Here is a 144,179-nt window from a genome sequence, read left to right as displayed (position 1 = left end):
CACCGTGTTTTGCAGATGAATGTACTACAAATCAGTCCCCCATATCCTTTGCCAGAATGTTGATCCAAGTAAATGTGACTAAATCCTTGCCTACTGAAGTGGCAATCATGGATCTGTATGGTAGAGAATTTACACAAGCGGTTGAGTATGATTGGAAGCCCCAATTTTGTGCCAAATGTTTAAAGACTGGGCACATCTGCACTACCACGACAACGCCTGAAGCACCACATCTATTTGAACAACCAAGGAAAAGACGCAGACCTAGAAGGGTGGTTCTAGCATGGAAAGCCCGAGATGATAGTGATGTGGGCAATGCCAAGGCACCAGAATCTATGGGGGGAACCATTGTTTCTCCGGTAGTAGCAACGGTGACTAGTGAACCAATACCAACCCATCAAATTATGCTAGATCCTGGAGCTAGGGGATTACAACAGAATCTGAAGGTAAATGAGCAACAGGGGCCAATGAATGACAAAGGCAAGTTGGTAGCAACCACGAGTGTGTTCAGTGAGGATAAATTCCCTGAGCTGTAATCTGCTTGTCAAAATGTGCAGCGTAGCAGACCTAGCCTTTCCTTGAGTGACAGAGGAAGGAGAGGGGAAACGTCAACTTCTACATGTCATGGCTGATATGGAATGTACGTGGTTTCAAAAAAAGATATAAGCAAAAGGAGCTTTAGACACTATCTGCAAACTAAGCATATTAAACTTGCTAGTCTTTTGGAAACCAGAGTAAAAGAGGGTAAAGCTAAGGGAATTTTAACTAATGTATTTCCAGGGTGGATGAGTATTAATAACTATTATGTTGCTGCTAATGAGAGAGTATGGGTGATATGGGATCAAATGCATTATGATGTGAAACCAATACATATATGTGCACAGTTTATTCACTGTTCAGTGCAAAGTAGAAGTGATGGTGATGAATGGCATGCAACCTTTGTATACGAGTTTAATTCCATAGGACAAATAAGGGAATTATGGATCAGCCTCAAGACTCTTCCTCAAACGAGCCATGCTTGGCTGATCTGTGGGGTTTTTAACACTATCTTGTACTCACAGGATCGACTATTTGGCCAATCGGTAACAAATACTGAGCTAAAGGATTTTGCTAAATGTATACATGATCTGGGGCTAGCTGAATTGACATGGACTGGAAATTACTATACATGGACTACTAATAAACAACAAGGTAGTGATAAAATCTATAGCAGAATAGATAAGAGCACTGGGAAATGATGAATGGATGCTCAACTGGGGACATGTGAGAACTGAATATGACCTTCAAAACTTTTCTAATCATTGTCCAATGATCTTGAAAGTTAAAAGGCAGACTCTGAACATTCAAAGTCCTTTCAGGTTCTTTAATATTTGGGTTGATCATAAGGAATTTATTCCAATAGTTGAACGAGTGTGGACAAAGAAACTTGATAATTGGAGGATGAAGAATGTCTGGCGTAAACTAAAATCCCTCAAGCCATTGTTTAGAAAACTGAATAATACAGAGTATAGAGGCCTGACTCAGAAGATTGAAAAGGCTAGAATAGATTTGAGGAATATTCAGGGCCAATTAGCACGACACAACACTGATCAAATGATAGATTTGAAAAGGGAAACTTTACAGCAACTTGAGAAGTGGTCTTTGATGGAGGAAAGCATTTTAAAGCAGAAATCTAGAGATAAATGGATTAAGCTAGGTGACTCTAATACAAAATACTTTTCAGCAGTGGTTAAAGAGAAACGACAATAAAATTAAATCGTTGAACTTACTGCTTTATAAGCCTGGCAACGGAACCGGGAGGTGCCGGTTCTGGTTCCGGTCCGTTACTGGTTCCGTCTCGGTTTCGGTTAGTCCCGGAACGTAGTGGGTCCGGGAGGGGTAACGGGACGGAAACCGATATTTACTAGTTAGTCCCGGTTCCGATCCAGGTTTGTTAAATTTCTTTTTTTTTTTAAAAAATCTTAATTAAAATTATAGCCGTTGGGCAACGACTTTTGGGCCCCACCAACGGCTCTTTCACCCCCATAACTCCCCTTTTACACATCCCTACCCCCAAACTTTTTTTAATACCCCAACCTTCTAAAAACTACATTTTCATCTTTTTTTTAAAACTATAAATACCCTCAATCTTTCATTCTTTTCACTCACAAGTCACAAAAATATTATCTTCTACTCTCTTACTCTCTAATCTCTTATTTTTGTTTAAATTACGAATCTGGTCTTTGGAAATTGGAGCTTCAAAATTCAACTTTCAATTTTCGACTTTCGGTCATAAACGTCTAATTATTTAAGTAGACGTGTGGTACATTCGTTCCAACTCACTTTTCATTTAGTTATTTATTTGTTTGCATTTAATTATTTATTTTGTGAGTAATTAGTCTCTAGTCTCTACTTTTTTTTAAAAATAAAATAAAAGTTGGGCATTAAGCCCTTTATTAAAAGGACAAATTACTTAACTACACTCCTTTACTTACCTTAATATCTATTTATTCCTACTTATTTCAAAAAATTCAAAAATCCCTTATTTATCTGTGTATCCCGTGCACAACGCTATGTATCCTGCCGCTATGTGGAATGTATCAAACGCTATGTATCCCGTGCACAACGCTATATATCCCGCTATGTAGAATGTATCAAATCTAATGTATCTTGTGTACAATGCTATGTATACCACTATGTGGAATGTATCAAACCTAATATATCCTGTGCATAACGCTATGTATCCCGCAAACATCATTTTTAAGGGATTTTTGATAAATAGAAAACAAACTAGAAGGGATATGATGTTATTTAGTACTTATAATATGTGGTTCCTATAATATATACTTATTAAAATGGGTTATATACAAGACCAGGCCCAAAAGTGGCTTGGCCTAAAAAATAAAAAACAATACAACACTTAAACATTAGCATCAAATTAGGAAAGTGACTGGAAGTCATCTTCCTCGGTGCTTTGCTCAAACATTGTTGGTGGCTTGTCAATTTGCTCTCATGGTTGCACTACATTTCCTCATGTAGCATCTTGCTACTCCACCATTAATGAAGCTTATCAACTCAACTCGGCTGTTGATAGATCGATTCACAGGTAATCATCTAAACTTTTATTAGCTGCACAAATGAGTCAATGTACTTCTCTGTCTCCTTATGTATTGTTTTAGCGTCGTGGATTTGCTATCGTCACCATTATAGAGTTAGTCCTTTTTTTTTTAGATTTAAATCTCGATGGGTCAAACCCCAAGTGGAGTTAATACCACCATCGATATCTAGATCTATAAAAAAATTTCGAACTATTATTTTTGAAGGTGAATCCGCTCATTGGTACTGCTTACAAAGATTGATTTAGCTGCTGTGATTCTTATCATATGTGTTATGGTCTCAGGTACATTGTTTACTCATATTTCAACACTCTTCAATTGTACTTATTTTTGGCATAGACTGATTCTTGTAGTACTTGAATTGCTATAACCTGTAAATGATATTTAATCACTAAGCACCAAGATTAATGTGTCCTGGTTTTATATCATTTGAAACACCTCAATCTCTCACCAGGTGCATGATAAGTTTAACCAACAGAACTTAGTTCAGACAACATTATGTACTTAGTCAATTAGTATCATCTGGCAGACTTTAGAATTTCAAGAAAAACCTGATTCTGCACTGTTAAGACTATGATTAGATTGTTGTGCATTTCCTTATCCTCAATTGTGGCGTGCTCTGCTTATCCAAATTAATAATCTTCTTTGCTATGCTTGGCATTTCCTGGAAAGTTTTGAATTCAAAGTTACCTGCAAAATGAAAAACCATGTTAGCTAAATAGTCCGCAAGAGTATTTCCCTCCCTCAAGGAGTGTTGTACTCTTGTTGTAATGGACTCCATCATTTTCCTTATAGAATTGACCTCCAATGTCACATTCCAAGGAATTTTCCATATACCATTGATTATGTTCACTGCTGCAAGAGAGTCAGATTCTACAATTAACTTTGGAATATGATTTTCCAAACAAAATTGTAAGCCTGATCTTATAGCAATCATTTCAGCCACCAAATTAGTAGAATCATGTTTCCTTGTGCACCAATTATATCCCATGATGGTTTCTGACACAAAACGCAGCAGAACTTGGGCATGGGTTACCTCTAGATGCCCCATCAGAGTTGCATTTCCACCACCCACAAGGTGGTGGAGACCATCTAACCCATTTAGTCTCGAACTTGGGTCTGAAACCCTCCATGGCAGCAACTATTTGAGGCCAGGTGTTTGGAGTTTGTTCAAGACCAAATTTACTTCTAAGCAGCTTCTGGACCATATTATTAATGTCCCAAATCACCTTGTTGGTATTATATGACCCTCCATAGAGGACTGAGTTCCTCCTTTTTCATAGGAACCACAAAATTAGGGTAGGTACTGCCTGAAAAATTTACTTTTGCATAGGGTTCACCTTAGCTGTCCACCATTTGTCCATAGTTTGCTTGATTTGTATCCAGGGTCCTAATAAACCTGCAGCATTAGAATAGTGTTGCCATACCTCCATAGCTATTTCATCCTTTAGGAACATATGTTCTAATGTTTCCTTTTCTAGTGTAACACAACAACAACAAAGTTTTGACAAATTTGGATTCCAAAGAGCTAAAACAATTGCTACTGGTACCCTGTTTGTTCAAACCCTCCAACCAAAGAAAGATATTTTTAAAGGGATTTCCTTCATCCATATCTTCTCGAAATGTACATTTACATCATCTCTTCTTCTTAGTACATCCCATACACTATTTATAGTGAATTTGCCAGTGTTTGTTTTAATCCACCATGGTCTATCCCCCTCCTCATTCTGTCTCACACGATCCAAATGACTTTTAACATGCTCAATGATATTATTAGGAATGTGTTATTGCATGCTCTCATAGTCCCATCCTGTATTCTGCATAAAAACTTCAATGTCCACCAAAGAGTGACAAGTTTGTACTTCTGTTTGATGTTTATATAATGGCCCAAGTTGGGTCCAATTATCATACCAAACTAATGAAGTACCTCCCTTAGGTTCCCACCACAAATATTGTTCAACTGCATCCCTATTTTGCAACATATGTTTCCAAGCCTGAGATCCTCCCTTCCATTGAACAAGGGTTGGAATTTGTTTCTTACAATATTTATTCCACATGAAATTAGTCCAAGTAGAGTTTTGTGTCCTGAATCTCCACCATAGTTTGGCATGCATGGCCTTTGATACTTCAAATAGAGATTTGAATCCCAAGCCCCCTTCATGCTTTGGTAAGCACACTTTCTCCCAAGAAGCCCAGTGTTTGCTCTTACCCTCAACCCTATTGCTCCAAAAAAACTTAAGCAAAAATTTTGTGAAGCTCTTTCATCACACAATTAGGTGGTACAACAGCAGATACGACATGAATAGGGACACTTTGTAGAACACTAGAAATAAGCACCTCATTTCCACCATACGAGAGCATCTGACCTTTCCAAGCCTATAATTTAGATTTCACCTTCTGGATAAGCTCGGCATAGTGTACCTTCCTTTTCCTAGCATGAGTGATAGGGCATCCAAGATACTTCAATGGGAATTGGCCACTAGACATGCCAGTGCACTCTTCCACCAGTTGTTTTTCTTTAGCTGCTGCATTTTGGTGCATATAGAAAGCACGTTTCTCCTTGTTGATTTTCTGACCTGATTCTTCTTTATATGCCTGCAAAACTGCGTTTATCTTCTCCAATAAATATATGTTAGTTGAAGCAAATATAATAGTATCATATGCATAGGCTAGGTGATTTATATGAGTGCTCCACTTAGGCATGCCATAACCCACATACGAATCATCTTCAAATAAAGCATTTAAGGATCTAGAGAGAACTTCTACTGATAGTATAAATAGAGCAGGGGATAGGGGATCCCCTTGCTTAACTCCTGTGGTGGAGTGAAAGAATCCATGGGATTGCCCATTTACCAAAACTGAGTACTAATTATTAGATAATAATCTCCAGATCAGGTCCACAAACATTTCTGAAAAACCTATTTTCCTTAGGACTTTCATCAGGAAAAACCAAGATACCCTGTCATATGCCTTTGACATATCAAGTTTCAGCACCACATTTGTTGGCTTACCTCTTTTTCTAATATTAGTAACTATCTCTTGTGTGAGTAGGATGTTTTCAATGATACTTCTACCCTTCACAAATCCCGATTGATTATAAGATATCAGTTTAGGCAAGTATTTCTCAATTTTATCATGCACAATCCTTGATATTATCTTGTTGATGAAGTTGCTCAAACTAATCGGCCTCAAATCAGTGAAAGAATGGATATGTTCTTTTTTGGGCAGCAGAACTAGATTGGTGTGAGTAATAGATTTAGGAAAAGAGTTACCTTTGAAGAATTCTTGCACCATTTTAAGAACATCATTCCCAACCACCTCCCAGCAAGTTTGATAAAATCTACCAGTTAAACCATCAGGACCACTTGCACTGTCTGCACTTAAGTTAAAAACTACATTTTTGACTTCATCAATCATAGGTTGTCTGCACAGGGACTCATTTTCCTCCTCATTCATAATATTGGGGATATTTCTCAATAATTGAAAATTTGTACAGTCTCTTTCCTGTCTAAACTGATTATGGTAAAAGTTGATTGCTTCAGTAGCAATTTCACCCTCTTCATCTAGCAGTCACCCTGATTATTCTGAATTCTCTTCAATTGTAGTCTTTTCCTCCTTCCTTTTACAATGCTATGAAAAAATCTAGTGTTTCTGTCCCCACTCTCAAACCAATCATATCCTGCTTTCTGTTGCCAAAATATTTCTTCAAAGTGAAGGTATTTTTTGTATTCTGCTTGGGCTTTCTGCAAAACTGCCCTGTTTTCAACATTAGGAACCTCTTCAAATAGTTTTTCTTTAATCTTGACAATGTCTTCTCTGATAATTAGTTGTTTAAATATGTCACCATAAGTATCTTTACTCCATTCGGTCAAGACAGTTTTCACCATCTTTATATTGACCTTAAACTCAACAAAAGGATTCAGTGACCCTGTGGGAAACCAATTCTACCTTACAACATCAATAAAAGAAGGTTCTTCAGTCCAGAATTTGAGAAACCTAAATGGTTTTTTATGTCTGGTGATTTTGTTGACACAATTTAACAACATAGGGGCATGATCTGAACCAGTTCTAGCTAGATGCTCCACCTCCATTTGGTTAAACTTCTCTTGCATCTCTTGATTGATAAGAATCCTATCTAATCTTTCAAATATGCAATCAATCATTACCTGCCCTCCCATTCCACCATGTAAACGGGCTTCCTTTGAATGGACTTTCCACTAGGTCACAAGAGGAAATACAGTTGTCAAAATCCTCATGATCAGCTTCAAGGACCGATAATCCACCAATTTTTTCTTCAGGGTTTAATACTACATTAAAATCACCTCCTAACAACCATGGCCTAGACATCCCTGCTGCTACTTGATAGATATCTTCCCATAATCTCAACCTCTCATCAGCATTACACTTAGCATAAACTAAGGTGATAACAAATATGAAATTGAGATTAGAATCCTCTAATTGTACAGTAAGTTGTTGAACAGAATCATATAGAACATTGGCTGTGATATTATGGTTAGTGAATAACCATATTTTTCCATTACAGTTTTCCTTGGCATAGTCCATCTTCTCTTATACTTGTTGATGTGTCTTGCTTGCTAAAAAGGCTCCATCAAACCAATGAAGGAGAATTTATGAAAGTTATGAAGCATTTGAACTTTGTGAAATGCTTGTTGGACTTTTACTGACCTAATATTCCAAATGAAGGCTTTCATTGGAACTTAGGGTATGCTTTGTTTCTCTTAGGCTGAATTCTGGTGGGTTATGTATTCTCTCCATTCTCACGATTCTTCCCCTTTCTAGCACTCTTCAACAACTTTGGAGATATGTGAGCTTCTAGTGGGATATCCCACAATTCATCAAATTCTTCTGTTTCCACCACTCCCATAGCTATTTTGTTTGGATCAGTGATACCATAATCCACCTCTTCTATATTGTGAGAGACAATATCATGAAGAATCGTATTAGGGGAATACACTATTAAAGTCTACACAGGTTTTGGGATTTCCACTATTGCCATTTCATTCTCCTGGCCTGTCAACCTTTCGGTTATATTAGTGTTACCCACCTCATTCTCTAAGGTTAAACACTCCTGCTTATCCCCTTGAATGATGTTGCTTTCCTCAATAGCTAGGTAATCTGATGATTCTATTTGATCTCATTTATCACTGTGGCTATCTCTACTGGCATATCTTCTTGATTGATGTTGTTATCTGTAAGTTTTTTTGCAATTTCTATATCTTGATTATGTGACTGATTGGGTTCTGCTTGCACAGGATTTACCTTACTTTGGGAACCAAATGTTCTCAACACCCATTCCTTAGAAGTTTCACCTTGTAGTTGATTGACAGAATCACCACTTTGTACTTCATCCTTGTTGTTGTTGGGACTATTATCTGCTTAAGATGTCGCCTTTTCTGTTAGTGACTCAAAACTGTTCTTTAGCGGAAGTGTGGTGTGGGTGATTGGAGGCTTGTGTCTACCATCTTTTATTATCTTCCACTTGCCTGGGTCACCTACTACTATACCACTTGAGAGCACTCTAGCTTTTCCTTTCTGATTCATGTGGTTATATGGAATAGTAGGTTGTTGGGGTTGTTGATTTTTCTCTCTTTTCTGCTCTATCTCTTTAACACCCATGACTTCCTTGTTGATGTTTTTTTTGCATTCATCCTTGTTGTGACCTTGCATTTTGCATTCATTGCAATACTTGGGGATGTAATCATATTAATTATCACCACTTCTTTTCTGATTTTCCCTGTTGCTTCATTTACGATGTCCATTATAACTGATTTAGGGAATTCACCCTTCAAGTCCACCAATACTTTAACTCTTGCACAACTTGGTCTAGTCCTATTAATAGTAGCTAGATCAAGCTGCACATGTTTACCCACAACAAAAGCTAGTGAGAATAGGCATTCTTTAGCAAAGTATGTGGACAACAGATTGGGAAAAGATATCTAGGCCAATGCCTTTGTGGTCTCTTCAGTCGTCTTGAACCGAGAACTATATATGAGGGTTCTAATCAAGTATGAATAACCATCCTTACTTAATATATAGAAAGCACCCTTCGATATAAGATTAACGAAACCTGCTTGTTGAGTTAAACGAATCAGAATATGTTTATTTTGAAATAATCCGATTTGACAATCACCCTTAATAGCACACTGTTGGGGAATAATCCTCCGCAATTCCTCGAGGTCCGTCCATTCATACGTGAATTTACCTACCACTGCATATTGAAGATTCTCCATCTTATTCATTGTTTCTACCTCCTCCTCTGTCCATTTAATATGTGGTATACCTTCCACCATTATAACATCTTTATATGAGATCGATTTAGAGGCAGTAGAGGTGCTAGATACTGTCATCAGTGAGGCTGCAAATGATTTCTCCAGGGTAGTTTTGGGTTCACCTTTGGTATTAGTATCCAGCAAGGGAGGGAATATATATATAATTTACTCACTTTTTTATATTTGAATATGAATTCCGGTAAAAACAATGTTGACAAGGGTAAAACAACCATAGTTGATTCGATCACTAATTTATGGAGCTCAAAATTCAAGAAAAATAAAAAAATCGATAGTACTTCTCAATCTAAAACTAAGAAAACTTCTCAATTAAGAATGTACGGATGATTATACGCATGTTGATGAAACTGTTTTTAATATTGATAGTAATAGTGGATTATATCCTTATCGTGAACATTTACAAAAAAGGTTTGGTAATTTTGATGAGGAATTACCTGAAGATGATGAACATGATGATGTTAATGCTTATGTTGATAGTTTTGATAATAATGTTGATGAATATACTGATGATGAAACTGAGCCACCGTCGGCTACTAGTCCCACTCCCAATCCCTCTTCCCCGGCTCTCGCTCCCTTTCGTTGTCCTGCTCCCGTTCCCCCATGCATCCTAGGACTAAGGTAGAATGCGCTAAAAAATTAGTTGTGTGGCAATTTATGACTCAAAATGAAGATAAAACACAAGCTATTTGTAATAAATGTAAACATAGAATGAATCATAAAACTGTAGGAAAACAGGGTGGGACGGGACATTTGAGTAATCATTTAATGTCATGTTGTAAAAATGAATTTTCGCATGCTAAAGCTGTAACCGAAACTAAAAAAAATGGTACCACCCTTCCTGAAAATGTAGGAGTAGAGGGCTCTAATATGGTCCAAACACAATTAAATCCTTCTAATGTTTTCTGATTCTAGTATACAACGATCATCTAGTAGAGAAAGAGATCTTGAAGAATTAGCTAAAATGATTGTTGTTATGGGTTTGCCATTTAGTTTTGCTGAAAATCTCGGTTTTATTCATTATATTCAAATTGTGTAGAATCCACATTTTAAAGGTTTTACTAGAAATACAATTAAAAAGGCTATCTTTGATTATCAAGCTCAACATTTTCAATATCTTCGTTGTTTATTTTATTATAATAATTGTAAAATAGCTATTACTTCTGATATGGGCCATAGTGTAAATGGTAATGATTATTTCACAATTACTGCGCATTGGATTGATGAAAATTGGACTTTGCAAAAAAGAATTTTAGGTTATAAATGTTGTGAAATGCATAAAACCGGTAGTTATATAGCTCAAACAATTATAGATGTTTTATGGAATTTGTGATAAAATAAGTAGTGTCACCTTAGATAATACTTCTAATAATAGAACTGTTGTTGAAATAGTAAAACTGTCTCTTTGCCCTATTTATATTGATGATTTTCATATTAGGTGTGCTGCACACATATATAATTTGATTGTAAGAGATGATATAGCAATGTATAATGATGGTTGCATAAAAGTTGAATCTGCATGCCATTTTATTTTTAAATGTCAATTTAAGTCTAGACGTAGAGATTTTGAAAATCGTTGTCGTGAATTTAATCTTCCACCTAGAAAAATTCCAAAATCAGTGTGTACTAGATGAAATTCTTTATATGAAATGCTTGAAGTCGCTTATGAATATAGGAAACCTTTACAAATGGTTTGGAATGCTCATAATTCAAATATGACATATAAACTTGATGATAATGATTGGAATGACATAAAAGAACTTATATAATTCTTAAAAGTTTTTTATTTAACTACGAAAAAAATATTTGCACTTTATTATCCAATTATTTGCTCTGTTTTACCTAATATTTGTGTTATTTCTAGTAAATTTTATAAATTCAAAAATAAACCAAGATTTGAAGAATCTGTTAAGAAAATGATTGAAAAATTTTAAAAATATTTTATTCCTATTCCTCAAATTTATTTGACCGCTTGTTTGTTAAACCCACATTACAAAGATGAAGGTGCATCACGAATGGTTGATAAAATATATTTTAATTTGGATATTGATAGTGAAGATGATGAAACACCTAGTTGTCAAGATGTTAAAGATAGTATAAAAATTGAAGCTAGAAAATTGTATGACTTATATTATTCTAATATAATGAATGTAGTACGTAATGAAGAGCCTCAAAGTTCTAGGAGTAGATATAATAATGAAGATGATATTGATGATATGATAGATTCTTATATTTAACTTTCTCATAATGATAGAAATGATTTTGATGCATATATAAATCAAAATACAGAAGCTACTACTATTGATCTTCTAGAATGGTGGAGCAATCGCGACCAGAGATTTCCTAAACTTCAACCAGTTGCTCGAGATGTGTTAGCTATTCAAGCATCTTCAGTAGCTTCGGAAGGCGCTTTTAGTGCAACAAGATTTCAAATTGGAGAGCATAGATATTCATTAGCAGCAGATAGCTTGGAGATATCGGTCCTATTTAGAGATTGGATTAATGGCGAGAGAAGGAGTTATGGTCGTCCACCTTTACCGACCAAATTTGAAAATGACGTTGATGAAATAATCCAAGATTTTAGTGACGACGACATTGATGCAATGGAGGAACTAGCTAATCAACCAATTCCAGATCATGTTACTAGAGAAATGTTAAATGATTTAAAAAAGATTTCCTAGGTAGCATGAACTATTAAATTTAAATGTCTATTAGTATGAGTATAATAATTCGAGGTCTAATTCAAACAGAACCCTTCCTAGAAGGTGGCTGTGTAGATTAAATTTTTTAATATTCTACTAATATTTTGTAATTTAACTTGTACTATTTAATTAATATTAATAAAAGTATAGGCTATTCGCCTTAATTTTTTTTTTTTATTATTGTCTTGAATTTAAATTTTTAAACTTTTAAAGTGTGAAATTTAAACTTTTATAGTTTTAAAGTTTGAATTTAAATTTTCAAACTTTTAAATTTTAAAGTTTGAATTTAATTACTTAAATTTTCAAACTTTTAAAGGGTGAAATTTAAACTTTTATAGTTTTAAAGTTTGAATTTAAATTTTCAAACTTTTAAAGGGTGAAAAAAACTTTTATAGTTTTAAAGTTTGAATTTTAAATTTTCAAACTTTTAAAGGGTGAAATTTAAACTTTTATAGTTTTAAAGTTTGAATTTAACTTTTCAAATTTTTAAGTGTGAAATTTAAACTTTTATAGTTTTATAATTTTATAGTTTGAATTTAAATTTTCTAAGGTTTAAGTGTGAAATTTAAACTTTTATAGTTTTATAGTTTTAAAGTTTGAATTTAAATTTTCAAACTTTTAAAGTGTAAAATTTAAACTTTTATACTTTTAAAGTTTGTATTTAAAACTTTAAAAGTATAAATTTTTAACTTTAAAATTATAAAAATTTTAATATTTTTTGAGTAATGTTCCTAATTTTTTAATTTTAATATTTTTTTTAAAAAAATATAGCCGTTGGGACCCGGTTTTCGGTCCGGTCTGGTCCCGGTCCGTTACCGGTTCGGGACGGGTCTTGATATTTTTTCCCGGAATTACCGGTTCCGGTACGGTTCCGGCCGTGGTGGCCGGTTCCGTTCCGGTTCCGGTCCGTCCCGGTTCCAGTCCTGTTGCCACGCTTACTGCTTTACATGGACCTAAACTAACATATGCTAAGGATATCAAAGAAGAAATTATACAATTTTATCAAGATTGATGGGCACAGGTGCAACACTACTATCTGCAGTAAATAAAAACTTTATGAAAAATGGGACTGTTTTGACTCATGCACAACAACTTAGTCTGTGTGCACCTATCACTGAAGCTGAGATTTATCTTGGTTTAAAGGGAATTGGAGATGATAAAGCTCTGGGGTTGATGGGTACGGTGCTCATTTTTTTAAGAAGGCTTGGCCTATAATCAAAACGAACATAGTAGGTGTTGTTCAAGATTTTTTGAAATTGGAAGGTTATACAGAGCTGTCAACTGTACAACCATTACTTTGGTACCAAAGATCCCAAATCCCCGTAATGTGAAGGAGTTCAGACCTATTGCTTGTTGCACTATCTTATATAAAATTATCTCTAAGGTGTTGGCTGCTAGAATGCAAAGAGTAATGCCTGTTATTATTAATGAGGCGCAGGCAGGTTTTGTCCCTGGTAGGAAGATAGATGACAACATTATCATGGCACATGAGCTTGTCAAAACGTATTGAAGAAAATATATCTCCCCCAGATGCATGATCAAGATTGATTTAAAGAAGGCTTATGATTCGGTTGAATGGGTGTACTTGAGACAAATATTGGAGGAACTCAGGTTTCCCGAGAAGTTTGTTACTTGGATTATGGAATGTGTCCAAACAGTGAACTATTCTATTATCATCAATGGGGAGCCTACTCCTTTTGACGTTGCTAAAGGGTTAAGAAAGGGGGATCCTATTTCACCCTATTTGTTTGCAATTGCTATAGAATATCTCAGTAGGACTTTGAATGGTCTTTCTCAACTGAAGACATTCAAATTCCACCCTAGATGTTCTAAGGTCCATTTAACCCACCTTTGTTTTGCAGATGATTTGTTGTTATTTGCTAGAGGTGACTTGAAATCAGTAGAGGCTATTAGCCAATGTTTCCTCCTATTTTCAAAGGCTTCTGGATTGAAGGCAAACTTAGACAAAAGTGTAGTGTATTTTGGTGGAGTAGAGTCACTGGAAAGGGACATGATCCTTCAACAACTTAGCTACTCGAGTGGGGAATTTCATTTTAAGTACTTAGGTATACCATTATTGTCAAAAAAAAGTTATCTATCTTACAATGGCAACCTCTTATAAGGAAAATTGTTGCAAGGGTTACTGTTTGGACTGCAAAAAAACTCTCATACGCTGGAAGAGTAAAATTGGTACATGTTGTTATATTTGGAACTGAATCATATTGGGCTCAATTATTTCCTTTGCCTTCTAAAGTGCTGAAAACTATAGAAGCTTATTGTCGTAGTTATGTCTGGACTGGAGCCAATACTATATCCAAGAAAGCACTAATAGCATGGGATAAAATATGTGCTCCAAAAGCTGCAGGAGGTCTTAACTTGATCAATATGGATTTGTGGAACAAAGTTGCAATTGCCAAAAATTATTGGGACTTAGCATATAAGGAAGACAAGTTGTGGATATGATGGATACATACCTATTATATGAAAGGGATGAATATTGATATCACTCCCATACCCCAGTAGGCTAGCTGGATGGTAAGGAAGATCATTAGTGCTCAGAGTTCGCTTGGTCAAGGTGTTATTAGAAATGATCAGAGAAGGAGTATCGTTAGACAAATATATTTCAATTTGTTGGGTGTTCGGCCTAAAGTTCCTTGGAAAACTTTGATGTTTCGAAATGAAGCCAGACCTAAGGCAACTTTCATAATGTGGCTCACTCTCCATGGAAATCTTCTCACATCTGATAGATTGATTAAATGGGGCATAGATGTTATCCCCAACTGCTCACTTTGTGCGACCCACCCGGAGAATAGGGACCATCTGTTTGTAGAATGTGAGTAAACTAGAAAGGTATGGAGTGCCATATTGAAATGGATGCACAAGGATGAATGTCCTGCTACCACATGGCCACAAATGGTTGACTGGGGAATCACAAATAGGAAGGGGAAATCTCAGATAGCCCATGCGTTCAAAACAATGTTTGCTGAAATGTGTCACACTATTTGGCTTGAAAGAAATCAGAGGATATTTGAAGGGAAAAGGGCAGATGTCGCGGCCATTATTCGAGAAGTGGTTTACCTGTGTTGTACTAGAGCGCCTCCAAAGCTTCAGACATTAGTCCATACTTGGTTTTTGACAAACAATGTGTAAGGTCTAGGTGCAACTGAATAAGAAGATAACTTCATATGAGCTAATCTCCAATTTAGTAAAATTTGGGTTCTAATTAGGTCTATTTTCTAGAATAACTAGTTGATTTGACTTAGCTGCTTTGTTATTCCCTCCTGATGATTAATAAAGTTGTTAGTTACCAAAAAAGAGTAATTTTTTTTAGGAATTCTACAGTGTAAGGAGCAAATTACATCCTATCTATATTCTTTTCCAATCTACAAAAATCCCCTAAAATTGTTATCATCCGGATACATCCCATCAATTTACTGATGTACAGGTTTCCTAAGATGAAAAGATTGTCTTCTAATTGTCCTGAATTGATTAGTGAGTTGGAGAGATACATCCTTAGGTTACATTATAGAAGAGTATGTTGGGAATTCACAGTGGACAATGAATTAAATGTAACACAGATGGTGTATCAAGAGGTAATCTAGGTAAGAGTGTTGTTGTTGTGGTGTTTAGAGATGATGCTGGTGATTTTATGTGTGCTGCTACCCGTTCAAACTAATATGTATTCAAAGATAATGGTTATTGCTAACTGAAATATGTGTGCATAAAGACTTCACAAATGTGGTGATTGAGACTGATTCAACCATTGCTAGATTGATCATGATACAAGAGGTGTCTGCACCTGGGCTGTTGATACAATAGTCAGAAAAATTATTACATTGTTGAGGGATAAATTTTTTTTTGACTTTCTCATGTGTACAGGGAAGGAAATGTTGTGGCAGATAGCCTAGCTAATTATGCCATAATTGAGCAGATTTCTGGCACTTTTGAGGAGTTCCACCAGCTATCTGCATAAGCTAGAAAGTGGATATATCACATTTGATACATTATACAACTAGTTTGTTGAATTTAAAAAGAAAATTAAATATAAAATTAAATGTCAATTCCCTAAATCATGCAAATCAAATTGATGTCAATCTCTCCCAAATAACATTTCCAAACAATTCAAATTTAAAATTTTCTTCCCTCATATCTCTCCCAAATTGTAACAGATTAAAAAAATTGACAATTTTATATATTTCTGTATCATATATATAAAAAAAACCTATGAATATGATATACACTTATTTAATTATAAAATAGTGTTGCGGATACTTAACAACATGTGATACATCACAACATCTGATACATAACTATGTTATATACATATAACAAAGTTATATGCCATATATATAACTATGAATATGATACAAACTAATTTTGTTATAAAATATTAGTGTTTATGTGTCAACAGTAATATTTGATAGTATCTACAGATATATAGTCTTCTAGATGAATAAGTTGGGTGTATGTATCTGGTCGTAAAAAATAATGAAATTTGTAATAGTTGTGTATCCAATACATAACTATGAACATGATACATACTTACATACTAATTTGTGTTTCGATAAAGAGTAAATTTTAGGTTTAGCAAACATAAAAAACATATTTGTATGCTATAGCTATAGTTTGTATAATTGCGTTCCATAGCAAACTTTATGTTTGCTATGGAGCCTCAGATTTGTATAAATCGCTGGCAGCCTCTCATTTATATAAATTGTTGGCACTCTTGTTTGTATAAATCGTTGGCAGCCTCTCAATTCAATTTTATATGTTTGTATATCTACATAAAATTTGAATTTCTATACAATTGAATCGAAATAAAACATTTGTATTCGAAATCTCTCTCTTTCTCTCGCTTTATACAACACAAATTATACATTGTAATTTGTATAGTCTGTGTTTGTATAAAGCGAGAATGAGAGAAAGGCAAAAGAAAATTGGTAAGGGAAGATCTATATTTGTATAATTATAAGTGTATATGACAAAAATATATGTATTTGTATTTGTATTTGTAGATACAATTTTCTCTCGCTTTATACAAACACAAACACATTTTATACATTTATGTTTGTATAAAGTGAGAGAGGCGATGGAGAGACTGGCAGCGAGAAATGGAGAGTGGCGAGCGAGAAGTTCAAGGAGAGAGGCAAATGACAACTGTTTGCTACGGGTTACAATTAAATTAAATTGTGGTTATAACATTTAATTTGAATTAATTATTTTCTATTTTATACAATTTTTCCTTCAATAAATTAGAGTTATGTATCAAAAATAATATTTGAAAATGATATAATGTACATGATAAAATTGCAATGTATCATAAAGGTGAAACAAACGAATCATACATTAATTTAATAATCAAAATCGACTATATACATTAAAAGATCTGTTGAAAGCAACAAAAGCTTCAACAATTTGATCTGCTAAAAGAAAAAAAATGATGAAGAAATCCTTCCACACTTTCTCCTTTGCTTTGTATCAACTCTTGTAGCTTTTTTTTTTTCACTTTCAACAATGGTGTTACCCATGAATTTTGACCCAAAACCCTTACCGGAGCCACCTACAACTCTTGATAAAATTGTAATGTATCATAGTGTTGAAATTAAGGTATTACATTAATTTAAGAAACAAAAACAACTAGATACATTTAAAAACTGAATCCATATGTATCAGAAAAAGATGAACAACAAAAAGTTAGAAAAAAAAGTCAACAATTTGATCTGCTGAAAGCAAAAAAATGATAAATAAATCCTTCTACACTTTCTCTTTTGTTCTGTATCAACTTCCATAGCTTTTTTTCACTTTCAACAATGACATTACCCATGGATCTCGACTCAAAGCCCTTACCAAAGCCACCAACAACTCGACCTCCCCCCTTTTGGGTGTTTTTCAACAATCGATTTTGAAGTTGAAGATGCATCCTTCTTCGACCAGATTTGTAGATGTAAAAGCTCAAAAAGTATATATAAAAAAAAAAACTGATACCTGATGAAGTGGAAAGAAGAAAATGGATGAAGAAGAAGATGAAGAACTACCTCTTCAATAGCTTGCAGTCGACAAATCGGAAAGAGAAAAAATTTGAAATTCAAAAATAGAGTGATGGAGATAATTCATGATACCATAAAGTGATTTTAGGCGTGAAAAAAGGAAAAAAAATCACGGGGTGATAGTTTACAATGATATATCCAAAAAAGTGAGAGAAAATGTGGAGAAGAGAGATTTTTGTAATTTTTTTTAAATGGTAGAGAATAATAGAAAATAGGATAAAAAAAATGTATGTTAAATAATTTTTCCCTTTAAAAATAGCCACAATATACATACTAATATATACATATATTATACATCCATATTGTTTGTTTAAGCGATTGGGTAAATGACAATCCAGGTTAAATCTTCACCAAAATCTGGTGCCATTACCCTAATTATATCGTTGACAACTCTATTAACTGATTCATGATTCATTGTGCATTAGGAACTAACTTAAAAATGGGTTAAAGATTTAGTTGATAAGTTTTTGAATAGTTAAAAGACTAAATCCGTTAAGTGTAGTTAAGAAACCATTTTAGATCTACTCCTATAGTTAAGGGACTATTTATGTCATTTTCTCTTGCAAGATACAAAAGCACAATGAAAAAAGTGGTTAGTTCCTAATGCACAATGAATCATGAATCAGTTAATAGAGTTGTCAACGATATAATGAGGGTAATGACACTCTATCTTGCAACATTCAAAGGTGTAAAGCCAATTGCAAACATGGTACGCAATTTGATTCAATATATACGGTTAAACATCTCTACAATAATATTTCACTATAACAACTAAGTTTTATTTGAAATAATTATCATGCAAGGCTGTCTCAATAAGGTTGGGGGACTAAAAGTTAAACTTTGTCAAGAGGTCCTAATTTTTTTTGTAGGTGACATATGTAAATTGAATGAAAATTGCAACAATGATATACCCTGTGTAATCCTACAAGTGAGGTCAGTGGAGGATAGGATATATATAAACCTTATGAAGTAAGAAGATAAACAATGCAAATTTTCAATGGAAAAAATATAATATGAAATTAGAATAATAAAATATGGCTCAAGAATTTAATAAATTGATATAGCGATATCGAAATAGTATTGTGCATAGATTTGATAAGTTGATATCATATAATGATAGCGAAATATTGTTGTGTTGCTTCAATATTATAATGATAACTTGTTGCAATGCTTAAAATTTGAAGAAGACATCAGAAAGAGTTTTTTTTTTTTTGAAAACAGACAATAATAAATTTTGCATAATGCAGAAGGTTTAACCTTTGAGAGACTTAAAAATGTTCAATAATAAGAAAATTTATCGAGATGATAAGCACGGCTCACTTCCAATCATGTTTTCATGTGATGTTATGCTCTCTATAATAACCAAAAAGTATTTGTACAATGTCGATGATATTAACTTGCAGGCAAGTTCAATATGGTTGTACAAGATACCTCATGGTATTAGAAACTTAATGAACTACATAAGCATAAGTATGGGAACCCTCTAATCATAATTACTGAAAATGGTAAGTTTCTAAATCTGTAATGTAGTTACTAAACTATACGATCAACCAATATTTATTGAATTTGAAAAAAAAAAGTCCAAAATAAATAGTTCAAACCTCTTTATTTTGATTTTTAGAATTGGATCCGATGCATATAGATACAAATGATCCAATGAAAATCTTTCATCTGATTGTCCTTTCTATGCACATGTAACAGAAATAGATGTCAAATAACATATTAACATCTACTTAAATTGATACATGTTACTTACGAGCACCATATATACATAGTTGCCACACGTAAAAAGGCATTACACGATGTACATGGTCGTTTGGTTGGGAACTAGTTATCCCAGGATTAACTATCTTGGGGTTTGTTATCCTGGGATAACTTATCCCACCATGTATATGGGATAACTTATCCCATCACTATGCTATAAATGGTGGGATAAGTTATCCCAAACATGTCAACCAAACAAGATATCTAAATTTTACCCAGGACTATTTATGCTTATCCCTCACACCAAACGAACCCACAATGTCATTCAATAAATTCTTCGAATTTTCTCATACAAAAGTATTTTAGTATCACAAATTTTTTCATTGCTCGATCACTTTTTTTTCTGCTATTAAGTGATTAATTTGTACTCAAATACAACAGGAACATCTGTTTAAACGAACTCAAAATGGGCATCTAAGGCTAATCTTGAGTTTTTGGAGTCAGAGTTTGAGACTGAGCCTAGAAATGAGGATCAAATTTATCGGAATCCAAGTTGTGTGTTGTGCTAATTGAGTCCTCCCTATGCCTCTCGTATCATTTTCTTCCTTCACTTGTGACTAAGGACGGAAGGGGATTCATCATAATCTCCTTCGTAGGAAAATCACGTTATATATATTCACGAGAGCTCGATGCCTTTAAAAATGAGGCATCCACCTAAGACCCAAAATTTAAGAGATCCCATTATTATAAGGATTTCTTTTAAAAAAGGAATAAAATATACGGCGTCTTTTAGTTCGTTTCGAAACATTAAAAAATATTTCTTTCTTTTTTGTCAATTTTTAAATTTAACCTCCATGTGACAAATTTAAGATTACAAGATGAAAAGATTTTTGATATATATACATATATCTAATTTACTTTAAAATCATAAGATTCAAAAATCTTCTTAATTACTCTTTTAAATTTAGTGTCAATTCAAAATCGAACAAAAGATTTAAACTGATCCAGTACTACTTTTAGAAAAAAGTAAATTTCATCGTAAAGAAAGAAACAATTTTACATCTAAAAAAATATTCTAAATACACGGACAATTCTACTTCTTAAAAAACTAAAAAATAGACTTTGAATATAAAATTAAAAAAAATAAAAATGTTTAAGGCCACATATTAAGCTTCATGTGTTCAAAATAGTGAAACTTACTCAGATCTTTGATCCAACTTTATGGAAAAAAATAAAAATTCTTGGTCGATCCATCTTTATGAAAAAATACAAATTCCGTTGACGAGACTTGGACCCCGGTGTCTCACAATAAAATAAAAATTCTAGGATCTACCTTTATGAAACGGGACTTGAACTCGGGTGTCTCACAAAAAATAAAAATTCTAGGATCCACCTTTATGGAAAATAAAATTTCCGTTGCCGGGACTTGAACCCGGGTCTCTCGGGTGAGAGCCGAGTATCCTAACCAACTAGACTACAACGGATTGTTGTAAAAATTAAAGGGATTAATTATTAAGACGGTTTAATATTTGGAAATTAATCTATAGAAAACAACATACAAAAGAACATAGTCCAAGTTTCCTTATAACTTTACTCTCCAATATGATGTTATATCTTCTCTCTTCCATCAATCAGATAATATCTGATAATGCAAAAATTAGAAATTTAAGATAGACCTCTAGTTCTTCTTTTTTGTCATTGAAAGAATTTCGATCTTTGACTTGTAAAAAGTGATCTCAATGCTTATATCTATCTTTCAAGCTATGTGGTCATATGACGGAAAAAGACTAATTTAATGAGATATGTCTGTTACAATATGTATATGTATGCCTTCACTATATTTACACTTTTGTTTCTAAAATTTACTTCTATACAAGTAAAATAGCCTAGTATTGTGTGATCATAAAAATATAATATATTAATTTGCTTTATTATAAACGAAAATACTGCGATTTGTTTCAATCTAATATACATTAATTCTTGCAAATAAAAATGCTTAAGAAATTATTACCATATATTGAGAAGCTAAACTTCGCAGAATAAAAATACAAAACTATAAGCAATAAAAAGGCATGAGGAAGACCAGCTCCTCTACACGATTTAGTAGCAACAAATAATTCATTAAGATCATATCTTCATACCTTTGTAAAATGAATATTAGAAATTCTATATTGAACTCTTTGGGATAATTAGGCATAGAAAAATATATAAATTATGTTGAATTTGTCAATTACATACCTAAAATATGTTATTTCCTATTTAAAATTACATAGTAAGGCAAATATGTTATACATTTACTACTGAAAATAGAAAGTCTCTAAATCTACAATGTAGCTACTAAACTATCCCATCAGTCAATATTTATTGAATTTGAAAAAGAGTTCAAGAAAAAAATAGTTTGAGCCTCTTATTTTAATTTTTTGGATGATTCAAATAAGATATTAACATCGCAACAAGATACTCTCAAGGATACACAAAGGATCAATTATCACAATGACTATCTTACTAATCTGTTAGTTGCTATCAAGTAATTATGTGAATTGGTACAAGAATTTTTAGGATTTGGTTAAAAATACATGTAACTTAGCAGCACCATATATACTTAGCTTCCACGCGTAAAATGTTGGATATATAGTAAGAATTAATGGGAAATGAAGGGAAGATAAAAAGAAGAATGTGAAAGGTTCTCTTATGCTTTAGTAAAAAAAAAGCATTTCTCCATCATTAGTGGTGGAAAGAAAGATTAAAGTGTTTAAATAGATAAACATTTCTACTAGTTGTTAAAAGGGTTGGAAAGAGGGACCCCTCACGCCGTTGTTGTTGCTCGACTTTGGCTTTGGCTTTGAAAAATGAGAAATTACTTTTTGGACAAAATTTATTTTAATTATTTATTTAATTAATTTTAAATTAAAATGACCAAAACGTTTTTTATTATTTAAATAATTAGCCGAAATGACCCAACCCAACTTGGATCCGCGCATTTAAAATATCTTTTCGTTTTATTTGAATTTCCCACCGTTGGAAATGACTATACTGAAATGTTGTAACTTTCAGAAACAACGATGACCGTTCTGAAGGGTTGCAAACTTTCATGAATGGTCATGTGATTTTTGGAAGGTTGCAACCTTTCGGAACCAATGCTTCTTGACTATAAATACCTGTGATTCCTCATATTTTTTCACTTACGAAATTTCTAAGCTGCTTCTTCTTCTTCTGCACAATTCAATATTCGTGTACTTTACTATCGTTGAGTGGCTCGCTGACACCATTGTTTTGGATATCAATATACTGATGAATAAAATCGTTCTATCTTGGGAGGATCTATTTTCATTCAAACCTCAGATATTAGAGGGGAATAATTTCCTTGAGGGGACATTGTGCATTCAGTGGGCTCGATTTTCTTTCCTTTCTGTTTCATACGATTGTTACATATTCTGGTATATTTTACCGTCATTAATTTCTGTTAATTGATTTCTATTCTTCACTACGTAATTTAAACTTTGAAATTTACTGTTTCTGCAAAGTTCTGTTATCAGTAGTATTGGTTTAAAATAAAAATTGCATAACATAAAAGGCCTAACGCGATGTATTCAAACATTTATTCTTTCATAGTACCTTAATGTCATTCAATTAAAAAGTCAAAAACTAATTTTGTCATTGTTCGATCACTTCCTTTTAGCGGGAACATCAGTTTAAATAAGCTTGAAATGGGCATCTCCAATTAGTTTTGAGTTTTTGGAGTCATAGTTTGAAACAACCTAGAAATGAGGATTAATTTTATCAGAGTCAAAGTTGTGTGTTGTGCTAATTGACTCTTCCCTATGTCTCTCATATCATTTTCTTTCTTCACTTATGACTAGGGGCGGAAGGGGATTCATTCTAACCCCCTTCGTTGGAAAATCAGGCTATATATATGGTAAGGTCAAAAACTTTTTTGTAATATATAAATAGTATATGTTAAATCTGTTTGACGAAAATCTTGCATTCACCACTGCTTTTGACTAGATCTCTAGCACTCCTGACTGCTTTTGTGTGTCGTGGCTTCATTAGGGGTAGTGAGTTCTGTTTGTTAGCTTATTATTTAGTTAATTACAGGCTGCTTCATTAGCAATGCAATATTCTTGAGACAATAGCCAGAGAGGGAGACTTACCCATCTTTGGCATGCTTAGAACACAACTCAACACTCTACTACACATTATTAGAGGTTTTTTTTTTACAGCAAATCAATGAAAAATTTATATTACAAAACATGATTTTACCATCTATTTCCCTTTGAACTAGCTCATCGAGAAAACACATGGTGAGAACCAGATTCTCAGTGAAATACTAGGAAGCCTCCTAATTTTTTTTGTGTGAAAACACTACTATCTCTTTTCTCACTGGTTCAAAAAAAATAAATAGGGAAAAGGCTCAAATATGCAACTTTGGGAAAAGACTCATTTATGTCATCCGTTCAACGTTTGGCTCATCCATGCCATTATTTGTTCATTGAAATAGCCTAGATGAGCCAAACTTTTAACTGGTGACATATATGAGCTTTTTTCACAAAGTTCAATGGCATATTTGAGCGTTTTCTTTTTTAAAAAATAATTTAATCAATGACATGACCGAATTGTAATTGACCATGTGTAAAAAGTAATTTTGCAAAACTAAAACTTTTTTCAATTAATAAATAATGGCATGGATGAGCCTTTTCTCAAACGGAAATGACATAGATGAGCCAATAAACGTGAACGGCATAGATGAGCCTTTCCCCAAAATTTGATGACATAATTAAGCCTTTTATGAGAACAACCACTGAACATTTTTCAGTGGAAAATTTCAATGGAAAAATAGTGATATTTTAGTAGTGACTAGTGACATATTGCAAAGTCCTGCTTCAGGGAATATCATAGTGTCACGTATTGTTCCTTTGAGAAGGGTGTGATACCACCATCTATTCAGTCCGACAACAGGTCACAGAGTTGTATCCCTACTCACGTGATCTATGCATACCAGGTGTTAACTTACAAGTTAACATGAATTCAATAACTTTTGTTCATACTCTATGTACATATGTATAAATTCTTAATTTGTACTCAAATTTAGCGGGAACATTCGTTTAAACGAGCTCAAAATGGGCATCTCCAGCTAGTTTTGGGTTTTTGGAGTCAGAGTTTGAGACTCGACCTAAAAATGAGGATCAAATTTATTGGAGTCAAATTGTGTGTGTTGTGCTAATTGAGTCTTCCCTATGTCTCTCATATCATTTTCTTCCCTTCACATATCACTAGGGGAGGAAGGGGATTCATCCTAACCCCCTTTGTTGGAAATTACGTTATTTTTTTTAATATGAATTTTTGTGGCCTGTGCAGCCTTTTATTTAATAAAAATGAATCATAATCCTATACAAAGCCCATGGCCCCAAAGAAACAAAGCAAATAAAAAAATAAAACATAAAAATTGGTAAGGTCTAAAAGACCCGATCCAAACAAAAATTGGTAAAGTAGCTTTCACTTTTGGAAAGTAATTCAACCAAGAAAACCTTCTTCTTGATAGTTGTCGATCAGAATCATGAAATTCTCCCTCCGCTGTCTTCTATGTTGAACTTCCATATACCAAGGTATACCTCTCTTCCTTCTTACTTCCTTTCTTGATTTCTCTTCTCTCACTTTTTCGGTTCTTTTACAGAATGCCGGGTAGTTCCATTTCTAAGTGGCTGGTAGAGGAAAGAATAGCTTATGACTTTGTTGTGACTTAGCTGAGGTTTCTTCTTCTCGTTCTACATAATCCCTTGCCCCCCTTCGAATTTTAAAAGATGGACTCCTGAGGTTATAACTAGCTTTTTGTAACCAATTGTGTAATCGTGACAGTGCAGCAAATTTGTATGCTTTCTCATGCTTATTAACTCCTTTTTCTATGCTAGAATATTGGAGATCCTTGCTCTTATACTTGTCTTTATGTGTTTTGAGTCTTGACTGTTGTTTCATCTGTATGATTTTCGGACTAAAAACAAACTCAATATAGGGTGATTTTGCGTGTTCTAATCCTGAGATTAGGCATTTGTGATTTATCTGCATTTAATACCCTTTTTTCCTTCAGTGGTAGCTCCTGAAAATAGCAATATTGATGCTATGTTTGTGACTCTATAGCTATATTAGCCAAAGAATCTGCCAAAAAATTGCCCTCTCTGAATATGTGTGTAATTGTTGCACTTATCTTCTCCATTATCTCTCTTATCTTTTCCACTTTTTCTGCTATTTCCCATGGAGTTCTCCAAATCTTCTGAATGATTTTCTTGAGACTGAGAGAGTCAGTCTTAATAATTACATTCTGGATTCTTCTGCTAAAACACTTTCTAAGAGTTGTTAGGATAGCAACAATTTCTGCTTGCATATTTGTTGCAATGTCAATACCCTTGGATTTGGCATATATACGATCTCCTTTATTATCTCTAAAACAAAATCCAAAAGAGCTCCAACCTGGGTTACCTCTGTATGCTCCATCAGTGTTACACTTTACTTGGTAATCTTTAGGAGGTTTCCATGTGACAATTAAGTAGTGTATCTTGGGCTTGTACTGATTGAGTTTATGCATTATCTCTTGCCATGACCATTTCATTTTCTTTATCCATGGAAATTGAGTCTTCACCATCTGCCTGACCACTTCAATTGTCATTTCCACCATTCCTTCCCAACTGATTCCACTGCCATGTTTGAGGGCATTCCATCTCTTTCATAAACTCCACATGATGATAGTTGGTATTGCTCTATATATGCTCTGCAATTTTGGTGTTGCCTTCTGTTTCCACCAAGAGATTATGAGTTGTTGTAGATGCATTCCTTCTATGTTGATTCCTGCAAAAAAAAAGCAAAATATCTCCATAGCATGTTGACTATTGGGGCTATTAGGAATAAATGAGTCATTGTTTCCTTCTCTTTCTTGTCACAACACCAACATCTGGAAGCTATGTTGATTCTCATCTTCTTAAGATTGCCATTGGTGGCAATCTTCCTCTTCCAGACTCTCCACAGAAAGAAATTAATCTTAAAGGGCAGTCCCTTATTCCAGAGTACCTCAAAGTCTCTTCTAGGTTCATGTTTGCTTCTCACTATCTCCCAAGCTGACTTAATTGTGAACACTCTCTATGCATTTGCCATCTACCAAGCTACATCATTTCCAAAATGAGTGTTTGGAGGTGATATGTTTTCCATGATATAGTCAGTCATTTCAGTAGACAGATTCTGTGATAACTTCTCTCTGTCCCACCCTTCTTTTGTGCTGAAATCCTTAACTTCCACCTCCCCATTGCTTTTTCTTCTATATGATATAGGGCTCCTTGTTTAGTCCAGTTGTCAAACCAAAAACTAGAGTTGCCTGCCTTAATTTGCCACCATATTTCATGTTTAATTTCCTCTCTTATTGATGTCATTCTTCTCCAAACATGAGATGTACCATATCTCTTATCAATGATTGGATGATGTTTCTTACAGTATTTTTTTCCACATAAAAGAAGCCCATAGAGTATCTGTTGAAATTCTGAAATTCCACCAGAGTTTGGCAAAAAGTGCCTTTGAAACATCATGTAGTGACCTCCATCTCATTCCTCATTCCCTTCTTAGATAGCACATTTTGTCCTAAGCCACCTAATGTTTGTTCTTAGCCCCTGTAGTGTTAGCCCAATTTTTTTTGAGTAATTTCCCTAGATAGTCACCCATGTTTGGGAAATTACCTAGTAATATCACTTATGTTTGTTTTAGGACTACAATATCACCCAACTTTACCTATTTTCCTCAAAATATACTTGACACAAAAAAAACATTATCTCTCTCCTAATGGGATGCCATGTCACATTTTTTTAAATTTATTAATAGTATCTTTTTTAATTCTTTAAATGTCTGTAGGCTCCTAATACTAAGTAGTTTAGTTGTGGAATGCCTACATTAGGAATTGAAGTGTTTGTGCCCCTGCTTGTATGTAGTGTTTGTGCCCCTGTTGCGTGTCTATTTATTTCAAACATTTAACCACCATTATAATCGAGCTTTATTTTAATACAAAGGGAATAACAATTTAGATAGATAAAGAAAATAATAGATAGTTAAAATACGAAATTTGTGTTTCAATTGCATACTTAAATTTTCACCCTTCATTAAGTTAAGTACGAAATTCAATTTTATTTTTGAAATTAATTGTTGCATATATAATCGTAAAGATAAAACCATGTTGATTCTCGCAAGAAATCAAGAGCGGAGCTAACCTTCGGTTACACATAATTTAGTTATATTTATGATTTTAAAATTATTAAAAATATATATAAAATATTGATTTAGAACTCTCTACTTTAAAGAAATAAAATTTAAAACTTACATGTATGCTTAAAACTAGACACATGTGTCTATGCTAGCACGAGCCCAATATCTATTATTTTAATTTATGTGATATCGATAGAATTTAGAAAGTTAATTAAATTTTAATATGATTTTAGATATTTTAAGTTGTTACTTACTTTTTGTTTGCGCAAATTTAATGTGAAGAGGTTCATTAAGATGTCTATAATTAAAGTATTTTTCGTCATCGATCATTGATTTTATACTCAAAGTAGCTACAAGCTTAAGATATTACCGACATCCAAAATAATAAAGCTACAACTAAAGAATAAGAATTTAAAACTAAAAGATATAACTTAAAGAATTAAAAAAAAATATTATTAATAAATTAAAAAAATGTGACATGACATCCCATTAGGAGAGAGATAATGTTTTTTTGTGTCAAGTATATTTTGACAAAAATAGGTAAAGTTGAGTGATATTGTAGTCCTAAAACAAACATAAGTGATATTACTAGGTAATTTCCCAAACATGGGTGACTATCTAGGGAAATTACTCATTTTTTTTTTGCAGAAATTCTATGCAATTGGGTAATGACACAAGCTGGTTGATTCATGGCAGAGCGTACATAAATTGGAATACACTGTAGTACATGTGCTATTAGGACATATCTTCCTCCAAAAGAGAGTAGTTTATTCTGACAAGAACTGATTCTCTTCACCACCTTCTTGATCAAACTCTCAAAGTGTGTTCTATTCTTCCTTCCATAGAATATCGGGCATCCTAAATAGGTGAAAGGAAAAGAGCCATGCTCAATTCCTGTTATTCTTCTTACCTTTCTGCATACTCCAATTGGTACCTTTTCATGCAAATAAGTAAAGCTCTTGTTTAGATTGATTAGTTGTCCTGACACTTGTTCATAATCTCTCAGCACCTTTATCATTTTCCTCATTGAGTATGATTGTCCTGAACAGAACAATATAGTATCATCAGCATATCTCAGGTGATTAATCTCAGGGCTCCACTTTGATAGTCCAAAACCTTTATACTTTTGAACCTTGAATAACTGGTTGAGATTTCTTGCCAAAACCTCTACTGCTATGATAAACAATGTTGGAGAAAGAAGATCCCCTTGTTTCAATCCCCTTGATGATTGAAACAAACCAAAAGTCTGCCCATTTATAATCACTGAGTACCAGTTGTTTGATATCAACCTTACCACCATGTCAATAATCCTTTCTGAGAAACCAAAACCCCTTAGAACTTTTGTGAGAAAGACTCTATCATATGCCTTAGCCATGTCTAGTTTCACCACCACATTTTGTAGCTTATTTCTTCTATTAATATCCATTATGATCTCCTGAGCTAGAAGAACGTTCTATGTGATACTTCTCCCATTCACAAAACCTGCTTGATTCTGTGAGATAATGTTAGGTAGCACTTTTACTAATCTTTCATCCAATATCCTTGATATGATCTTGTTAATGAAAGTGTTAAGGCTTATAGGTCTCAGATCACCAAAATTTTCAACTACCTCCTTTTTAGGAATCAGAACTAGATTCGTGTGAGTTATAAACCTGGGAAGCTCATGTCCACAAAAAAAAGCTTTCACCATGTTTACAATGTCGTTTTTCACCGTATCCCAACAGCTTTGAAAATATAGTTCTGAGAAGTCATCTAGACCAATTGCACTATCCCCATTCAATGCAAACACCACTTCTTTAACCTCTTCTTCAGATGGTAATGCTCCCATCTCTTCCTTTTGTTCTTTTGTTATCATTTTAGGAATGTTGTCCAGCATTGAATAATTTGTAGGCTCATTAGTCTCCATAAACTGTTCTTTAAACACACTCACCGCCTCTTCCCCAATATTCTGTGTGGTGGTTACTATATCTCCTTGTCTGGTCTTTATCTCAGAAATTTGTAGCTTTCTCCTTCTCCTATTAACATATGAATGAAAAAACTTTATGTTCTTATCCCCATCTTGAAACCACCTCATCCCTGCTTTTTGCTTCCAATATTCTTTCTCAATGTGCAGGTATTTTTTAAGGTCTACCTCAGCTTTCTTCTAAGTTGTTCTATTTTCTACTGATGCATTGATCTCTACCTGAACTTCTTTGGTCCTGACTATATACTCTAAGGTGTCCACCTGTTGAAAAATGTTTCCAAAAGTAGTTTTGCTCCATTGTACCAAAGTTATCTTCACTTTTTTCATTTTAGTCTGTACCATAGTGAAAGGTGAACCTGTTTCTTTCAACTTCCAGATGTCTTCAACTGTTTTTTGAAAACTATGGTGTTTAATCCAGAAATTGAGAAATCTAAAAGGCTTGAAAATTTGCTCATGGGAATGTACTACATGTAACATGTAGTGGGGCATGATCTGAACCTTCCTTGATTAGGTGTTGTACTTCCGTATTCTACAATTGATTCATCAATTCATTATATCCAAAGACTTAGTCTTTTGAAAATACAGTCTTGCTCTATTCGGCCATTCCACCAAGTGTAACAGCTTCTTGAGAATTTTATCTCATTCAAGGCACAAGAGTTGATGCATTGGACAAAGTCCTCCACTTCTATTTGTGAAATAGGTAACCTTCCAAATTCTCTGACTCATCAATAATGGTGTTGAGATCTCCCCCTACCATCCAAGGACAAACTATATTGTAAGCAATCTCCTCAAGGTCTTTCCACAGTTCCAATCTCTCCAGGGCACTACATCTAGCATAGACTGATGTAACCTTGACATGAGCACTGGTGTCTCTATGTTTGAAAGAAACAGTAAGTTGTTGCACTGTGTCAAAACAATCCTGCTCCACCCACTTCTCATCCCAAAATAACCAAATTTTAGAGGAACAATTAACTTTGGCATGCTGCTTCCCAAGTTTTCTCATGTACCTGTCAAATTCTGAAGGGCTTTGAAAAGGTTCTAAGAGAGCAATATATGAGTAATGATGTTTTTTGTTTAGATCCAGTAGACTCTCAAAAGAATTTTGAGACTTTACTGACCTAATATTCCAAAACAAAATTTTACTAATCATTAATCAAGAAACAAGGGACTGTTAGTTCTACTCTTTGTATTGACATAGGACATGTCTGGATTGGTGTTCCTGTTTGTCCCATATTTTCCTTTTTAAGTGTCCTATTTGTCTTGGGGATAGATCTCCTTCCCTGCTAATGTGGTGTATATTAGTATACATGCCCTCTTCTTCTTTTTCTGTATCTAACTTTTCTTTAATCTCATATGGTTGTAGCTTATCTATCTTAGACCTTAGGAAAATAGTTGGTTCTTTATTTGTCAAAACATCTTCCTTCTCCAGTAAATGTGATACTTTCCTTCCCCTCTCCTTTTCATTATCAGAGTTTGTTTTTGCCTCTAGTGGTGTGCCATTGTTACCTGTTTCTTGTACAAACGAATTTTCTGAGTTACAGTTTTGCTCCAAACCTATCTTGGTCTTATTCAGATGAAAATTTGTGGATACTGTCTCACTTCTTCTGCTTAGTTTTGTTACTGTTTTTTTCTTTAATAGTTGACTCTCCTTGCCCTCCGCTTCATTTTGTAGGAGTATAATTCGCTTATCATATGTTATTTCCTCTTTCTTATAGTCTTTTCCAAAGTGTTCGTCTTCTAATGCTTGAAATTTGTTTTTTGTAGGCACATCTACTCTGTATTCTTCTTGTGTTCTTACATTCCAGACTTGTTTTGGTTTTTTTCTTTGATGATAATAACCCCTTTTGTTCCCATTCCTTATGGGCTCTGGCACTTTGTTTCTGTAATTTTCCCTTTGCACCTTTTCCAACAGCTTGATCATTTTTTACCCCATTTTCTTCTTTGTTCTTCTACGCCAACTCTTTCTCCTCTTTCTCATCTTTCTTTTCTTCTTGTGGGAAAAGTTCTGGGTGAATGACATAGCAGTCTTTCTCATTGTGTCCCTCGAGCTTGCATGTTTTGCAATATTTTGGAACACAATCGTACTTGATTGTCACCCATTTTTCTATGATTTCATCGGTCTTTCTCCTCATTCCAATGTTAATTCTTTTTGGGAATTCTCCCAAAAGATCCACCTCGACCTTTACCCTTGCACAACTAGGCCTTGTTTTATTTTGTGTTGCCAGATCTACTTGTAGAGGTCTTCCAACTGATGCTGCCATATAAAAAATTGTCTCCTTATTGAAAAAGTTTGGTGGCAATGATGGGAAAGATATCCAGGCTATCGCGATGGTCGTTTCCTCCTCTGGATCAAATAGTGGATCCCACTTCAGGGTTTTCATTGGATAAGACCGATTATTATGCATGATATAAAATTGAGGTTTTGATAACAGTTTCACATAATCTTCAAGTAGTGAGGCCTTTATCAATACATATATGTTACTCAAAAACCCTATGTTCACTTCCCCTTTTAAGTCACATTGTTTTGGTATTAATTTCCTTAACTCTTGAATATCCGGCCATCTATATGAGAATTTCCCAATCATTACGTATTGTAAGTCCTCATTTATGATCGTTTGTTGTACCTCTTCCTCCTCTCATACTATCTTTGGTTCCCCATGGAAATATGTTAAAGGCTTAATATGTAATGTTGTGTTCTTAGTGCTGCAAGAGTGTGTGCATATAATTTTTACTTCTTGTTTCATTAGCAATGCAATATTCTTGAGACAATAGCCAGAAAGGGAGACTTTCCCATAATCTTTTGGCAGACTTAGGACACAACTCAACAAACTGCTACAAATAGAGGTTTTTTCCACGACAAATCAATGAAAATTTTATGTTATAAAATATGTTTTTACCACTCATTTTTCATCGAATCAACTCAATAGGAAAACACATGGTGAGAAATAGATTTTCCCTAAAATGTTGGGAAACTTCCTAATTTTTCTATGTGAAAACATTACTATCTTTTATTTTCTCATCGATTTAATCAAAATATCTATAAAAATAGTCATATGAAGATTTTTCATTGGGAAATTTCGAAAGAAGAATAGTGATTTTTTAGTACTAGTGATGTATTACAATGTACTGCTTCGAAACTTGCTGAGTAACGCCACCATCTATCAAACCCGATGACTGGTCACTACTAAAAAACTGTCAAAAAATGACGACCAAAAGCAATGGACTGCGTCGCTTTTTTGGTCAAAATCGACGGAAAAGCGACGCAGTCACCTCCGTCGCTTTTTAGCTCTACGCTTTTCAAAAAGCGACGGACTACATCGCTTTTTGATTTTTTTGTTTTAGAATTTTTTTTTTAACAAAAGCGAGTCCGTCGCTTTATTTTTATTTTAATTTTTTTTATTTCTAAAAGGCGATGCAGTCCGTCACTTTTCTAGAAATTTTATTTTTGAAAATTCCTGAAAAGTGACGAACAAAACCACGCTGTCCGTCGCTTTTCCTGCACTATTTTTGACAGCAGAAACTGGCAGTTTTTGCTGCCCACATACAAATGCAATTCAATTCAATTCTATACTATTCAGCCCAATCAAACATACACAATTATAAACAATCTAAACAAAACATAAAACAACAAACTTAAAATAACATTCAAAAGTATCCAAATTACAAATTAAAGACTTATAATTTCAAAAAGTTCATAAATGTCCAGAGATCTAAACTAGGGAGTGGGATCTACATAATCATCCTCATCACTCTCGTCGATGGTGTTATCGGGAGCCGAAGTAGTAGGTCGACAAGCGAGGTTCATCACTTGTTCTTTGATTTGCTGAACGGTCTCACTCATGCTTTCTTGTTCAGCTACTCTTCTCCGCTCCGACTCTGCTAGTGTCACTGTAAGTTTAGCTATTTGATCCGACATAGCAGTAATCTGAACACCGTCAAGTACCTCGGCTCGACGTGATGATCTAATACATTCTAAGCCTGACTGGAGTCGTCTTACATTGTTTCAAGATCCTAGACCATAGACTCTACCCTTATGTGTCCCCCTACCACTTTTTCTTTTCAAATCTGGGTGGAAATTTCAGGTGTCAATTGGACCGAACTATCTAGATTCTCAGCGACGTACTGATGAAAGTCATTCTGCATATTAAATATAAAAATTGACATCAATATATATATATATATATATATAAATATCATAAATATATTAACTGTTAATATATATTATTCATATTAAATAACTTACAAAAGTTCGTCCGCCCCTTTCCTCCACCCACACATTCGGATCCGACTCATTTTCTTTCTTCCTGACATGAGTCTTCTTGTAAACCTCTGGTTCAATGGGAGTGCATCCCAATTCTTTTTACTATAAATAAAAACTGAAATTTATAATGATATATATGAATTAACTAATTTTTATTTAAAAGTTTCAATTAGAACTTACTATCTCTCGTGCAATTATTCCAACCGTCTTTGCACCTCCGGTGTGCAACGAGGCAAATTTAAGACTGCCTCTAACCTTTTTGGCTTGATCTGAAATTGCCTTGAACTTGTCTGTGTTTCAATACTTACCCAATTCATCAAAAACATGAGGCAACATCCAACCGAGACGTTCACCACTATCCCAAACTTTCTTTAGCCAGCTAGATAGTCTATTGGATGCCTTCCTCTCAAATGTGGTCCCAATGACCAAATTGTACCTCGACTCCCAAGTACACTTAGTCTAAAAAAATTGAATAACGTTAATTAGATCGATAGTAAAAAAAAATAAAGTATACTAAACTTAACTAAAAAATATATACCTTAAAGTTATTAAACATCGTCTGGCGTATACTATTTGAAATCTCGCTCCAAGAGTGATAAGTCTGTGTATAGAGTCTTCTAACACAGTATTTTAAAGCACGGGCAGCATCCTTTGCAGGATGCCACCTGCAAAACACACAATAAATATGTTAGTTCATGAATAATATATTCAATTATAAGAAATAAATAAAATAAACTAACAAATAGATAACAAAACAAACTTACGATGATCCATCCGACTCAATCATGACTCTACTAAGTATGTCATTCTGGCCAGGAGCTAGAGAAGGCATCATATCATCTGGTGTAGCACTAGGCGTAGCTGTAGACGAGGGTGATACATCAGGATGCACAAAACGCTGAGTCAATGGAGGCGTACTAGCCATAGCATCTGGCTGCTCGCTACTAGAATCTCCAATCCTCATTGCAGATAACTGAGGAGATGTACCTGTGGGAGATGGAGTACCTGCCGATAAGGATCGTGCTCGACGAATAGCTTGTAAAGGTAGGTCCTCGTAGTGTCGTGAAGGCAATGCCTGTGAAGTAGATGAAGCACCGACTGGTCGATGGTAGTTAGGATAATATTGTCAAGGATCCACTGTACCAAACGGAACAACAAATAAATGAATATCATGGTTAATGCGCTCTGGCGCAGAAAAAATAGATCCTGCAATATCCTCAGTATCTATGGGTCTCCTAGACTTCTTTTCCTTAGCCTGTTTAGTTTGGCTAACTCCAAAATGCTCGCGATGTGTATCACTGTCACTGCCTGATGACATCTGTATGCAAATTTACATGTATAATATATATAAAAATCATAAATTAAATAAAATTAACACAATACACTTACATATATATACTAGCTAGCTTTCATTCTACACTATTCCTCCTTGCTTGTTTCAATTCCATCATTCTCCCATTCTTCCTCCTCAGTTGTTTCATTTTTATTATTGTCCCATTCTTCATCATCAAATGATTCATTTTCCTCATTCTCGAATATTTCTTCCTCAACATTTATCAGATACTTCTTCTAATATATGTTGAGGATGTTGTACTGTGGTTTCCAATTCAACTTCAACTTGTTGTTGAAAATTGCAACATCATTTTGATACGCCACATCTAAGACATTGTCAATTTCAATTCTTCCCACAATCTTACTTTTTATAACAACCCACCAATTAGCTTTGTCTCTACGCAATGGATATGGAGCGTAATACACTTGTTTAGCATTTTGTGCAATAATAAAAGGATCATAACTTCTGTATTTCATGGTGTGCTTAACTTCAATTATATTATGTTGATGGTCCACCTTTGTTCCTCTATGTGATGGGTCAAACCACTCACACCGAAACAGTACAATCTTCTTCTTAGGCCAACTTGAATACCTCACTTCAATAATCTCTTGAATGACACCATAACATTCAATGGTTTGACCAGTACCATCAACATCACCTTATATGTAGACACCGTTATTATTTGTTTTATTGTTCCTAGAAACTTCTTCAGTTTGAAACTTAAAACCATTGACATAATACTTATTCATTGTCAGTACTTGAGATTCAAGTCCAAGTGCTACTTCTTTCACTAATTGCAAATGTTGGACACTTAAGTATTCATCGTAAACCTACGTAATTGTTATTTCAAGTAATATAATTTAGTATAACATGAATATATTATTAAATACTTAGTGATTGCACACTTACATAGTTCCTCAACCATTTGGAAAATTTTGTATTAATGGCTTCATTACCCCGTGTGTTTACGAACAAGTTGATCATTTTGCATTCAAGTATTTTGTTAGTTAATGATCACTTATTAGTATGTAATTGAATGACATATTTTTAACACTTACTTGACATACGGTTGAATCTTTGGACAATTAAGCAAAATATGTGTCACAGCTGATTGCATTTCCATATCAGTGATGCCTTGCTTTCCACGCTTTTTAGAGCCTCAACCATTTTGATTAAAAATTGTTATCGGTGGAAATAAAGGATCAATATCGCCTTCTTCATTGTGATTGGGCATGTTTCTCCTACATGAAACATCATCACCAAAGTAATAAGAATAAAAATCACTGATTTCTCTCCCAATATAACCTTGAACAAATGATACTTCGATCCTTCCCCTTTGCTTAATCGTTTGCTTCAAACTGCCAATTTTTTTGCATGTATCTATATGTATATGTATTTTAATATATAAAAGACTTGGCGAATATATATAACTTAGTGAATATTTCAAATGGATACATTCATCTTGTTTGAACTGGACATCCGAGGCGGGCCTCTTGTACAATGTGAATTGGAAAATGCTCCATCACATCAAAGAAACCACATGGAAATATCTTCTCCAACTTAGTAGTAGTAACAAGAATATTTTCCTCCATCCTGTCAAAGCTACTCTCCAACAACTTTCCAGAACACAAATATTTTAAAAAAGACTTATCTATGTGATTGGTTTCCATATCCTTTCGGGTAAATGGCTAAAAGCGATATGAATTAAAGTTTTCATGAACACATGACAATCATGAATTTTCATACCTATCAATTTTCCTTCATTCATATCTGTCCGCTTTCCTAAATTTGAAGCATATCCCTCCGGCATCCTCAAATTTTTAACCCACTCAATAATTTCACGTTTCTCATCCAATGTGAATGAAAAGTTGGCTTTAGGATTAACTATTTTACCATTCTGTAATTTATGCAGCCATAACTCTTTTCTCCTACAATATTCCTTTATGTCCATTGTAGCTTTTGCATTGTCTTTTGTCTTACCCTTAACATCCAATGTGTTAAAAACAAATTGTCAAAGTAATTTTTTTCAATGTGCATCACATCTAGATTATGTCGTAGCAGATTGTCCTTCCAATACGGCAACTCACAAAATATGCTTTGTTTGATCCAATTATGTTCAACACCATATCCAGTAAGTCTAAAAGGTGAAACTTCTGTAACTTTAGGTAATTGAGAAACTCTCTCCCAAATTTGATGCCCCGTGAGTAATAGAGGTGGGGCGGGGGNTTTTTCCTAAATGCATTTTTCATCTTTCTAAACTCATGGTCCATTGGCAAGAACTGTCAATGACAATCAAACCAAATATTTTTTCTGTCATGCTTTAAAGTGAATGTTTTACTATTTTCCATGCAATACGGACATGCTAGCTTTACAGCTGTCATCCAACCAGACAACATCTCATATGCAGGAAAATCATTGACAGTCCACATTAAAGAAGCACGCATAACGAAATTCTTCTTAGTTGATATATCATAAGTCAAAAGGTCTTCAAACCACAATTGTTTGAGCTCATCTATAAATGGTTGTAGATAGACATTAATCAAACTTTTTGGATTATGGGGACCTGGAATAGCACAATTTTGAAAGATGTAGGGACTGATCATGCACATTTCAGGAGGTAGATTATACAAAGTAAGAAATATCGGCTAGCATGAATAAGGCAAAGCATTATTAGAGAATGGTGTGAAGCCATCTGAACACAGCCCCAATCTAACATTTCTTGGTTCACTAGCAAAATCAGGATATACATTATCAAGATGGATGAGACAAGACACCCAGCGGCCTTCTATATTCACAATGACATCTCATATGTGGGGCAAATCTCATCGATGCATACAACCTCTTTAACCTAGGAATGAGAGGTAGATAATGCATCACTTGAACTGGGACCATCTTTCCAGCCGGAGTCCTGTTATAACGAGCATGTCCACAAAACTTACAATTTTATAATTCACTATCAGTCTTGTAAAACAACATGCAGTCATTAACACAACAATGAATTCTATCATACGTCAATCCTAACTTGGACACCAAACATTTTGCCTGATAGAAGTTATTTGGTATGTTAAACTCCGAATTAACTAGTTCACCCAATCTGATTTAATATTCATTAATCTAACCGCAACTGACAAGGCAGAATGCGGACTCCCTTCACATAGTGGACGACTAGACTCTTCTAATTGATCATAGAAGCGTCTTGCTTCTTCATTAGGAGCTTCATCAAAATATTGTTCCAGCTCCATCCCACCTTGAACCCCGAAAGCATCATTGATCATTTCATGAACCCTATCATGTTCAACCCTAATTTGGCCATGTGGTGCAACCATATTATATACATCCACAAGCATCGAATTATAAAACATACCATCCAGTCCATCACTTTCTCCATAATCAATTCATATAAAATATCTAGGCTTAAATCCATTACGGTACAAATGAACCATAATTGTATCTGGTTTAAAAAAATTTAAGCACTTACATGCACTACAAGGACACCTAACCAATCCATTATTCTTGAAAATGTCAAGTGTCATTGTATGTTCAATAAATTTCTAACACCGTCAATAAAGTCAGGTTTCAAACTAGCACCAATTTCATAATGCATATTATACATCCACAAATGATGATCCATCTACAAAATATAAATATTCAATTATATTATAAATAAAATTTAATAATAATTTTACTACATTAATTCATAGTTAATATATATTTATAATAATTACTTAAATCTCAAATTCAAACTAGTAGTAGTCCTAAAACTAGTTTAGTATTGACTTAACCACATTATTTTAACTTATTTAAACAACTTAACAACTTTAACTAGTTTAGTTTTGAGTTAATACAACAACTAAATCCACCAACTAAATCACATTATTTATTTTAACTTATTTAAACAACTTAACAACTTTTTAATTTTAACTAGTTTAGTTTTGACTTATTTCCAACAACTAAATCCATTAACAAAACCACATTATTTAATTTAACTTATTTAAACAACTTAACAACTTTATAACTTTAACTAGTTTAGTATTGACTTAATTCCAACAACTAAATCCACCTACTAAATCACATTATTTATTTTAACTAATTTAAACAACATAACAACTTTATCTAGTTTAGTTTTGACTTAATACAACAACTAAATCCACCAACTAAATCACATTATTTATTTTATCTTATTTAAATAACTTAACAACTTTTTAACTTTAACTAGTTTAGTTTTGACTTAATTCCAACAACTAAATCCATCAACAAAATCACATAATTTAATTTAACTTATTTAAACAACTTAACAACTTTATAACTTTAACTAGTTTAGTATTGACTTAATTCCAACAACTAAATCCACGTACTAAACCACACTATTTATTTTAACTTATTTAAACAACTTAACAACTTTTTAACTTTAACAACTTAACAACTCTTTAAAGCTAAGTGTTAACACTAGATGGACACAAATCGATCTTGCAAGAAAATTAATTTTGTCATCAATAGGATCAACTAGTGTTGGTACTTATACTTAACAAATATATTATTTCTAAATTTAAAGCTAAGTGTCAACACTAGATGGACACAAATCGATCTTGCAAGAAAATCAATTTTGTCATCAATAGGATCAACTAGTGTTGGTACTTATGATAAACAAACACATTATTCCTAAATTAAAGCTTAATATCAACACTAGATTGACACAAATCGATCTTGCAAGGAAATCAATTTTGTCATCAATAGGATCAACTAGTGTTGGTAATTATGCCAAACAAACACATTATTCCTAAATTAAAGCTTAATATCAACACTAGATGGACACAAATTGATCTTGCAAGAAAATCAATTTTGTCATCAATAAGGATCAACTAGTGTTGGTACTTATGCTTCACAAACACTCGATGGACGCAAAAAAATTATCACAAAATTAAAGTTAAGTATCAATACTAGATGGACACAAACACATTATTGAAAACAATTGTACTTGAACTTTAGAAATTTAGAAGCACCAACCTTATCTCCTACTTTGATGAAAGAAGCAATATAGTCTTGTGTCAACTTTTTTAGATGTTGAGATGCCTAGCACGAAAAGTTCTAAAATTAGTTAAATATAAACTTCAAATCCAAGAATATTAGTTATATATATATATATATATATATATATATTCAAGTTTTAATAAGTTCAAGTTTTCAATTCAAGTTCATATCTAATTTCTAAACTTAATTAGTTATATATTCAAGCTAATTAGTTCCAAGTTCAAGTTCTAATTTCAAGTTCAAGTCTAAGTTCTGTCACGCCCCGAGCCTACACCCTGGACATGGCCGGCACTAGGAGATCATTGCCTGGCTTACTTAACTCAGCGAAAGACTTAACTCAACAAAATAAACTCATGTAATAGTTTACATGAAAACATCTTAGCCAAATTGGCAACTTCTGTCTTAAAACAAAGTATCTGCAAATACATAAATAAGAGACTCAACTACTGTCTGACTGTCTATGAAGCCTCTATAATACTGAGATGGATGTTGGGACACACCCCATAACATCCTAATAAAGAAAACTAGGAATGCGAATAAAAGAGTCCTACGGAATGCAAGGAGGCTCACCGCTGACTCTGGAGTGCTCAACTAAATCAACAGTGTGCTGGATGCTGATCTTGGTTATCTGTGTCTGTATCATAATAAGATGCAGGCCAACTGGCATCAATACATTGAATGTACGAGTATGCGAGTTGAAAAGTTAAACAACAACTTAAGCTTGAAAAGAGTACAAAGGAACACTTACCTTGACTCTGTTTAACTCATGAATAACTGAACTCAAAATAAAGCAATAAGACACATGCAATATATATAAAGCTTGTAAAACAGTGTAAACAACTTAGTTCGTTAAAGATAAAGCAATAACAAACTCAACTTTACTTATCTATAAAAGTAATATAACTTTAGTGGGAGATTCTCTAATCGACAACCACCACTATGAGCCTAAGTGGTGATACATCGTCTTGCCCAAGCTGTCGGAACTGTCATATAATTTGCCGTCATATAGAACGTTTAACTTAGTGGATCCACTAGTCTATGCTAAAAGCATCTTAAGGATTCATCTAAAAAGTATGATCCTTTACTACCCATGATGGCTACATGATTTATGGAGACTTGAGTTAATATGAACTCGCATCCCCATATCGGTGCTCAATACTACTCCCAAAAGATACTTTAGCTCATATGTTTTAAAAACATAACTTCATTCTTTGGTTTGAGATAATTACTCAAAAACTTAGCTTAAAAGCTCTCTTGGAATCGATGTTCCCTTTTTCTTACTCAAATGTGAAAACATTTATAGACTCTTTGGGAATACTTAGTTCCCTAATAGTTTTCTGAGAAATGAACTCAACTCTTTACTCTTTGCTTAACTTGAAACTTGAGCCGTAAAACGAAGTTAAAATGTTTAATAAAGACTCTTGAAAACTTTAAGAACTTTGCTTTGACTTGCTTCTTAAACTTCTAGACTTGACTCGTAACTTCTTTGACTTTGATCTTAACTTTCCTTGAATTGGATTATGGATTCAAGGCTCATGATCTCATGTTTATGGATGATTTCATGATGTTTAGATGTACCTTAGAGTGTTGGAATCAACTAGAAAACGTAGGTACATCGCTTAGAAACTAGTACGAAAAGAAGGGGAAAGAATAGGGTGAACTGGCGTCTTTGGCGCTCTGAGAGGCGTGGGGCGCCAGGCCCCAGACCTCAGAGAAAATGCTGGGCCGCGCTGGCGCAGCGCAGCGCCCCAAGGACAAAATGTCAGACACAGCTTTGGGGCACGCTGGCTGGCGCAGCGCCCCACCCCTTTACCTAGAAAATTCTGATTTTTCTCCTTCGCTTTTCATCTCTAAACCCTCCAATCTTCCCTAGTTCCTTTCCCAAGCACTTAGGTTCATTAGTACTCTCAACTTACAACTGATCTAACTCGAAAATCCACCCGAAAACACGAATCAAATCAACAAGAAACTTCAACAACACAACCAATCAAGAACTTAACGATATCCTTCAAGAACTTCACTTTTTTTACATGTAAACAACTCAAAATCACTGAATTGAAACAGGTTGGTGTGTGGGTGAACTAACCCATCACTAAAAGATTTCACATACCTTAATAGGGATCACTCCCGACGAATTCCACTCCAAACGCTTGACATTTTTGGCGAAATCTTGGCTTTTCTCTCTTTCTTTCTTCTTTTTTCTCTTCTCCAAGCCCTAAGCGTATTTCTCAATTCTCCAAACTGACTAAGTCATGTTTTTACCTCAATAGATCCCTAAAAACGAATTAGGAAATTAATTAGAGAAAAGATTACTTTGCCCTTCCCTAAATCCGGATTCGGACTTTCCTTAATCCAACAACCCAACTTCCGAAAGGCATAACTTACTCATACGAACTCGGAATCGCGCAAACTCGGTGGCGTTGGAAAGATCTCTCCAAGGGATTTCCAACTATATCAACAAACACTCCTAACTCATCCTGAGCTAGGAGTTATGGCCATTTGAAAATGGCCAAAACTTACTTTCTTAACTTAGACAAAATTTTTCAGATTTCCTTCTTCTTTTTGAAAATCATTATTTTCATATTTTAAACTCTTTCTAGTCATATCTAGGTGCGAGATGTTACAAGTTCAACTTCAAATTCTAAGTTCACGTTCTAAGTTCAAGTTCAAGTTCTAATTTCAAGTTCAAGTTCTAAGTTCAAGTTCAAATTCTAATTTCAAGTTCAAGTTCAAATTTTAAGTTCAAGTTCTAATTTCAAGTTCAAGTCTAAGTTCAACTTCAAAATATGTTTTGTTTGGTCTAATTAAGTTCAATTAGTTCAAGATCTATTAAGTTAAATCTTAATTAATTAGTCAATACTAATTAATTAATTTCAAATTAAGTTCAAGTTCTAGTTAATTAGTTGATCAAAACTAAGTTTATATTAATTCCTAATTAAGTTTTTAAGTTATTATAAATTAATTAAGTTTAATATAGTTCTAATTAATTTATATTAAGTTCAAATTAATTAAGGTCAATAAGATTTTCAAGTACTACAAAATTCTAATTAAGTTCAAATAAAATCCAAGTTCTAATAAGAATAAAAATTAAGTTCTAATAAATTAAAGTCAACAACATTTCAAGTTCATATTCCTAATTAAGTTCAATTTATAGTAAATTCAAGTTATAATTAATTATAAGTTCTAATTAAGTTGTAATTCAAATCCCTAAAATTCCAAATTCAAACTAGCTAGCTAGTGTCCCAAATTCAAACTATTAATTAGTCCTAAAATATCAAATATAATTCAAACTATTAGTCCTAAATTCTAAAATCAAACTAGTTTTAAAATCACAAATTGAAAGTACTCCTAGAATTAAAAAAATCAAACTATAGTGCTAAAATCCCAAATTCAAACTATTAGTAGTCCTAAAATCTCAATAATAATTAAAACTAGTCCTAAATTTAAAATTCAAACTAGTCTTAAAATCACAAATTCAAACTAGTCCTAAAATCTCAAAATCTAACTAGTGCTAAAATCCTAAATTCAAACTAGCTAGCTTATCCTAATCCCAAATTCAAATTATTAGTCCTAAATCTCAATAATAATTCAAACTAACTCAAATAATACCCAAATTCAAACAACTCAAATACCCTAATTCAAACTAATCTTACAATTCCAAAATCAAACTAATTAACTCAAGAAATATCGAAATTCAAAAAAATCCTAAGATACCCTAATTCAAAGTAACCCTAACATTAAAATTTTCAATTCACAATCAACAAACACAAACTAACAATCAAAAACCCTAAATCATTCACTTACTAACAATCAATAAAAAATTAATTCAATACACTAATTAACAAATTCAATACTCAAATTGAAAGAAATTAAAAATAATATTATGAAACCCTAACCTTGAATTAAAGGAGAAGGGAAGTGGGTCAAGGTCGGCGGTGGGCAACAGCGGCGTAGGCAGCGGCGGCGTGGGCATCGACGACGTTGAGAGAGAGGAAGAGAGAAGGAAGAGAAGAGAGATGGGGAAATGGGAAAAAACCGTGTCTGCAAGTGCAGATATTTTAAAGAAAGCGATGGACAACGTCTCTATGTCCGTCGCTTTTTTTTTTTAATGTTTGATCAACATTTTTACCAAAAAGCGATGGACTAAGAGACATTGTCTATTGCTTTCTTAAAATTTTGACTAGATATTTTGACCAAGAAGCGACAGACATAAAGATGTTGTCCGTCGCTTATTTAAAAAATAATTAAACAATTAAAATTAATAAAAAGCGGTGGACAGCGTGACTTTTTTTAAATTAATAAATAATTATTTTTAATAAAAGCCGATGGACTGTGTCGCTATCTATATAAAATAATTAATTATTCATTATATATATATATATATATATATATTTGGCGCAAAAATCCGCGAAAAAAAGCGACGGACTAAGGGATGCCTTCCGTCGCCTTTTTTAAAAAAATTACTTTAATTAAAAAGCGACGGACAGTGTGGCTAATGGCGTCACTTTTTGGAGCGACGCCGTCCGTCGCTTTTACTTCCATCGTTTTTTAGCAATTTTTTAATAGTGTGGTTCACTAAGTTGTATCCCTACTGACCGATCAGGTCTATGCACATCTCTCTATCCAGAAGGTTGGCTGCATATCCTAGATATAAAACTCGTGATAGAAGGACAACTTTCCTTTCACAGAATGGAATCAATAGAGGTATAAACTCCCATGGTAATTTAGGGCCCCGTCTAGACATTATTTTATTTTATTTTTTCTTCTTCTTTTTTTTCAGTGTTAATTTTTTTCTTCAGAGTTAATTTTATATTCAATTTTCAGATTAATTGTGGAAACTAATGTCTTTTATTTTATTTATTGAATATATGCTTTTGTATTTAACTTTAGAAAGGAAAAAAGGGAAAAAAAAAAATCAATTTTCAGATTAATTGTGGAAACTAATGTCTTTTATTTATTGAATATATGCTTTTGTATTTAACTTTAGAAAGGGCAAAAGGAAAAAAAATTCCGTTGCCGGGACTTGAACCCGGGTCTCTCGGGTGAGAGCCGAGTATCCTAACCAACTAGACTACAACGGATTGTTATGCATTAGTAGTTCGCTCTCTTTATAATTGATGTCACGTGACAAAAAAGATTGATTCAAGGGATGTCCGCAGTTGTTGGGATAGGTATGTCTTCATAATATTTATTTTCTTATTTCTAAATTTTCTACTTTTATACTATATTAATAGGCCAAGCTTTGCGCAATCATAATAAATAAATAATATATTCATTCACTTTATTTTAAAAAAAAAAACACTTCAATTTATTTCCATCTTAAGCATTTAATTTTCACAAATAATGTTTAAGTAATTATTGTTGTTGATATCCAATTTTGGGCCTCCGCAAGATGGATTAACTATCGAGATTCTTCAATTTCAAATGATTTGATATAATTAGTATTCCAACTGATGGAATTTTCGACCAAGAGGGTCCGTTGTTGAGATTTAAATCAAAGAGAAAACGTCAAATATTTTCCTTTGACTTAAAATCAGCAACTAACCGTTGACCATGCGTTATATACTCCCTTATGTCTTGTCTATTCGGGAGTACTTTAGCATCTTCAATAGTCAACAACTCGTTGGGCCTCAACACATTTCTTGTCTTACCTTCCGACAAGAATGAGTGAGGTTGTCTTTCCAGTGAGCACTTTCAAACGACTGCCTGAATCAAATAGGAGGGCAGGACCATCTTTCACTCTACTTAGATGAAGCCCCTGGGATTATTGAACGTAAATCAGTGCACTGGACAACCATTGGGTTACTACGGATCTTGGTCATTATTTGGATTGTCACACTATTATATTGTATGGTTGGCAGCAAAAAGAGCATATCCGAGGAATAGGATTTCTTTTACTGACTACGCTTTACTAGGTGATGATACCCCAATCTATATTGTATATAATGTATTGTATTGTATTATATTGTATTGTGCATTGTACTGTATTATATTGTTTTAATAATACAACATTTGGATAGATTGTATCGTTCTCCGTCATTACATAATGTCGCATATTCATAATTTGAATGATAAACCTACAAGAAATTGTAGGATACGTGATAGAATTACTGTGAAAAGGTAGAGTAAATGAAAAAATAGAATTATTAAATAATAAGTAAAGATAAAATTAGAAGAACACAATATTACCTAACGATAAATTTAAACGATACGATACAATATAATTCAAGTAACAATCAAAACAAACATATATTTCAACTAACAATATAATACAATATAATACAATACAAACGGGTAACAACCATCCAAATTAAACAAGGTGTAAAGGGTATTTTGTTAATACCGTACTTCTCACAATGTCTTCTATATGTATGTATGTAATCTTCTTCGTCTTTTGTCTGCTTAGTGCTTTTGGTCTTCGTTTAATCTTGCCTCTTGGTTGAATTTGTTTCTTTTTTTGCAAAAGTTGTACAGATCAATCAAGGGAAAACTAAATAAATTGAATTTATTAGGTAAAATATTTATTCAAATTTGATTCAACTCAATTTTTTTTTTAATTGGACTCACAACCCAAACTATTTACCTGACTGTCCCCCTGTTTCAATTACTGAATCACTGGTGATACCATTGAAGTATATATATACTTTGATGGTATCTATATACTCCGATAGTATCAAGCAGTAGTTGAGCAATCTTTTCACTGAAACGCTATCTCTTCCTCCTTGATGTCATCAGAGTATATATATACTCTAATGGTTTCAATGAGTAACTGAGTAGTGTTTTCACTAAAGCACCGTCTCTCCTCTTTCAAGCAGTAAAAGTGAATTAACAGTTAAAAACAGAGGGGTATGAATGTAAGAGGGCAGTCGCTTGTAAATAGTTTTCCTTTGGGGGCTACAAGTGTTCTTTTCCTATCAATAAACCGAACCAATAAAAATGTTATCGGACTAATGGGTTTTTAATGGTTTTATAAAAAAAAATTAATGGGTTATTGGTTTGATATTAGTTTTTCAATATTGGGTTATTGGGTAAACCGATAACTCATTAAGGCATGAACATTAATTTAGTATTTTACCCCTACATAAATATTAAATATTAATATTAATATTAATATCAATACCTTATTGGTTACTATCTTTGCTCGTTACCGTTAGCCTTCAATTCATATTATTGGCCTAGTTCTTTTATTTGAGTTGCTCAATTTTACAAACATAAAGTTACATTATTGTCTTGCAGCGCTAAATTGTTGGAGAAGTCATATGATTATTTTATGAGTATTTTTTTATTGGTTAAATTGAAAATCAAATAGTTAAGGACCAAAAATCGATAAAAAATATCTTATTAATTTAGTGTATTTAAAAATCCAAAATTAATAAATCAAACCAATAATACATCAAACAAACCGAATTGATTGATGCACACCCCTAGATTTCATAGTCTCTCAAGTAACTGAATTTACATATTATGAATTGTTATCTTTTTTTGTGGCTTAAGCTATATACATTATTTAATATTAAAAATAGAGGAGCTATATATATATATATATATCATTTATGAATTCAAAATTATAGAATCTTTTTTATTGAGCTCTTTATATAAAATTTAAAGAGACATGTTTATAAATATCTTTTAAGTTTGCGTGATAATGTAACAAATTTCTAAATTTGATAAATATTTAAATATAACTTAAAACTCTTATTTTTGAGGTGATGTGATAGTTTACAAACTCTTTTGTTAAACTCAATTCCATTTCCCACAAATGATGACACGTTATTTTTTCTTAAAACTTAATCTCAACCCTCAGATAAAAGTAGCCAGCAGATTTTGACCGTTGATTTTGCAGGAATCAAAATTCCTCCTAATACTCTGTTTGGATGGTTATTACACATTGTTTCATAATGTACCATATTATATTGTATTGTATTGTATGCATGGAATTATTTTAATGAATACAATATTTGGATAGAATGTATTATTTTCCATCATTACATGTTAGAGTAATAATTTGAATGATAAACCTACAAGAAATCGTAGCAAAACCAGAAATTTCGTTAAAGTTGTTCAAGATTTAATATATATGTATGAAAATTTTTTTGTAACTTATATCCTTAGTATAATTTTCTCTATATATATTATAATTTTTTAACAAAGAGTGTCCGGCTTGCCACCCTCAGCTATATGTGGTCACGCTGCCTACAAAATAAGTATGGTAGGAGAAAGAGCTACTATGAAAAAATAGGGTAAATGACAAAACAAACTTATTTAAATAATAAGTAAAGACGGAATGAAAAGTACATATTCAAATAATGATTATATGACAATCAAAACAAATATTGTATTTGAACTGCGATACAAACGCGTAACATCCATCCAAACAAGGTGTAATAGTACACGTGCTGCCCATTTTATTATATTTTATTTGTTATTTTTCTCTATCATATAGTCACATTCCATGTATGGAATTCTCCTATAACTACAACACAAAGAATTGGGGTTGGGGTATAGGAAAGAGTCTTTGGTTTGGTTTTCTGTTGTGATTTATTCTTCTAAGTCTCCTGAATATTGGCTACTTTTATGGCTATTGCTACTTGCTAGTGATCCATCTGTTCAAAATTTAATTTTTCCAAATAGGATTCTTGAAATCTTAATTAAAAAGATTTAACACCCCCCACCCCTCTTCCTCCTCTCTTACCTTTTTGTTCTATGGGTTAACATCTTTTACTTCCTAAAAAGTTCCATTTGTATCACTTGATCCATAATCAAGATTTGAGCTTTTTCAAAGTTTTGTTCTTTTTTTTGTTTCTTTCCTTTGATCTGAGATTCTGCGTTCTGACTTTTATGTGGGATTCCTCTGTCTTTTTGGAATTTTGGATAGTGATTGTCAGTAAGATACAATACGGTGTGAAATTATTTAACTTGATTTTAGTTTTTACTATTAAGTATAACGATTATAGCAATTGTTACTTAATGGAAGGAGATCAAGATTTGAAGTTTGTGTGCAAGTGGTGTAACAAGAAGTATCCATGTGGGAAGTCACTTGGAGGTCACATAAAGTCTCATGCAGTTGATGAAAAATTTGAAACGGCTAAGTTGAAAAAGATGGAATCTTGGAATATTAGTAGTGGGAAGAATCAATCCAGTGGGATTCCTTCTGGTTATGTTCTTAGAGAGAATCCCAAGAAAACTTGGAGGGTTGAAGCGGATTCTAATCTATATTGTTCGGACTCTCCAAAAATAATGACACACAATCCTACTTTTGAAGAATCTGACATGCAGCTGAACACCGCACCGCTGCCTCAAGAAAGAGTGTGTCAACAATGTGGGAAGTGCTTTCCATCCATGAAAGCGTTGTGTGGTCATATGGCTTGTCATTCAGAAAAAGATAAAGGGAGCTTGAAATATGACGATGACGACGACGATGATAACTCATGGACTAGTAGTGATCATAGCCATTCAGATACTGAAGCTGGTGAGCTGATCAGTCAGAGTTATAGATCAAAGACTACTAAGAGGTACAACAAAATTGTAGTTAAGTCGAATAATTATTATTGTTCGTCTTCTGTGTTTGAGATTGATCAAGTTCAAGAACAAGAAGAATTAGCCAAGTGTTTGATAATGTTGTCAAGGGATTCTAGGTCTTGGAATGGTGTTAATTCACTTGTGGAGACTTCTGATAACAATTCTGCTATTTTAGAGACTAAACCGTCGTCTAGTGACTTGAGGAATAATGCTAGAAAGAACGGTGTTAAACGTGTATACAATCAAGATGAAAAGCTTCGAATGAAGAAAGAAGGAGACAGAATTACGAAGGTTGATATGTTGGAAGCTGAAACTCAATCCGAGAACTCTGATTCAGACTACTACTTAGGCCAAAATGGGAATGTTGAATCAGATGGCTCTGTTGAGAGGTTCGTAGGAAATGGTAAAGGAAAATGGAGTACCTCTAAAATGAGTTTTCAAGCTTGGTTAGACGAGCATAGGATGGACGAGAAAAAGGGGATAAGAAGAATCAAACAATATATAACAGAGTCAAGTAAGGATTTGGGTAAGAAATTTGAACGCGATGGTTATGGATTAGCCTCAAATTCGTATATATGTGAATCAAAAAAGAGAATGACAGATCGATATAATGATCTAGAGATAAGGAATGACTCCAAGAAGATGAAGTTTGGTGTTAAAAGTCCTGAAGGATACAAAAATGATATCCATAAGACGAGAAAATATGAGTGCTTGAACTGCAAGAAGGTGTTTAGCTCATATCAGGCACTTGGTGGACATAGACCGTGCCACAAAAAGGTCCACGATTATTCTGAATCGACATATGAAACTGGTGAGAATAGCGTTGGTGCTGATCATAATGATCCTAAATGCACAAAAATTGGCAAGTATAGGGACGTTTTTCGCAACAAAAAACAAGTAGTTCCTTCTCAAGATTTGCCTTATGAACCTGAGAAAAAGATTAAACCGAAGAAATCCAAAGGACACAAATGTCCGTTTTGCTATAGGATGTTTAAGTCTGGCCAAGCTTTAGGAGGCCACAAAAGGTCACATTTTATTAATGGTGGTGATCAGGAGAATTTCAATCAACAATCTTCAGCTGTAAAGAGCGAAGTTGCTGATTTACTCGATCTTAATCTTCCTGCTCCGGTAGATGAGGAGGACGAAGAGCATGCTCGATTCATGTCTTGGTAGATGGTTATTAACAAGATGACATACACTCAGCAGGTGCTTTTCCTCATTAAGTTTTCATGCTCTTTTTTCTATTGTCAATGTTGGCAGAGGTAGGACTAGCATTCTTTCTAATTAGTTGAAAGCTATGTTGCTTGGACTCTTCAATAATGTCGATCGGTGTGTGTGGGATACATCATAAAGTGGTGTATTTTTGGAGGATCTGGCTGGAGATCCGATCGGCCTCGGAGTGCTCTTTGGCTCCCCGACACGGGTGCAACAACGTTTTTGAAGAGTCTGAGCAAGATAGGTCTTTTGTGAGAACTCTCACATTTTCCTTCGGATTTTGGTATGTTTCAAGAACATGCTTTCATTTTTGCTAGTTAATTTCATCTACTTATTAAGTTTTGGGACATGCAAAATTTACATCAAAGTCTTTTCTTATCTCTATGATTAATAACTTAATTTAATTTGCTTCTTATCAAGACTAGTTGGCCTTTTGTTTCCATTGTTTAAGCTTTCTAGCTTAATTTGACTGTCCTTAGTTCTTTCAACATTGATTATTGGCAGTTATGAATCCAGAATTTAAACATTATGAATCTCGAGCTCAAAGTATCAAAATATATGTCTAATTTATTTACACGAGCACTTGCACACTTGCGCGTGCATACACACACAAGGCCCCAGACCCCACTTATATGAGATTACACTAGGTTGTTGTTGTTTCAGAAATCGTGGTCAACATTTTCCTAGTGCTTCTATGGGTATGCAATCTTTGTTAATCCTTCTATCTCCTATTGCTCAACGCACCAACTTCCGGCCTTAGTAAACAGGCAGTTGTCTTGCATTCTAATACATGTTATAATCATGAGTAAGATTGGACAAACCTTAGTAATTATACAACTACTACTTCAAATAGAAACTTTGTTTACTTATTAGTGAATTTGGGATACATTTGTACAATTTTGAGCATGTTTAAACATATGTATAGAGAAAATTCGCTGCAAAAATAGTTATCGACATACCTCCTGCAATTGTTTTGATGTATTTGTCAATGTTTTCCTCAAGTGTTAATTCTAGAGGTAGTTAGAGACCTCTAATAAATAAGCAGCAATTTCTGGGAATTTTTTCATAATAGGGGGAGGGAGTTGCATCATATATATAGAAGTTACATGCCATTTTAGATAATGCTAACATTCTCCCACTTGGTATGTATGCTCTTAACTTTATAAATGAAACAAAATACATGAATTATGATAATAATTTCTCTAGGTGCTAGAAGTATCTTCTATGTATCACAAGGTATTATACCTCTAAACTTTACCTTATATTTCTTATGAATAAATCCAACATTTATTCTAGGTTCATACTTGATGAAGTTTTTCAAAAATGTTTATGACCCGTTTGGTCGTGAGAATATTATTTTTTTCACTTTATTTGAAAATTGGCAGTGAAAATTCCAAATACAATTTGAAGTTGTATTTAGACTATGGAAAACACCCAAAACCATGTTTTCACTATATATTTTTCTTTTTCAAATTTTACCCTTTTTTTTTATATATAAAAATGATCTCATTTAAATCATATTTCATGTTTAAAATCATGTTTTGTATTTTTTAGGAAAAACTCATTCAAACAATTAAATATTATTTAGAGTGAAGGGTCAAAACACACCCTAAAGTTTCATATCTGAACTATGAGAAGTGTGATTTTTCTACCTAAATCATCACTTATTATGTAAAATAATCATTCGACCAGTGCTATTGCATGCAAAGTGTATTTTGATGCATTCTTTTCTTCTTCTTTTTTCCTACTTTGGTCTTCTTCCGGCCATTAATGGCTACTTTCATCCTTCCTTCCTTCCTTCTTCCTTATTTCTTCGTTGCTTTCCTTCATCCTTCCTCTTTCTTCTTCTTATTCCAAAGCTTGTTTAAAACTCGACTTTAAAATCAGCATGCCATAAATATGAATTGTTTCGAGTGAATAATATATTATAAGACTCGAAACATTGAGAAGAAATCATATCTAAATTTTGGATTGTTTAGAGGAGATTTAAGTTGGTGGAGATTGAAAATAAATCGGTCTGGAATGTACTCCTTCTCCTTCTCCTGCTTCTTCTTCGTCTTCGTCTTCTTCCATGTACAAAGTTTGTTCAAAACTTGACTTAAAAAATCACCGTGCCACAAATGTGAATCATTTTGAGTGAATAATATATCAAAAGACTCAAAACATTGAGAGGAGTTCATATCTAAATTTTGAGACTGTTTAGAGGAGATTTGAGTTGGTTGAGATTGAAAATAAATCGGTCTGCAATATATAAATACTGTATAAACAATGTATATAGATGTATATACATCTCCTATATGTAGTTACACATCATCTATACATAATTATCACTATTTATACAATATTGATACATCATATATACATATCGATACATTACATACACATATGGTCATCTTGTTGAAAAGAATTTTTGTTGCCTATAAATATTGGTAAATATCATCATTGCAAAATTTAAGTCTCATATTTGAACTATAGGTGTGCAAGTTTTCTACGTGAATTATCACAAATGTTGGTTGAAATACACTTCAACTAATATTTGGAGAGATTTTAAGTAAATGAGTAACTTACACAAAATTCACTACTTTAGAATGTAATTACTTACATTCACACTAGTTTGCAATATTACATTTCTTACCATATTTTGGGTCTCAGATACATGTATATGTCTCTTTCATATACATATATCTCGCATCAATTATTGTGTCTAATTAAGAGATATAATTGAAAGACATTAATTAAGGAGTGTGTCCAATTAAGAGATATGACTGAAAGCCATTAATTAAGTAGAAAATCACGTTTACAACAACTTTAAAGGATATAGCATATCACAACTCCTAAAAAAATCAAAATAATCAAAATTCTTTTTTTTTTTTGGCAATTCAACAAAAATTAGAATTCTTAACCCAGATTCATGAACTATTATTCAGATGCATGTGCATATTTTATCAGATACATATACACTTAATCATATATAGTACTAAAAAATTAGAGACACATCTAATCTTAACTCAATAGTGTGCCGTATACGGCAATAATGTGTCAGATACATCAATAATGTGCCAAATACATGTGTAAATCTTCAATACATATGTATGTTTATTCAGATACATGTACACATAATTATATACACTAATAAAACATAGATACATATAATCTTAACTCAATAATGTGTCGATACATAAAAAATTTCAATTCGATCTAAAATATCACTTTCTTATCTTCTTCCTCGTTAAGGTTTATCACATTTACTGTGTAAACTCTCTTAGCAACAAATTACATATCATCTTTCTCTTTTGTTCCTAGTTGTTGCATTTTTGGATTTCCAAATTTAAGCAACCGAAAATATCGAGAATTACAGTGGTAATTTTCATGTCATTTATTTAGCAATAGTAAATAGACATTCTTCTCATTTGGAGAAGCACTAGCCACGAAAGAAAACTCTAAATCAATGGAGTTTTACCTTAACTTTGTGTCACTCCCCGAGCCTACATCCTGAGCGAGACTGGCACTCGAGAATAATTGTTGGCCCCAAGCGAACCCTTGGCCTGATTTACTTACTCAGTGGAAGACTTAACTCATGAAGAAAAATACTTTTAAAAGTAAATTGAACTGCTCAATAAATACTTAGAATGTATCAAGATAACATTCATTGGCCAAAAGTGGCACTCAAGTCTCAACCATTAAAAAAGGAAATAGAAAACTCAAGAACGAACATTTGACTATCTATGAAGCATCTAAACAACTGAGATGGATGTCAGGACAAGACCCACGACATCATAATAAACTAATAATAATACTGAAGCAATAAAAGAGATCCCAGAAAGCAAGGAGGCTCACCACAAGACTATGAGTGCTCAACTGGATCAACGATGCGCTGGATGCTGATCCTGATTACCTATGTCTGCATCATACAAAGATGCAGGCCAAAAGGCATCAGTACATTGAATGTACGAGAATGCGAGGGGAATTCTAAAACAAGACATAAGCTTGAAAGGAACTGAAGAACTTACCTGGCTCAACTCAACATCAACTTAACTGAACTCATTTAAATATAAAGCAGTATAAAACAAGTGCAATATAAAGAAAAGCTTTTAAAACATAGATGTCAATTCTGTGTGTATGCAAATATACAATATAACTCTGAGATGTATGTAAAAATACAAATAAACTGTGTATATAAGAATACAATTACTTCTGTGGGAGTTTCTCTAACCATCAACTATCACGTAAGAGCTATTGTGATAATACAATATTTTACCTCACGCTGCCAGGGCCGTCCTATACCTTGAGGGTATAGAGCCTGACTACTAAGTGGATCCACTAGTCTATGCTAAAAAGCACTAAAGGAATCATCTAAAAAGTATGACCCTTTTCTACCCATGATGGCTACATGGTTTATGGAGGCTGTGAGTTGTCTGAACTCTCCCCCATAGCGGTGCTCAATACTACTCCCAAAATATGACACTAGCTCTTATGTTTAAAAACATACATCTTTCTGTGATTTGAGATAATTGCTCAAAACTTAGCTCAAATGCTATCTTGGAAATCAAAGTTTCCTCTCTTGCTTAATTTAGAAAGCGATTACTCTTTTCTGAAAACTAGCCCAAAGGCTCTTTGGAAATCAAGGTTTCCTTTCTTGTTTAAATGTGAAAATATTTTAAACTCTTTGGGAATACATAGTCCCCATATACTCTTTGAAGAAATGCACTTCAATCTTTACTCTTTACTCAACTTGAACTTTAAGTCTTAAAACAAAGTTAAAACATTTGGAAAAGACTTTTGAAAAACTCTAAGAACTTCTCTTGACTTGACTCTTACTTCTCTTGACTTTGATCTTAACTTTCCTTGAATTGGATTATGGATTAAAGGCTCATGATCTCATGTTTGTGATGATTTCATGATGTTTAGACGCACCTTAGAGTATAGAAATCGACTAGAAAACATAGGTACGTTGCTAAGGAACTAGTACGAAAAGATGGGGGAGGAATGGGATGAATTGGCGTCCTTGGCGCTCTGAGATGCGTGGGGCTCCAGAAGGGAAACTTCAGAAGCTGGGGTGTGGCGCGCTGGCTGGCACAGCGCCCCAGGGTCCAAACTTCAGAGTTCCCTTCTTGGGGCTCTGAGAGGGGCGACGCCCCAGGTCCCTGCCCAAGTGCACTCTGACTTTTCTCTTTCGTTTTTCATCTCTAAACCCCTTATTTCAACTTAGTTCTTTCCCCAAACACTTAGAATCAATTATACCCTTAATATATACAAGATTCAACTCGAAATTCACACCCAATGACATGAATCAAACTCAAGAAACTTCAACAACACAAACCTACAAGAATTCAAACGAATTTCATCAAGAACTCATAGGATTTACTTTCAAATCAAATATACTTCGCTGAATTGAATCATGATTGGCGCGTGGATGAACTAACCCAATGCTATGTGATCTCACATACCTCGTAGGGATCTTCCCTTGACGAAATCCACAAGCGATTCTTGAAGATTTTGATGATTCTTGCTTTTTCTCCTCTTCTATTCTCTTCTCTCAAAACCCTAACTCAAATTCCAAAAGCGTAAACTAACCAACTTCAGTTAAGACCCTTAGATAATTACCGAAAACGAAATTAAAATAATAGGGTAAGGAAAAGACCAAACTACCCTTCCAAAATCCAGATTGGACTTTCTTTATCCAAACAACGTAACCCAACTTCCAATGGGAATATCTCACTCATATGAACTCGGAATTGTGCAAACTCGGTGGTGTTGGGAAGATTATTCCAAGATCTTTCCTACGATATCTGGAAACACACCTAACTCATCCTGATCTAGGAGTTATGGTCGTTTGAAGTTGACCAAAAACTCAACTTAACATACTTAACAAATTTTCCAGATTTTTATACTCTTTCCAAAAATGACTATTTCCAATTTTTAACTCTTCCTAGTTCTTTCGAATAGAGAGATGTTACACTTTTAACGGATATATGACTTTGTAAATGATTAAATAAACACAAACCTCAAATTATTGTGTTATTGTTTCAGATTTCAATTTTAAAGGTTTAATGGTGGAATTCTTGGTGGAGAGAAGGAAGAAGGAGAGAAAATGGTGGTGGAGATGAAGAATGATGAGTGAGTGAGTGAGAAAGAGAGAGAGAAAGGGGAGAGAGAGAGAGAGATACATTCTTCTCATTTGGAGAATCACTAGCCACAAAAGAAAACTAAGAAAACTCTAAATCAATGGAGTTTTACCTTAACTCTTAACCGATACATGACTTTGAAAATGATTAAATAGACACAAACCTCAAATTGTTGTTTATTGTTTCTAATTTCAATTTTAAAAGTTTAATGGTGGAATTCTTGGTGGAGAGAGGAAGAAAGAGAGGAAATGGTGGTGGAGATGAAGATTGATGAGTGAGTGAGAGAGGGGGGGGGGGGGGGGGGGGGGGNTGTGTGTGAGAGAGAGAGTGTGTGTGTGTATGTGTGTGGGAGAGAGAGAGTTGATTAATATGAAAGCTTAAATTAAGGATGTTTGAAAATAGATAGATGTAAATTTAGTATATATGGTAATGATGTATGTCTAATAAGATAGTTTATTCTAAATGAATTGTTAGGTCAAAATTAAAAGGGTATAATTGGGACCTTTTCCTATTCAAAAGGTGATTTTGACTAGGGGTGTCAAAAGAATATGAAAAATCGAATCAACTGAACTGAACTGTATCGAATCAATTTGTATCATTTTTAAATAAAATCATGGACTTTTATTTAAGTGTATAACCGTACCGAACTGGGATGGTTTTTTTATTTTATAAAAAATCAAAAAATTTCCGAATCGGACAGAATAACTAGAATGTTTTCAAAAAATTAATAATAATAATATATATATATATATATATATATATATATATATATATATATATGGTAACATTTTTCAAATATATATATATAAATATAACCTAGGTCCTAGAGTTTTGGTGACGACTTTGGGCCTTTGTCCTTTAATTAACCTTTAATTAATTAGATTTAAATAAAGATACTATTATAGAAGTCATCAAACAATATGGCAAAACCTATGCAAACACTTAAGATCAAATAATACAGTAACAAGGTTTTACATTATTTAGTTTATTGGTCTGAATTGAAGTGCTTCTAACAAGGTTTTACATTATTTAGTTTATTGGTTAAGAATTGAAGTGCTTCTTCAAGAACACACTTGAGAATGAAATACTTTAATGATGGTGTATTTTGAGGTGATACTTTAAAAGTTAAAAAAAAAGTCAAAAATTAACCGAACTGTACCGATACCAAAAAAGATTCGACATGATTGTGATGGTTTTAAAAAATATAATTTGATTATACATATAAAATATCTAAAATTGAGACAGTAAATTTTTTTTAAAATAACCCACCAAATTGTTCCATTAACCCCCTAATTTTGACTATCACCTCTTCACCTCTTCTTCACTCAATCTCTCTTTTATTGATTATTTTTTGTGTGTGAAATTTGTTGCATAAAGCCTTTTTGGATAATTATTTGTTGTTGGTATTTTTATGGGAAAATTGTATATAATAGCAAATTATTAATTCAAATTAAATGCTATAAATATAGTTTGATTTAATTGTACCCCATAGCAAACTGTTGCTATTTCGCCTCTCTCCTGGTGAATCTCGCTGGCCACTCTCGTTCTCTCCCTCGCCTCTCTCGCTTTTTATACAAATGCAAATGTATAAAATGCGTTTGTGTTTGTATAAAGTGAGAGAAAATTGTATATATACATATATTTTTGTTCCCCTCTCCCAAATCTCGCTCGCCACTCTCCCAAATCTCGCTCGCCAGTCTCTCCCTCGCCTCTCTCGCCTATACAAACAGAAATGTATAAATTGTGTTTCTGTTTGTATAAAGAGAGAGAAAATTATATATACACATGCAAATACATATATATTCGTCCTATACACTTATAATTATACAATACAAATATTCCCCTGCCCAGTTCTCTTTTGCCTTTCTCGCTTTATACAAACACAGATTATACAATTGATCTTTTGTATATGTATACCGAAACAGAAACAAATTATATACAATTGCTTTCTTTTGTATATGTATAGCGAAATATGCATATTTATGTTTGTTATGGAGCGCAATTATGCAAATTATAGTTATAACATATAAATATGATTTTTGTGTTTGGTATATGTGAAAGTTGCTCTCTTTTTATCGTCGTGGGATGCCCATTTTTGCAAAAGATATTTACTCTCATAGTGGAGAGATGAAGAAGAAGAAGAAATACGATCAATAAAAAAGACAGAAAACAAAATGAAGAAGAAAATTTTATTAGCCTTTATAGAAGAACAAATGAAAATAAAGGATTTTTTTGGTTTTTCTAAAAATGAAAATGGACCGTGAGACTAACTCAATTTCAAAATTAGCTTATGAACAAAGAATTGTCAAATATCACACAAGAACTAAACAATCCATTCTCTCAATCAATACGGTACAATTCAACATTTTTTAGGGAAAATTTTGTGATGCATGCACAGTTTGATGGTGATTTTTGTTTGTATTGCTCGAATTCTTTGAAAATATTAATAGGTGTGTATGACTACTTTAAAAATAATGCATTTTCAAAGAATTTGATACGAGTGCGACAACATTTTTGAAGAGTTTGAGCAACATACAATTTTTTATTATTGATTATCTTTTTGCTCCTTGTTCTTTGTACGTGTCTTTTTCTTTTTGTCAAAGTTAATAACATCATCAACATTGTATCTATCGACACCACAAGACTTGTAGTCCAAATGCTATTTGCAAGTTGACAAAGATCTATTCTAATCAAAGTCATCAAAGTTATCCAATCATAATTAAGTACACTTACTTTAGTGTTTCATTACAACAATCAATCATATAAGTCATTAACAAGAATTAGTCAATATGGAAGCAATTACTAACATTAAGGTTCTTGGTACAAGTACAAGTCCATTCTCAAATAGAGTTGAAATAGCCCTTAACATAAAGTCTCTAGACTATGAATTCATTGTAGAGGATAATTTTAATAATAAAAGTGAACTTCTTCTTCAATCCAACCCAATCCATAAGAAAATCCCAATTCTAATACATGGTGATAAGTCCATGTGTGAGTCCCCAGTCATTCTCCAATACATTGATGAGACATGGCCAGATGGCCTATCTATTCTTCCTTCTGATCCCTATGATTGTGCCATCGCCAGATTTTGGGCCACCTATGTTGATAACAAGGTACTATTATATTTACTTCATATTTGCAAATTCATAATTTAAACATTTAATCGTGCATGCGGTTAGTCCTTCAAATGAACTGGTCTTTAATTTTCTTCCTTAGCAATTGAACTTATGTCTAGCAAGGCATAAGTTCTTTAAAGGTGTGGGGTATAACTTGTTGAATACTATGATGTGAAAAATATAAACATGTCCCGCGAAAAAATTATTTGCCTTGAGGGGCAAAATTTAAAGACAACCACAAAATAGGGATAAAGGTGCAAATGACCTGAATTTGAAGTATATGAGTGCATTGATTAATGTATATCTGTCTCAATTTCTGAGGCATTGTTTGTTCAAAGATAGATTTGAAATTTTAACTCTATGAGTTCAACCTAAGTTTTTTTTTGCCTTGAAGTCATTATATTCTTGTTGAAAATTTACGTATCTAATCAAACATAGCTACTATATTTATAATATATAGCTATAGCTTTAAAATATTACCTAATATAGCTATACTTAGGGTTTTATAGAAAATCTCTCTCGATTCTCTCATCACCCTCCCTTTCTTTGTCCCACTCTCTTTTTCCTTCTCATCTCTCGCCCCCCCCCCCCCCCCCCCCCCCCCCCCCCCCCCCCCCCCCCCCCCCCCCCCCCCCCCCCCCCCCCCCCCCCCCCCCCCCCCCCCCCCCCCCCCCCCCCCCCCCCCCCCCCCCCCCCCCCCCCCCCCCCCCCCCCCCCCCCCCCCCCCCCCCCCCCCCCCCCCCCCCCCCCCCCCCCCCCCCCCCCCCCCCCCCCCCCCCCCCCCCCCCCCCCCCCCCCCCCCCCCCCCCCCCCCCCCCCCCCCCCCCCCCCCCCCCCCCCCCCCCCCCCCCCCCCCCCCCCCCCCCCCCCCCCCCCCCCCCCCCCCCCCCCCCCCCCCCCCCCCCCCCCCCCCCCCCCCCCCCCCCCCCCCCCCCCCCCCCCCCCCCCCCCCCCCCCCCCCTCTCCCTCTCTCTCTTTCCCTCTCTCTACCCTGCCTCGCTCTCCCTCTTCATAGGTTGTATAATTCTATTTTTTACTCTTCAAGATTGTATTTAATTCCCAAATACAATTAGATAGACAAAGATGAAGTAAATCGACAAAGAAAAATTGTTACCAAGTTTCTTGAGATGCATATATGTATCAAAGCTAATTGTGTATTTGTGTATCAGATACACATGTATATCTGTGTTTGATTGATGATTGATACGTATGTGTATCTGTGTTTGATTGATGATTGATACGAATGTGTTTCTGTGTATCTATGAATCTATGTTTCAGTTTTAAATTAGTAAGTGTATATGTATATTTGTGTATCTGTGTTTGGTTGAGAATTTGTACATGTGTATCTGTGTACATGGGTTTGGTTGATGATTGATGCATATGTATTGTCTCTATGTATTTGTGTTTCATTTTCTAAGCTAATATGTGTATCTATATGTGTGATGTTGGGAGAGAGGAGAGATGCACAAATATATGTTGTATCACTATACAAACTCAAGTTAAATCTGAGATACAATCTATATCTAGCATCTCTCCTCCCTCTTGATCTTGATCACAATCTTGCTCTACTCTCTCAAATTGTTGCTATGAATTGAAATTAGGCAAACTATAGCTTTATGAAATTTTCTATATTTTTAAATGTTATGAGTTCGTATATGTTACTCTCTACATCTCAATCTATGTGACACTCTTTTCTTTTTTTTTGTCAATCACAAAAAATAATGACAACTTTTATCATTTAGTAATAATTTAACTCAATTTTTTTTATTTTACTCTTCATAAGATAATTTATAAGAGAAAAAGATCTAATGGTCCTTGATGTATTAAAGTTGCTTTATGTTGATCCTTGATATATTCCTCTTGACCTATGTTGGTCCTTGATAAATTATCTTGAAATGCTTTTCCCTTAGATGGACGTTCAAGTTGGATAAAACCCTTTGCCAGACTATAATTCCCTCAAAGAAAACTTCGAAAGAAAATATCCTGAAAATTCTATAAAAATTGAATCAGGTAGCAACAAGCGAATTGGTGTTATATATATCAATTTGACTTATAAGTTTAGCAAACATCTTTTGAACTTAATCCTAAATAATGGGTATGGCTTATAAAAAATATTTCTCTTCCATTATGCTATACTAATTGGTTATAAGTTTCATAAACACCTTGAGAACAATGTTTAAATAACTTCAATCTAACAAAAAGAATCATTATTAATTACATCAGTGGTTCCCTTTGATGTTGGAAATAAGAGAGGCTATGGGAAATGATGCAAAGAAAGCAGTGTTACAAAATATCATAGAAGAGTTGGACCAACTAGAGGGGGCATTTGTCAAGTGTAGCAAAGGGAAAGATTTTCGTTAAAGATGTCATTTTAGAGCATGGTGTTCTTGATTTCCTTCTATGAAATATAGGATGGTGGATTCAAAATTTAACGTTATAGTTTTTGAATTGAAAGAGTGAATTTTGAAATGTAAGTGTAACTCTATATATATTTAGATTTTCGTATGCGCACACACTTAAATGATGTGATAATGAGTTGTGCAGAACCGTGAATCTATTGTATTGAATTTAACATTGAAAATAAGTATAATATATCTAGAAATATTGTCTTTATTTTAGACGATCTATATATACTATTATTCTAAGACGTCTTTATCGTCTTAGAAAATAAGTATAATATATATGTCATACTTTTCATTTTAGTTTATCTCAAAATAATAACATACTTTCCATTTTAATTTATCTAAAACAATGTCATACCTTTTTATTTAGAAACACTTAACTTTAAAATTCTCATTATAAACTCTTGAGTGATTTGTATATCATATTAGATATCAAGTTGAATTTAAATACAAGTTTTCTTAATAATACTCCTTGTATTAGGAGACTTGTTCAAATCAAACACTATCAATACTATCTTTAAAACTAACAAATAATTGTGGACTAACATATTAAGCTAGCTGTCTATCTAAACCAAAGGATAAACCCAAGAAATAAATGTTTACTAATCAGAGTAGATAAGATCTAATAACAATATGTTTATGGCTTAATATATGCAGAACAAATTATGTATGTTAGCATCTAATTGATAAAGCAGTCTATGAAAAAGAATATTCTGATTTTGGAAGTGTTGCCAATGAGGTATAAGTTTTTTTTTTCAAGCCACTCAATTACGTTTAGTGTCTAAGACAAGAGTTATAAAGTATCCATAAATTACAAATAGTCAATGTAAATTGTTGTCCATGAAGAATACATAATTTTTTAAACCCTAAGCTACGTTTTGCCACTAAAACAAGAGTTATGTAGTATCTCATTCATTAGGCTTTGTGAAATAGTGTTTTCGTGTGATTTGAGTCTGTCTTTGAGTTTGATGAAGTCGTAGGCATTTAAAATACCGCTACTCCTATGAGATAATATCTCAAATGGTCACTGAACTATGAATATCTTTCTGAGAAAGTCACTCAACTATTGATAGTTTTCTCAGAAAGTAACTTAACTTTATTTTATAACTCAAAAGTTACTCAACTATGTGTAGTTATCTTAGAAAGTCACTCAAGTATGAATAGTTATCTTAGAAAGTCACTTAACCAATCTAAATATTTTTTTATTAAATTTTGTTGACTTGAGATTTTTATTTTATACTAAATTTTTAAAAAATAAAAAAGTGTCAATTTTAATCATTTTATTGACTCACCCCACTAAAATTATAGAGAAATATATATTTATCAAGACTTCATTTTGGATGCATTTAAAATAATATTTAAAGCAATCACTCAAATATGACAACATAATTTGCTACTCCAATTTTTCTCATATAATTAGAAACATTGGAGTCTTCGTTATTGTCTAACTATTGCTCAAACGTTGATATAATTAACTGATTGCCCAATTATAAGCTAATTTTCTTATATAACATACGTAATTAAGTTGTTTGTTTTTGTATTTATAATTTATATTGGTACTTAGATATTGTTTTACTAACTATAGTATTAAATTTTGTTGTATTATGGGACAAGTCAATAAAAATATTACAATGAACTTTTTATTTCTTAAAATTTTAGCTTAAAATAAAATTTTCAAGTCACCAAAATTTAATGAAAAAATTATTTAAATTGGTTGGGTGATATTCTACGTGAAATATCAATTATTGAGTGACTTTCTAAGATAACTATTCATATATAGTTGAGTGACTTTCTAAAATAAATACACATAATTGAGTGACTTTTGAGTTATAAAACAAAGTTAGATGACTTTTTGAGAAAACTACTCATAATTGAGTGACTTTCTGAGAAAGTTATCCATAGTTGAGTGGTCATTTGAGATATTATCTCTATAATAAATATATGTCTAATTTATCCTCGAATGAAGTAATCCAATGCCTCGAGTACAGTAGGGAGATTAAATTCCTAAAGAAAACACAATGAATTATGTGATCTTAGATTTCATTTGTTAAAATTTTATGCTTTTCAGTCTATTTCAATTTTCATCTTTTTAATTTGTTTATCTTTCTTTCCTATTTGGTTCATTTAAAAAAGAATGTCTATTATTTTTACCTCTATAATTCTAACTTTTCACGTGACATGTTTAAGATCACAAAAGTAAAAGTTATTTTGATAAGTTCTACGTATTTTTAGTCTAAGATTACAAGATTCAAAAGTTCTCTTCCCTTTTTACTTTTTATACCATATACCAATTCAAAAAGATAAATAAATTGAAACGTAAGAATTACTATTTTTTTTATCAAAAAAAGATTTTATTTATCATTTATTAATAGTATAAAAAAGATATGCATTTTCTAGAATTTTTTTTTGAAAAAAATTAACGGCTATTTATATCAATTTATTTTTGAAAAACAACTAAATCATTACCATGGTCTTTCTCAATTTGTTGCAGAAAATTCAACGATGAAGCACGGATGTTGCTATCACTGATACTATTAATATTTTATTATTAGTGTCACACATCTAATAATAAATAAAAAAATATATGCACTTAACACACCTACCTTTAATATTGTCTGTTAAACTTCCTGTCTTTATTTCTTCTTCTTTTTTTTTTTTTTTGCGCCAAATAGGAATATATATATATATATATATATAATATTTTTAAAGAATAGTGTACGCATTATGCACATGACCAAAATGTGTATCTCAAATGTGTCTCATTTTCATAATTTTATGTTCGTTTATCTTATTTATATTTACTTCACTATTCTTCAAATAGTATGTAAAGAATCTTAGCAAAATACGATTATTATTTGGTGAACTTTGCTTTAAATTTGGTGTTGTACCTAGTTCATAAACAAAAGAATGGAGATCAAATATATTTAAAGAAGGTTTACAAAATAAACCAACAATTAGGTTAAGGCCAAAACCAAAACAACACTAATTAACTAGCTAAAACTTAAAAGCTATGAACTTGAACGGAGGGCAAATATATATGTTGCAGCAAATAAAAGAAAGGTATTTTTTTTATAAAATACCTAATAAAAATAATTGCATCTACATAGTTCATATTTTCACATTACACTACTAGTAAGATTCGAATACACGAGCACTAGCTAATTCAAGGCATCTGAAACTGCTGGATTATAATAGCTTGTTGTGTCAAAAGTGCCCAAAATATATTATTTAATCACTTCGTGTATCATTTTACTTGTATATACGATATTTTTTCCGATGAAAAGGTGTCCAATTGAACACCTGACAATCACGTAGTTCCGCCCCTGTACCTAGTAATCTAAATTTCAATTCCTTCTGGAAAATGCATGTGGAAAAGTAAAAGATTAATAAGAGTGAAGTTTCCTTTAAAATTACTAGCAGCTGCTATTGTCAAAGTAAAAAGAATTTGTCAAATTATTAAAGTAAGAGGTAATGTTTAGCTTGGACATATTATTAAAGAAAATAATTCATTTCTAGAAAATCGAAAATATTTTTATTACTTTACCCTTAATCAAATATTTTTAAAAAGAAAGTAATTTTTTTAATATTTTAAAAATTATGTAAAGTTTTATTTATTTAAATAAGGAAAAAGTGAAAGAAAAATTCAATACCTTTTTAATTTTCTGAACATCACTTATTTTAAAATAAAATAAAAATAAATATCACTTATTTTTTAAAACAAGTGAGTATCAAATCAAATTACTAAGAAAATTGAAGGACTATCTTTAGGTTTGACAAAATAAAAATGTCAAACAAAACGATAAATTCCAACAAATGATTTTAAAAAAAAAAACAATTAAAAGGACTATTTGTAAGTAACTCGTATTACTAGTCCAAATATTCGACTACAAATACACTGCACAAACACAGAAAATACGTAGTAAATATCTTGTAATAAAAGCTACAATATATTGATAATGATGATGGGACAATTTAAAGGCAAAATTGAACGCGTTAAGTGCAATCACATCATCAATTTTTATATTATTTAGTCTATTTCAATTTATGTCATATTATTTATTTTGAAAAAGACATAATTTTTAAAATTTATGATTTCAAATAAAACTTAGGCATTTATAGTTGTAAATCATTATATTGGGAGTGAGAAAGAACTTTTTTTAAAATTAAGTTATTTCTAATTAGGGGTCCTTCTAATTAAAAAAAATAAAATATATATATATATATATATATATATATGACGCACTCCTTCAGATATATTAGGAAGGAAATTAAAGGGTGCGAATGTCACTTAAACTAAGACAGACGATAATAAAATATACCATTAAAAATATACAATGACGATTTTCATAGATATAATAGTAACATATTCATACGAAAAATTTAACAAGTGTTCCACTATTTCAGTGAAAATCTAATTCCATCATCTATTTTTTCAGTGATCTGATTTGGTAGAAAATAAGTGGAAAAATTTATATTTGAAAAAAATCTTATTTTACAACACAATTTTTTCACGAATTACAATGAATTTTTTTTAAAATTTCTGATAGTGAAAAGAGTTAAGTTACATTTTAAAACTATGACTTTTTTGGGTCGATTTTAATTTTTATGTCTTTATAGCTCAAATAGGTTTCAGACTCACAACTATAGCTTCCTTAAAATTTCTTCATTAACCAATTTAATAATTCTTCTATATTCTTCCTAATTTCAATGACTAATAATAATAAAAAATAGTATCTAGAATAAGTCTACTTCGGTTGCTTCTTATTCTATATTTCATAACACAATTTCCTATCCTTTTGGAGCCCACACAATTAATGACCTATGATTTACATACCAAATACTCGATATGTTTCACTTTATATGACATGGTTTGACTTGATATAAAATTAAATTAACAGAAAAAAATTAAATTTATAATTTTAAATATGTTATAATATTTTTCAAACATAAAATTGTTCGAACGTATCTAGAAAACAGAAACACAAGCGAAATTTTATTTGTTGATTATTATAAGTAATTATTTCTGAATATAAAATTGCATATTTCTCTTTTGAAGTATCTAATAAAGAAATAGTACCCCATAAACCGTTCAACGGATGGAGTAACAAACACCAAACCAAATTTTTAGTACTATATATTATAATATCTACAAATATATATATAATATATCATTATGCCCCACAAGTTGTAATTTTAAACACATTTCAACAACATATATCATCTTCTTCTATGCATCGATCTAATAATCACTTTAGCAACAATACAAGAAACCATCAAACAAATATAATCTTTCCCCTCATAATTAGCTACAATATTAATCACTTGGTTTATCCATTTGATTATTAATTAATCACTAATATGGACATATTCCACAAAGCCAAGGTTGTAACATTCAAGAGCCATATAGATAAGTACTTAGTAGCCGATGATGATCAAGAAACCACCCGTCAAAGCCGGCGCAATGGCTCGTTGAGTCGAAAATCATGGTGGCTGGTTGAGCTTGTTAGCGGAAGTAGCCACCTTATTCGACTCAAGAGTTGTCATAGTGGCAAATACCTCATGGCTTCTGACGAACCATTTCTACTTGGCATGACAGGTAATAAAGTCGTTCAAAATTTACCTGAAAACTATACGAATAATGACTTGAGAATCGAATGGGAACCGATAAGGGACGGATTTCAAGTAAAGCTAAAGGCTTTTGGTGGGACTTTTTTACGTGCGAATGGAGGTATGCCACCGTGGATGAATTCGGTTACACATGATAATCCGCACACCGGTTCCACACATAATTGGATTTTGTGGAACGTAGAAACTGTCGATGTATCGGAAAACGAAATATCGATGATAGGTTATTCATCGATGGTCTCGAGCGTTTCGTCGATTTCCGATGAAGTTTCCGGCTTGGAGATGAGATCTCCGGCCATGTTGATACGTTCAAGTTTTTCACCCTCGCCTAAAATAACTACGGTATGTTTCTTAATCATGTCAACTGATTATTTCTTCTGTCTCAATTTATTTATGATTATAAAAAATACACAAAAAGTCAATATTGTTAATGATGCAAAATATTTTTTGAAAAAAATTATAATTACAAAAAATATAAAAAGGTAATTGCCACGATCTTATCATAAATTATGACCATAGTAGGAAAGACGTATTAATGTCTTTTTTATTTGCTACTTAGGGAGCAAGTAATTATAATTAGAAGAAAAGACATTTTTCTTTTCTAACGTGACAAGGCACCCTAATGAATAATTAATGATAACGTGGACGTAATTTAAGAAAACATGAAAATACTATAAAAATATAGTTAGAATTACGTCAAGATCACTACTTTGATTCAAAAATAACTAACGGTTTTCCAATTTTTCGGTTTTTGTAACCATAATCACATGTCATTTCGATTATTTGATAGAAAAAAGTTTTAAACAATACGCAAGTTATTGATGAAAATTGTACTCTTCTTTTTATTAGATTGGCAGTACTTAAAAAGGTAAACTATATATGATTTACACACGTATACAACATTATTAAAGAGGAGTATATTTAAAATTTGTTAGCTGCATTAATTTAAATTTACGCTAACGATGTAAGGCCAATAACAGATTAACAAATTTTCATTCCTAATACTAAAACTCAAAACTTTTAATTAAAAGTAACAAAACTCTTATTCATTAATTCCTCCACACTCCTTATATGACATTATAGTGTCTAACATAATATCAATAACTAGCAACAAGCTAGGAGTAAATTGAAGTGAACGATGATAATTCTTAAGGTTGGAGTTTATAATAAATTAGGGATTATATTTAAATTATATTGTGATAACAATTAAATTATATGTAAATTACTAGTGCAAAAATCTTTTATATTGTCAACATAAGTTTCTTAACCTATTTTAATTAATTAATTAATTAATTAATAATTATTGTCATCTTACGAATTAATGTGATAAATTAATACTCCTATATTAAACTATAAAAAAATTCCCATTTTATGGATACCAAAGTCAATTTTTTCAATAGAAGCTTAATCGATCTTTTAGTTCCTCTACTTTTATGGATACCAAAGTCAAATTTTTTTCAATAGAAGCCTAATATAAAATATTAAACTATGATAATTTTCCTATTCTATTCATATGATACAAATAGAATTAATTAAGATAAAATAAATTACGAAGATAACTTTAAAATATTATACGTCATTATTATTTATACATAAAGGGTTAAACTCAAGACCTTCTTCTACGTATATAATGAGACTTTAACCATTAAGTCAGTAAGTAGGTTTCTAATTTCTTCATAAAATATAAAAAGACAAAATGTATATGTATTTCTAAAATAAAAAATAGGAAATCAACAAGAAATTACATGAGGCTTGTTTTTTAATTACTATAAAATTGTTTTCTACGTGTAAATAATAGGTCTATGTGGTAGACCAAAATATGTATATATTTATAGAGTACAGGATTGACCACTTACATGAGTCAAACCTTTGACTCTGAGTCAGCTGGCTGCTAAAATCCTATCCTTCACACTGTTAATTACTCTCTTGGTTATTTCAAGATTTTTAAAAATAATTTTCTTAATTTTTTATTTAATATATGTTAATTTAAAATTATTCTTAAAAAAAAATATTTGTAAAGGTTTTATTTTATTATTATTTTATATAATTATCTAATAATTCAAATAATATTAAAAAATAATAAATCTTTTTTAATTTGTTATATAGCTAAGTATCTTAAAATTCTCAGCCAGCTATCAAACCCTAATAATTTGTGGGCACCCTCCGATATATAATTAATTTATAATTAACATACTAGCTAAACATTAAAAAAATAAAAGTTTTTATTGGATTCCTATCATCCTATGTAGTATAAAAGAATTAAATTTAATGAACTTCCAATTATTTTCAGTAGCTTATAAATGGGGTCCATTTTTACCAGTCATAACAAAATGACAGCTAAAAGGAAAAATCAGATACAATAATCCCGAGAAAAAATATAAGATTATTTCATCCAACATATTTAGGTCTTAATCCGTTTTGAGAATGTTTATCTGAATATTTACATCTTAGTGATAAAATAACTTATCTCATATATATGATAAAATATTTACCTCATGATAATTTATCTCAAAATAATTAACTTCATGATAATTTGTTTCTAACCAAACGATTGCTTATTTAATTATTATTGCTCTGACTGCATTAAACAGTGTATTATATGAATCCGTGTGGCACATGCTTAAGTTACAATCTAGTGGCTGGCGCCGTCTGCCAAATTGCCAATTATTTCAATTCCCTTGAATTATTCAAACACCAATAATCAATCCAAATGACGAAAATAGCCCTTTAAGTTTGAGTTACACTCAAAATAATGCTTTAAGTATGCATTAAAAACTTTAGTCCTTGAATTTATTAATTAAATAATTTGTGTTAAATATTTCAGAACTTTATATGTAAAATTTGATTGATTTATGTTAATAAAAAGAGTAAATTAGTAGAAATTCATATATATTTATTTTTAAGGTATAATGTCGAGTCTATTTTGCAAATTTTAGAATTTGATGAAACTTTTCTAATTTTATGGTGAAATCATTCTTTTTATGATGACTAAAATATACTTCTTCATCCATTTTTTCTTATGTTGCACCATTTAACTTATTAAGATGTTTAGAAAAAAAGAAACTTTTAAATTTGTGATAAAAAAAAATAATTCTTAGATATTTATATGGCTATAAAATCATTATGTTATAGATAGAAAAAATTAAAATTAAATTATTTCCAATTATAACGGACTAAAAAAAAAGAATATCACTTAAAATGAAAAGTAGAGATTATTAATCTTTAATAAATTTAAAAAATTAAAATTGTTCTACCTTTATACATAAAGGACCATTTTGTCATTTTCTCCAATCCTTTTCCACTTGCTCTATAAATACCTACTCTACAACAAACAATAATAAACATCTACACCAATTGTCATTTTTTTCTCTCCAACTCTCTTATAAAAAAATCCTCCAAATAGACTATTTCAAATTTTCTTGATTACATACAATTTTTACAGAGTACTTTGAGGAAGAAACCAGAAGAAATGGATCTTTTTTACAAGGCAAAAGCAGTAAGGCTAAGAAGTTATCATGAAAAATACTTAACAGCAGAGGAAGATGAAGAAACAGTGATTCAAGATCGTGATGGAGCTTCAAAGAATGCAATTTGGACTGTTGAATTCATCAATAATGCTGAACAAGTCAACACCATTAGACTCAAAAGTTGTTATAACAAGTATCTTACTGCTTCAAATCAACGATTTTTATTAGGTATTGTTATGGTTTTTACCTGATTTTTCTTAGTTTAATACTCTCTCGGTTTCAATTTATGTGACATTTTTCATTTTTCGAGAGTCATACCGTCTAAGTTTGATCGAGAATTTATGAAAGATAGATTTATTTGAATCTTAAATTCGAAAAGTGCCTCGTAATTTGCGACGGAAGGAGTACAATTTAAATTATTATTTTTTAACAAAAAAGGATTTTTTTAGTCACGATGACGCTTGACCATGAAACTTGTGAGTATTTGAAAAAAAAAAAGGTTTTATGATATTTGGAAAGTAGAGTTGTATTTGACCATGAATATAAATTGCAGTTTTTTTGAATTTCGTGAGTGATTTAGTGTGCTTTTGTTCATGTTTCATTGTGAATTTTTTTTAAAAAAAATAGTTTTTGTTGTTTAAAATGAAAAATGATATTTGAAAATTGGAGTAGGATTTGGTCACCAATATAAATTGGAGTTGTTTTTGAATTCCGTGAGTAATTTAGTAAGATTTGATCATGTTTCATTGTGAAATTTAAAAATATTTTTTTATAATTTTAGATATTTAACAATTGGTGGTAGTTGTGTTTGACGATGAATACAATGAGAGTTGTTTTTGAATTTTTATGAGTAATTAAAAAGAGTTTTATTTACAAGGAAGGTTTATTCTCTCCAATTTATGATCATTCAAGTTTTACAATTGTTAGCTTTCACATGACACCTGTTATTTTGATCTCGGTCTCACAGGTATGACAGGTAGAAAAGTTCTACAAACTCTGCCACAAAGGCTTGATTCTTCTGTTGAATGGGAACCTATTAGAGAAGGGAACCAAGTGAAGCTTAGGACAAGAAAAGGTCAATTTTTGAGGGCTAATGATAGTATTCCACCATGGAGGAATTCAGTAACACATAATATCCCACATAGAACTTCAACACAAGATTGGGTTTTGTGGGATGTTGATGTTGTTGAAATCTTGGTTCATTCACCTGTTCCTAAAGAACCTCCACCTTTGGTTTATCATGATCAAGAAGAAGAGACTAATTGGGGTTCTGAATCTACTTCACCTTCATCTACTCTTTACTCTGCATCAGCACAAAGCTTTTCTAGACAAGAGGTATGTATTATTGTTATTTCCAAAAAAAAATAAAAAAATAGAGTTTGAAATTCTTTGATGTTATGGTGATTATGGTTTGTTATTCTTCTTGTACCAATTTATGTGACGGAGAGGGGAGTTTTGACGTAACTGGAAAAGTTGTTTTTACATGACTAGGAGGGGAAGTAGTTTTTTGTAGAAATGCAGGGTAAGGCTGCATACAATAGATCCTTGTGATATGACCCTTCCTTGGACCTTGCATATAGTACGAGCTTGGAGCACCGGGCTGTCCTTTTTACCAATTTATGTGACGTAGTTTGAGTCTGCACGAGATTAAGATAGAAATGAAAGACTTTTGAAACTTTGTGGTCTTCAACATGACATAGCACGGAATTACAATAGTTGGTGTTTTTGTCAACATATTGAAAAGAGGAAAGTTACAACTTGGAGGAATTTTCTTGGTAAATCTGAATGACAATTTTTCATTGATTTAGTTCAATTTAGGTCTGAAAAGTAGGTCAAAATGGTTTTTGATAAGCTAAAAGTATGAGGTAATATCGTGGATGGTCAATTAGTTTTTGTTTTATCACACCAAGGGGATTAAACTATTTTTCCTAATGAAAAAAAGTCAATAATGTCACCTTGGTTTGAAATTTGTGGTCTTCAACGTGACGTAGCACGGAGTTCCAAATTTTTTAATGTTTTTGCCAACATAGTGATTAGAGGAAACTTACAGCTTCTAGGAATTTTCTTGTAAATCTGAATATCAACTTTTCAGAAAATGAATTGATTTAGTCAAACTTATGTGACGTAGTTTGAATCCTCACAGTGATTTAAGATAGAAATGAAAGACTTCTGAATCTTGTGTTCTTAAACATGACATAGCATGGAGGTTCCAATTGTTGGTGTTTTTGTTTCATTTGCACATTATTTCCATCCAATGTTTAGTAATTTATCTATTAGGCGAGTTTGGAGTTCTCTATTTTGTAATGGTATTGAAATCTCCGTTTTTTTTTTTGACAGTCAGGTGAGTTTATGGCTAGTTCGTTAATGAAGTTTGGAGACGGGAGGCTGATTTATTATCACATTGCTAATGAATATGGAGAAATCAATGATGGAGTAGAAGGTGTTTGCATTCCTTTTAAGGGAAATAGTGTTGAGGAGCTGACGAAAACATTGGAAGAAGAAACTGGGCTCGAGGACATTACTGTGTGTACAAAGAGTTCTTTGAATGGTAAACTTTACCCTCTTCGTTTGCAGCTTCCTCCCAACAATGCAAATATGGATGTCGTTGTTGTGCCATCCGGCCTCATGTAAAGGTGAGATTTCTTACTCGTCTTGAATTGGTTCTGTTTTGTAAGAGTTATCAAATAACTTTAGCAAATTTAAGATCCCTGTATGGTGTCCATCATTTCGGAAAATGCTAAGGTTTAGGGAGACTTGAGATTCTTGAACGAAGAGTATTATCTTCGTATCTGTGTCTTGACAGATGCTACTACCATTTAGCTAGCTATTCGAGCTTCTTGATTTCTTTGGAGTTGGGAGATGCTTCTATTACTCTACAGTATGCTAGTTTTTGGGTTAGCCCCCAGGAAGGAATAGTAGGTAAATGATGTCCAACTGTTTCAGTATGTCATGTCGGGAGATATAATTAAGTAAATAAAAATGTACTCTCTAACAACTTTTAGATAGCGTAAGTGTGTGCCATGTCAATGTGCCTTCTGTTGTCACACAGATATGCAACGATACGTTGTCATATGGTAGCATCAAGATCGAGTTTCATGATACACGTTTGCTCTGTAACTTAACGATGACATTCTTTTTTCTTAATGAGTCTTCTTCCTACTGTGCACTTTATAATCTAAGATAGTTTTAGCATGAAGTTTGCTGATTATGTTACCATTGATCTTTTTTTACATGTCTCTAAACTTGTAGTTTTCGTGTATCAGTAGCAGGAGATTTTGCAAATGCAAGGATGTCAACGTAGAGCAAATTTGATTGCACTATACATCAAAGGGTGCCTACATATGCCTAGTACTTCAATATTGAGTGAGTTGATTTTACAACGAGCCCTCCAACAAGCAGAATAGAAGTTGATCACAACTCACAAGGCCATCTCGTAGGGAGGTTTCTGCTACCATAAAGCATATGGGACAACCTATTTAGTCCCCATACTTATAAAGCATGTATGTATGTGTGTATGTATGTATATATATATATATTTGGTTAGTGATGAGACTTCTTTTTTAATTTTCCCAGCGGGGGGGGAGGGGGAATTGTTTGATTTGTTGAATTGATTGAATTTTGTAGCTAGAGTTTTTGATTGTAAATTATTATCATTGAAATATTGAAGTTTAGCACTTCCTTTTGATTGCCTTAGAATGAATTGCATACATGTCAAACTTTTTGTCCTACAAAAACCTTGAAAAGTATCTTATCCCACATTGTTTCTTCGATTTTCCACTCGATGACAGGTACTTACTCTAGGGTTTCAGCTAATCCATATTTATAGAATAAGACCCATTAAAGGCGAAACGCTTTCTACCAAGATTTTTTCTTATCCAAATGGTCTTCACCCTTTTTTTGGTCTGCTCTCATGTAGATGTGTACATCTTTTTGACTAAAACATGCCTTGGTTACTAAGAAATAAGTAGGTATGTACATTTGTATAACTTTAGGTATATATACAATTATACACATGTTGTATGTGAGTCCTAATAGAAAAATAGATAACTACGTAACCACTAGTTAAAATAACACTCAATAAGTAAATTTGAAACCACCAAAACATGTAAATTGATGCTAAATAAGTATATAATAAGATCACAAATAAATATAAAATGATCAAAAGAAAATATGTTCTTGTAGTACATTTTAAAATTTTTATAAGAATGTCTGCAGGAAAAATTCTCTTTCTAATTATACATAAATCCTTTTGTTATATTCATGTATTTATAGTGATATATCTATATCGGAAAAAGGTCAAAATTACCCTTAAACTATCCGAAATAGCTTAAATATACCCTTAAACTATATTTCAGCTCAAAAATATCCTTCCAGTCAAACTATTGGGTCACACCTACCCTTCTAGTTAATGGAAGTATCCAAGTGTGTGTTAAATGCCACATGTGCACGCCAAACAGACCACACCTCCACATAGACGACTATGGAAAAGGGTCAAAACTACCCTTAAACCATTCCAAATAGCTTAACTATACCCTTAAACTATATTTTGGCTTTAAAATACTCTTCCCGTCTAACTATTGGACTACACTTGCCCTTTTGTTTAACAAAAACATCCATGTGTGTGCTAAAATGCCACATGGACTCCACATGTGCACGCCAAACACACCTCACCTCCACATAGACAACTTAAAGCCCTAATTTCACTCCTTTCCCCCTCATTTCATCCTTTCCTTATTTGGGTATATCTATATGAATATACAATATACATTGACTCAATTCAGTTCCATTTTATTCCGATACTAATATGTTGTACTTTGAAGATCACAACTTAAACAAAAATCAAATTAATTCTGCTATCTAATTCTTAAATCATCTATATATTGAATGTTTCTTTAACTTTCCACAAAATCTAAAACTTCATTAACAATCATTTAGAGCATCTTCTGAATTAGGGACCACAAAAGCTCAAAACTTGAACAAAAATAGAGTAATTGGTAAAAAAAAAAAAACAAATTAAGAAATTTATAAATACTTACTAGGTCTTCGTTGATGTAGTAGCAATCGAAGGTGTCATCCCAGTCGTTCGTCAAGTTTTCCTCATTAGCGAAATCATCGACGTTGATGTGGCGAAGCTCGGTCACCAAGCCGCCGTAGTCGTCTTCCTTGTGCGTGGAGTTCCGGTGATAAGTATATTAGGTCTCTTACGACAGCTGCTATTTTGTGCCGTGGCCGTGAGTTGAATCAACAAGAAAGCTTCGCAAAAATTTGTTTAAACAAAATTAATTTATTAAGAGAAATTAAAATAATAAATTAGTGTTAATTGATTAATTAAAATGAGTGTGTTTATATTATACCTTAGATCGTTTCTTTTATTATATTTGAAATGGTCATCAAATTGCAATTTCTCTACTTCATTTGGTTACGTATACAAGTTTCCGCAAATGTTTTTTTCCTTTTTTTGGTTCATTATATACTTTTCAGGATGAAATGAGGGAAAAAGAGTGAAATTAAGGCTTTAAGTCATCTATGTGGAGATGGAGTGTGTTTGGCGGGCACAGGTGGAGTCCATGTGGCATTTTAGCACACACCTGGATGTTATTGTAAAACAGAAGGGCAAGTGTGGTCCAATAGTTAAATGGAAAAGACATTTTTGAGCCGAAATATAGTTTAAGGGTATATTTAAGCTATTTCGAATAGTTTAATGGTAGTTTGACCCTTTTCCATAGTCATTTATGTGGAGGTGGGGTCTGTTTGGCATGCACATGTGGCATCCATGTGGCATTTAACACATGGATACTTCCATTAACTAGAAGAGCGGGTGTGGCCCAATAGTTTAACGGAAGGGTATTTTTGAACCAAAATATAATTTAAGGGTATATTTAAGCTATTTCGGATAGTTTAAGGGTAGTTCTCACCTTTTTCTGTATTTATATTACAAGTTTGACAAAAAATCAGATGAAACGATATTTGAGCATTTATTTACAAATCTGCCTAGGGTCAATACCAATAGGGATGTCACACAAACTGTTGGGCTGAGAAATAGAAGAAGAAGAGCTTCACAAAAGTAAGAATAATTTAGGAAAAACTTCAGAATATGGCAAACATTCATATATATTCAAGAAAAATAACTACGTTTTATTTTTTTCATGTTATATGGATATAATTAGACTATAAATAGCAAAGTTAATTATGTACAAATAAATAATTTTTTTATATATATTTAATATAATAAATAAATATTAAATAGGAAAGTAATTATTGAATGCCTAATTAATTATGACAGACACATTTGTGATCTTTTCCTATGGTTACCATCATCAAATTTTTCACTTTCATCAATATTCATATATCACATACTTTCTGATTTTTTCCCCCAAATTCATTCAAATTCAAGATCCATTACATCACTGCAGGAGCGATTTTTGTGATTTTGTATCCATCAGATATCTTCTAATTGCATATTTATCTCATTTTTATGAACATTATATATCTACAGATCTACACTTTCTTCTATTTTCATAGGGTTTTGATTCAAGAATTTGTTTATCCATTTCAATGGCTGAAATTGATACTCCGAGGAGGATTATGAGAGATATACATTTATTTGACAAATTGTTGGATGAACTACCTTCTTTTGATTTGTGTATTACTCAACAACAAGTCAAAATTTCAGGTTCTATTGTTGCAATGGAGAACGAAAGAAGAACAAAAAAGGTTAATGACCATATACCCTTAAATCTGCTTGAAGAAATTGAACATGCAAAATTAGTAAAGAGGAAAAAAGGCTCAAAAGTGAAAACTAATCTTGTGATTCAAGTGGGTGTGAAAAAAGAGTAGTCGAGCAGGAACAAGAGGAAAATGAAATTGAGATTTGTATGCTTTATTTTGTTTAGTTTAATGTCATTTACATATATATCTCAACACATGTATTGTGTGCCATTGTCATTATATTATGGATTGTCCTCTTGTATTGAAATTGTTAGAAAATTTGATTTTGTATATATGTATATAGATGTTAAAAAATGAGTACAAGAAGAACATGAGAAAAAAGAGATTAAGGATTTTTTTATTGTCAATTTTGTATATAGTAGAATACTTATATACATAGACATTTGTATTATTATATAACCACAAGTTGAATTGTTGATCTGTGAATACAATTATATTTGTATACATAAGTACTCTGTCAAATTTAAAAAGTTGATTAGGGAATTCAAGTATAGTTGGATACATCAATACAATATTGTTGGCCTTTTCAAAATTTTATTTACAAGAATACTTATACAGTTTGATACCCACAAATTGTATTTTTTTTTTTGCTCATGTGTCTAATGTATCCATACTTATACAGTTTTATATCCACAAATTGTATCTTTTTTGCTCGTTTGTCTAATGTATTCATAGTTTGCTTAACAACAGTGTTGAAATGTATCCATATTTATATGCATAGATACTTGTATTGTTATATAAGCACAAGTTGAAATGTTGATTTGCGAATACAGTTATATCTAGATAGATAAGTACTACATCCAAGATAAAAAGTTGATTAGGGAATACAAGTATAGTTGTATCCAACGTATTCATTTTTATGTTTAACAACAACGTATTCATTGTATTCTATATTGGTGTATTCATTTTTTGTTTAACAACTAGTGTATCTTTTGCCATGTAGTTCACCTAATTCAAAATCGAAATACTTAACCTTCATTCACAAATTCAACAATTTGCTTACCTACAATAACTTGAATTAACAAAAAAAAATTTATTAATACCTTCACGACGCCAGAATAAGAATTATGGAGACATTAAGAAAATTGAGTATGATGTATCACATTTTTTGTTAAACTGATAAAGATTATGATATGTCTTTAAATGAGTAATTTTCAGTTATAAAGTTAATTATGGGAAGTTGCTCATTGTATGGACGTAACGTAAGGATAGTGGATTATATTTAAAGTCAATTCCTTATTTAGTTTGTTGTACTTAAAGATGTATTAATGTATAAATAAAACAAAAAAAAAACTATACAAAAATACAACAAAAAAGTGATATAAATTGTAGTCATTTATTGTAAATAGCATACTTATAGCTATTGGTATTCATTAACCCTATAAATATAGTTATTTTTGTAAGTATACGTACTATGATCATGCTTCATCTCCTTCTTCAAGCAATCCTAGTTCTTACTTTCAATATTTCTGCATTTTCATTTGGGCTTTTACCTTTTGAGTCGTTGCATTTACTTTCTGGAATGCATTTTCATTTGGGCTTTTACCTTTCGAGTTTGTTGCATTTACTTTCTGGAATTGTAATTGGACTTTAGCCTCATTAATATCGTTGAGAAACTGATAGTGTCACTGGCTGCTCATGAAAAACTATCTACAAGCTGAAAGTTGAAGAATTGGTAAAGCAAAAATAAGTGTTATATAGATACCACCTCCTGTCTGAAGTAGCATTGATACAAATCAAACCTTTCACATTTCATATCTGCAGACGCAATATAAAACTAGCAAAGGTTAAGAACGTTCAGAGCCAAAAAAAAAAGTGAATATGATCTGCAGGTCACGTTATCTGAAAAGGCTACTACGGTTCTGTTCTCTCTCAAATTGAAAAGGCTCACGGGATGATGCACGAGCAAGTAGAAAACACTTGTGTGCGTCATCCAATGTGATAGGGAAATAGCTTGACGAAGCTAGCAAAGGATCTATAATCACCTTAAATCAGAAGCAGAGTAACTGCCAGCTTGATCACCAGAAGCATAATGATTGTAACCTCCGCCACCACCCCTGCCACCTCTTCCCCTATAGTTATTATAGTTCCTCTGTTGATAATTACTAGATTGGTCATAGTATTGGTTGCGACCATTCTGGTAGGACCCTCCTCTGCCACGTCCTCCACGACCATTGGAATATCCACGATGGTCACCCACACTCCCACCACGGTTACCCCTGTAATTCTGATTCTGGTAAGATCTCCGGGGAACAGATTGTTGCTCATTGAAATCTGCATCCTTCATATTGTCAACGCCTTCAACCTCAAACACGACTTCTTCTGGTTCAGCAGGTTGATTGATATCCTGTCCCCCCTGCAAAGTGTATAAAAAGGGTAGACATAATGTAATATACAGTGGATGCAACCACTAAACTATAGAAAATTCTCTTAGAAAGGACAAGAATACCTGCTGCAGTTCGATATTATTGCTGATGTGAATGTCATTAGTTTCAATTGCTTGAGAACTTACAGCTTCTTCCTGAAAAAAAAAATGATGTTCACAGCTAAATTATAGTATGAAGGAAAGTTACTGTATGGCCCTCTAAACAACAATGATATAAAACTAGACAGAGGAGCACAGACAAACTTCGATGCATTTTCGACCACGTAAATGCACACAGGGATAGCCCTTTCCAGAGACTTGTAAATTGAAGCACATAGACTAATAAGAAAACATGGTTACACACTTCCAATTCCAAAAGTAGAGACTACATTGAAACACACGTAGATGGGAAAGGGTTCTCATATTTTATTTTAAGCTACTGTAAGTTAAAATTTACTACAGCAACAAATTAAGGATAAAGGACTTGAGAATAAAATGCTTCGTCCTTTACATAAGTTAAATTGGCTAGTTCTACTGAAGATGTTAAAAGCAAGCTTAGGTTGCCAAAAGAGTGTAAGAATATATAGACAGATATTAATGTAAGAAAGGTGAGGAAAGATTGAATGACTCAGGACCCACGGTTAAAAGTTCTTTTTACAAAATTCTTGCTCTCACCAACCAGTATGTAGCTGGACCTGCGCAAATAGTTTTCAGACTTGAAGCAAAGAGGATGCTAATAAGTTCTTTCACAAAATTATGCTCATACTCTGACCAGTATGTAACTGGGTCTGCGAAAAAACCTTTCAAACACGAAGAAGCAGGGCATAAAGACAAATATGCAACTTCATTTTTTACCAGGTTTTCAAGCCTCTTCAGATTCAACTCATTAGCAATATCAATCAATCAACTAACTATGCCTCAATCTAAAACTACTTGGTTTATTGGATGAATCCTCTCCATCTAATCCACTCTCTTTTAGAGCACATTTCATTTCAATACTAAACAAGTCTTTCAAGGCAATTAGGGGTTGTCTAAAACTGGAGCTGCTCTAAGTTTCACATGTAATTCCTCCCCTATAAGAGTCTAACTAGATGAAAAGAAAATTAGACCATTGCCAACGTAAGTATACAACAACTAAGCATCATCTTAACCAGTTGGTGTAGTCTATATGGACCATAATCAGGGGTGTATCTAGAGGGGGTGCCGTGGGTTCACGTGAACCCATGCTCCCCTCTCTAGATCATATATAGTAGTGTTATATGTTAAAAAAATATTTAAATATAGATATGTGAACCCATGCTCAAAGTATCATATAATAATATGATGATAGGGTGCACCTCTCAGTGAGGATAGAAATTTAAACCTTATATCTATCTTCTGTTTTTGAGTAACACCTCTCCAAGTGGTTATTGGTTACACTTTTAGCGTTTCAACTAATTTTTCTTTTGTTTTTTTCTTAAATCTTTCAAAATTTTCAAGTGTGTTACATTGAAAATTCTTTAAAAAATTTAGCACTATAAATTTTTTTTATATAATTAAATCAAATGTGTATATTAAAATTTAAAACTAGTAGTATTATATATTTTGGACCAATAATTTTTAAAATTTAATGGTTCATATTAAGAATCTAAAAGTCAAACTGATCAAATTTATATTTAAGAAGCATTTTTTCGTAATCGTGCACCCGTCTTACCAAAATCCTAGATACGCCTCTAGGACCACTTACTTCCACTAAGCCCTGTTATTTGCTGTAATTTGGAAAGTGTTGTATCAACATCCAAGTATAATGGCATTTTCCATGCCTATCACATTATCCATTGATACTTCATCTGATCACCTAGTTAAACTCTAATCAACTACTTTCATCAATCATTTCATGCATGACTCCAAGATCAACTACTTTCAACAACCATTTTCGGTTTTGGTCATTTGCAAGTTGAAAAGCACAAAATCTCATTTTAGTTCCCACGCAATCCTAAGCATAAAAAATTATAGAAACTACCAAAGGTTACTCTTCTTACCCCATTCCATCATAATACTATGGCACACTTCCTTATTACCAAAAATGAAAAGTTTCAACCAGCCCCATGGATCTCGGAAAAAAGACTTGGGCTACTACCACTTCTATATGAAATGTATAAGGTAAAAGGCAACAAATACAGACTTTTTCTTTTGATGAAGCTAATATACCAGGTAACTGGGAAATCCACAGAACCACTCTATTTTCAATCAAATGAAAGTCTTATTCGACAATTTCAAAGAAAACATTGTTCAGAACACAAAATGCAGATTAAGCATTCTCACATGCACATTGCATAGAGAACCGATCACAAAGAACAAAGATAGATGCCAGGAATTTACCAAACTGAGCATCCAGTGACTGGCTCTTCAGCTCCTCCTTTTCAAAAGGAACCCCACTCCACCCTCAAATATTATTAGGTTGAATTGGAACTATTATTAGCACTACATTGTGCCATTGACTTTCTTATCTTCGGATTTACATTTAGATAAAAGCATTTTCCTGAAATTTATCCACGCAGCCAGGTAATAAGGTTTGTCGTTACTTATCTGTTGGATAGCCTAACAATGTGAACCTCAACCCTTCTAACCCCCCACAGCCGTGGACCCCAGTGGACTTCACCTTCAAGGAGTTTTTAATATATAACGAAACACTACAAGTACCAACTCTCAAACTCAAATTTTTTCCCATTTCCAACAATTTACTACAAGCCTACTCTGGTTAAGGTTGGGCCATTGGGGTGCCAGAACGCACGTCAGCTAAACTCTCAAGTGCATCACAAGAACAAAATGATGTGGAACTGGAACAAAGGACATGGAAAAAATTGCAAGTCTTATTCACTTTAGAACCAACACATACTGAAAAAGGCATATTCTAAGTCGCTAACAAGGCTACATGAGTCTTAATAAAATCACAAGTGACTTGCAAAGAAGAATCTTGTACCCATCTCCGATTCTAATATTGAGAATTTCCTAGAATATATAGAATACTTGGTTTTGTAGAAATATTAGCATTTTTATTTATGTTCCAGATGACAGTAAGTTCTAGCCAAGAACTTCGCCAAAGAATCTTCAGTAGAAATAGCAAATTTAAGGAGAATATAATACTCTTAGATGAATTCCTAAGAAACTTTTTTTTTTTCAAAATTACTCATCCAAAAAATTAACAAGTCCAAAGGGATGTATTTCTTAATAACATGCATAGCAAGTTAAAATCACTTCTTTATTTAGAGAATGAAATTAAAGCTGCGTCTTTAACACGAATCCTCTCTAATTCTACCATCCAAAATTCCCTGAATTGTGTAGTTATTACTTTACACACTATCTCAATCTGCTAAATTCCACCTACTTTCTTAAGCTTGCATGTTGAATATGTGCCCACAATTGAAGTCATGTAACATTAGCACAGCCTTCCATTCTCCGACTGATGGACAGTTGGATGACAACTGTATGTTATTTATAACAGCATTTATAGCAAATAGCAAGGAAAATTGCATGCAATTTATTAGTATTACTCTTAAGGACCTCCATCTAAGACCACATAGAAAGCACACAAGGACCAATGTATAAGAAATTATGAGCTCTTTATGACACAATAAATAACAAGGAAAGAACATATTATTGTTACAGAAAAATAAAATAAGGCAAACCTCTTAGGTGAATATCCCTCCCCAAAACAATGGGAGATATACACCCCCTTTACCTAACCTAGAGAACATGACATGTGCAAAGTCTTACAAGTTAAAAAACCAACACGCCAAACCAGAACATCTTGTTCCTTCAAAGGAGTGAGGAATGGAGGCTTCTGCTTTTGAAGTACCATAGAAGTGAATTGCAAGGTAAGACACCAACTTAAGCAGAAGCTTCAACAACAAATAGTCTGGAGTGGGTGGTGTGTATGTAGCCTTACCCCTTCCTTGTGAGGGTAGAGAGGTTGTTTTCGATAGACCCTCACCTCAAGTAAAGCAATTCAAAAACAATATGAAAAGGAAATACAGTAGTAAAAAAGCCAAGTAGAAAATGATGAAGAAAGAATAATAGCAACAATAAATAATATGGTAACCAAATCAAAGGACCATAGCGAAGCAAAGCAGAAGCTTCACTGGGCCTTAACATTACCTCAACAGTTACATTAACTATACAGCAATTGCAAACAATAGACATAGCAGAATGATCAATGAGTTAAACCTTACCATTCAGCCATAAAAATATAGAAACAAACAAATTCTATGTGCATCCAACAATCAATCAGATTTCAGTATTTCACATAAGTTTGCAATATGTTTTCAGACCTTACATATAGTAAATAGACTATAGACGCTTTACTTAAATAAGCATTTACCTTCTGCTCATACTGCACACTTGGGGCGTCCACTTGCAAGGGTACATCAATAGTCACAGTCTCCACATGCTCTTCTACTGGCACTGAATAAGACCCATATTTACCAGCAGCTGCCTCCACTTTAACAGGGTCTGTGGTAAAATATAGTGAAGCAATGATCTTATCGAGCTTTGATCTCAGCCCGGCATCTGCAAATTTGGGACATAACCAGCTATAATCACCCCAGACCCCAATAATTTGACATATCTAGCTAAAATGCATTTTTTTGTACAACAACAGCTAAACCTCATTACAACCTAGTTAGGGTTAGATACATGAATCTTCTATATCCATTCCCTGACAATTAAAAAAAATGCAAATGCCCTGATAACAATGACCACAACAACTAAACCTCGATCCAAACTAGTGGGCACACTATTTATATATGCTATATCAACTCCTGGCAAAGTAAAAAATAGTTCTTTTTATCGGGAGAAAGAAAATTATACTCACAAGTAGTATCGGAATTGGGTTCAATGGGCTGCTCGGACTTTGAAAGCCATAGCTTTGCGTGCTCAATACATTTCTGAAGAGCGTGCTTGTGTGACAAGGGAGAGTTAACAGGCCGTGAAACAAGCAACCCACTAAGCATCGAAATCAAATCCAAATCTCTCTCCCCTAACAGATCCATCACGTCCGTTGATTCATCATCCGGCATACAATCGTAGCTCAAACAACAGGCTCTCTCCATAGTCCTCGTCAACATCGTAGGTGTAAAATCACTCTGCAATGACTTCACATCAAACATACTACCAAAGTACAATAGATTAAGTAAATCCTCAACCTCCAAAACACCCTCGCGTGCAGGTTCTCCCTTGTTAGTAGAATCAATAGCCGTATCAAGGGCGGATTCTGCCGGAGAAACTTGGCGTTGTTCAGTGGAGAGGTTGATTTCTTCAACCACAGCGGCAGCGAGTGGTTGACGAAGCTTCTCGAGCTCATCAATGGCAGCAATAACAGCGGATTTGGAACGGAGAGTTTCTTCTTGTTCCTTGTTGAGAGTTTTTCCTTTCGTGCGGGATTCTTCCATTTGGAGAATGCGGCTGTGTTTCTTGCGAAGAGCACGGAGACGCTTGTTGATCACACTCAGGACTGGTCCATCGGAGAGTTCTGACACCGGTGTAGATGCCATTGCTGGTTCGCCGGGGATGACGGAGAAATGAGGAGTACGCCGCCGTGGACGGCGGTGGATGATAAGGGTTTTGGAGGGTCTGTAGAGTGAAGAGACGGAAGAATTGAGGCTGCGGAGTGGATTACCTTTCCCAATTTATAAATGAAAAAAGTAATATTTTTGTTAAAAGTATATTTTACTAATATATTATTGTATTAAAGTAAGTTTTGTTGCCAAGTTCAGGGGTGTTTTTATGTATTTTCCCTAATTTATATGATATTTAATTGATAAATTGGAAATAGGTTATTAATGTATAAAATTAATATGATGTTTTATTGACTATTTAAAAATCAGTGTAATTAATATAGATATAAATTATAAGGAAATTTATATATTATTTAATGCAAAATAAAAAATGAAATAATTCTTACCTAATGAATGTTTTACATGAAATAGTGCATAGATTCACACATATTAGTTGGGAAAATTATTTATTAGATAAAATATTTATTCAAATTGGATTCAACCCAATATGTTTACTCTTATTGGACCAATGGCTCAAACTATTTACGCGATTGTGCTTTTGTTCTATTTACTGAGTCATTGTTTCTTTATCCTTGATGGCATACATGGGGTCGCTTGGTAGAGTGTATTAGAAAAAATAATGCATATATTAACCTTGTGTATTATTAGTACCTTGTTTGGTATTCTTTTTCAACCTATGTATAACTAATGCTTGTATTAGTTATACACTCTATTGTGTATTAAGGAGTGCATTGCTAATACCATGGATTTCTATGTATTAGCAATGCAATGGTTTTAATGCATGCATTAATATGATAAAAGACCTACTTACCCCTCAAAACCTTTTTTACATCTTTTCCACCATAAAAGTCAAGGGTATCTTTGTAAATAATTTTTTTAATGCCATACATACTATTTTTAATGCATCAAACCAAACAATGCATTAAAATAATCTATGTATAATTAATGCAAGCATAAGGGAAAAGGGTTAAAAATGCCCTTAACGTATCTCAAATGGTTCAAAAATGCCCTCCTTCCACCTTTTGGTTTAAAAATGCCCTCAACGTTTTTTTAAGGTTCAAAATTGCCCTTTATTAACAGAACAATGACATGGCAATTGTGACATGGATTTTCTTTACCTATTTCAAAATATATGACCCACTTAATTTAGAAATCCATTTCAAATCTGACCCAATATGACCGATTAATTTTGGATCTTTTGTTTCCATTTGTTCTAACTCTCTTCTTTCTTCCTACTTCCTTCAGTTAATTTCAAGAAGAAAAGGAAGGAAGAACTACAAAGAATAAGGTTAGCTAAATCTTGAATTTGTTCCTTGCTGACATTGAAACGTTCAAGAAGAAAATAAGATTTATCTTCATTTGGTTCTGAAGCCTCCTGCTTCCAACTATAAACACCACCATTCAAGCTAATGACCAACCAAAAAATCCAATTCCAAAGAAAATGAGCCATAAAAACAAAAGCTTCATTTCCCATCTCCACCCACAATTTGGTCCTAGCAAAGACTCTCTGGCCTTCTTCAACCTAAAACTTGAAGAGAAGCTCTAATTCGTGCCCAACAATTTGCAATTTACAGACATCTTTAATAGAATCCCCCTACATATCTTCAGAAAATGCCTTGAAAGCTTAGGAACAAACCGACCCAGAGCAGAAAAGCTCATCAAAAGTCAATAATTGACCTGAATTTCAACAATTCTCAAGCAAAAACATCTCATAATTCCAACAGAAATCTGAAACTGATCAATATCAAGATTCTGCTGTAAACCCACCTCTACAAACTCCTAATCAAACTCCTAAAAAAGCAAAACATTACCTAAGTTGCAGAGTAATGGAATCAACTGTGTAAAAGATTGAAGAAACAAAAAAGTATTATCTGAAGAACATAACTAGAGGTGTTGTGATTTGCAACCCTCAATCGCCATCGTCGAATGCTACAAAAGAGGTTGAGAGTCGTCCTAAAATGGAGCTCAAAGATAAGATAGGTTAATATGAAAATGGGTTTTTGGGTGGGTTTAAGTTTTTGTAGCACAGATGGGTCGGGTCGTTGGGCTGGATTTTAAAAATTAGGTGGACCAATAAGATAAAGTCACTTGGCTAATTAAATGAGTCATCATTTATTATGTTAGTGGGCTGTTAATAAAGGGCAATTTTGAACCTTAAAAAAACGTTGAGGGCATTTTTAAACCAAAAGGTGGAAAAAGGGTATTTTTGAACCATTTGAGATACGTTAAGGGCATTTTTAACCCTTTTCCCTTCGTTAATGGGTAAAAGGGAGTGGAGTTTTGGTCTGATTCTGGTGGGTTTCTGGGAGGTGGCGGCTAAGGAAGAAAAGTGGGAGAGAAAAAAATTAGGGTTTTTTCTCTTTGGAATTTTTTTACCCCCTTCTCAAAAATAATAATTCACCACCCTTGACCTAATAGACAAACTATTCTTTATATAGGGAGTTGGAAACTATAATATCATTATTTTAAAATCGTGGATCAAAATTATCGATCAACAAAATATCTGTGTATGAAATATTATCTGTATTTGAATAAATTTCTAGGTTGTGCAAAATATCAAAATGAATATTAACGAATGTAACAAATAAAATGAATATATATTAAAAAAAATATAAAAAAAATATAATGAACGTAACTAATGACATGTAAACAATGCAATTTTAAAATTAATTGATAAAAAANCATTTTGACCCATTTCCTTGTTTGAGTTTTTACCACGCACATGAGGCGTGTCATGTAGTGTTTTCACCGTCATTAACCAGATTAAAAGTGACATGTGTCATTTTCTTTCTTTATTATTAATTATTTAATCACTTTATATCATCTTCCCCAACTTTAAACCCACAATAGCCGTTGGTAGCCCTAATTTTTCGATTTCCTATTTTTTTTCATAGCAAGATCAACGTTGGTGCTTTCTGTTTGACGAATTCATCATCTTCCCCAAGAAAATAAGGTAGTAATTCGTTTTATCTTTTAATTTCTAGTAGAAAGCGTTAATTTGAAATTTTTTATGATTTAATTTCTTCTTAATTTTATGATTAGGTTTCGACTGAAAATGTCAAATGAAATGTTGAATCGTATTTGTATGATGGGAATGATCCAATATTGTGAGTGAAATTGCGATGCAAACATAGTGACTTACTATCAATGTAAACTTCATGGTCGGAACATAATCCAGATCGAAGATTTTGGTCTTGTCCACACTATCGTGTATGTTTCCTAATTCTTTTCCGGAGATCTTTTGCTTATGTATTTTTCTTTAATTTATTTTTTGCGTATTTTAGGAGGATGCGTGCAACTTCTTTAGATAAAGGGATCGTGAAGATGTTGATATACGATCCGAGTATGCTATTTCGAGATTGGCAAAGAGAATTAAGGAGTTAGAAGAAGCATTGACATGCTATGAAAGTCGTGTTGAAAGTAACCAAGTCGTGATGAAGGAGAAAAAGAAGAGCAAATGTTGTAACTTGAAGCTAATTGTCTCGATCGTTATTGTGTGTTTTCTTTTTTTAAGTCTAACCAAGAATGTGAAGGATGGAAGTTGTAGGTGTGTGCAACCAAAATTGCCATAGACATCTTTAGTTACTTTCAACTTTTTGAAGTTGTAGGTGTGTGTAACTAGAAGCTAATTGTCTTGATCTTTCTAGTTGTAGGTGTGTGTAACTTGACGGATGGAAGTTGTTGAATGCTCAAGTTTTTGTTGGTCTTTGTTGTCGAACAAATTATGATTTGAACAAGTTGTTAATGTATTTGGTTGTCTATATTATTGTGGTAACCATCTGAGAAACTTCAAAAATATGTTCAACTACAAATAAAAGGGGAACAAAAAAACTGATCAAAAAGAGGACTTCATTGCAACATAATCACTCAAGTTTTGTTTGGTTACATGCAAAATTGAGTTTGATTCCAACCAAAAGTAACACCAAAATATACAAAATTAAAATTTATTTATCAAAATGAACAAGACAACATCAAAATGCCCTACTTCCATGGCACAAGAGTCTTCCAACTTGAACTTGTTTGGCTTTGGCTATTAGCAGTAGCTGCAAACCTAGTTTGGATAACCTTTTCAGCCCTCATTCTTTCTAGATTGCTACAGGTAATAGTTGTCTTCCCCTTCCATTTGAATCCACGTACTGGTGTGTAGCCAATATCACCAGTAACAACATTAGCCCTCTCTGTCACTCTTGTACTAGTATTGATGACTCTTCTACTTGGCAATCTAGGCTACTTAGTCAAATAAATACACATTCAAATCAAAAGATATTTAGGCTTGCATTGACAATTGTAAACTTACATTGAGAGCTTGGTATATGCCAACACCTATTATTCTTGGCCTTTTAAAAGGTCCTGTTTGTCCTCCACTGATGTCCTCATGTTCTATTGGTCTCTTCCCTCTTTCTAGGCCTCTTCCACTGCAGGTTACTTCAGAACTAGTTTGACTATATGTTGAGTCATTCCTCTTCCTCTACCTAGTCTTTCATTCACATTTCTTTCTTGAGACATTCCTCTTCATCTACTTGTTCCTGCTCATCTACCTCTACCTCTACCTCTCCCTCTACCATTTACAGTCTGTACTTTGAAACCAAAATATTAAATCATATTTATGTTGTCTATAAATGATAGAATAATTAGATATATTACCTTTGTGTTTGTAGCAGTTCTTGTGCCTCTTCCTCTACCATTTTCATTATTTGTGGTGGAATGTGAAGAAGCTCTAGCTGATTGAGTTGAACTACTACCCCTTGTTGTTGCCTACTGCTGCTCTTTTAGTAGCCTATATATTGATATATCAATACGTATACATGTACATATAACTTACATTTGAAAGTAACAAATAAAAGTATCCATGTCTGAGAAAATGGTTCAGCTGACTGACTTGGACCAGTACCTCTTGCCTAAGAAGATGGTTCAGTTGATTGACTTGGACCAACTTGATTTCTTGTAGGACATCCTCTTTTATTGTGTCCTTGTGTACCACATTTGCTACAAGTCATAACAACACCTCTTTTGATAAGCTTTCCAGTTTTTTTGCTTTCATTTGCTTCTTTTCTTCTAACCTTACTTGGTCTTCCAGGCATCTTCTTGATCTTTGGTGGCTTTACAATTGAATTATTTGATGTTTGGCCACATTTTCATGTTATTCATTGACTGAATAAAATGGACATATGTGTTGAGGTAGGTTTCCTTGCTATAACAACTAGCCACAAAATTGATTGGTTCCAACTTCTTGTAATGAAGGGAAGCAACACCATGAGGACAAGGAATCCCCCTGAGCTGCCAAGATCTGCAACTACAACTCCTACTAACAACGTCCACAATATGTGTAAATCCATGGTGTTTAATCTCAAAACCTCTTTCTTCATTTCAAGTCAAGTTACATTGCATAGACTCTTCAATATTTTCTTGCAAAATCTTCAAAGACATATGAGATATATCAGTGATCCAAGTGTTTGAGAACTCTCTCAAATCACTAATTCTTTTCATCATCTCACCCTTATCTCCTCAAGCATTGTGATGATTGTTTTATACCTTGCAGGCAATATCCAAGCATTAAAGCTTTCTGCCATATTGTTGTCCACAACATCACATTTGCTATAGTCTTGAAAATACTTATTGCACCATGTATCCAAGTTGAACCATAAAAGATCATCCAAACATTCTTTTCCTAATTTCTTCATTGCATGTATATTATCCTTCAACCCAGCTTCAAATGTGGATTGGCAATCCTCCAAAATACTCTTCGTCTTTCAATTTCTTTCCAGTTTTTACACAAATTTGCAAGAACATGTCTTGCACATTTTCTGTGTTCAACCAGTGGCAATACATCTTGAACAACAATTTCTAGTCCCTAACAAAGAAACATAACAGAAAAAGAATAATTAAAATGCAAAACTAAAAAACACAATAAAACAGTAAGACAATAAAGGTCTTACCTTTTGCATATCAATAATGATAGATAGTTGATGCCCTTTTCCAAGATCAAGATCATTCTTCACTAGTTCAAGAAACCATGTCCAGGTAAACTGATTCTCAACCTCAACAACTGCCCAAGCAATAGGTAGCATTTGGTTGTTTCCATATCTACAAACTGCCACTAACAACTGGCCTTTACACACACCTTTGAGAAAACACCCATCAAAACCAANTGTTTTTTCAATTCCTTTCCAGTTTTTACACCAATTTGCAAGAACATGTCTTGCACATTTTCTGTGTTCAACCAGTGGCAATACATCTTGAACAACAATTTCTAGACCCTAACAAAGAAACATAACAGAAAAAGAATAATTAAAATGCAAAACTAAAAAACACAATAAAACAGTAAGACAATAAAGGTCTTACCTTTTGCATATCAATAATGATAGATAGTTGTTGCCCTTTTCCAAGATCAAGATCTTTCTTCACTAGTTCAAGAAACCATGTCCAGGTAAACTGATTCTCAACCTCAACAACTGCCCAAGCAATAGGCAGCATTTGGTTGTTTCCATCTCTACAAATTGCCACTAACAACTGGCCTTTACACACACCTTTGAGAAAACACCCATCAAAACCAATCAATCTCCTAACACCTCTAAAAAATGCTTTCTTAAAAGCATTGAAGCAAACATAAAATCCTTCAAAAAAATTATGCCCAGTTTCATCTTCTTCTCCAACCTTCACTACACAAGTACTACCTAGATTACTCCTTAAAATCTCATCTTTATAATAAAAAATCTTACCATACTCCAGAATGCTGATGTTTGGCTGTTGAGTTATTCTTTCTTTGTATTTGGTGGCCAAAAACTTTGAGTTGCAAAGATAGTTATGAGTTGATGTCAAACATTTATGGACATGGTTGTATCTTTTAACTATAAAATCTCCACTAGTTTTATCCTTACTTGCACACAATAACCAAGGACAAGTCTCTTTACACAACAACCAAGGACAAGTCTCTTTACAATATCTCACTTTAACTCTGCCAGGATTATTCACATATTTTTCAATTTGAATATGTTCTTGGACTGCATATGTTGTCACCGCCACTCTAAATTCTTCAACACTTCCAAAAATCAGTCCTAATTCCCAAACAACCTTTTCAGAAGTTTAATCAAACACAACTCTATTTGGGGTTTCTTTCTTCTAACATGTTTATGCACTACTTGATCAACCTTTTCACCATCTCCCCAGGTTTTATCATCTATTTCAAAGCTAAGAGCTTCATCACTTAGATGGTAAGGTTGATCACCTCCTAGCTTACCAACTAAGCTTTCCCTAATACCAATATTTATCTCATCATACCCTATATCTGGACCCTTTTCATCAACATTAATTTGATATGAAGTAGTACCTCTACTACCCCTTTGTGACCTTTTAAATACCTCTTGCCTGCCTTTATATCTATATACTCTTGATGGAAATCTCTGTCAACTGCAGTATCTTCATTAGTATCCCCTTTATATCCTGATTTATCTTCCACTTCATCATCAGTTGGATCATTATCTATTATAGGATCAGATGAAGGTACATAAGAAGGAAGAGGCACAGTAGAAGGAGAGGGTGGAGGCACATTGGAAGAAGGAGATAGTGGAGGCACAATAGAAGGAGATGATTGAGGCACAGTAGTAGGCTGATCTTCAAATAAAGTGTTGGAAGTTTCAGAAGGACCAATTGTAGGGTTGGAAGGAAAAGTAGAAGTAGGAGGCTGATTATTATGGTTAGAAGCCTCGTTAAAAGATTCCTCACCTACCCCACTATTACTCACATTGGGGACAAACTGCAATTCAAGTGGGGCCTGATTAGCTTCACTAACCCCATGAAAAACATACACCCTAATTGTATCCCTATCATTTATCATATTGAAAAGGTCAAATATAACCTTATCATTATCAACAAGGACCAATAACCAATCCCACTTGATGAAAAACTCACAATCTATTGTATATCCTAGTTTCTTTATGTAGTCCCTCAACTCAAAATAAGATATCCTATCAATATCTACATCTAGGAATTTTATCACATGGCCCCAATATATTTAGGTGGGGGACCAAATTCTACTATCACGCATGATACCATCTTAAAGTTATCAGAGTAAAAGTCATCATTGTCACACCCCGAGCCTACATCCTGGGCTGGGCTGGACTGACACTCGAGAACTATTGATGGCCCTAAGAGAACCCTTAGTCTGGCTTACTTACTCAGCGGAAGACTTAACTCAACATAACCGTACTTTCAAAAGTAAACTGAAAGCTCAAAGATAACTGAGAATGTATTAAAATAACATTCACTGGCCAAAGTGGCAACTCAAGTCTCAACATAATAGAATGAAGATGAAAAGACTAAAGAACTAACATCTGACTGTCTATCTTTGAAGCCTCTAATAACTGAGATGGATGTCGGGACAAGACCCACGACATCCTAATGAACTAAATACTGAAAACCAATAAAAAGGGATCCTCTGGAAGCAAGGAGGCTCACCAACAAACTCTGGATCTAAACTAGAATCAACGATGCGCTGGATGATGATCTTGGTTACCTATATCTGCATCATTAAAAGATGCAGGCCAAATGACATCAGTACATTGAATGTACAAGCATATGAGGGGAATTTTAAAACAAGACATAAGCTGAAAGGAACTAAAGAACAAACATGTTCTCAACTTAACTGAACTGAACTGAACTCATTTCAATATAAATCAGTATAAACAAGTGCAACATAAAGAAAAGCTTTTTAAAACATGGATAACAACTCTGTGTATTTAGAAATACAATAGTAACTCTGTATGTATGCAATGATACAATGTAAACTCTGAATGTATATAAAAATACAATTAAATCTATGTATATAAGAATACAAAATACTTTTGTGGGAGTTTCTCTAACCTACAACCATCACTTAAGAGCTATTGTGATGATACAACGTTTTACCTCACACTGCCATGGCCGTACTATACCTTACCGAGGGTATAGAACCTGACTACTAAGTAGATCCACTAAGCTATGCTAAAAGCACTAAGGAATCATCTAAAAAGTATGACCCTTTTATGCCCATGATGGCAACATGCTTTATGGGGGCTGAGAGTTGTCTAAACTCTCCCTCATATCGGTGCTCAATATTACTCCCAAAATATACTAGCTCAATATGTTTAAAAACATAACTCTCTAGTTTGAGCTAATTGCTCAAAACTTAGATCAAAGGCTCTCTTGGAAATCAAGGTTTCCTCTTTTGCTTAATTGTGAAAGCATTTACTCTTTACTGAAAACTAGCTCAAAGGCTATTTGGAAATCAAGGTTTCCTTTTTTGCTTAAATGTGAAAATATTTTATTCTTTGGGAATACATAGTCCCGATATACTCTTTTGAAGAAATGAACTTCAATACTTACTCTTTACTGAACTCAAAACTCAAGTTTTAAAACAAAGTTAAAACGTTTGAAAAACTCTATGAACTTCTCTTGACTTGACTCTTAACTTTCCTTGAATTGAATTATGGATTCAAGGCTCATGATCTCATGTTATTGATGATTTCATGTTGTTTAGACGTACCTTAGAGTGTAGGAATCAACTATGAAACATAGGTATTTTTCAAGGGAACTAGTACGGAAAGATGTGGGAAGAAGTAGAAGACCTGGCGTCCCTGGTGCTCTGAGTGGCGTAGGGCGCCAGACCCAAAACTTCAGAGCTGAAGTTGGGGCGCGCTGGCTGGCGCAGCGCTCCAAGGGCAAAATTTCAGAACACAAAATAGGGCGCTCTGGCTGGTGCAGCGCCCCAGACCCCAACCTAGAAAACTCTAATTTTTCTTAGTCATTTTTCAACTCTAAAACCTCTAGTTTCAATTGGTTCTTTCCCCAAACACTTAGATTCGAATACATAACCAAAGTATGCAAGAGTCTACTAAAAAACAACCTCTAATATCATGAAACTACATCAATAACTCCTCAACAACTCATCAATCAAGAACTCAATTGTCTAATCTCAAGAATGACAATATACTGAAATAAATCATGATTAGCGCGTGGGTGAACTAACCCAATGCTATGTGATCTCACATACCTTGTAAGGATCACCCCTTGACGAAATCCACGATCTTAGATTCAAGAACTTCACGATTTTCTTGCTTCTCCTTCTCTTTTCTCCTCTTCTTTTCTCTTCTCTCAAAACCCTAACTTTAATTCAAAAGCGTAAACTGAATCCATTCAGTTTAGACCCCAACTTAATTACCAAAAATGAAATTAATTAATTGGGTGGTGAAAGGACCACAATACCATTCTAATTCTAGCTCTTTCTTGTTATGGGATGTTACAATATCTCCCCCTTGGGAACATTCGTCCTCGAATGAGATCAATCTTAGTAGGCTAAGGATGTAACACCTAACATTCAGTTCAAACACCCAACAAGCAAAATGTTAAAAGAACATGCCAACTTATAAATAAATACCATGAAAAGGATTAGTACCTTAATTTGGAACTTCTCCGGATTGGAAGATATATGGGTATCTCTTCTTCATATTGTCACGCCTCAAACTCAAGGGGTGTAACTAGCTCCTAATGCTAGAATTCAGGCCCGAGTTGACCTTGCTGAACCATTTGCTACTAGCGTATGGTAGCCACACGCAATCAATAAAACAAACAAGTATATCTCGGCTTAAAATTAAGCCATCTACCGACAAGGCCCCTATCAACAGATCTATAAAAGAAACAGCTACTCCCAAAAGTTCATATAAAGAAATAGCCAACTAGCACAGAAGTCCTGATGGCCCGTCAAGGCCACCATGATCTCTATATCGAAACTGAAAGTAGGTATATATCAATACAATACATCAAACAGCTAACAAGCAGCAACAAACCATCAAACTAGGCCATCATGGCCATAATGTAGTTGTACACCCCACACACTAGTCTGCAAGCCTTTAAGAGTATTAAAGATTGGCAGGACAGGGCCCCAGCCTACCCATAAAAATATATACAACAAAAGCTAACAAACATCCCAACTCTAGCAGCTCCGGAGGAAAGGGGTTAGCCAATCAGATAGAAGTCAATCCTGCTGCTGAGAAGGTCTAATGGGTCGTATGTCGGGTCCTGCATAAATGAATGCAGCGCTCCCAGGCAATGGGGCGTCAGTACAAAATAATGTACAGAGTATGAAAGACTATAGACTAAATGAGTAAGTATCATAATATTCCAAAAGCAATCAGGTGAGGAAATCAAATTTAGATAAGCATGCTCACCCACTATTGAATCTAAAATATACAATAATGATCAAAAAACAACCTAACCAAACCCCCATAAGCTCGGTAGGTACAAACAACATACCACCTACCTAGGCCCCCATAAGCCCAGAAGGTGCCAAATCAATCTACATAACCCTATCGGTAGCCCCTTGTCTTTGTAAAAAGTCACATAGCCCTTTTTGGCAATGATATATCCCCGTAGTCAGTGCATAGCCCTCTTAGGCAACATCATAGCTCTATGGGAAGCACACAACCCTCTTTTGCATCACATAGTCCTGTAGGCAACACATAACCCTCTCTGGCATCAAAATAGCCCCGTAGGCAACACATAACACTCTTTGGCATCAATATAGCCCCGTGGGCAACACATAGCCCTCTTAGGCAATAACATAGTCCTATTAGACAACATCATAGCCCCATAGGCAGTTTATAGCTCAACAACTAACCACAATAGCCCCATGGGCGACAACAAACAATTGAATAAGCTAAAGGTGAGCAATTTAGCCATAAACAATATATATATTTATAGTTTTCAAGTCGTTCCTAACTAATGATTGTTCTTTAACGGATTATGAGTCCCTATAATGAGGGTTTATAACCACTCAATCAACCAACCATTCACAATTACATCCACAAGATCACCAACATTAACTACCTTACTATATCACTCCCAAGCTCTAAGGAAATATGCCGAATGAAGGGAATAGCCTTACCATACCTTTTCCTTTATAATTTATGCTGAAAATACCTCTGTCCGCACCACTACAATACTAAAAAAAGGTAAAATCAATCAGTAATTAAGGACAAGAATTACTACGACAATCGATACGAATTCCTATCGTAAATTACTATCCAAGACCTAAGGTATCCATAAACTAATAAAAGATGGTTCCTACCTTTCTTTACATACCCAGAACACTTAAATAGAATCAAACCACTAAAAAAACTCTGCTGTCACAGCCTCTAAGGAGCTACACCGATCAATTCACCATGAAAACTATACCAAAACGACGAGCTCGCCAAGTAGGGCAATTTTCGATAAGGAGCTAAGAAGAGATTATGAACACACAAGGATGATTTAAGGATAATTTCTCTGATTTTCGTGGGTTTCTTACGAGTTTGAATGAAGAAAAATAAAGAAGATGCTATTTTATAAGCTTCCACCGACTTAGGGGACCCACCTCACGTGCTTGCTTGCGCAGTCTCGCGAAAATGTGAATATCTCTCTATTCTAAAGTCGTATGAACAAACCATTTGATGCGTTGGAAACTAGACTCGTAAACCTTTGATTTAATGGGTCGTGGGCCCTATAAATATTTATAGATTGGGAGAAAACGTCTGAGACATTTGACCCAAATTTCAGACGGTCCTAGTTCTGTTAGAGTAAGCCTGATTAGCTCGAGTAAAGTGAAGTAATTGCCTTTTTTTTTCTCTCGACGACAAAGCTCCTTCTTTTCGAAATTGTATAGTGTTCAATAAAAGTTGATGCAATAGAAGCTCTTGATGCAATATTTGGTGGTGAAGGCATTCCAGCAAGAGCTCTTACTCCAACAGAACTAAGTCACTAGACTGAAAGGAGAGGAAGAAAAACCAAGCTCTGTCAGTCAGACCTCCTCAGAAGTACGTGATTTCATACCGCGAGTAAGAAGTGGAATTAATACAATGGATTCAAAAGCATCAAACCTCTCTTGTTCGAAAGAATTGAAATACATCAAAATGGTACCAGTCGTACTTAATAATAGAATGATTTGGCAGAAATATGTAAAATTGTCCCTCCTAAAAAGATTATTCCAGAATAAATGGGCAATAGTTAGGAGAGGTGCGCGGCAAGCAGAAGCAAGGTTATTAGATACCTCAGGAAAGCCCGGCCAGAACCACACGTGCAAGTTTCACTCCTATTCTCAAACATGGTGGCTCAGTTGATTGGCACCCCTGTAAGCTCATATTGCATACAAATTCTGGGGGTCCCAAGTCCTGCATCCACCAAGAACATTTCTTGCCTGAAGCATAAAACTTCAGATTGTAGGGCGTTTCCACTACATAAGAAAAAACTGGAATTGGCGATCAACAGTGTTCCAAAGCGCCATAACGACGTGCGTTAGAGCATTATGGTTGCCAATTAAGATATCTTTCTTCTCATGGAGAGTGTGGCATTGCTAACTTCCTTTCTTTGGATGACATTCTGACAAGACTTGGATATACAATGCCCTCAAGGTCTTGGTGTTGTAATCGACCAACAGTGGAAACCATGCAGTATCTTTTTCTGAAGAGTCAATGTGTTGTTAAGAATTTAAACTAACTCACCATATGCTAGTATGCTAGTGTGCGGCTGAGAAAGTATATAAAGTATATAGAGGGCAAAGGTTTTCAAAAAGTCATTCTTGGTGACGACATTGTTATCACCGACGAAAAGGTTGCAAACATGTATACGACCCCCTGATAGGACTGCGACCTAACTATGACCTAACTATATCGGTTGAAAGGTAGCTAGTCTCTGACAAATGTGCTCTTGAGTTCGCCAAGCCATTTATATGCGATGAAGGTGGAACAAATTTCTCTCCAATCTCCTTTCGCCCGTTCACTCAGTACTCAGTAGCAACTCCCGTATTCGCGATTCGTGAGGATTGAAAATGGATTTCAGATAATATGAACAACAATAACTCGACGCAACGAAATGCCTTAAAGTTGAATAGGGTTCGCGAAGCATCTGGCTTATCGATAATCTCCTATTCCCGCTGTCGAGAGACTTTCTTGATGGTAACCTTGTTCAACTGATGGTAATCTATACACATCCTAAGGGAACCATCCTTCTTTCTCAAAAACAAGATCGGAGCATCCCAAGGCGAGACACTTGGTCGAATGAAACCTTTCTCTAGGAGATCTTTCAACTACTCTTTCAACTCTGTTGGTTCCATCCTATATGGCGGAATAGATATAGGACGAGTATCTAGAAGAAGGTCTATTTCGAAGTCTATTTCTCTCTCTAGAGGGACTCCAGAAAGACCATTTGAAAAGACTTCTGGAAACTCTTTTACTACTGAAACTGATTGAATAAGAGGTATCTCAACATTAGAGTCATTAACTCAAACTAAGTAATAGACACACCTCTTGGAAACTAACTTTATTTCCCTAAGGTACAAAATAAAATGACCCTTAGGCACTGTTGAACTACTTTTCCACTCTAAGACTGGCTCATTTGGAAATTGGAACTTGACTACTTGAGTTCTACAATCTACTGAGGCATAACAAATATGAAGCCAGTCCATACCTAGAATGACATCAAAATCTATCATGTCTAACTCAACTAAATCAGCCATGGTACTCCTGTGATTGACGGAAATGGTACAATCACGATAAACTCTCTGCTAGAATAGACTTACCAACATGTATGGAAACATTAAAGAGATCAAGAAGTTGCTCAGGAAGAACATCGAAATTCATAACAACATATGGAGTTACAAAAGATTAACTCGCTCCTGGATCTAGCAAAGCGTAAACATTAGTTATAGACTTGGATCATACCAATGACAATATATGAAGAATCCTCTTTGCTCTTGGCGATTAGTGATAGCATAAATACAGTTACCTTCTCCGTCTGCCCCTGAAGTAGCTTCTCTAGATGCAACTCTGTCTAATGGAGCAACTGAAAAAGACTGGGCTCTATTGCCCCCATTACCATTACCCTGCTTGTTCTTTGGACATTCTCTCACAAAATGACCGTTCTAGCCACACTTGAAGCAACCAGTGGAGCCATTATGACACATCCCTGAGTGGTTCCTACCACACTTAGCACATGCATGAGGCTTACTACCCCCTTGTGTCATACTACCTTGATAATATGTAGGTTTAGCTCTGAAATTCTAACTATTGTACTCACCTTTGTTCTTTGGTGCAAGTGCAATAGCAGATGATGGAGCAGGTCCCTTTTGTTTCTGTTGAAAGGATGACCGGTTGACATTACTCTTCTGCTGCCCGAACTCATTCCCTGATGTCTTAGCACTCTTATTCTTAAACTTTTCACTATCCTTCAGCTTGTCCTCCTCAACTTGTTGCACATGGATCATTTGCCTTGCTATGTCCATATTACCTATCAACATAACTGCCTTGCTTTCCTTACTTGATAGGCAAGACAACCCAGCAACGAATAAACGCATCCTGCTCCTCATGTCAGCAACCATCTCTGGAGCATATCAGGAAAGTTGTGTGAAAGAATCATGTTTAAGAGTGAGAAACTCTCGTACCTTAACCTCTCTCAGTTCTTGGGGAAAGAAACTCCCCAAGAAGGCCTCCTCAAAACAAGCCCAACTCCCAGATGGTGCTCCCTCAGCTCGGTTCTTCTTCCATTGGTTGAACTATATCCTAGCGACACCCTTCATTTGGTATGCAACTAGTTTCACCCTCTCAGCATCAACAACATTCATGATCTCGAAAACCTTCTGAGGCTCTTCAACAAAATTCTATGGATCCTCAGTAATACTTGAATCTGTAAAGCTTGGTAGGTTCATCCTTAAGAACTCACAGATCCTTGAAGTATCAGCCACTTCATGACGATTCCTTCTTTATTGCCCAGCTTGATTGGTCACAATTTGGCTCAGCATCCGAATAGTTTCACAGAATTTGACATTCGTGACCTCCTCTTAGGGTTGCACTTATGGTGCATTAGGTACCCCTAGTTCCTGTGGTTCAACATTTCTCATAGCCGGACGACCTCGGATAACTCTTCGTGGAGGTATGATCTGAAAGATACGCACAAGCACGAGTTAGAAGAAACATTTTAAAGATCAAACTCTAACGCACGAAATGAGTATGAAAGAAGTGAGAGTATTCCTAAGTGTTCCAGCCTCCTAATTATAGATGTGGTGCGCTTCACACCAAGAACTAGGACTCTACAGACACGGCTACATATAATCCATAGGACTCTTGAACTCTGTGCTCTGATACAAAGTTTATCATGCCTCGAGCTTACACCCTGGGCGGGACTGGAACTCGAGAACCATTGCTGGCCCCAAGCGAACCCTTGGCCTAGCTTACTTACTCAGCGAAAGACTTAACTCAACATAACTGTACTTTCAAAAGTAAACTGAAAGCTCAAAGATAACTGAGAATGTATTAAAATAACATTCACTGGCCAAAGTGGAAAATCAAGTATATACATAATAGAATGCAAATGAAAAGACTGAAGAACTAACATTTGACTGTCTATCTATGAAACCTCTAATAACTGAGATGGATGTCGAGACAAGACCTACAACATCCTAATAAACTAAATATTGAAAAACAATATAAAAGGATCCTCCGAAAGCAAGAAGGCTCACCAACAAATTCTAGAGCTCAACTAGAATCAACGATGCGCTGGATGTTGATCCTAGTTACCTATATCTGGATCATTAAAAAATGCATGCCAAATGGCATCAACACATTGAATGTACGAGCATGCGAGGGGAATTCTAAAATAAGACATAAACTTGAAAGGAACTGAAGAACAAACCTGGTCTCAACTCAACTCATTTCAATATAAATCAGTATAACCAAGTGCAATATAAAGAAAAACTTTTAAAAATATGGATAACAACTATGTGTATTTAGAAATACAATAGTAACTCTGTATGTATGCAATGATACAATGTAAACTATGAATGTATATAAAAAATACAATTAACTCTGTGTGTATAAGAATACAAAATACTTCTGTGGGAGTTTCTCTAACCGACAACCATCACTTAAAAGCTATTGTGATGATACAATGTTTTGCCTCACGCTGCCAGGGTCGTCCTATACCTTGCCGAGGGTATAAAACTTGACTACTAAGTGGATCCACTAAGCTATGATAAAAAGTACTAAGGAATCATCTAAAATGTATGACCCTTTTCTACCCATGATGACTACATGGTTTAGGGGGGCATGGAGTTGTCTAAACTCTCCCCCATATCGGTGCTCAATACTACTCCCAAAATTTACTAGCTCAATATGTTTAAAAACATAACTCTATGATTTGAGATAATTGCTCAAAACTTAGCTCAAAGGCTCTCTTGAAAACAAGGTTTCCTCTCTTGCTTAATTGTGAAAGCATTTACTCTTTACTGAAAATTAGCTCAAAGACTTTTTGGAAATGAAGGTTTCCTTTCTTGTTTAAATGTGAAAACATTTTACTCTTTGGGAATACATAGTCCCGATATACTCTTTTGAAGAAATGAACTTCAATCCTTACTTTTTTACTGAGCTCAAAACTCAAGTCTTAAAACAAAGTTACAACGTTTGAAAAAGACTTTTGGAAAACTCTATAAACTTCTCTTGACTTGACTCGTAACTTTTCTTGACTTGACTCTTAACTTTCCTTGAATTGAATTATGGATTCAAGGCTCATGATCTCATGTTATTGATGATTCCATGTTGTTTAGAGGTACCTTAGAGTGTAGGAATCAACTAGGAAACATAGGTACGTTTCAAGGGAACTAGTACGGAAAGATGTGGAAAGAAGTAGAAAACTTAGCGTCCCTGGTGCTCTGAATGGCGCGGGGCACCAGACCTAAAACTTCAGAGCTGAAATTGGGGAGCGCTGGCTGGTGCGGTTCCCCAAGGGCAAAATTTCAGAACACAAAATGGGGCGCTTTGGCTGGCGCAGCGCCCCAGACCCCTGTACAGTACACTCCAATTTTTCTTGGTCGTTTTTCAACTCTAAAACTTCTAGTTTCGATTGGTTCTTTCCCCAAACACTTAGATTCGAATACATAACCAAAATATGGAAGAATCTACTAAAAAACAACCTCTAAATATCATGAAACTACATCAATAACTCCTCAACAACTCATCAATCAAGATTCAAACGAAACTTTCAATAATATTCATCAAGAACTCAATTTCTTTAATCTCAAGAACGAAAAATACGCTGAAATAAATCATGATTGGCGCGTGGGTGAACTAACCCAACGCTATGTTATCTCACATACCTCGTAGGGATCACCTCTTGACGAAATCTACGATCTTAGCTTTAAGAACTTGACAATTTCCTTGCTTCTCGTTCTCTTTTCTCCTCTTCTTTTCTCTTCTCTCAAAACCCTAACTCTAATTTCAAAAGTGTAAACTGAATTCAATCAGTTTAGACCCCAACTTAATTACCAGAAACAAAATTAATTAATTGGATTGTGAAAAGATCATAATACCCTTCTAAAATCCAGTTTTGACTTTACTTATCTAGACAGCCCAACTTCAAATGGACATATCTTACTCATACTAATTTGGAAAGATAATTCAAAGATCTTTCCTACGGTATCTTGTAGCACACCTAACTCATTCTGAGCTAGGAGTTATGGTCATTTGAAATTGACCCAAAACTCATTCTTAACTTAGCTTTTGTCAAATTTTCATATTTTCATTATTTCCAAAAATGACTCTTTCTAATTCTATCTCTTTCTAGTTGTGGATGTTACAATCCTGAAAAAGCATGTAAAAAGACAAACACAATTCAAACACACATTTCAAGAACAAACGCTAACAAGATGTACACAATAAACATAATCACTAACAAACAACGGTAGCAGAAACACTAACTAACAAGAGTAGAAAAAGCACTAACAAAAGACTAACATTTAGGCCCATCACTAACAGAACAAAAGACTTGTAAACAAGTCGATAATGTACAATTGAAGTCTACAAATGTATAAGAGACAAATAATAAGTTTCGAACTAACATCAAACCCTAACCTAAAACACAATCACTAATAGTCGCACTAAGTAGATAACACAAAACCCTAATCACTAACAACCACACTAAGTCGAAAACACAAAACCCTAACAGTAGCAATTACTCAATAACACAACGAAAAACTATAAAATCGTAAGAATGACAACTATAGTAGGTCGATTCCAACACTCTTTACACTATAATAATCCCTAAAATCATAATAATCGAAGAAAGAAGAAGATCTTTATCATATGATGTAGAGCCCAAACCTGTTAGACCTTCAATTCCTTGTTCCTCCAAGAAACATCAACAATGAGATTATCAACACCAAGACGACGAGAAATTTTTTCTATTTCTTTAGATTTTAGGGAAAGGTGTGAAATAAGAAAAGAAAGGAGAAGACGACTTTTCTTCAAAAGAATAGGGTCGGGTTGGGTTGAATTCTATCACAGGAGTGAGCATCATGCGCGACAACACATACGAGGAAATGGGTCAAAATGTCCCATTTAAAAAGATATTAAATAGTTATGTGGGGTGATAGGACACTTCCAAAGTTAAGGTGTCTTTATGCAAATACGGAAAAGCTTTAATGGTGACTTTATGTCTTTTCTCATTTCTAAATAATCAATAAAACATCATATTAATTTTATACATTAGTGACGGATTTCCTATTTATCAACTAAATGTCATATAAATTATTAAAAAAATTAATATATGAATTAATCTTATTTGATTATCAAACGTCCCTTGCAATAATATATTAGTAAAATATACTTTTAACAAAAATATTACTTATTTCATTTATAAATTTGGAAAGGTAATCCACTCTGCAACCTCAATTCTTCTGTCTCTTCACTCTACGGACCCTCCAAAACACTTGTCATCCACCGCTGTCCATGGCGGCGTACTCCTCATTTCTCTGTCATCCCTCGGTGAACCAACAATGGCATCTACACTGGAATCAGAACTCTCTGATGGACCAGTCCTGAGTGTGATCAACAAGTGTCTCCGTGCTCTTCGCAAGAAACACAACCGCATTCTCCAAATAGAAGAATCCCACACGAAAGGAAAAACTCTCAACAAGGAGCAAGAAGAAACTCTTCAACCACAGTGGCAGCGAGTGGATGACGAAGCTTCTCGATCTCATCAATGGCAGTAATAACAACGGATTTGGAGCGGAGAGTTTCTTCTTGTTCCTTGTTGAGAGTTTTTCCTTTCGTGCGGGATTCTTCCATTTGGAAAATGCGGTTGTGTTTCTTGCGAAGAGCACAAAGACGCTTGTTGATCACACTCAGGACTGGTCCATCGGAGAGTTCTGACACCGGTGTAGATGCCATTGCTGGTTCGTCGGGGGATGACATAGAAATGAGGAGTACGCCGATGTGGACGGTGGTGGATGATAAGGGTTTTGGAGGGTTTGTAGAATGAAGAGACAGAAGAATTGAGGCTACGGAGTGGATTACCTTTCCCAATTTATAAATGAAAAAAGTAATATTTTTGTTAAAAGTATATTTTACTAATATATTATTGTAAGGGACGTTTGATAATCGAATAAGAGTTATTCATATGTTAATTTGTTTTACAATTTATATGATATTTAGTTGATAAATAGGAAATACGTTATTAATGTATAAAATTATTATGATGTTTTATTGACTATTTAGAAATCAGTGTAATTAATATAGGTATAAATTATAAGGAAATTTATATATTATTTAATGCAAAATAAAAAATGAATTAGTTCTTACCTAATTAATGTTTACATGAAATAGTGCATAGATTCACACGTATTAGTTGGGAAAATTATTTATTAGATAAAGTATTTATTCAAATTGGATTCAACTCAATATGTTTACTCTTATTGGACCCACGGCCCAAACTATTTACGCGACTGTGCTTTTGTTCTATTCACGGAGTCATTGTTTCTTTATCCTTGATGTTATACATTAATAGTTAAAAATATGAGTATGGAAGTAAAGGGTTGTCACTTGTAAATAGTTTCTCTTTTTGAACACATATGTTCTTTTCCTTAATTAATTCCTACATTATTAATATTTGTATAACATTAAATAGCTACCAAACAACCCATAAGTGTATATTTAATTACTTTTGTAGATACGTAAGAGTTAATTACTTTGGAACTAAGTTAGCTCTTATTCATGGCATATTTTGAAGAAATAATAATCCTTTTTTAAGCCTATTATTCCCTACAGTTATGCAACAAGGAAAATGATATAGAAGAAGATTTAGATAATAATGATTACAGTTACAACGAAATAGATATAGAAGAAGATTTAGAAATAGTAAGTGACAGAATAAGCACATCAAAAAGAATGAAAGGAATAAACTACAGTAATGAAACACCTCAACTTTCAAGAAAATCAATAGAATATCATATGATAAAAGATATAGAACCATACCATTACTATGAGACCATTGAGCACCTTTTCTTCAGCTGTGGTTACTCTAGTGAAATCTGATCTAGGCTACTTCAATGGTAGGGCATCAATAGAGTGGTTATGAACTGGAGGGATGAACTTAACTGGGCATGCACTAATGCCAACGAAAATATGGCCAAACAACAACCATATTCAGGATGACATTTGTTGCAGCCGCCTGCAGCATTATACCAAGTGTGAATAGAGAGAAATCAAAAGATATTTTATGCCAAACGTTATGAACCTAAGATGGTGGTTAGGAGAATTGTGCAGGACATTCTACAAAGGATCACTCAAGAAGAAACTTGCTAGAAGACTAAATAGCCTTAATATCTACCCATAGTTAGCTACAGATTACCACTAGCACATACGTTTTCGATGTCTAGTTTTTTGGTTTGCTGCTATGTGAATGCCATACCATCACAACTTTTTTAGACTACGTACAAATCTGCTAAATTGGTAATAAAATGTTAGTTTTCATTGCCAAAAAAATAATCTTTTTTCTTCTTTTTTTCTATCTTTCTCTATAATAATAATAATAATTTTTTTTATTTTTTTTAATAATATTTTACATTTTTCTTCTCCTTTTTCTCGATGAGGTAATTTGATTTATTTACGAATTTGAAGAATTAAAATGTAGACTCATTTGTTACGCGATTAATATTAAAATAATTTTTTTATTTAATTATATTAGATTATTATTATTATTATTATTATTATAGTACACAATTATTTGTATTTTACAATTAAAATANCGATGACTGACCTTCTGTACCTTTTGATGCTAGAAGAGGATTGAGACAAGGGGATCTTATGACCTCTTTTCTCTAATTTTTTTTTAGCAATGGAGTACATCTCACGATTATTGAAGAGCCTAATGACCCGTCCTAACTTTAAGTTTTACCCAGATGCTCAAAGATAAAACTTATTCAATTAGGTTTTGCGGATGACTTACTATTATTTTACAAGGGTGACATAAGGTCTGTACAACTACTGCTTGATTGTTTTCAACATTTTTCTCATGCTTCTGGTTTGATTGCAAACAATGACAAAAGAGTTACATAATATTTTAGATATAACTCTTTTGGTACTTTGGTGTGCCTCTAAGTACTAAACGACTATCAATCACTCAATGTGACCCTTGATTGCCAAGATACTAGGAAGAATAACATGTTGGACAATAAAGCTTCTATCTTATACAGGCATGAAGCAGCTAATTAAATTAGTATTATTCTCTATCTAGATTTATTGGTCACAATTTTTTATGTTACCCTTCAAGGTGATCAAAATTATAGAATCAACTTGTAATAGGTTCTTGTGGATGAGAGGTACAAAAATAACAAAGAAGATTCTCTTTAATTATAAATTACAAATGCTAGTGTTTTTAGGATTTCAAATAATATATTTGAAGTTTTGATATGAACTATAATTAAAGGCACTTTTTCTATATTATTTTATAATACAAATTTATTTAAATTAAATATTTTTACCTTACAATTCAAATTTAACCCCAATTGTTTAATCTCAACTCAATTTTTTGTGTGTTTTGGTCCAATAAATATTTTTTATTCCAAGCTTTTGACTACTGCAGTAACGTATAAGTTTTACGTTTGATTTCAATTTTTTGACTTGTACAATAAATTTTTATAAATATTTTCTTATATGGATATCATCTTTATATAGATTCTATTATCAATTCAATATTGGATTTAGGAAAATCATTGTATAGCCTAACTTGAATGACTATAATTGAATAGATCTATGAATTTTTATGATAAACCCAACTTGAATGACTAGAATTGGAACAGATCTATAGATTTTTATGATAAAATAGAAAATTAAATATATCAACGAATCATCATGAAAAGATAGAGAACTATAATGTTATAATTCAATTCGAAATTCAAGTTCCATTTAAAAATAAAATAAAATCAGAAGCTATAATTTTAACAATTAAGAAAAATAGTATCAGAAAAATTGTGTACATTCACACAAATAAAACACCACAAGCATTATTTGTTGAATTTCAACACAAATTTAGAGTCAAAATTCAGCTGAAAAAAATAAATAGAAATGTACCTTCATTCATAGTTGTTCAAGTGCGGCAGACAAATAATATCGACTTGTAGCAAGAGCTTATGAACTTTTTAGCCTATGTTTATTTCAGTGTGAGACAGTTTAATGGAGTTACATCTATATTTATATATAGGCTAGGAATTTTTGGGTAAACCCTAGGTACTAGTAGTTAAATATGATTTTTTTTAGGGACTCGAAATTAATAAAGTACGCATAGTCTGAAAGAAAATTAATAAGGTAAATACTTAATTATAAAATATTCAAGCTACATTAAAGTCTCTAAAAAAATGTGATATTCCAACATTCTCCCACTTAATTCATATATTAAAATCAGATAATTTTTAATGAGTAAAAATATAGTAAAATGAACATAGACTTTATTCACTCGATTTAATTATTGTGCAACAATCACTTTAACTAGAACACATTTCTATATTGATTATGACAATCATGTTTTGGTAAGTAAATATTTTATTTACCAAGTAAGAATTACAGATCATAAAACACTTTAACTAGAACACATTTCTGCGACTCTATCACATGTATGATCATTTTGGGAAGGGCAAAAATTTGAGACCAATAGATTTGTATAGCAAATAAGACACTCTTGATGAGTTGAGTCCTTCTAGCGTATGATAAAAATCTAGAGCACCAATTAGTGATCTTTCCTAGCATTTTATCAATGGAAGGCTTACAGTGGACAACAGAGAGTCTCTTAGTACTGATGTATATATAGTCTAACTAAATATCTAATAACTTTATGAAAAAGTTTAATATAATTCAAGTTCTACTTCATTAATCTATTGGTCACAATATAATACGTGAAAAATTCATATATAACAAAAACAAGATGGTATCTATACAAACTGGTAGAGAATAAAGCAAGATCAAAATGAACTAGTGAGCTTCATATGAGTTACCTGATTCTTGAAAATGCTGCCGGTAAATCTTTAGTATAAAATAAGCAATAATCAAAAGTTGTATTATCAAACTCAAAATTCAATATTATTTTTTGGAAGAACGCATAAGCGGCCCCTTGAATTTGTATATTTTTTTCTGTTTAGACACCTTAACAAGGTTGCCTTCCTATTGAATACTTGAACCCCTCAAAAAGTGTCTATCAGACACACTTGGCTAACTTGGCACTTATTGTGTGAAGCACTCTTTCTGAGCGCGTGAAGTGAGAAATAAATGTTGATGTGTGTATTTTTCAATGGTAATAATTTCTCCTTGCCTTTTATTTATCCAACCCTAGATTCTTCCCCCTTTTTATTTATCATCTCCCTCTCTTTCTTCTCCATATATCGCATTGCTATTGCTACACTGGAGATCAAAGAATTTTCTCCATTCGTCTTCTTCACAGTGAAGAAAATATCGAATTTGTCGATTTCATCTTCTTCAGATGCAATTGTGATCTGTCGATGTGGGGGTCAATGCTGAATTCAAAACCTCATGGACACAACTTAATACATGACGTCGATTCTTTTGTTGCAAAAACACAATGGTAAGGTTTTTATCGTTTTTTATCCTAATATGGTAAAACAAATCGCTAATTATAGTTCAATTATTTTGATAATTTGTGTAGAGAAGAGGTGGATGTGATTATCTTCGATAGTACGATGATGAAATACCTTCTCATGAAAAAAAATCATATGGGATCTATTGAAAAGAATCAAATCCTTTGAACAAGACAGGAAGCGGGCAAGAAAAACCAAAATCGTATGCGCTATTGCACTTGTGATTTTGGCTATATGCAAATATCTACGTTATTAGTCTTAGGAGTGATTGAAATATCTATATTAGTAGTCTTGTGTTTCTGTTGTACAGGTTATGGATGAAAGAATGAAGACAAATTGTTCATTAATCTCTCATATTTTTGTTGTTTATTCATCTCTATTTTATTATTTTTATTGCTCTTATTCACCTCCAAACAACAATAACCATTGATCATAATTATAATACTAAGTGAAAAACAATATTAAGCTCCAAACAAACATAAATCACCCACAAAAATTTTTTAGTCTTACCATATAAGAAAATTCACATTTAAACCACTAGTTATAGTGTACATAAAAAAACACCCAAAAACATATTAAAGCGGTCTCAATAGTTTTTTTGCTTACAGTACACATTCAAAATAAAACAACCCCTAAAGTAGATCAAATTTCTCCTGCTCTTGTTGCACTAGACGTTGTAGATTCATCTCTTTTGGACTTACTCCTGCATTGTAATTATGGAGTGGTGACAACATCTCGAGCCTTCCATTTCAGTCCACAGGGCTTATAACTGATATTAATGTTTGTTGGAGTTGCACACTTGAATACATCTGGAGTAACAACTCTTTCACCTATTGTACCAGGATGCATGCAAAGAACTAAAATAAGTATTATCAAAGTAGATTAATAAATAATTAAAGTTAGTTATATGCTTACATTTAATATGTGTCCGCCACTTATATCATCAGTGTAGATGTCGAATCCCACAATCTTAGACCTTTTGTTTCCTCCTTTTGATGTTGATGCTCCTTCTCTTCCCCTACCTCTTCCTGCTTGTTGACCTCTTATAAAAGTTTAAGTATCATCACAGATAGAAGTTGATTGTTGGCTTGAACTAACATCTTGTGATGGTCTCACAAGTTGTTGATTGGATACACCTCATTTCCCATGCCTTTCCCCCTACCTCTTCCCCAACCTCTTCCAGCTTGTTGAAACTTCTAACAGTTGAAGTATCATCATAGAATGATGGTCTCCGGGTTGGTGGTTGACTAGAACCTACAGGTTGGCTTGAGCTTAGTGGTTGGCTAAAGCTTGTTGGTTGCCTTAACTTGGTGGTTGGCTACCTACAGGTTGGCCTGAGCTTGGTGGTTGGCTAGAGCTTGGTGGCTACTTTGAGCTTGGTGGTTGCCTTGAGCCTGTAGGCTGCCTTGAGCTTTCAGGCTGACTTGAGCTAGCAGGTTGGCTTGAACTTGCAAGTTGGGTTGAGCTTCCAGGTTGGGTTGAGCTTCCAAGCTGACCCATTTCAATAGATTTAATAGTCTAAAAAGGGAAAAATTGTATTGCAATTTATCTATTTAATTGAATTAATCAAAGAATATATTACCATGTATTTGCAAGCTTTACTATTGTGGCCTTGTTGATAACACTTGGAGCAAGTCATTTTTACACCTCTCCTACAACTTTCCATACTTTTTTTTTGGCTCAATCTTTGACTTTCTTCTGCATTTTGGTGGTGTGCCAAACATTAGTTTTGATTCCGGAGGCTCAATCACTATATCACTAGTATGAGACCACAGTTTCATGTTAGGTATGGATAAATTAATTATATGCCTTTATGAAAGTATTATGTTTATACCAATGTATAACATGATCTTTAGGGTCCTGGCCTGCATGTTGATATGGCCAGACAACATATTGACATGACATGTCTCTCAACTGTCAGGTTCTACAAGTATATGTCTTCTTTCTGATATCAATAATATGCCTATGATGATCATCTAAAATTTCATATCCATATTGACCATTGAACATAACTTGACAATTTCTAGAAAAATCTTTGTTTTCTTCAAGTACTAACCTTGCCATAGGAGAAATGTCGGATATCCAAGTGTCAACAAATTTTCTCATCTCAACATTTTTATCCATTATCTTATGCCTAATCTCCTCTAACATAGTGATAATTGATTTATATCTAGCAGCTAATATCCAAAAATTAAATGTCTCACACATGTTATTTTCAATAGTATCACATTTAACATGCTCCTCAAAATATGCTTTACACCATGTCTTTTTTCATAATGCAACAAGTCCTATAGATGTTCTTACCAAGTTTATTAAGTTTATTCATTTCATCTAGAAATTTCTACTCAAAACTTGATTTTGCACATCTCCATAATTGTTTTCTTCTTTCTTCTCCTCTCCAGATCTTATGCCAATTGGACCAAATGTGTCTAGCACACATCCTTTGCTCACAATTTGGCAACAACTGTATTATGGTTTGTACAAGACCCTACATTTCATAATAATTGAAATTTATGACTAGTAATAATTAAATAAGTAGGCAATGCGATCAAAATTAAAGAATTAACATTAAACTAACACATTTTGCACATCTGACATCACAGTCAATCTATGTTCAGTGCCTATGTTAGATCTTGTATCAAGTAATTGATGAAGAAACTCTAACTATGCTTTGTTTCTTGATCAACAACTGCCCAAGCAATTAGAAACATTTGTTGATTTCCATTCCTACCAATTGTAACTAATAATTTACCCTTGTAAGAACCCTTCAAAAAGCATCTATCAAAACCAATGATTTTTCTAGAACCTTCTAACCAACCTCTCTTCGATGCAGTAAAACAAACAAAAAAGTAAACAAAACATATTCTTTCCTGGAGTAGATTCTTTGTCTGTACTCACCCAACATGAACTGTCATAATTAATCTATTTTATCATGTATGCATAATCACACAACCTTGCAAATTCCATTTTCCAATCACCCATGAACTCCTTGATAATCATCAATTTTTTCCTATAACAAACAATTCTTCCAACGTATAGTCTTGTCTTCTTTCTCACCAACTCTTGAATTTCCCACACTTTATATAAGGTTGAGAAATTATTATGTCCCTAAATTTATTTTGCAATAAACTTAGATGTACATAACGTGTTCTTGGTTGAGGTAGTGCACTGATGAACAAGATAGTAATTCTTGACCATAAAGTCACCAGAGTCTTTGTCTAGACTAGCATACAACAATCAATTGCATTTGTTATCATGACATTTAACTCTGACTCTATGTTTTTCACTAGGCCTCAATTTTAATTAATTTTATATTCAACAACATATTCTGCCACAGTCCTTCTAAATTCTTTGGCATTTCAAATATCATACCAAGCTCAAATATAGCAACTACACAATCAGGATCAAATCTTACCTTTTTACTTGTTCTTCTTGCTGGTAAATCAACATCATCCACAACTTCAGGATCTAATTCACCCCTACTATCATCACTATTCAGATCTGAACTATTAATATAATGTTTATCTTCCCCAATTGCAACTAATAATTTACCCTTGCAAGCATCCTTCAAAAAACATCCATCAAAACCAATGAATTTTCTACAACCTTCCAACAACCTCTCTTTCATGCAGTAAAACAAACATAAAAGTAAATAAACATATTCTTTCCTGGAGTAGATTCTTTGTCTGTCCTCACCTAACATGAACTACCAGGATTAATCTGTTTTATCATGTCTGTATAATCACACAACCTTGCAAACTCCATCTTTCAATCACCTATGAACTCCTTGATAATCGTCAATTTTTCCCTATAACAATCCTTCCAACATATAGTCTTGTCTTCTTTCTCACCAACTCTTGAATTTCTCACAACTTTATATAAGGTGGAGAAATTATTATGTCCCTAAATTTATTTTGCAATAAACTTAGATGTACATAACTTGTTCTTGGTTGAGGTAGTGCACTGATGAACAAGATAGTAATTCTTGACCATAAAGTCACCAGAGTCTTTGTCTAGACTAGCATACAACAACCAATTGCATTTCTTATCCTAACATTTAACTTTGACTCTATGTTTTTCACTAGGCCTCAATTTTAATTTTATTTTATATTCAACAACATATTATGCCACAGTCCTTCTAAATTCTTTGGCATTTTCAAATATCATACCAAGCTCAAATATAGCTACTACACAATCAGGATCAAATCTTACCTCTTTACTTCTTCTTCTTGCTGGTAAATCAGCATCATCCACAACTTCAGGATCTAATTCACCCCTACTATCATCACTATCCGGATTTGAACTATGAATATAATGTTCATCTCCCCCCCCCCCCCCCCCCCCCCCCCCCCCTTTGAACCATAAATATAAATGTCCCCCCCCCCCCCCCCCCCCCAATCTTCCCACATTCCTAGTAGCCTTGTTCCTTCCAATGTCTTCAAATTCTTTATCAACACCACTTGCTGATCCAAGAGTTATTTCCTTTGTAGAAAGAGATTTTTTCCTCTGCAATTTGGTTCTCCTTTCATTTCTAAGAGTTCTTAACTCTTCATCAATCTCCGAGTCATCATCTTTTGGAATAGCAAACTTTTGTGAATTATCACTGATATCCAAATCTGTTTCAACACCTTCAAGATCTGATACATCATCTATACCAACTTCAACATTTATATTCTCGAATTGGGCAGCTCCTTGTTGTAACCCTTTACCCACATAATATCATGTAAGCTTTCTACCTCCCCCACATTAATATCATGTGAGTTTTCTACCCTACCCTCGTTAACACTTTGACCAACTGTTAGCCCTCAAAGATAACCTGTAGGGACCCCATCTTTAACAATCTTTACCTCATCCACAACATGTTGAACATATAAGTCCAAAAAGTCACCATCAACTAGGTCTTTTATAAGATTTAGTAAGTTGAAATCTACTAAGACAAAGTTATTAATTGTAGGGTCTTTAAAATTAATCCACCCACAATACCATACCCAAGATCTCTAGTATAAAAAAGCAACTCCACTAATGAAAAGTGGTCTTTATTGATACCTACAAATTTCACTTCTCTTTGCTCTATGTAAGTTGAACCTGCACCAGATGTGCCTTTGACAAATTTACCATTATGGTGAAAGCGAGTTACTATAATAATAACCATACGATTCCTTGGGAAAAAAATTCAAATATACCCAATAATTACTGACAAGGAATTAACCCTAAAAAATTCAAACTTTATTCACATATTTGCAAAATATCATTACTGTAGTAACATACAAAATAGACACTATATTTCAAGGAGAACTTAACAACAATAGTAATAGAAATTCGGAAATGAACTTACTTCACAAGATTGAGCGACAAAATCTCCCAGCTTTCTCGAATCAGTCCTAAAACACAACAACAATCTTCTTGAATCGACCACTTATTTAGCGGCGTAGGAAGAAAACATGTAGGATATTGATCAGCTTTCTTGAATCGACCACATATTGAGCGTGAATCAATGAAGAAATATCTAGGGTTTTTTTAGAAGACCTTTTTGGAATTTTGGGAAATGGTTGAGGGGTTGTGTGTTTTGTGATGTGTTTTTCCACGTAGGAGTTGTGTAATTTCATGCGCTCCACCTTAAAAAAAAATGTCTCACATGATATGTGCCAAGTCAGTCAGGTGTGTCTGATAGACACACTTTTTGAGGGGTTCAAGTGTTCAATAGGAAGACAACCTTATTGAGGTGTCTGAATGAAAAAAAAAACATATAAGTTCAAGGGACCGCTTATGCGTTCTGCCTCATTTTTTCCCACACATTATCTAACCATAAAACATTCACGTCGATAAAACAAAAGATTTTCAACATGCCTGAAATAAAAGTCGAACACCTTAAAGTTCAAATGAAATACTTTAGTCATTGCATAGGGATGTGTATCGGTTTGGTTCGATTTTGAAGTTCATCAATTTAACTTATCAGTTATCTATTAGTAGATATGCTAAACTATCATAGAACTATTAATATATTGATTATTAAACATTAGTGGTTCAATTATCAGTCAAATCGTTAAAATTTGACATAAAAAATATTTAAAATTACTTAAAAACAAGGCAATAAACGAGATGAACTATGCACATGAGTTGATAGATTGCACCTTGCTCAAAAGCAAACACTGTCACATTGTAGAATAATCAAGAGTTTGAGACGACAACCAAAAATTAAAGTATGAAACTAATAAACTCTAAGTCAAGGACTTTATATACCAAATAGTATAGATATAATTAATTAATTTACTATCAGATTATCGTTTAACCCGTTAAAAATCGATAATTCGATAATAAAAAAATTTAAACCGTTATCGAAACCTCTAAATCAATATCCCGTCATGAATATAAATTTTTTCAGTTCGAATCTTTAATTTTGGTTCCATTTTGCCTATTAAAGGCTGTGATGTAGTTTCATAGCATGTTATATATTCAGCTTTTATTGTGGATTTTGTAGCAATGATTTGCTCAGCACTTTTTTAAGACAACACCACCAACAATTTTTTTATTATCTAACTATCTTTACATTCACTCAAATCAAAATTTGAAATTTAGTCCACTCATTATTTATTAAAAAAAGACGGATCATCTTTTAGTCCAATTATCATAATGAGACTGTTGGAGATATACAATATAATCCCTTGAAATTACTGATTTATGAATTTTTGAAGATTATCTTAATTTATTTAGATTTATTTTTAATGGATTCAAATAAAATGAATTATTATGTGGCTATTTAATTGGTGGTGACTCTTGGACTTATTGCTCTTCAGATCATTCATAAAAATCAGATTTGCATTCAAGTTTTCAATGCATAAAAGATATAATAGGTGATTTTTTTTATTTTCTCCAATTCTACCATTTGAGTTGAACCACTCCCACTTACTTCATGTTCTTAATTTTTTTTGTAACATTTCTAGCTTCAACAATTTTATGAGAGTGATAATGACAATAAAATCTAAATGTTTAGAGTTAATCCTGTTGGATATTTTGTAATATATAGAGGTCTTAAATTGAACATATACATTTTTGTTTGTAAAAGAACGTGACTCTTGTGAAAATTCATCTGTTCATGAAAGAACATGACGCTTATGAAGAGTCATATGTTCATGAAAGAATGTGACTCTTATGAAGAGTCATCTCTTGATTTAAAGTATTTGAGTGATTTAAAGTATGATTCTAAGACAACAAGTCATATTGCAAAAGCGAGGCAATAATAGATCACGAAGGAATGACATATATCGGGTTCTGCTTTCTTAACTTCTCTTATTATTAATTTATGAAATTTTATCCTTTGAAATTTTTGCGAAATGATTTTCCATAAATGTTAAGATAAATAATTCACTTGTGATGATCTTGAAATGCATTTTAAATCTTATTATAAGTTTGTTATTTGGGACAAAGAAAAATATTATGGCATATTTATGTAGCATAAAGATCATGTGATTTTTGTATTCAAGTTATAAGATGATGTGTATGAGTTCCTTTATTTGATGGATAAATCTATTCTTAAAAGTTATTAGAATAATTTGAAATTAAGAATAGTGACACTTTTTATTAGATCATTTTGTGCTCATTTAAGGTTGAAGATTTTGTCTTCTTATTAAATGTTCATCTGTTATAATAGTGGGACACTATAAATTTGACAATAAGATGATTTACTAATGTTAATTAGATGTCCACACAAGTTATGAAAAGGGCATTTGAAACATTTAAAGTGTGGAAGTGATTGGATTATAGTCAATAATATTTGAAGAAGTTTAATATATAAATTATTTCTTCAACCCCCACAAGTTATATCTTTGATGTACTTGACATAGTAGTTTGTGTTTATAACTTGACAATTTTAGCAATGATTAGTTATTTAAACTGCTAATGTGATGATTAGGCTATGAACCTTCATAAAAAAATATTAGGTAATTTTGTGAAGGAGTGTCACTTGAAATGTTGTGACTTTTCATGAAAAGAAGTAATATGTTGTAAGATAAATTTTGTACGGACATGACCATTCATACATAGATGAATTGGTGCATTGATTTGTAAATAGTAAAACTTCGAATGATAATGATAAAATTCATATCAGTTGAATTTGTAACATGTATGAAGGTGCCATAAGTTTTGTATCAGAATAGGCTTGAATTTCATAGTGGAATATATTTAGCATGTAAATGCTTGAAAAGAAGTGGAATGGTGGAGAAATATGATTTTAAAATGTTGTGGCCACAACTGATGCAACCATTCTAAACTATGGAGATAATGATGTTATTTGTGATATGCCTATGTAAAAGATTTGTTTATGATTTATATTAATCTTGTAAAATTTATAGTTTCAAAAGATATAGTATAATAAATATGTGAATGGATAAGGGTAAAATCCTTAAACTAAACACAAGTGATGGGAACCCAATTTTAAGTTAGTATACACTCTAACAATACAAGTTCAACGGGTAATAACAAGTTACTTTGTGTTGCTAAAGCACGAGTCTTGTTTTTAGAGTCTTGATTCAAGTGTACTGCATACTATTATGTGAGAAGTTGAGGAGTTGTTAAATGCTTGAAATAACAGGGGCATAATGACAAACTCCATAGTGTAGACTGTTACACGGAGGTTGAAAGCAAGATCTAAAGGGTTGGTCTTTGAAATCGGGATGAGCACATGGCCATAAGCGTGCTAAAGCAAATATTGAGATTTCTAAGCTATAAATAATATTATGTGTGTGATATTTTCGATTTTGATACAAGGAGTTGTGGTTCAAATCTTTTAAGATACCAATTACTTCGTCAGAACTTTAAAGTACTTGCACTAATTACAGAAAGTTCAAATATATTATAAGATACTCTCTGGTATGCATGATACTATGAGAAATTAAATATTACAAACTAGTGGGAGATTGTTGGACATTTTGAAATATATAGAGATCTTAAATTGAACAGACACATTTGTTTGTGAAAGAACGTGTCTCTTATGAAAAATCATATGTTCATGAAAGAACATGACCCTTATGAAAAATCATTTGTTCATGAAAGAACATGACTCTTATGAAGAGTCATCTCTTAAGTTCTATAAATATAAAGACTCTTTAGAAATAGACTGAGAAAAATCTGTATGTATAAACAAAGGGCTTTGTTGTATCCTTGAAGAGAATTGTTTGTCTTTACCCCAATATGTATATAGACAATATCTCTTTAAAGAANGTAATATGTTGTAAGATAAAATTTGTATAGACATGACCATTCATACATAGATGAATTGGTGCGTTGGTTTGTAAATAGTGAACCTTCGAATGATAATGATAAAATCCATATCAATTGGATTTGTAACATGTATGAAGGTGCCATAAGTTTTGTATCAGAATTGGCTTGAATTTCATAGTGGAATAAGAATATATTTAGCATGTAAACGCTTGAAAAGAAATAGAATGGTGGAGAAATATGATTTTAAAATGTTGTGGCCACAACTAATGCAACCATTCTAAACTATGGAGATAATGATGTTATTTGTGATATGCCTATGTAAAAGATTTGTTTATGATTTATATCAATATTGTAAAATCTATAGTTTCAAAAGATATAGTATAATAAATATGTGAATGAATAAGGCTAAAATCCTTAAACTAAACACAAGTGATGGGAACCCAACTTTGAGTTAGTATACTCTAAGTCTCTAACAATACAAGTTCAACGGGTAATAACAAGTTACTTTGTGTTGCTAAAGCACGAGTCTTCTTTTTAGAGTCTTGATTCAAGTGTACTGCATACTATTATGTGAGAAGTTGAGGAGTTGTTAAATGTTTGAAATAACATGGGCATAATGACAAACTCCATAGTGCAGACTGTTACACGGAGGTTGAAAGCAAGATCTAAAGGGTTGGTCTTTGAAATTGGGATGAGCACATGGCCATAAACGTGCTAAAGCAAATATTGGGGTTTCTAAGCTATAAATAATATTATGTGTGATATTTTCGATTTTGACACAAGGAGTGGTTCAAATCTTTTAAGATACCAATTACTTCATCAGAACTTTAAAGTACTTGATCTAATTACAGAAAGTTCAAATATATTATAAGATACTCTCCGGTATGCATGATACTATGAGAAATTAAATATTACAGACTAGTGGAAGATTGTTGGATATTTTGTATATAGAAGTCTTAAATTGAACAGACACATCTGTTTGTGAAAGAACGTGTCTCTTATTAAAAATCATATGTTCATAAAAGAACATGACCCTTATAAAAAGTCATTTGTTCATGAAAGAACATGACTCTTATGAAGAGTCATATGTTCATGAAAGAACATGACTCTTATGAAGAGACATAAGAGTCATATGTTAATGAAAGAATGTGACTCTTATGAAGAGTCATCTCTTTAAGTTCTATAAATATAAAGACTCTTTAGAAGTAGCCAGAGAAAAATTTGCATATATAAACAAGGGGCTTTGTTGTATCCTTGAAGAGAATTGTTTGTATTTACCCCAATATATATATAGACAATATAAAAAAAATGATTACACTCATCAAAGCCATCTTCTTCTTCAATTGTATTTCCTATTATTTTTTCTTACAAATCCTATAGGCTATAAAGAAACTGCTTATTATTATTTTTCCATATCCAATCTCTTAATAATGAATTATAATCATTTACTTTATTTGGACCCTTTTTAACGTGTAAATGCCTTAAATTAGGTTTTCGTGCTTTTCATAATTGAAAAGACACCTTCGAAATAACCTTGAATAAACATAGAGATAAACTTGATCTTCTAATCATACTTCTTACCATGTTTGTTAATATATGATTTCTTCTTTGACACATAATTTTGTTGTAATGCTCTTGATATGGCATATTGAAAAATTATATTTTTACTTTAAAAAAATTCAGCAAATAAATCTTTAACTTGTCTCTTTTTTTAGAAATGCTTGTATGTATATATAATCTCAAGTAATAGAAAACTCCATTTGCACATCTAGTGAATTTGTTGATCTACTTACCCTTTATACAATTCAAAAGTCAAAAAAAATATTTAAACTTCATCATTAATCAGCCTTTTAATTTTATCAATAGAAGTGTTCATTTTTATTTTTTTTGAGTTTCATTAAAAATACATTATTTAGTGTCAACTTCTTTATTATGCAAAGTTAAACATCTTTAATTTAAATAAATTTCCATATAAATTTTCATGATCAATAATTTTTTCCCTTTCAAAATTAGGTTTATTTCCAAATATACAATAATAAGAAGAGATAGTTGTAGCTTTAAAAGTTTCATAGAAGAATAATAAAAATTGGAATCATAATTTGCTATTGTAGTCTTAAAGAGATTCCTAAAATATGGTGGAACATAATTTTTTTTAAAAAAAAATTAATGGAAAATCGATCCTATAAATATTTTATATACTTTTCTTCGACTTTATTAGAATTATAAAATCTTTGATGATATTGACAATATGAATAATGAATTGTGGAATCAGAATCGATCCACCATGTATTGTCATAAATTCAATGAAATTAGATTCATAACAAACGAAGATAAAATTATCTTTCTTCTTAGATCATTTTTTTTTATTTCATGCAAAAAAAAAATTCTAATATCCTTTCTTTTTGCTAAAATGATCAATTTTTTAAATGAAAATTGTCTTTCTTCTTCATAAAAAAACACTCTTGCTCTTCTTTGGTGGAAATTTAAAACTAATTTCAAGGGAAGAAATACAATTGATGGTAGGAGAACAAAGTTATGGTTGGAATAGTCTAGAATTCTACTGAAAATTGTAAAGGTTTATTGATATATCAAATTCTTTTTAGAGAAGTGGAATATATTTATCAATATTTATTGAAAATATTTGGGGATTACAAATAACTATATTGAAGCTTAAATTCTCAACGATCCTTTATATTAACATGCCAAAAAATATTTCAGCATCCCACCTCAAGCAAAAGTGAAAAAAACATGGATATAACCCTTTCAAAAAAGATTATTAGTGAACTGTTATATGGATTTCTGGTCAATCATAATATTTTGTACAAGGAAACTCTTAATAAACTTAAGGATCTGAAATCGGAGGTCGAGTTGCTAATGTTGAGAATGATAAAGCAGATAGGAGTCTATTGTGTGAAGCAAATGTTAATGGAGTTTATCCGTTGACAACTCTCTATGACATTCTAGAGGAGTTGGTCAGTGTCGCATTTGAAACAAATCAAAAAGGGAATTATATTATTGTTTTAAGCAGTGATATTGAGGTTGCTGCCTCTGCATCAAAGGATCCATCAGAGAATCAAAAGAACAACTAGCACCTTTTTAATTAAGTTACTTCGTTTATGTTTTGATCCTGTTTTCTATCTTATGGTTTGGTCCTAGCCTATCTTATGTTTACTCCTTTATCTATCTAATAATGAAATTAAAGTTATCATGTTATCTATTGTTTCATTCTATTTTTCCTTCTTTTTTTTAATTACTTTTTGCAAGACAATTAGTCATACTACGAAGGATCGTTTGATACACCAAATGGGATAACTAGGGATATTTGCGACTAAACGAAATAACATTTGAAACATATCGAAATGGGTCTTTTTCTAAGGAGGGTCGCAAATGTTATTTCATTTAGGGACAAATATCCCTACTTATCTCATTCAGCGTATCAAACGACCCTTCTTTGTATGTCTAGCCGCCGTCTTGCAAAAAGTAAAAAAAGAAGAAAGGGAAAACCATAATGAAACAATGGATAATATAATAACTTTAATTTCATGAATTATATAAATAAAAGGAGTAAACATAAGGTAGACTAAGACAAAGCCATAAAATATAAAAAAGGATTAAACATAAATGAAGAAACTTAATTAAAAAGGTGTTAGTTGCTCTTTTTATTCACGGATGGATCCTTTGATGCATAGGCGGCAACCTCAGTATCACTACTTAAAACAATAACATAATTCACTTTTTCATTTGTTTCATACGTAGCACTGACCAACTCCTCGAGAATGTCGTTGTCAACGAATAAGTATTCATTAACATTCACACAATCGACTCCTATATGTTTTATAATACTTAGCATTAGCAACTCAACCTTCGATTTCAGATCCTTAAACTTTTTATGAGTTTCCTTGTACAAAATATTATGATTGACCAGAGACTTGTATAACAACTCACTAGTAATCTTTTTTGAAGGAGTTCTATCCATGTGTATTTCACTTTTGCTTGAGTTGTGTGAGGAAAGATGCTGAAATATTTTTTGGCATGTTATATTCCACTTCTCTAAGAAGAATTTGATATATTCAATAAACCTTTGAAATTTTCAGTAGAATTCTAGACTATTCTCCTACCATCAATTGTCTCTCTCCCCTTTAATTAAATTCGTTTTAAATTTCGTTTAGTTCTCCTACCAAGCTTGAAGAATACCAGGAGCCACCATTAAATATTAAGGACCTTTACGATCCTCAATTTTTCATTTAAATTTCTACTCAAAACACTTTCAACTTTCAAACAACCCCTTTAGGCTAAGAATATGTTGGGTACATTTGGATCTTCTAACAAATTATACTTTCAACATCGTTCAAAAATATTTGTCCACTTTATAAAATCAATATCTTTATCGTTAATTATAGTCATTTCCTTATTGCATTTTTCAAAACATTGTATTTACTCCCTTCGTCCCATTTTATATGTCATCCCTTTCTATAAATAGCTGGACCACAATATTTGTCGTTTTATAAAATTTATGTATAAATTATCATTTTTTGCCTATTATACCCTTGATAGAGTAGCTAATTAATCTTCAAAATGTATTCATAATTTATTATAAAGTTGACTTAAGAAAACATTAAATAAGGGTAGAAGGGTAAAGTTACATCACTTCTTAATGCAATTGCAAAGTAAAAAGGTGACATATAAAATGGGACGGAGGGAGTATTAAATTCAAAGGGTGATATAATAAAATTACCCTTCTATTTATAGTTTCTTAAGAAGTGTGCAAAGTCAATAGTGGACAACTATTATTGGACAAAGGGAGTAGTTGATATTCCCTCTATTCCTATTTAGTTGTCACCATTTTAAATTTCACGTCTATTAAGAAATTATGTAAGTTTACCATTGTAAACTTTTATTTAATGTTCTCTTAAAGTCAAGTTTCAATAAACATAAATTAATTTATTTTGATTAATTAATTTGACTAATGAACATTAATTATTTACTTGTTTTTTCTGTATTGGTCAAATGCATATTTTCAAAGCTAATTACTCTAAAGAATAAAATACGAAAATAGTGTTATTTATACATTGATTTTGTAAAATAACAAGTATTAAGGAATATCTATTTCTTTTTTGGTAAGGACAACAATATACTCCCTCTGTCAAACAATAGTTGTCTACTATTGATTTGACACACCCCTAAAGAAATAATAAATAATAAAGGTAATATTACTATAGTATCCTTTGATTTTATTAAATTTAATTTTTTGAGAAATGTGTTAGATGATAAATACTAGTATTTAATAGCAGGGGAAATATAGACATAAAAGGTAAATTATATCTTGATTTTCTAAATTGGACAAATATTATTGAACAACTATTTTTAGTATATTGGATAACTATTAGGGAGTAAATAGGAACAAAGTAATAAACAAGGCAACTGCAAAAAGTAAAGAACTTGAAAAACCACACCGAAAGAGAAAAAATTTACCCGCACTGGGTGTATACATCAAATTAATGCAATTTTCATTATTATGTGATTTAATGAAGTAAAATACATGATAATTAATTAAGGTTTAGTAAAATGAACTATAAATTTAAACACATGACATGCATATATTGAATTGGTGTATACACCTGACTATAGAGTTATTGATATAGACCACGTTCACATTTAACAATTACGTATTTAGAATCATAAGCATAAAAAGAATTAATATTCATTTGGTAGTCCACTACACTATGCATTTAGTTCACTCCACAAATATCAAGAGAGCTAATCTTGTAATAGAGTTTCATAGCCTTTTTTTTTTTTGTATTTTTTGATATCATTTTGTAGCTACTTGCAAATTGACGGTGTTTTTTTTTTATCGAGTTAGTTATTAACAAGAGGTACACGCACAATACACGTGTTCAGAAATGAACATACGTCTAAAACAAGCTTTGATACCACATTTTGAATTTCAACGTACACGTAAAATTAAAATGTAGTGGGAAAATAAATGAGAACGCACCTTCAATTATAGTTGTTCAAGTGTTGTCAGAAAAACAAGGTGAGAGAAAATTGACTTGTAGCACAAATAAGGAGTTTTCTAGCCTGTGTCTATCTCCGTGTGTCAAATTGATGTAGTCACAGACATAATAAATAGGCCAAGGACTCATAGAAAATAACTTTAACGTTAAGGACTTTTACATAAAATACGATCTCTCTAGGAACTCATAATTAATAGTTTCCTCCCATCAAGAAAACTATTGAATATACTATATAGTAGTTTGGAAGAAAATAAATTGACAATTTATAATTTTACTTGGAAAACAAGGTAAATATTCAATTACTAAATATGTGGACCACATTAAAGTCTCTAAAGAGACGTAAAGTCCAACATTATTTACTTGATGATCTTAGTTTTTCATAGTTTTTCATTAAGATATATTATGACAACATAATTTATAATGTTAGATAATATCAAAGTTAGGTTAAAAATAATGATTTTCCTTTAATATAGTGATATTGTTCATGGTAATATTATCACAATCTAATTTATCAGATCGTGTGAATACCGACTCAATTCTAATTTAATAGGCGAATTCTTACGTACCATCCATTTCCTTTTAAATGATAATTTCAAGAAAAAATCTCATCCATGAAAATAAATAAATAAATAAAATCAAAACTCATCTTTATTTTATGAAGTTTGACATTTCTCTAGGACTTAATCTAGATATGTATAAGAGCTTCTAATATAGAGTAATAGCAAGAAAATAGAAGACACAACTTCCACCTGAAGAAAGAGTATAGAAGCTGACAAGAGGTTAAGGTTGAGAAAAATCTAATTAGGAAACTTCTTAGGCAGATTTTCGGTACAAGTAGGGTGCGCATCGGTCGGTTCGATTCGGTTTTAGGTGTTATTGGTTTGGTTTATCGGTTTTCGGTTTGTAAATACTTCAAACCGATAACCAAACCATTAACATATTTCTTATCGGTTTATGGTACTTAACGGTTCGGTTTTCGGTTTAACCAATAAGAAAATACTCATATATATTATATACACGATAAGAAAATTTTCAAATAAACCATATGATTTTTCCAGCATTTGGCATGAAAGTAATAATCATAAAAGTAACAATCATTTTTCTTGCAAGTTTAGACACTAGACACATTCAAAGGAAAAAGTGTGAAAGTAACAATCATTTAACCATTAACAAAAAGTGTGAAAGTAACAATCGTTTAACCATTAACAATAAGACTAGTAAATTTAGTATAGTCTTATTGGGTTATCGGTTTAACCATTAACAAAAATTATAAAATCGGAAACCGAACCAATAACCCAATAAAAAATTTTGCAAAACCGTTTAAAAACCGTTAGCCCAATAACCCAATATCAATAAACCAATAGTGTTTTTTTCGGTTCGGTTTATTGGTTAAATCGGTTTTTGCACACCCTAGGTACAAGTGCTGATAGAGTTATAGTGGAAAATTAATACCAAAGTGATTTGGTATTGAATTAAGTTTAAAGGCTTGTTCTTCCTGCACAGTAAGGTCGACACGACAAATTTTAGTATGTGGCGTCGGTTGTTATTTTCTTTAGTTATCGTATTATGAATCAAGTTTTGATATATTGAGATATGTAATTAATTAATTATTGAGTGTAGTATATTATTTGAATACTATTAAAGTTATGCAAATTGAAGGAATTAAGACTTACCCTTAAGGTTTGAACTTTAAGAAATTGATTATAAAATTAGGTGAATTTTTGGGTCTAGGTTAGACATAGAATAATTTGAGTGTTTATAGATTCGTTAACTTACAAATTATGCATATATACTTGATAGATTGAAAAGGTTTGGAGGCATTGAGGAAAGGAAAAGCATTGGAGAAGTAGCTTGCTTGACTTCAGTTCTTCGGTGGAGATAGGTTATGGTTTATTCTATTTGATAGATAGACTCTTAATAGTGATTGATATATATTGAGTGATATTGAGTGATATTGTGAAGTTCTCTATGTACTTGATTGTGTGGTTGTGTGGTTTGTGATTGGTCTGAAATCCTGAGACCGTGGAATTTATAATCTTGAACCCTCTCTATCGAAGTGATGCCTTGAATAAAGAAGGTTTGATGAAATATTGTTAACGAAGTGAAAAGTTCTGATAATAAATGATAAATTAACGATATATTGGATCGGATGCCAGAGCCGACATGGTATTATTGGATCGGGGTGTCACGTTCCGACACAGTATTATTGGATCGAGGTGTCACATTCCGACACGATAACATTAAAGAAGAAAAAATATTGAATTAATTGAATGTACTCAATCTCAAAGAACTCACTTCCCAAAATAGCTTAGTTTGGAGACATGAGTCCTCATGTGTGATCTTGATATTGTTGACTGATTACGTACTTACTTTAGTGTTGTTGACACTGGTTCATGTTGTTTGTTGCTTGCCACCTGCTAAGTGTCATAGTTGATTTTATACTATTATTCATTACATATTAGTTTCTATTTTAAGTTGGCCGATGATATCTACTCAGTACATGTTGCCCTGTACTAAGCCCTACTTGTGTTTTTTTCTTTGTTTTCTTTTTGTGGAGTGCAACAAGCGTACCACTGACTTCAACTCGCCTCAGCTCTAGCCAATCTCCAGCACATCAGGTTCCAGGGTGAGCTATTCATTCTAGCTTGTGTTGGATTCTCTTGGTCATGGCATGATGTCCTTAGTTTTTGGACATAAACTATTTTATTCATTTATTTTGGTATCTTTAATACTCTTAGACTTAGTATTTGAAGATTAGATGTCCTTGATGTGATGACTTTCAGGTTTTGGGAATGACATATGGTAGACTTTAATGAATTTGTGTTTCTTACACTAATAAGATTTAAGCTTCCGCATTATGGTTAGAACTTTGTAAGTTGAATGATTAATATATGTTAGGTTTGGATTTCTTGGTCCGCCCACCTAGGAGGTTAAGTGTGGGTGTCACTCATGACTCGTTTTGGGTCGTGACAGAGGAAATAGAATAAGAGGGTAAGAAAATGGAGATAAGAAGAAAACGATAAAAAAATCGAGAGGAAATAACTTCTTTTCCAAACTGGAGCTTATTATTTAAGGTATGAACAATTGAGGGGATATTATATAATGGGAATAGAAAAGAAAATTAAAAAAAAATAAGAATCTATATTAAATATACATTTCATTTCTACTTATTTCTAGCTTTACTTTTCATTTCATGCTTACTTTATTTTATTAGAAAGAATTTTTTTTACGTATATTATTGATTTTGTAAGGATATCATGAAAAAAATATTGTTATCTCGATTATATTTAAATAATTTTATTTCTAAATAGTTTTATAACCACGCGAAGCGCAGAAATGTTCACTAGTTAGTTACACTATAACAAACAAACATGTTAGTGTAATTACTAAGCTAGTAATTATTACCCTAATAATTACACCAATTTCAATCACCAAGTGACTTTCCAAACAAACCCTTATTAAAGTACTCCCTCTGTCCCTAATTACTTGTCGAATATGCTAAATGGCCAAAAAAATTGGCCAGAATTTGGCCAGAAATTTAAAAAATCTGTAATATTTTTTTATTTTAAAATAAACTGATCTTTTTTCCATTTTTAATTAAAGCTATTAAAGTTAAAAGGGTAAAAATGTTTTAAAAGGTAAAATAACATAGGTAAAATACCATTCTGGCCAAATTTTCTGGCCAAAAGGATTTTTCCTTACTTGTCCACTTTTCTTTTTTTAGTTGTTCCTAATTACTTGTCTATTTTGACAAATCGAGAAAGAACAAAAAAAAAATTCTCTATTATACCCTCAATTTATTACTTTGAAAAATGTTTAACTTCTTAAATATCTTAAGTTTATAATTCACCCACTTCACAATTAATAGAGGTAAAATAGTAAACTTACTATATCAGTTATTGTTTTCTTAATAGGTGTAACACCCCAGAAATTTTTTGAGCAAAGACTCGAACCGTTCTTTGTAGTGAGTGAGATTTTACCAAGGAATTAAAAATTTCTTGAGTATTAAGGTCACTAGATGTAGCACCTTGAGTTCCAAGAAGAAAAGAGAAATCATTCATCAGGTCATTCTTAAGTTTTCTTAAGTTATGAGTCAACTTTAAACAACCATAACTCCTAGTACAAGATGAGTTAGGTGAGCTACAAGATAGAAAATTAAAGCCCTTCGAGTCCTCTTTCCAACGCCACCAAGTTTGTTAAATTATGAGCTCTGAGTAAAAAGTTATGACGGATTTACTAACGTCGCGCAAACCTGGCAGCAGCTCCGCGACGCGGAGCCAACACGGACCTCACTGCCTGGTGAAAAATAATTCCGACTCCCAACTCATTTTAATTTTTTCTTTAGGGGTATTTTAGTCCTAAAAACCCTTAGGTGGTCATCTAAATTGCCCTAAACGTGTAGAAAATCAGTTTTCTCAAATCAAACTCTTTCATCCACTCCAAAGATTCTACGCGCAAGAAAATCAAGAAACGCTAAGGGTAGGGTTTATCTTTCAAGACTTTCCTTCAAGTTGCTTCAAGAGGATAATTCTTTCAGGTATATAAGCTTCCATAGTGTTGGGTTTGTTCACCCACACGCCAATCATGCTAAATTCAGCTTTAAATTAGTCCTAAAAGTTGAAGCTTTGATGTTCTTCTTATGTATTCATGAAATTGTTTTCGTTCTTGAATTGGGCTGAGATTGAGGAGTTCTTGAGGTTATTGTGTCAATTTATAGAGTTGTTAGAGTTAGATTCTTGTGTTTTTGTGCGAGGTATTCAAATCTAAAGAGAGATTGAGAAAAAGAATCGAAGTTAGGAAACGAAGAAGAAATTTCATCGGTCAAAATTTGGAACCCCCTCCGCGTCACACAACCACTTCTCAGATTTGGGAATTTTTGTTTCGCATCGCGGAGCTGTCACAGAGTGTTCTGCCTCAAAAGCCATTTTCAAAACCAAAATTTAAATGTTTCTCCGCGTCGCGGATCCACCTTCAGTTATTGACTTTCAGTCTTTTGTCATGTTTAGCTATCTAAAATCATTCCTAAACATCATGAGACATTTCCTATCACAAATCACAACCTTGGATTCATAAATCACATTCAAGGTATAGTTGAGAGTCAAGTATTGAGAGTTCCTTCGAACATTTTTCAGAAATCCCTTTGAGTCCTTTGAGGAGTCTTGTACAACTTCTATTAACTTGTTTCAAGACTCGAGTAAGTAAGCATGAGAGTGAGGAGAATGTATTAATGAGTCTACACTATCACCTAGATCCTTCATATCATGAACCATAACTCTTGAATTAATAATTTACATTCAAGAGAGAGTTAAGAGTAGAGTTCAAGAAAGCCTTTGAGTTGATCAACTGTGAATCCTTTGAGATCAACTATCGAATTGAACTAAGTTTTGAGGAAGTAAGTCAGAGAATAAGAAGAGTCGTATATATGAGTTTCATATTGTTATGTAGACCATCAAGTCGAGTCGTTTCATGCCCATAATTCTGCATGAACTTCGTAAGTTGAGTATCCTTCAGAGAAGTGGTATCTTTAAGTTCTAAGCCTTTAAGTGTTGAGTTCCTAATCTCTTTTGAGAAGTATCTTTGAGTCTTTGAGTTGAATATTTCATGCTCATAATTCCGCATGAACATTATAAGTCGAACAGTCTTGAGATGAGAAGTATCTCTGAGTCATTGAGTTGAATATTTCATGCTAATAATTCCGCATGAACATTATAAGTTGAACAGTCTTGAGATGAGAAGTATCTTTGAGTCATTGAGTTGAGTAGCTCATGCTCATAATTCTGCATGAACTCTGAGTTGAGCATTCTTGAAATGAGTAGTATTAGTGAAGTTCTTGAGTTCCAAGTATTGAGATCTATCTATGGTTGTTACCAACCTTTCATCGAGTCGTTCACGTCTATAATTCGGCATGAACCATATTTTAAGAAGTCTTTTACAAATGTTTTAATTTTGTTTTAAGACTTAAGTTTTGAGTTCAGTAAAGAGTAAAGTTGAATTCTTTTCTTCAAGAAGTATATGGGGACTAAGTATTTCCAAAGAGATTTAAAATGTTTTCACATTTAAATAAGAACGGAAACTGAGATTTCCAAAGAGCCTTCGGGATAGTTTTCATAAAAGAGAAATCGCTTTTTAAATGAAGCAAGAGGGGAAACTTTGATTTTCAAGATAGCCGCCTTTGAGCTAAGTTTTTGAGCACTAATCTCAAATCACAGAAAGAAGTATGTTTTTTTTTAACATAAAGAGCTAGTATATTTGGGAGTAGTATTGAGCACCGATATGGGGAGGGTTCAGACAACTCACAGCCCCCATAAACCATATAGTTATCATGGGTAGAAAAGGGTCATACTTTTTAGATGAACCCTTTTCGCATAGACTAGTAGATCCACTTAGTAGTTCAAGTCTTATGCCCTTGACAAGGTATAGGATGCGCTGACAGCGTGAGGTAGATCGATGTATCATCACTATAGCTCTTATGTGATGGTTGTCGATTAGAGAAACTCCCACACAAGTTATTGTATTTTTATATACATCCATTTATTGTATTTATACATACATTTCAGAGTAATGTTGTATCCTTGCATACACACAGAGTTGACAGCATGGTTTTAAACAGTTTGTTTCTTTATATTGCACTTGTTTTAAATTACTTTATATTGAAATGAGTTCAGTCATATTGAGTTGAGTACCCAAAGTCAAATATCATATCTCTGAGTTGAGTATCTTATCCTTGAGTACTTCTGAGTTGAGTAAGTTGAGTAGTTTTGAGTATCCTTGAGTATTCCTTGAGTTGAGTAAGTTTGAGAAGAGGTAAGTATGTTTCCTTTTTATCAAGTTTCAAGCTTATGTTATGCTTTAGAATTCCTCTTACATGCTCGTACATTCCACGTATTGAGCTATTTGGTTTGCATCTTCTCATGATGCAGACACAGGTATTCAGGGTCATCAATAGGAGCTTTGTTGATACATCCGGAAGTTCGAGTTAGCTATGGTGAGCCTCCTTATTTTCGGAGGATTTCATTTACTTTTCAGTTTAGTCAGGATGTCGTGGGTCTTGTCCCGACTTCCACCTTTATCAGTTGGAGGCTTCATAGATAGTTAGTATAGTTGAGAAATTTGTATTATTCATTTATTTTATTAAATGTTTAAAAGCCTTAAGTTGCCTATTTTATGGCGAGTTGAATATATTATTTTTATTCTAAGTTGTTCATTTGAGTTAAGGTTTTGAAAAGTTGGGTTATTGAATTTTATTTCAGTTTTTAAGCTTTGTATACTTGAATCAGTTTTCCACTTGTAGTCAGCCAGGATGAGGGTTCGCTTGAGGACCAACAATGATTTTCGAGTGTCGGCCACGTCCAGGGTGTAGGCTCGAGTCGTGACAATAGGTGTGTCAATTCAAAAGTGGACAAGTAATTAGAGACATAGGGAGTATCATTTTAAGGTAAAAGAAAGCAGAGTAAAATGTTTTTTTTATTATGACCACATTGATATATTATGATTAGGAAAGTGCTAAATGGACAGAAAATTTGGCCAGAAAATTAAAAAAACTATAATATTTTTAAAATTTTAAAATAAAATGATCTTTTTTCCATTTTTTAGTTAAAGGGTATTAAAGCTAAAAGAATAAAAACATTTTAAAAAATAAAATAACATAGATAAAATATCATTCTGGCCATCCTTCATACCTGTCATGACCTGACCTTCTATCACACTAAGGATTTATTTAATACCTCAAAAATCAGAACTAAGATTGAACAAGAGAAAAGGGCAAACCACGGAGGGGTCCATGGGCCGTGAAGAGGACCATGACCCGTCACCCTGATCGTGGTTGTGTACCTAGCAAAAAGTGGAAAACCATGGACCACTAGACGGTCCGTGGAACCCCACATGGGTCGTTAAGTGGCATGTGGAAAGAGGCACAATACACCCAAACATCTGTGAAGAATCACGATCGCCTAAACGACCCATGGATCTTCACACGAGCCATGAAATGGCTTATGAAAAAAGATCCCTGTCAGGCAGGGCAGGAACCACGACCCACTAGATGGGTCGTGATGCTCTAGACGGCCCGTTTAGTCACCAGTGAGATCATCTCGTCAGCTTTTAAGTCAAGGTTGTTTTTTCCGTATGTGTTGGGCACTTAAACTACGTCGTTTGGTAATTAAACTATGTCGTCTTAAATTAGTCTAAGCCTAATAATTTAGTAAACTACCTAGGACCCTCATTCTCTTAAAATTATCTAACGTAGAACAAAAAGAAGAGAAAAGAGGTGATAGTTCTCCCAAGAACAAGAAGAGGTCTTCTTTAAGTTTAGCCCCGAAATCCAAAGATTTCTCAGTAGTTTTCCTCACCATGTATATGGGATTTCACTAGTGGTTTCCTTTTACCCATTGGGTCCCTAGAATTCAGGCAGTTCTTCAATTTCTCATAAATTGTTTAGACCTAGGGTGTCCAAAACCTTGGAGATTTATTGTAATTTTAGCTACTATAGTTCCACTTTCTAAAGAACATGTTTCTTGGAAAATTTGCATAGTTCCATGTATAGAACTCAGAACCTAGCTTGTATTAATTATAAGTATTTCATGAATTATATTTGCTAGGCAAATCAATCAGAAAATCACGCTTCACAATTCAAATGCCATATATTTCAGTATATTTATGTTGCATTCTCAAATAGCATGTCAGTATTTTGAGCTACTCAATATTTCAGTTGCATTTTAGCTATATACAAATTCAGTTTAGAGTAGACTTAGCACCGAGTTGGACTAGGATTTAGTGTACCCTCAATGTCCCGGAACTATGTTCCAACGTAGGTTCAGACATCCCTTCTATTGGGCATCAATTTTTAGTTATCACGCCACATGAATCATGCATTTATACCCCTAGCAAGGTATATTAGGTCCTCTTGATGGGGCATATACATCGTACTCCATGTTTAGCTCACGTGGTTTATGTTAGTTAATAGTAGCTCTCATAGTCATACTTTTATTGCATTGACCATGTTATCAACATTTACTTCAACATTCAGTTTAACATGTTATCTAGATTAGTACTTGGCATTGCATCTAGTTCAATTTTCAGCTACACTCCAGTACAACCTATTTCCATATTCAGTATTATATTGTACAATTATATTGTTCAGCTTAATATCTATATCATGCATGCTCAATACATTCAAAGTACTAACGCATATTTTTGCACTACATCGTTGTATGATGTATGTTCATTCACTCAGCATCCAGATCACGATTAGTTCGATTTCCAGCTCATACTCATCAGCAATTTCAGTGGTGAGTACTCCTAGCTCAAGGACATTTCTTTATGCTTTGGTTTAGTTAGCTTATTTTCAATCTTTCAGTATATTTAGAGTTAGTTGGGGACTTGTCCCAGTTGCTCATCAGTAGTAGGGCTTTCAGACATAGAGTCAGTGTATAAATTTTAGTGTTTTGGAGTTGTTTCCCACAAATATTTAGATATATTCTCACTTGGAGTCCTTTAGTTTTGACTCATTTTATAGTTATGCTTCCGCTTATCTTAATTATATATTAAGTATACTTGTGATATGCCAAACTGAGGGTTAGCTTGGAGTCACTTGTGATCCTATGTCCCGTGCTACATCTAGGGGGTAGTCTCGGGACGTAACAATTTACAAGCCTACCCTTTATGCCACCCTAAGACTTCCCAAGTCTATCTGGTATTCCAAACACCACATGTACCCCACTCTAAGGTTTCATTCCAGCCCCTTTGTCACCTTGATTCTATTACTTTTATTAGAATTGTTCTAAATCACTTTAATAACACAAACAATCCCAGTAATTAACTAAACTATTCACCAGACCCCGATTATCATCCTATCTTAGCAGTCATATGACACATATCTAAACCATGTCCATAACCCATACATGATTCCATCTCACCTTTTAAGTAATTCGAACCACTTAGGGATCCTTAAGACATCCATTATAGTGTTCAACATGCAAATTTGATCTACACCAGAACTATCCCTGCATTAAACATAACAACTCAACCACGCATGGAACAACATGAGATAAATACAACGTAATAAGTAAATTCGATCCACTCACAAAACCAACACAAAGAAACCAATCAAACTTGTACTAGGCATGGTACCCGAGCCAATTATATAGTAAAATGTATCAAGTGCGGTGCCCATGCTAACTAATGATATGTATCAGGTGTGGTATCTAAGCCACTCAAGAGATATTCTATACTAGGTGTGGTACCTGAGCCAACATATTATATGTACCAGACATGATACCCATGCCAATTAATGAATCACAGATACCACATAATCATAACCACACTTATAAAACCACAAGCAATTAAGAAAAGTTCATCGCATGAGATTGACAACAAGATATCATTCACGTTAGTTCTTTTGTTTTCTAAACATGCATTACATATGGAAATTTCCTTCCCTATCTCCATAAATTGGTACCCTTCTTATTCATCCCATTTCCCTTTATTACAACAAGTTCCAGAATTCTGTTAAGACTAGATAATTTCCTAACATATTAATCATTACAAATACCATCAAACACCTCACTACAATTTTCCAAGATCAAAGAACCATAAAATAGATATCCATAACTGGTCATAGGATTAACATTACCAACGCAATAAATTCTCACCTGAGACAACAATTATCAACACATCTAATTATCCAAACTTTGTGCTCGCAGGCCTATGCATGAGTTCTCCGTCAATCTACAACTTATTATGAGTGAAAAATAGGTCTAACTACTCAGTTAAGCCTAGCCTACTTGGATGCCAAGCAACTGTTGAAGACGTCTGCACACAAACTTTTGACAGTGTGGAGGCGAATCCTGACCGTCGAAGGCCTGAAATCTATGAGTTTTGACCCCCCCTTGCACTGGTATCCCTCCTCTACCTGTGTTCCCAATCTTGGAGCAACTTTTGGAAGGTTTTGGAGTAACCCTCGTCTACTTTACCACTTAAGAGGAGGATGTAAATTAAAAGAATTCATGTTTTGGAGTTTCTGTCCCATCTAACCCGCTATAGCGGTTAGCATGCTGCTATAACGAGTTTTCGCTATGATGGGATAACATCAGCTCGGGTCAATTTTAAAATTTGAAATTTTCATCACGTCATCCCAATTTTTAATTGGTTGCGTATTTCAAAAGCTTTGAAATTTCGGACGAAATACCTTTTAAAAACGACGAAACAGGTCGTTACATACTAGCTAATGTTAGGATTGAATTTCCTAAAAAATTAAAAAAGTATAAAAAGTGAATATGAACTCGTTCACTCGTCATGTGATATCTTAAATAGATGTATCTATGAGATGGTCACATGTGGTTTGCAGTTTGCCATTCATAAGTTTCTTGCTCAATATAAATTGAGTTGAGATCATAGTGCATTGATCGTGTAATCAAGATAATTCATCTTGATAATACTGATTTATATCCAAGCTAATTTGACATTAAATGCCTTTAATAAATAACTAAATCATTGATTATGAGAACAAAGCTTCATGTGTTGGCAGGGGCGGCTCAACGTAATTGGGGGCCTAAAGCGAAATTTCAATTTGAGGCCTAAAATATAAATAAACTTCGTATACATATTTATTCAAAATTTATTTTTCTTACACTATTTAGATGAAAATTATTAGTATTTAATATTGTTTTTCAGTTATTGATTTTACGTTAGATTTTATCAACTCAACATTGAAAACATCCTTTCAGTGAGACAATTATTATATGAATTGTTAACATAATTTATAAGTAATAAGTTGACAAATATTAAATAAAGATAAGAGTTAGAACCATAGAATCTAATTTAAGAAGTTGATGACTTGGTACACACCATTTTAATATGTTTGTTGTAATGTTTGAAACTAAAAAAAAAAAAAAAAAAAAAAAAGAATTTGTAATTCACTTTGTTCAACACTTTTCACTATTAATTCTTATTTTTAACAAAGTATAAAAGATGTTAAAGTGGGTAAAATAATATATTTTTAATCCTAATTAATCATTTTTTTCTTAAAAAATTTAACATATAATTTATTCTTGATAATAATTTGGGTTTACAAAGTAAAAATTATGCAAACCACATAGTGTAAGACACAAATTACCTCCTATCCCTACTCTTTCACAAATTACAAAAATCCCATCTTTTTAATAACTTTCGGATACATCAATTATGCCGTGTGATACATTATATTTGATGCAGGATTATCAGTTTGTTGCGTGATGTAAGGAATTAGAAACTGAAAATTTAATTTCATCCCCCCAAATACGCTAACATTAAATAGTCCCCCAAAATACGCCTTAATTTATTTGTTTCAAACATTCAGTTTCAGTCTATATGGAACACTAAAATAATTAGAAAATATAAATTTTGAATTGTTTATCCCTATTCGTCCAAAAAAAAAAGCTTCAGAAACGTGGTTCATAATTTTGTTTGAAGGCGATTTTGTGAAGATTCGTAATGAATATTTTGATATTGTTAAGGCATTCAGGAATATGGGAGAGTGAGGTTAGGTACGAGCAATACAAAAGTGATGGGATAGTGGTTGGGGAAAATATTTCATATGTGAATCTTATTTCAGCCATTGCAATTGAATTGAATATTGATGAATTGAAAAAAAATGTTGAGATCCGATAGATTGTAGAAGGTAATTCATCTCCGATGATAATTAGGAATGATATGGGAGTGAAATTGTACGTAGAAATAAAGAAGCAGGAGGTTGGATTCAGTATGTATCCACTATGCATTGATACATCTGATAAAAGTGAAGAAGAGGTACAAGGTTTCGATTCAAGCAGTGATGCAATCGTGTGTATTGAAGGTGGAAAAAGGGACGCAAATGCTCTAAGCATTGTTGAATCAAAAATTGGTGATTCCTATTACAGAGATGGAGATAACAAATTATATATCAGATACAAATATCACAAAGGTGGAAATGAAACAATAGTACAGATTCTGATGCAATAAATTGAATTGAAACATTTATCAATGAGTTATATAATTTTTGTTTGTTAAACTCTGCCAAAGTTAATTTTGTGTGTGTATATATATATATTATGTATCTGATACTTAAATTTATGTATTTAATACTTAAATTTTTGAAACTTTTGCATCGAAAATTTAATTAGTATCAATTGCTAAGATTTGTACACAAAGGTATAAGAAACAACATGTAAAATTTACTAAATATGGTGAAATTGTGAAATTATATGTAATTGTATCAAGTTTAGCAATATAGTATCATATGTTTAGATACTTAGTAAATTTTCTTATTATGATACATAATTTTTGTATGTAATATATATAAATTTCTATTTGATAAATCATATTACTTAATAATATAGTATCAAGTGCTATGAATTGTACAAAATGTTGTACGAATCGTCATGTAAGAAGATATTTAATTTTTAAAAATTAACTGGCGTGCATCACGTGTAAAATATAGTATCAGATTTGTGATACAAACAAGTTTGTTATTTTGTAAGCATTTTTGTATCATGTACATAATAATTATTTTAAAAAATTCTAATGATATGTAATATTTTTCAGTCACAAAATTATCAGATACATTAATGTCATATTTTTCAGTCACAAAATTATCAGATACATTAATGTCATATTTTTCAGTCACAAAATTATCAGATACATTAATGTCAAATTTTTCAGTCACAAAATTTCATTAATGTAATTATTATCATACTTATCAGATACNATTTCTACTTGATAAATCATATTACTTAATAATATAGTATCAAGTGCTATGATTTGTACAAAATGTTGTACGAATCGTCATGTAAAAAGATATTTAATTTTTTAAAATTAACTGGCGTGTATCACGTGTAAAATATAGTATCACGATTTGTGATACAAACAAGTTTGTTATTTTGTAAGCATTTTTGTATCATGTACATAATAATTATTTTTAAAAATTCTAATGATATGTCATATTTTTCAGTCACAAAATTATCAGATACATTAATGTCATATTTTTCAGTCACAAAATTTCATTAATGTAATTATTATCATACTTATCAGATACAATAATGTCATTATAATCACACTTATCGGCTACATAATTTTCTGAAGTCCTAACTGAACTGAACAGAAAATTAAAAGCGAAAATAAATAATTTTAAACCTCAAAACTCTTTCAAATTTAAAACTATATTATTAAAAGGGTAGTAAATACTCCAAAACACTAATTAATATATCTTAAAAAACAAATAAATATCAACATGTGCCTGTGAACTGGAACATAGAAAACTAACTAGCCTACATTAACAAGTTCATTTTTTGCTGCTGGATTTAAGACGCTCTTCAGCCTTGGAGGGTCATCATTGTCGCTAACATATCCCGCCTTGACTTTGTTAAGACCATACTTCCATAGCAGTGTTGCATATCTTTTGCGAAGATAGTCACTTCCAAAACTATCATATGACATGTTGATTTCGTCNTTAAGGGCTATGCTGGCCACCTCCAAAAGTGTTAGTTACATAGAAATAGCAACAAAAAAAAAAAAGTAGGACTACTTACAAAGCTCCTATGAAATTCACTACAAAAAAACCAGTGTTTAGCGACGGATATTAGCAACGAAATAATTTCCGTCACTATATAACAACGGATTAGCAACGAAGTAGCCATTTCGTTGCAAAAATTACAAATAAATTTTTGAGTTATAATATAGCGACGAATTAGCAACGGAATTTGTTTTTTTGTCGCTAAGAAATAGCGGGAAACTTTGGCGCCCTAATTTTCGCTACGGATTTTGCAACAAAGTAGGCGTTACAAATTTATGAATATTTAGCGACGGAATTAGTGACGAAAAAGCGTTGCTAGAATTATAAATATATTTTATGGAATTTAAATTATGTAGTGACGGAAATATCCGTTATTAAAATTTAATGTAAATAATTATATTTATTTAGTAGCAACGGATGTCATAATCCGTCGCTAAGTTTGTTGCAATTTTTTTAACCAAGTCATCGGTCCATAGAAAACACAAAAAGGAAACAAAAAATTACTATCTGTAAAAAATAGGGTTTTCTCTTAGTGAAAGCTCCCATCTAGCAGAAGCTCAGGTGAAAGCTCTGTATCTGGTGAAAGCTCTTGGTGAAAGCTTTGTATCAGGTAAAATTTCTCTTAGTGAAAGCTCCGTCTCCTTCTCCTTTCGAATTCTCCCGTCTCAGGTGAAAGCTGAATTTGCTCTTGTCTCCTTCATCCTCAGGCGAAAGGTGAAATTGCTCCTGTCTCCTTCATCCTCAGGTGAAAGGTGAGCTTTTGCCTTTGGTAATTTCTCTTTTTTCATCTGTTTGGTGAGCTTTTGGTGCGATGAAGAGGAGGGCGTTGAGTTCTATTTGGTGAAAAACAACTGGGGAATGGGATGTGGTTATCAGGGATATGCCAAAATTAAACGTAGTGCACTCGCTTGCTTCTACTTTGCTCTAATTTCTGATTTTGAATATTTTTCAAATTTTGTTTAGTCTCTAACCTCTCTTGCTTCTGCTTTGCTCGGCGAAATTCTTGAAATCCTATTTTGGTGGTGAAGTAGTCTCCAAGCTGGTCACTGTATGGTCGCTGCCCAGAGAAAGGTAACATTTCCTTCATAATCTACTCCTCGTCTTCTCCTATTTTTGATATGTCTCGCTACTCTGTTGTTGTGTCACAGTTGTTTGTAGATGAGAACTGATGACTTCAATTTGCTATATATGTGTTCTTAATGGATTTCCTTGATTCATATTAATGTGGAAGTTGGGTTTTGTCGTTTAGTATTTAGTATTGTCGTTTATTTGTTCCTTTGTTTGAATCCTTTTTCGGTCACTCCTCTTCGATATGTCGTAGAATCTCTATTCTTCATTTTCATTGTCAGTAAGCCCAGGTTTTACATTCAGTTTTGCTACTGTTAATGACGCTTTCTTTTCAAAATAAGGATAGAATCTTGAAGCTAACTAAGGTGAAAGTTGTTTGTGTTTTTGTTTTGTTGATGTAGTAGCTTGTTTTCAAATCCCCTGATCATTCTACGAATCGAATTTATGTTTCCATCAACCTAAATTTTAGTCAAAAATGCCCACTGTTTGTAATTAAGCTTATAAGGTGTGAAGTCATGTTACTGTCCAGATTGTAGTTTGCTTTCAAAGTCGTTGCCTATTTCTCTTTTCTGATCATCTCGGCATGTTGTTCTGCTTGTATTTTCAATCTTTTTAAGTCCTTGAAGTTTGGCCTTGTTAAAAGGTTTGATATTGGTATAAGTATGTGTATGTTCTTGGTGAGTTAAATAAAATGTCACGGGTCAATCTTTGGTGGCCTTAACTAGTGCTTTTTTAGTAAAAGTTTTGTTTGTTTAAGAATTGACAGGAACATGAATAATCTAGAGCGTGGTTGGATGTATGAGAGGTTGGATGGTCGAGGGGCTATTAATTCTAGTTTTATAACTGGTGTCAATGACTTTCTCAAGTTTGCATGTTCTCACAGAAATCACATGAGTGGTGACGAAGTTAGATGTCCATGTAAAAAATGTCACAACATTAATTACATGGATATTGAAACTGTTAAACTGCACCTTTTTCGTTTTGGATTTGTTGAGAACTATTTTGTTTGGAAGTATCAAGGGGAAAAAGAAGTGATCAGTGAGATGTCTAGTGATTTACCAGGTGGTACTCAACCTGGATTGGGAGATAATCCATATCGCCAAATGGTTTTGGATGCGGCTGGATCAAATTTTGGCCAGGGTTCATCTTCACAATGTTATAGAAATATCGAACCTGAGTCATCTTATCATTATGAACCTTCAATGGAGGAAGTTCCTGATCTTTCAATGGAAGAGGAACCTAATCCTGATTCACAAAGGTTTTATGATTTGCTACAATCAGCTGATAGAGAATTGTATCCTGGTTCTTCCCTCTCTCAACTCGCATTAGTTTCTAGGATGTTAAATATCAAAATGGAGAACACTTTGTCACAGAGGGGTTATAATCAAATGATGCAACTATTTAAAGAGGCTTTACCTGAAGGTAATCATGTGTTGGATAATTATTATCAGACCAAAAAGCTAGCGCGTAGCTTGGGTTTACCTGTTGAAAAGATTGATTGTTGTAATTCAGGATGTATGTTGTATTGGGATGATGATAAGGATCTAACATCTTGTAAGTTTTGTGGCTATGAGAGGTATAAACGCCAAGTTGGTTCTCGCAAGAGAAAATTGGTTCCTTACAAGAGAATGTATTATTTTCCTCTTATTCCTAGATTGC

At 33.1% G+C, this 144,179-nt stretch overlaps 3 protein-coding genes, 1 long non-coding RNA gene, 2 other non-coding genes and 1 pseudogene across 7 annotated transcripts; 3 read left to right on the top strand and 4 right to left on the bottom strand.

The window, feature by feature from the left end:
• Positions 1–2,828: 2,828 nt before the first annotated feature.
• On the top strand, positions 2,829–8,839 carry LOC125864640 (uncharacterized). The gene is made up of 3 exons (XR_007446252.1): positions 2,829–3,082; positions 3,300–3,376; positions 8,366–8,839. It is a non-coding gene; the product is annotated as an uncharacterized LOC125864640 (long non-coding RNA).
• Positions 8,840–21,261: 12,422 nt separating this feature from the next.
• Positions 21,262–21,334, bottom strand: TRNAE-CUC (transfer RNA glutamic acid (anticodon CUC)). Its single transcript has one exon. It is a non-coding gene; the product is annotated as a tRNA-Glu (tRNA).
• Positions 21,335–45,675: 24,341 nt separating this feature from the next.
• On the bottom strand, positions 45,676–45,748 carry TRNAE-CUC (transfer RNA glutamic acid (anticodon CUC)). The gene has a single exon. It is a non-coding gene; the product is annotated as a tRNA-Glu (tRNA).
• Positions 45,749–49,607: 3,859 nt separating this feature from the next.
• Positions 49,608–51,733, top strand: LOC125863985 (uncharacterized). Its single transcript, XM_049543944.1, has one exon. It carries the CDS (start codon positions 49,635–49,637, stop codon positions 51,357–51,359), a length of 1,725 nt encoding a protein of 574 aa, XP_049399901.1. The 5' UTR covers positions 49,608–49,634; the 3' UTR covers positions 51,360–51,733.
• A 20,276-nt stretch (positions 51,734–72,009) lies between these two features.
• Positions 72,010–75,813, top strand: LOC125864326 (uncharacterized). 2 transcript variants are annotated; one of them, XM_049544273.1, is made up of 4 exons: positions 72,010–72,364; positions 73,104–73,471; positions 74,474–74,769; positions 75,403–75,813. In XM_049544273.1, the coding sequence occupies exons 1-3, from the start codon at positions 72,139–72,141 to the stop codon at positions 74,765–74,767; spliced, it is 888 nt and encodes a 295-aa protein (XP_049400230.1). In that variant the 5' UTR covers positions 72,010–72,138; the 3' UTR covers positions 74,768–74,769; positions 75,403–75,813. The 2 variants fall into 2 exon arrangements, with proteins under 2 accessions (XP_049400230.1, XP_049400220.1); XM_049544263.1 differs by having other exon boundaries at positions 72,033–72,364; positions 75,400–75,813.
• Positions 75,814–80,761: 4,948 nt separating this feature from the next.
• Positions 80,762–86,890, bottom strand: LOC125864173 (uncharacterized). Its single transcript, XM_049544091.1, has 4 exons — positions 86,083–86,890; positions 85,591–85,778; positions 81,315–81,386; positions 80,762–81,221 (listed from the first exon to the last, which is right to left on the bottom strand). Exons 1-4 carry the CDS (start codon positions 86,759–86,761, stop codon positions 80,847–80,849), a joined length of 1,314 nt encoding a protein of 437 aa, XP_049400048.1. The 5' UTR covers positions 86,762–86,890; the 3' UTR covers positions 80,762–80,846.
• Positions 86,891–90,766: 3,876 nt separating this feature from the next.
• Positions 90,767–91,291, bottom strand: LOC125864553 (uncharacterized; annotated as a pseudogene).
• Between the last annotated feature and the right edge of the window lie 52,888 nt (positions 91,292–144,179).

The sequence above is a fragment of the Solanum stenotomum genome, chromosome 1, assembly GCF_019186545.1.
Source record: "Solanum stenotomum isolate F172 chromosome 1, ASM1918654v1, whole genome shotgun sequence".
Lineage (NCBI taxonomy): Eukaryota > Viridiplantae > Streptophyta > Magnoliopsida > Solanales > Solanaceae > Solanum > Solanum stenotomum.
The sequence above is the reverse complement of the archived record's forward strand: the minus strand, read 5'-3'. Positions and strand labels throughout refer to the sequence as shown.

What these genes read in the sequence shown, in the direction of transcription:
- LOC125863985 (XM_049543944.1), top strand. Translation starts at nt 49,635, where the DNA reads ATGGAAGGAGATCAAGATTTGAAGTTTGTGTGCAAGTGGTGTAACAAG.
- LOC125864326 (XM_049544273.1), top strand. Translation starts at nt 72,139, where the DNA reads ATGGATCTTTTTTACAAGGCAAAAGCAGTAAGGCTAAGAAGTTATCAT. An exon ending in AAATCAACGATTTTTATTAG is followed by an intron (nt 72,365 to 73,103) that starts GTATTGTTATGG and finishes TCGGTCTCACAG; the next exon opens with GTATGACAGGTAGAAAAGTT. An exon ending in AAAGCTTTTCTAGACAAGAG is followed by an intron (nt 73,472 to 74,473) that starts GTATGTATTATT and finishes TTTTTTTGACAG; the next exon opens with TCAGGTGAGTTTATGGCTAG.
- LOC125864173 (XM_049544091.1), bottom strand. Translation starts at nt 86,761, where the DNA reads ATGGCATCTACACCGGTGTCAGAACTCTCCGATGGACCAGTCCTGAGT. An exon ending in ACCCAATTCCGATACTACTT is followed by an intron (nt 85,779 to 86,082) that starts GTGAGTATAATT and finishes CCAAATTTGCAG; the next exon opens with ATGCCGGGCTGAGATCAAAG. An exon ending in ATAATATCGAACTGCAGCAG is followed by an intron (nt 81,222 to 81,314) that starts GTATTCTTGTCC and finishes TACACTTTGCAG; the next exon opens with GGGGGACAGGATATCAATCA.